The sequence below is a fragment of the Episyrphus balteatus genome, chromosome 2 (assembly GCF_945859705.1).
Source record: "Episyrphus balteatus chromosome 2, idEpiBalt1.1, whole genome shotgun sequence".
Lineage (NCBI taxonomy): Eukaryota > Metazoa > Arthropoda > Insecta > Diptera > Syrphidae > Episyrphus > Episyrphus balteatus.
This window is the reverse complement of record NC_079135.1, coordinates 56,865,234-57,009,412: the sequence shown is the minus strand read 5'-3', so window position 1 is coordinate 57,009,412 and position 144,179 is coordinate 56,865,234. Positions and strand designations below refer to the sequence as shown.

Genomic DNA, 144,179 nt, shown 5'->3' with positions numbered 1-144,179 from the left:
TAATTTTTGTATGTGTGTATTGCGTTTCCTGCCTACATTTACTTTTTGAAATTGAAAAGACGTTTTAATTAAACCGCATATCCTTGCGTATTGTCAATGTGTATGCTTGTGAATGAGAGTTTGAAGTGGACGTTTATAATTGGATAATATATTAAAATGGAAGAAGCGAAGTGCACTTTATCTTGGCGAACGAAAATCTATTCAAGGGAAGTTGATGGATGATGTTAAAAAAAAAACAGCAAAAACCATGGCAAATAAAATTTAATAAGGTGGTGGTCTGAATTTAAGCGTTTATTTTAATTACGTTTCAAAACTCGATCCTGCCGCAAATTCTTAATTTTTAAGTCTAAAAAGTCTTAGGGCCATTTGCTGAATCGAAACTCAAGCTTTTAAGTTTAACATAAATCTTATGTGACAGTTAACGCAAAGGAAAAAGTAGTAAGAGTTTATGTTCAAAATAAATGATTAAAGTTTCGATTCAGCAAATGACCCTTAATTGTTATTCCTCAAAATTCTTAATTTTTATTTCTAAAAAGTACCTACTCTCCCAAAATCTTGACGCTTTCAAACCATTTGAAGTTTTAATCAAGTTTTCCAATTATTTTAACCAGCTGATTTAGTAGTTGAAACCTACTTTATTGAATAACACTGTGCAAGTTTTTTGAAAAAAATTTTTGAGACAGGTGCGCGATTAACTGTTTCGCCCTATTTCGGACCCGAGAAATCGATTGGCGTCATTAGTTTTTCGATTTATCGGTACGACTTCGAACAAATTTTTTTTTGAAAGATTTTCAATTATTTTGAGAATATTCCACTTTTTTAGTTATTTTTCAACCAAAAACAATATTTATATTGTTAATAATTCTGGTCAAACGTTATTTGCTACCAGTAGAAAGACATTATAAACAATTTATTTGAAAATTAAGTTTTTTTTTTTTTAAATTAAAAAAATCGAAATTTTTTACATTGTTTATCGTTTTTTCGCTGTTTTGATTAAGTGTTGGTTAAACTTCGACAGTCTATCGATAGCATCGATAACAAAAAAATAGCGAGTATATCGATACTTCACAAAACTATCGATAGTTTCAATACTTCCAAATTATTTTACCACAAGGCTACCGATATTATCGATAGCTTTGAAATTAATTAAACACAATTAAAACTACAAGTTAAGTTTTCGTTTGACATTGGATATAAACAACGAATTAACATAGTGTTTGGTAGATATCGATAGTTTCCATTATCGATTGTATCGATAGTTTTGAGAAAAAAAGTATCGAGTACTAAATCAACAGTTAAATTAATTTTTAATGGAAAACATGCAATGCATTTGTGCAAAAGAGAACAAAAACAGTGAAAAAACGATAGACAATGTAAAAAATTTCGATTTTTTTTAATTAAAAAAAAAAATCACTAAATTTTCAAATAAATTGTTCAAAATTGTTTATAATGTCTTTCTACTGGTTGCAAATAACGTTTGACCAGAATTATTAGCAATTAATATTGTTTTTGGTTGAAAAATGACTAAAAACAGTGGGAAACTCTCAAAATATTTGAAAAAACTTTCAAAAAAAATTTTGTTCGAAGTCGTACCGATAAATCGAAAAACTAATGATGCCAATGGATTTCTCGGGTCCGAAATAGGGCGAAACAGTTATTCGCGCGCCTGTCAAGAATTTCGACTTGCACAGTGTAATGAATTAGCTAAATCGTTTAATTTAACAGCGTCATCGTTTTAGTAAACTTGCGAGGGAAGCGAAATACCAGTGGTAACCAAACACTGAAGGAGTAGACGGTCTAGGTTCTAGTATATAATTATAACTTGGAATATTATGTGCCATCTCAACCCTGATTAGTATTGCTAGTCGTGTTTCTTTTGAAGTTGAGAAGATAATCTAGTAGATAGTACATGCGCTCTTCTTCGCTCTGCGAAGTAAATGGGAAATGCATTCATTTCTTTGAATTGTGTGTCCATTAAAATTCTTAAATGAATCGTTGTCTATTTAACTCTCATATCCATAGATAACAATTTCTGGCGAGCCGCAGTCATTTTAAATATAACTTAATTATGGACTAAAAAACATACATACATACATATCGCACCCTCAGTGCAAAAGAGCGAGAACTCAAAAAAGTTCATTTCGAGAAAACGCTTCTGCAAAATACATACTGACTTTAAACTTTCCCCTATAACTTTCCATGGGACAGCAATTTCCATAGTGTCAAAGCTCTATTACAAGAACCATTATGTTTATTTTGTAGTTTTAATAAATTTATTTTTTAAAATTGTTTAAATTAGGAAAGAGTTTGACTTTTAATATAGTAGGAATTGGATGAAAACAGTCATAATCTTTCGAATTTTTCGTTTACGTTAACAACAAGCCCTTCAAAAGAAAGATAATTTAAAAGCAACATTTCCTCATCATTATCTCAAAAATGTCATTTTTTGACTTATCGCTCTTTTGCACTGAGGGTGCGATATGAATATGTTCTTACAAAAATACTCTATACTCTGTCTGATGAAAGTTGTCATTACAGGCCTTATGGGAGAGCTTTTTTAAAATCAGTGGGACTTAAGGATTGCCCAAAAGCAATTCACGAAAAATATGCCCCTGAAACACACAAGAAAACCACAGACTCAATCAACAAAATTGTTCACTAAAAGTATTCACAAATCACAATATATGTAAGAGTTACCATTGGTAAACTTCCTTCATAAACTACTAATTTTCTATTATATTATTTCAGGATTAATGCTTTTTTCAAGCTTTTAGAACGAAAAAAAGGCATAATGTGTTGTCGTGGTGTTGGTGGCTGTTTGTTTTTTTTTTTATTTTGTGTATGTACGAAAACAAATAATGTCAACATTTTCACATTTTAACAAGAAAAATTTGTTACGCATGCGTGGGGTTTGTTTTATTATTTTGGTGGAAAAAGAAGAATTTGTTATTTTTTTTTTCGTTTGGGAAACGGACACAATCCCGAAATTTTGAATACAGAAAACCCAGAATTACGAAAATCCGGAATCCCGGATCTCCACAATCCCGAAAACCTAGAATCACGAAAACTCAAAATCCCGAAACACACAAAATCCCGAAAATAAAACAGAACAAGTAAAAAACTCTTCAAAATTGTCTGTTCACTGAAACTTTAATTGAACCCTAAAACAAAACCCAAATAACATAACAATTTCAACATTTGACGCTAACGGACAGTTTAAAACCTCCATTTACTCTAAAAAATCCTCTGAAAAAGTCAAATTTGTCGTTTTATCTTAAAGGACTTTTAAATTTAATGGTTAATCAGTAAATGATGTCAAAAGAAATTATTTGGCCAAACATCGAAAACTGGATTTGGATATTAATTTTACGCTCTCGTCTCGTCACGAGTTTAAACAAAAGAACGCCTTTTTTATAACTTATTAAAAACTGAAATTTTGCTCTTAAGCTCTCAACTTCAACCGCATGACTAAACATAAATCAAAGACTTTGAACAAAACAAATATGCTCATCTTATCAATTTAACTGTTACGTTTAGAACACGTGATCTTTTTTTGCCTATAACTTTAGTTTAAAAAATAACCTTTATATCACAACACTATATGGGGCTGCCCGACTGTGCGTCGCGTCGTCTCGCAATATTGTGATCAGGCGTAACGCGTAGGGCCCATTGAATCTCCATTAAATTTAAAAACAAAATTCATTTATTCAGGCTGACTGATTGAGCATTAAATTTAGAAGTCCTTTTAGATAAAACGACACATTTATGCTAGTTAACTTGTAGATTTTAAGAGCCGACATTTAGGTCAAAATTTTGTTAAATACAAATGTTTTTTTGTCAATTTACGTTTCTGAGAAAAACTAAAAATTCAGTTTTATTGCAATTGCTCTGAGAATTACGTCTGCAAGGCTTCATCAAAATCGTTAAAGTCGTTTTCGAGAAATTAGCTATAATTTGAAAAATTTCTATGTGAGGTAGATACCTACATTTTCTAAGCGAGATAAAAAAAAAAAACAAAAACCAACTTTCCGAATTCTATAAAAATCATCTGTACCAAATTTGCAGACAACTCGTCCACCCGTTTAGGGTGTGGAAATGTGTTCAAATGGACGCATAGACGGAGGAAATTGCGAGACCCACTTTTTCGGAGTTCTCCATCATTGTATTTGATTAAAACCTCAAATTTTTTTCCTCGACACGAAACCAATAGTTGCCCAATAGAACAAGTAAAAACAACATCTGAAATCAAATTGAGCTCAAAAACAAGTATGCAATTTCATTTCTTTTATCAAGAAGCATTTTTAGACAAAAATTGAAATTTCTGTCTCGAGTAAAAAAATCATAACTTCCACAATTTCTAACTGATTTTGATGAATATTAACTAATTTGATTCAACAAAAATAGAAAAATAAAACTGTTTATAAAAAATCACAAAATGTAGCTTAAAATGGTCTCCGAATTTCTAAAAAACGGGGAAAAATGTTGTTTAAAAAACCGTTGAAACGTGAAAACATTGAAAAATAGTTTTTTGACGATAACTTGAAATTTTGAGGGTCTATGAAAAATTTCAAGTATCGAAATATCATGTACTCAATAATACCTACCTGAATGTTTTTTTAGCTTTGGAGTGTAAATTTGTATTTTATTGTTTTATTTTATTTTATTTATTATTTGAAATTTTTCTGTGCACCACATAAACATTAAAAACAAATTAATAACATATTTCTTTTTGAAAAAAACTCGAATGAAATTAAATAAAACAAATAGAAACGCATTTATTTCAACAGAAACGAACTTAAATCAAACAGTAATGCGTTCAAATTATTTATATACTTTGAACTTAACTTAATAGAATTCTATTTAAAATAAACTCGAATCGATGCCATGCCAAATCGCAGTCGCATGCGAGGTTTGCCCAAGGTTAGCTCAGGATAACTCACGATAGCCCAACTTTTATTTTCGCTATCCTACGCTTAGTTTAAAAATTATGGAAGAATTAGTTTTTATTCAATACACAAAAAAGTACGCATACACCACAGTGACCCTTTTTTAAATTTATAATTAAGAACAATTAAATCAACTGGTGCTTGCATTGCGCATCAAATGTTATTTATTTGACTTAGAATTTTTACTTGATTGAATGTAGTCCATAAAACATTCCTGTTAAGAAGCTTAAGTTGACATGAATCGAATCATTCTATAATTAAAATTAGTTAAGTTCAACTCACTTAACTACGCAGCTGATTTGACTAGAGCTGTAGCAAATCGTATATATTCGTTACTAAAATGCGGGTATTTCCTTCCGTAACAAGTAACGAAACGTTACTTTCTAAACAGTATCGTTACTCGTATGTTTCGTTACTGGGTACTGAAGTAACGAAACATACAAGATACGAAACATACAAGATACGAAACATACGAGTAACGACCCCATTCCAATTTCAATACTAAATCATCCGATATATGAGATACGAAACAAAGTGATACACTCAATTTGTCGCATTTAGCATCTCGTATCGATATCGTTAACGTAGTCGGAATGCTAACTCCAGATAATTATCTGGAGTTTACAGTAGTGCCAAGGTATCTTTGTGTTATAGATAATAATTTATACAGAAATATCAAAAGAGACGTTTTAGTATTTTCTCTATGTGGCCGAAATATACCCATGCCGCAACCAATGTGCTTATGACCTTTTTGTTAATGGTCTTGAAATATAGCTTAAGAATGTACAAAAGTTTTTTTGTTTAAAAAAAATTGTTTATTTTCAGTGCAAAATTTTCAACTAAAAAAAAAAGCTGAGAAAACGAGGTTTGAAAATCACTCTCAATAGAAAAAAAATGAAAAATTGTTCGACATGGTTGTATTGAAGTGTTAATATTCCGAGATCTGTACTAGTATTGCGATGTACTTTTAAAATATAGGTCTCTAAAGAATTGTGATAAGATTACTGAACGAATATAAACAAAAAAAAATTACCAAAGTTTTGTCGAAAAATTAGGAAAAAAATAAAATAGAATAAAAAAAATTATTATAGCTACCTTCAAACTCTTATAACAAGAGAACGCCGCAACTTAAATTAAGGGGTAATAACACCTTGTAAACCACGAAATCGAGCGTCATTTTCATCACCGTATAAAACAAAGAAGAAATATTATTTTCTTTTTGTGTTTGTTTAGTTTAATTAAGTATATTAATAGGTAACAGAATAGGCTAATGTTAAATTTTTTAATGATGTGAAATTTTTTAAATGGCGGTGTAGCTCAGGATGATAGTAAAATCCTGTGCTCCCACCGGGCGACCAACTAACTCCTACAGTTTTTAACCGATTGGGCTGAAATTTTGTGTGGAGCTTAAAAATACTATTCTCTAGTGAAGTACGTAGGATTTTTTTGAAATAAATAAATTTTTATTTATTACATATTATTTTTATTTTTCTCACTTGCATCTCTGGTTCGGAAGATACGATGGTATTTAATTTGAAAAAAGGTTTTCGCGCAAGGTTTTGACATAATATTGTTGGGCAATAATTATTTTTAAAAATTAATCATATTTGTGTGTCTTTTTTACTAATTATTTTTTAAATCAATTTAACGGATACCTTTCGATGCCAGATAAAGAACGTAGGTATTATTAGTTCAGTCAATGGGGAAAAATCGGAAAAAGGTTTTGACGTCAGCTAAGTTTGGATGCAGCATTAACAAGGGTTTTGTTGTGATTATAAATCTCAGTTTCCGTATTAATTGGTTTTGTGGGGCATCCGCCAATTTGGAAAACGTTAAACGTCTCAATATTTCGCGAACGACTTGTCGCACAGAAAATTTTCAAATACTTGGATGTAGCTATCATTATTTCCCCCTCATATAATTTTCCGTTTAAAGTTATTCTTCAGAGTTCCTTCCTGATTTGAAAATATTACTCTCATAAGAAAATGATGTATTAGAGAAAAAAAGATAATTACATTTTCAATCAGAAAAGTCCTTGAAAATTTTCTGTGCTACAAGTTCTCGAGATATTGAAACCTACGAGTTTTTTTCAAAATGGCAAATGAGATTTATACTCACAATAAGCCCCTTTTCAATACCGTATCCAAATTTTGCTGACTTCTCAACTTTTCTCATATTTCCTGCATTTGACTCCTCATTGACTGAATTACATGGCAAAACTAGTAATGAATTATTTCTAAAATTGACCTTATGACTTTCAAAATACTCCAAGATAAGCCAAACAAACTTTTAATATAACCTCTAATGCTATAATGTATAATATACATGCTGATATGGTAATCTATTTTAAAATTGTAGATTGCTCCGTAGTTGACTGCTTGTAATCGGTGTGCAATAGATTTAGCCTACAGTTGATTCGAAAACGTATCATCATGAAGTGTGTTATTTGGGTTGCTTTTCTTTTAACTGTATTTTCGGCTACATCTTTAGCTGCTGTTGCAAGCGGTCAATTTAAAGATCCGAGTAAATTACTTCTTTCGATATTATAACTAAATTTTTCAAGAGTGTTTTATTTTTTTTTTTTCACCTTTCTAAAGAGCATCCAGGCAAATGCACAATTAAAGAGAATTTGATTCTCTCTCCTGGCGAGGAAATAAAGAATCCTGATGCAGATTGTGGCAGAATAATTTGCGGAGGTGATGGCTATGCTGAATTTCAAACGTGAGCATTTAATTTCTTTAAAAAAAACAACAACACACAATTACTGTCTAGTAAAAAAGAAACTATTTAATGAAAATATTCTAACAATATGTTGCATTTTTCCTGGCAGGTGTGGTGTGGTAAGCATTGTTGGCTGTAAGTTAGGGGATTATATTGATAAAAGCCTTCCATACCCGGATTGTTGTAAACGCAAGACAATTTGTTAATAAAATCATTGTGCTGTAACTTACTTCTATTGTAAAAATGTGTTTTGAAATATACATACATAAGGTATTATATAACATAATGCCTTGACATTTTTAAAAATTTGCAGCCCTACGAGTATTTGACATTACGGTTTTAGGGGTTGAATTTTGTTTCTTGTGTTTTCGGAAGACACAATTTTCTTTATATCTAGGTGTTTTAATTATTTATTTATTTGTTTGTTTAATTATTTTTTTTTTATTGAAAAAAAATTACATATAAGTAAAGTGAACAACGTGGTGCACCTCAGGAAACATTACATAAAAGAATGATTTTTATTTATACCACAACACCAACCAACTCAACAATACTAGGATGTTTGTACAAATGATCATCTCTTTAAAAGCCAGAAGCTTATTCCTATTTTTTAAAATAGAAATCAAGCACATTTTTTTGAAAAACTGGTCATTAAACTTAGAAAAAAATATCTACTGTTTATACAAAATTAAAAAAAAAACTATTTATTTATAGAATATTTGATATAGAAATGTTTGAAAAAAAATTAAAACTTATTTTGTTGAAACGGAATTTTTGATATAGAAATGTTTGAAAAAAAATTAAAACTTATTTTGTTGAAACGAAATTTCTGTTTATGCCTAACAAGAGAATTCAATAAAAATGAAGTAATCTTTTTTATCCACTGTTTTGTTTTCCTTCCAAGTAAACGCAACAAGTTGAGATATTTTCTTTGAATATTTTTCGACTAGGTATTTGAGATTTCTAGAGTTAAATATTTTAGTCACATAATGTGAGGCGGCATTTTAGAAAGGTTCTGGTGGGACATATCCACAGGAAAGGTTGGGAAACACTGCTCTAAGCCGACGAAATGAAACCCTTGCAAAATTCTGTGAAAGCATTACATTTGGTATGAAAACCATTAACCAAAACGCTTTATTCGAATATCCAAGGTGAAAAATGTTTTTTGTTTGTTTTTTTTTTTTTGAAAAATATGCGTTTAAAATAATGACATTAAAGCCTTAAAAACAGTTTTAAGTCCTTTGAATATGAGAGCAAGTACATGCGACCCAGTGGTAGATTTAATTTCATAAATCATGCAAGGAAGCTATAATCATCTACTCAAAGCCTGGAAACAATTTTATAAAAATTACCACAAAAGCCGACCCATTTTATCCTTGATGCAAGGTCTGGTTCTTTGACGTTCTCCCCTTTTAATTTTTAATTATAATTTGTTGCAGCAATTATACGCTATGTTGCTCACAAATAGCATTCAAAATTTTATATACATTTTTTTTTGTATTCATTCTTAAGCGAACAAAAAATCCTTATACACTATCACTGCTTGACAGAGTATTAAAATTAAGTTATTTCCTCATTTCTTCCTCGACATTTCCTCCAGCAGAAACCAGCAAGAAGCCAAGCTGGCAAAATTATCCTGCAATTCAATCTCTAAAAGAAAAGGACGCTCGCTCGCGCGAAGCGTTTTGCATTTTCTTTGCCAAATTGGAAAAATATTCAACAGAAAAATTAAGTTGTTTATTCAATGATGATGATCATGATGATGAGTTCTTATCCAACTTTGTGGCAACTGTCTAAAATTGAATGTTTTAATTGTATGTTGAAAAAAGGGTGAAGCAAGGACAAACGACGACGAATGAATGAATACAAAAAAGTCACACCACATACCAATTCTGAACAGCAAATGGATGAATACATATTTTTTTAATTAAAATTAAATCTCACACATGAGCTCACCAAACCACCATCAGAAGCGCAACAAACCCGTGAAAGGGCCAACAGAAAAAAATCATGTTTCCTGAATCGCCTTTCACGATGTTTTCATTTTTTTTTTGCTTTTGTCCGAAAAAAAATTTGCTTGCGACTGTAAGTCTTTGAAGGGATTTTTTGGTGGGCTTTAGCTCGCTAAGAGGAAACTTGTTTATTTTGTACTTTTTTTGTTGTTAAAAGCTTTACTTTTATTAAAAAAAAAAAAAATAAGTGGGAACACATTTAGATTTTTTTTTATGTTTACAAAATGTTTTTCAAATGTATTTTGCGTTTAGGCATTACTTTTCAAGTATTTCGCGGTCAAATTGATGTCGCAGTTATGTTCAAGTCTTGCGTTTTTTTAATTGACAGAGAATCATTAAAAACTTCTAAAGGCTATATAAAATAACAGATATTTTTAAACATGTTGCATTTGATATAATGCTTTTTGCATTTGCTTCACTCGATGCATTGATGTTCTCGTATGTTGTGACCTAAATATACATATTATGTTATCATTATTAGGGTTTAGTTTTAATTTGCGAAATTAGAGTTAACTCTCAACAGTTGGAAAATGTAATTGAAAATCAAATATCTTCAAGCTTTAAAATAACAATATATTTGAATCAAAGTTTTAGATAGAATAACAAATTTTCATTGAAACATTAAATATAAACATACTACAAACAATATTGATGCTAGATATATAAAACAAGTAATGTACAGTAGATTCTTAATAATCATATAGAACTCCAACATCAACTGAATGGATTTATTTTATTTCACTTAAAACTTCGTACAAAAAATATAAGTCTGTTTTGCATAACCTTAGATAAGCACTAAATTAAGAACTGTGGTTTATAAGAAAAGCACACAATAAAAGAATACGTTATATATCGTCCCGTTTCTGCTTGAACCTACATTTTTTTAAAGATTTGTTTTTTCTCTTAAACATTGCTCTCAAACTCACAGAAAGAATAGATACACGGGCAGGGGCGTACACACCATATTGGGGCAAGCGGGCGATGCCCCAGGGCCCCCGATACGCCATCATCAGGGCCCTGTCTAGAGACAATGCAACTTATCATAAAAGTAACGAAGCAAAAAGATAAGATATTTGTCATGAATCAGTTTGGACACAAGAGAGACAATTTATATTCTTCAGTGTAATTCTTCTGAAATATATAAAAAGCACGCGGAATCGATTTCACATGCTATCAAACAATCTTCCGACGCGGTATTGTTCATTTTAGGTGATTTTAATATGCCAAAAGTAAACTGGATTCCTGACCCCGAAGCCGGCTCTTTTCTTATTCCTGTTTTACCTGAAACTCTGAATGGAGATTGTTATTCCTTTGTCGATGAATGTTGTGTTAACGGTATTGTTCAAATTAATTATGTTACAAATAATAATGAGAGATCTTTGGATCTAGTGTTAACTGATTCACCTGAAATAACTTCTTTGGAAAAATCTGATAACTTCCTGTTTGCTGAATCGGAACATCACTCTCCAATTAATATTAAATATTTTGTTAACCTCAAAAAACTGCAAGATCCTATAAACTTGACTTCAACAAAGTAAACGAGCCTCTGTTTTTAAATCTTTTTCAATCATATGATAGGGAAAATATGTTTGTGAACCCTGATGTAAATGCTTGTTGTGCTGCCTTTTATGTACACTTAAAAAAAAAGTTTGTCTGCCTGTACTCCGTTGATGAAAGTGTCGGTGGACTTTTAAAGATCACCTTGGCTATCCAAGGATGTTCGTACTCTCCGAAATAAAAAAACTAAACTTTTTAGAAAATATCAATTATCCTCATCTGTCACCGATTATGTTAAATATAGTGCTGCCCGCAGGGATCTCCAATTTAAAATAAAATCTGCATACATGAATTATATGAGGAGAATTCAACATCAGATTTCGGAAAATCCCAAGTCATTTTGGAATTTTGTAAAAACTAAGAGGAACGAATCCAAATTTCCAGCTACAATGAACTTCTGTGATAATACTTCTAGTGAGACTGATACAATCTGTGATATGTTTGCTGACTTCTTTCAACACGTTTACAGATTACCTGATTCCTGTGATAATAAGAACTGTGATACCTCAAATAACAATGTGCAATATTACCCTCAACTAAATTTTTCCGTCCCTATAATAAGTGAAACTCTGATAAAAGATTATATTTTAAAAATGAAAAACTCAATGTTCTACGGTCCTGACGAAATTCCTTCCTGTATAGTGAAAAAATTTATGTCTGTTCTTGTACGCCCATTGTGTTATTTATTTAATTTATCTATAAAAAAATCAGTTTTTCCGGAAATGTGGAAATCTTCAATAAATCCAATATTGAAAATTACGGAGGTATTGCTTAACTGTCTTGTATCCCAAAAATGTTTGAAAACATCATGTGTGACCTCTTAAAAAGTAACTGGAATCAATTAATTTCTCCTTATCAGCATGGCTTCACAGAAGGAAAATCTATAACCACAAACTTAATGTATTTCTGCTCGGAAACTGTGATAAAAAAATCAGGATGGTTTTCAAACTGATGTTATATACTTAGATTTCTCCAAAGCGTTTGATCGTGTTAACCATTTGATATTACTGAAGAAATTAGCCCGTATAGGCTTTCCCAACTGGTTCCTCGTGTGGCTGAAATCCTATCTTTTAGAAAGAACTCAATATGTACTGTTTAAGAATAAAATGTCTAAAATTATAAATGTCTATTCTGGTGTCCCTCAAGGAAGTCACATTGGTCCTCCATTATTTGTGTTATTTATAAACGACATGTGTAATGTAATAACTCATTCACAGATTCTTATGTTTGCCTATGATACAAAATTATTCCATTCTTTCAGGAACCATGAAGATGCACATTTTCTCCAAAGTGACAAATAAACTTTTTAATTGGTGCAATATAAATGATAAGTCTTTAAATTTATCAAAATGTAAAGTTATGACCTTTACTCGTAAGCTTTCTCCTTTGATAATGAATTATACCATTGCTGATAAATCATTGGAACGTGTCAGTTATTTTTGTGATCTTGGCGTTATTTTGGATGCTAAATTAACTTTCAAAAACCATTGTGACTATTTAATAAACAGTACAAATCGTAAACTTGGTTGCATACGACGGTGGGCAAAAGATTTTAACGACCCATAAATACTTAAAACTTTATATTGTGCTCTTGTCAGATCTGGGCTTGAATATTGCAGCAGTGTATGGTGTCCACGTTACACTTCAAATATAAATCGGATCGAATCTATTCAGAAAAAGTTTTTACTGTTTGCGCTTCGAAATCTACCTTGGAACTTTAAGTAAAAGAAGAACCATTATAAATGTCGTTTTTGTGTTTAATTTATTGACAAATAAAGTTAACTCAAGTGAATTATTGTGTAAAATCAACATAAATGTCCCAAGCAGATCTTTTCGAAATTATGAGCTTTTAAATTTAAGATTTAACAGAACTGTATATGGTCAGCATGAACCCCTCTTTGCAGCATGTGTCGATTTTAATAATTATAGCGATTATATAAATTTTAATAATAATTCAAACAATCTAAAAATATTGTTAAAAAATGTAATTGAATGAAAGATTGTAAATAGGCTAAGAATATATTTTGTAGCTAAATAAATAAATAATGAATTGGTAGCTAGCCACATACTATTTCATCTAAAAAATAATAGTAGGTACCTACCTCAAACAAAATAAATCGAAAAATTATAGGTATATTATTTTAGGGCCCCAAAATATGTTACGTGGAAAATCTTAGCAACCAATGTACCAAAATGGTACATCAGGGGCCCCAAAAACGAAGTAGGGCATATACGTTCTTTTTTATTTGTTCTTATTTTTTATATTAAAGAGGCCCCAAGTATCAAATAATCCCCAAAATTTAGTCTTGCCCCGGGGCCCCGGCAACTCAACGTACGCCTCTGTACACGGGTTTTAGTTTAAAAACAACTCAATCAATATGTCAAGTAACTTGATTTCCTTTTGTTCAATTCATATTTTTAATTTCAAGAAAAATGGGCACGTTCAAACACCTATCGGATAGGCTATTTGGGATACCCGTATCGGGAATATCTTTTTGGACGAAAAGCTATCCAGATAGCTTGCAAAAGCAGCAACAAAAATATATGAAAAAAGAAAATTGATTCTTTTCAGCAAATTCCTTTTTTTTATTGTTACATAGTACTTGCACAATCTATTTAACTATATTTCTTGCAAATTTATTTTATTTTCAAGCTGAATAGTCGCGCAAAAAGTAATCAAAATAAAAAAAGGCCAAGTGTTTACCAGCTGATCAATCGGATACGTGAGGTATGTATACCAGAAATTCTCGGATACCTTCAGATTATTTTTTGACAGAAAATGGTTCGTTTCTTTGCTAATTTTTAACATTGTTTACAACAACAAAAAGCTATCCGATAGCTTTATGTTAACTGTTTGAACGTGCCCAATGTATATTTCTTTTAAGAACTGAACAAAATTTTCTGTGTAGATACGTGGTTCGCGCAGAAACGGGACGACATACACGGAGAAAACACACCACAAAAAATTAAGCAGATTCCTCTTTAAATTAAGCGGATTTCTGCATGGTTTTTTTGCGAAGATGACTTCCACCATAAATTAAGGTGGCAAATCATATTAGTTTCTTGAATGCGCAAATTAAAAAAAAAACTGCCCCAGTCGCTGCCGAACCTACAACTGTCACTAGGCGAGTGCCTTACCACCGTGCTATCTTACTGTTGGAAATAAGCATGCACTTAGTTCTTATTTTCATAAGTGGAAAATAAAAATAAATGAAACCAAAACTCAAACCATGTTCTTTACCCGCAGAAGGCATCCTAGATTTTTACCTAATAGCCCACTTAATTTAAATGGTTGCAATATAGCTTGGGCCGACAATGTTAAATATCTTGGCATCACCTTAGATCAGGCTTGTCAAACTCAATGGCATTCACGGGCCAAAATAGCAGGATCTAAATTTCTATGGGCCGCAAAAAAAAAGATATTAGAATTTTTACGAAACAGATTTATTTTTATAAAAGAACAAGAACAATATGTAGTAATATTAATGTTTTCTGCCTGACACTTGGCATTTCTTTTCTGTACCATCTTCTCTACTTGTGATGAAAATTTTTTAGAAGTTATTACTTTTAAAACAGACCCAAGGCGTAGATCTGTTATTCTGGATTTAACAGGTGACTCATTTCGATTCATAAGTGAAAACTGCTGCTCGCATCGATGAAGTGCTTCCAAACATACAAATGATTTCATATGCCAATTTTCGAGTGTTCTCAAATCTGCTTGTTAGATACTTGTAAAATTCAGGTATCCCAGCTTCATCGAATTTATATCTTTAAACGGAGCCACACTGGATTTCGATTAGCTCCATTTGCAAATGATTACGTACTGATTCTATATTTATAAACCCGTCTCAAAAAGAGATTAAAAAAGGATGGATTTTTCGGGACAAAGTAGCGAAAATATTTGCATTGATGTTCATTTAAGAAAAAAGTAGCGACTGCAAGTCGACTGGAAATCTAATTTTCGGTTGCTTGGAAGTCGACTTAAATATTTTGTACAAATAAACAAATTCAGAGCTTATTCCCGAAAATTCACTAAGGATGAAACAAATCGTATGGAACTTTTTCACTGCTTTCCCATTGGTCAAACTGCACTCCAATACTAAATACAGCAAAAAAAAAGCTTGTTTTCAATACAAAAAATGTTTGTTTACCTTTTCACCCATCAAGAACTCATATAAGCTGGAAATTCTCCATTGCGACATAAATAGCAAAAAGTTAAAATCTCTGCAGTGAACATCGTGTTGAAATGGAGAAATTCAAAACAATTTTATTGGATTCCCCGGTTTGTTCGTGTTCATTAGAGACATTTAAATTTTATTTTATAACTAAAATTAAATGTAAAAATTGAAAATGCAAGTTGTACCTAAATTAAGCTTGGGCCGCACAAATATACGATGTGGGCCACATGCGGCCCGCGGGCCGCAAGTTTGACATGCCTGCCTTAGATAAAACTCTTACATTTGGTATTCATATAAATAACGTAACTAACAAACTAGGTATTTTGATTAAAATTTTATACCCGTTTATTAACCGAAGATCCACGCTTAGTTTGGAAAATAAGCTCATACTATTTAAAGTAATATTCCAGGCTATTATTGTCTACGGTGCTCCTGTTTGGTATAAATGCGCGCAAACGCATATCAAAAAACTACAAGTCGTACAAAATAAAATTCTTAAAATGATTCTTGACTTACCATGGCATTTCTCCACCTCCGATCTACATAATATGTCGAACGTTTAATTTGTTTTAGATAAATTAAATACCCTAGCAAACAAGTTTTTTGATAAATGCACTTTTTCAGAAAATCCACTTATAGGTGAACTTTTGCCTACTTAGTTTATAAGTATTTTTATTTAGTTTTAAGTTACAAAAAAAAAAAAAAAAATAAAAAAAAAAATAAAAAAAAAAAAAATGTATAAAAATTGTCAATGGGTTTTCATATGAACTAAAGCTTTCCCAAAATTGAATGTTAAAAATTAAGATTATTCTGTTACACTATAAAATAATATTAAAGTTGAATAAGCATTGTCTTCAGCACTTATTTTAAGAATATCATATTGTATATATTATTCACTTTCTACTATACCTAAATAAATGAAATGAAATGAAAAATAAGCATGCAACTTAAGCAAAAGTGTGCCTATAATTTTTTTAAGATGAACATTCACATTAAAATAAGATGAAGTTCACATTAAATTTACCGGAGTGGAAACTAAGTGGAAACACCTTATTTTAATCGCATATCACCTTATTTGAAGGTGGTGAAATTTAATGAGCGCATCTTATTTTAAGGTGTCCTTTTTTTCTCCGTGTAGCATTTCATTTCTGCTTAAGCGAAAAACAAAAGAGCGATATGTAAAAAAAAACTATATTGAAATTTTTGAATCGTTCGAAGAATTTTGTCGGATACTGTTTGTATTCAATATTTAATTTTATTGATTTTCTAGACTTTTATATTTTGATTCTATACACACAAACTGCTTCTTAAGATAGCTGGGGAAATTCATTAACTAACTATGAGTTAACTGAGCACTGAAAAACTAGTACTTACTTTATTAACTGATCCACTACTAACAAATAATTATTAAAACCATTAGATTTAGATTGGGGTGAGAGGTGGGAAAAATTCGCCTTATCACTGCGGCCTCTGATTTCCTCTTTTTTAAAGTTCACATAGAAATCCTGAGTTAAGAAAACTTAGTATGTTATTGGGTGAACTAGAGTCTATCTTTTCCGCTTCGAGATAATACCCTCCGAGGTGACGTGGACGTGTTTTGGTTAAGCAATTACAGTGACGAAGGATGTGTTCTGCTGTTTTTTCGTCTTCGTTACACTTTCTGCAGGTATATCGTCTTGTGTAATGCCCATGGTCTTGAGGTGTTTTTTTTTTTACTGAGCAGTAAGGATCCCTTGGGTTATGCGAATCTGACTCCTGGTGAGTGTGATGAGTTGTTTCGTTCTGGAGTGGGAGATGCTTGGTATACATTTTTTGGCTTGTCTTTTACCTTCCGTGTCCGTCCTGTAATGATTAGCTATATCTCTTATTAAAACCATGTTCGCACACCACACTGTACGTAAAACGTGACACCAAGGGCGTCGCGCGAGATAATTAACTATGTAGGTGTACATTTTTTTATAATTACCTACTTTTTTTTTTTAAATATCAATTACCTACATAATTTATAAAATAATCACTTCCCATTTATTGTTTCCTTGATACAAATGAAAAAAAAATATAGCAACAAATGTCCTTAGTTTCGTGCATTGCATTTTTTCGCACGAGCTATATGTAATGTATTATATAGGTCTACAAGGTTTTTGGTGGCGAGACTAAGATAGGTTCTATAGGTTTTCGGTGTGCTGGATTCGAATCTGAAGTCAGAAATATCCTATCAGCTCCCGTTTTTTAAATAATACCGTTAGAAGATGTAAAAATACTACTTTTGAGGTTATGCTTTTATGTGAAGACATTTTTTTTAGTAGGTATAAATTATAACGATTTATATAAGAACAATTTTTTCCTTCTTTCAAGATCTGTTTAAATCTTTTCGATATCTTTTTCATTGTTCGAGATATCGTCAGTTTTTTGGCCTATTGTAATATATCAAACAGATATTACGTTTTCATCTCCTTTTTTGTAAAAACACACTTATTTCATCCTAAGATATCTCGGGCAGTATAAAAGATATTGCAAATATTTAAATACGTCAGATACGTGTAATAATTTTACACGTTTCTGACAAATTTTCGATTTAACTAATTTTTTTTAAATACTTTTATTTCATTTTTAGAAAACACACATGTTTTGATATGTCAATTACTGCGTTTAAGAAAAATCAAAACTTTAAGATTCTTTTCCCGGGATCAAGTGCATTTTGTTAGGCTAGTTTACAAAACTAGAATTTTTGCAAAGAATGAAGGTATTAAAACCGTTTTTGTGCCATAATCCACATATTTTTTAATAAAAAGTATGTTTTTTGGCATAGCTATCAGTATTCCCAGTAGGTAGAAGCTAAATTGAACTTCGGATAAAATTTGAAAAAGTGTACTAGTTTCTTTTCTTCTTTATCTTGGTGCGTGGACATACAAATTTGTTCAATGTTTATTTTTGGAAATTCTACTGCGAATAGGGTTCTAAAAACCAGAAGTCTTCCCTGTTCTGAGAAGATTGAGCACTGTGCGGTGTGCACCTCATCCATTTAAATGCTGATATTTGTGTCAAATTAAAGAAAATAACATCCTCTTTAAAAGTTCAGAGATCTTCCAGGGTAAATTTGGCAACTTTGCTTTGCATCTCGTTTAAAGGTTAGAAGCGATACACGTGATTATTTTTCATAGAAGATATGAATGCTCACAATCTCTAAACAAGCTGCATGAAAAAACTTTCAAATTTTTAGTTGGAGGACTAATGATTTTCAAAAGTAGCCTTTAATACTTTTATTTGATACTTAATTTGCTGTTATTGTATTGCATTAAGGATTAATCGCAGTTTCAAATATTCTTTGGGTAGTTCTTCAGGAACTATATCAAGCTATTCCTGAGTCTTACCCCTGTTTTCATAACTGTTGTCGTACCTAGTCGGTCGCTACCGCATGGGAATCTAATCAATTTATTTAATTATTTTTGATATTTACATGCTTCTCATAACTTAAACATAGAAATTATAATGTTTTAATGACAACTAGCCGACCCCGCCGTCGAAATTCGAGTGCCAATTTCTTTACTGGTTGAACAGAATGGAAATTCGCTTGTGCCAAGGAAAAACGCCGTGGTATAAGATGCCAAATAAAATCGCTCAAAACGTAGAAAAGATGAACAGAATATGTGGCGCACTAAAATGTCAAGTGCGTTGAAAAAAAATAATTGTAACCGAGCAACCACATTAGAAACGTCAAGTCATTGCGCTTGTAGCTTGAAGTAAAAGTCGACTCGACTTGTACCACAGCGAATTTCCTTGCCACAGCCACAGCTACGTATTCTGGCACCCATATACTAATTTCATACTTTTTAACTTTGACAGCGCCACAAGACACAGCCACAGCTACATCATTCTGGTCCACCAGTTATTTTTTTTTTTATTTGCAACAATTTTAAACACAATTATGACAAAATTGTATAGTATTTGTTGTTATTTTCTTGACGATTAACTACACTTTTTGAACACAAAATACACAGGTATATATAATATACCTACTTTTTGATATTTTTTAAACCTGATTTAGATATTGTTGAACTACGTTTTAACTGCGCTCAACTACGAAAAAAAGTATCGAAAAAGAAAATGCAAAGTGTAATCGCCTTAATGCATTGTGTTTGCACCTTGCATTTTGCGATTCAACTCAACCTGTTTCATGTTCCATTCGTTCAAATTCCATCATTCAATCATTCAACCTCCACCAACTTCACTCAAATTTGTCATTCACACTATTGTATCACTTTGTAGGTTCTCGTCTTTGCTTAGTTTGTAGAAGTTTAAATTCCGGAAGGGAGCGGGCGATATTTATCGCACTTCAAGTTGGAATGATATTTATGAAAATTAATGAATGCGTTCAGATATTAATAAGAGATTAAAGATAGGTTCACATTTATTAAAGGTGCGTTCAGGTGTTGATCTTCACAGTATACAGTAGTAAAAAGGTAATCCGTGGTACTGTGTGGCAGTGAAATTTTAAGCAAAACATCCCTTTGAAAGTGAGAATCGACATTTTTTAATCAAACAAATCAATTCTTAAGGCCTTACCACACCAACTGCGTCGCACGATAACGTTTTTTTTTATGTTAAAGCCATACCTACAATGACCTAAAAAGTAAAAAGTGGGAAATTTACAAAATTAAATTTTTTTTATTTCTTTCTAGCGCTGTTTGTTTTTGGAAAAAACTACAAAAATTGTTTTTGAAACCAAAAACTAAGCTTTCTGCATCATTATTTTTAATTTTGTTGTCGGAAAAACTGTCACAAAAGGAGTTTGAAAATTATCACATTTTGACTTTTTGCAAAAAGTTGTTGTTGTAGTTATACCTTTAAAGCCTTAACTACTACAAAAGTAAAAAGGTGGGGAATTTACATAAGTACAAATTTTTTATTTCTTTCTAGCAATATTTGTTTTTGGAAAAAACTACAAAAATTTTGTTTGACACCAAAAAATAAGCTTTTTGCATCATTATTTTTTATTTTGTGGTCGTAAAACTGTCACAAAATGAGTTTGAAATCTATCACTTTTTGACTTTTTGCAAAAAATGGCCGTTCCCGACAAACAATTTTGGTTCTATAAAGCTTTACAGATGCAATTGTTGCTTCTGTAAAGCATTATAGAAGTAAAATTGTTAGTAGGGTTGTAGTTATATCTTTAAAGTCTTATACTATGTTTCCACCTACGCTTAATCTGAGATTTAGCTAATACTATGTTTCCACGATTCTCGAGATTTATTTTAAATCAACTTCGCTAAATCTCAGATTTGGGTTCAGCTACCCTAAATCGAAGATTTTCACCTACTTTCAATCCCAGATTTAGAGTTAAACTCGAGATTTATGCTAAATCTTATTAGCTAAATCTCGGATTTATGGTAAGTGGAAACGTAGCATAAATGGCCTACTACATTGGCTAAAAAAGTGAAAAAGTACAAAAGTGAAAATTTCAAACGCATTTTTGTATGGTTTTTCGGGCTAGAAAATTAAGGCAAAAAATGCGGAAACCCTTTTTTTTTGTATAAAAACAATTTGTTAAAGGTATAACCACAATGGCCTAAAAAGTGAAAAAGTGGGAAATTTTACAAAAGTAAAAAATTATTATTTCTTCTAGCGCTATTTTTTTTTTTTGGAAAAAACTACAAAAATTGTTGTTTAAACCAAAAAATAAGCTTTCTGCATCAATATTTTCAATTATGTGATGGGAAAAACTGTCACAAATATGAGTTTGAAAATGTTCACTATTTGAATTTTTGCAAAAAGTGGCCGTTGTTAACTCTTTTTTACAAAATTTTCAAACTCATTTTTTGACAGTTTGCTTATTTTTGCTTTAATAAACAAAACAAATAGCGCTAGAAAGAAATAAAAAAAATTTAATTTTGTAAATTTCCCTTTTTTTCACTTTTTAGGTTATTGTAGATAAGGAACAAAAAAGACGTTTTTGTTATGTCGTTTTCTATTGACTTTTGAGATTTTTGTGTAAAATTCTCAGATTTTCCACTGCAAATAGAATATGAAATCTAGTTTTGTAATTGTGTGCGAAATCTGTGCGTATAAAAAAAATAAAACAACAACAAATGTTCAGACAAATGTCAAACAGAGGAGTGTGTGTGAAAGTGCGTGTGTTTGTATGCGTGAATCTTGATAAAAATCCAGAATCAGATTCTTGAATCTCAGATTCATTTTTTTGTCATTTTTTTGAATCTCAGGACGCAAATAGATCATGAAATCTGAGATTTGTCCACTATTTCTCCTCTTCACCCCCCCTTTCAGCTGTCAAATTCACAAATCTCATTCTGAGATTCGTCAATAGAAAACGACATTAGTTTTCCCTGAACCTCATAAGAAAAACGCTTTGCCATGCGGCGATAAAATATTAGTGCCTTTTATGCAAAAATGTAAACGTCTAAAAGTGAAAACTTGGTAAAATGGTAAAGGAACTGTCAAAGTCACATGAAGCCTCAAGAGGCTTGACTCTTTTTTCGAATTCTCTTTTGATAAATAATCATTCTGTGAGGCGCGTACTATTACACGATGCCTCTTGAGTCAAGGACTCAAATTTGACATTTATCTTTTGAATTAAAATTTGTTGTTGTTGTATTGCACCAAGAAGCAAAAAGAAATGTGAGGGAATGTTGAAAAAACAAAAAGTGGAAAAAGAAACGTCAAAAAGAGCCTCGGTCGGATAATTTTTTCTTTCATCTTTTTTCTCTTTTGCACACAGAGAAAAAATAAGGCAGGGATGACTATGCTTCTGGTATATTTAACTTTATTTCTGGTATATTCAACTTTATTCTGATTAAGTATACTAGAAGTAAAGTTATCCCTGGCGTTATGTTTTCTCCGTGCACTCATTATGTTTAAAAAGAGTCGCGCCTATTGACGCTTCATGTAATAACTGACAAATTCTTATGTTATTTCTAGAGAGAAAAGGACGAAAATAGATTTCATTGGTATCAAAAGTGTTTACAAAAGATTGGACCTCAGTAATAGACTCGATTTTAATAGAATTCTATTTTAACAAAAAAAATCATGGTAATAAAACAAACATCTTACTTCTAAACCTAGATAACTAAAACAATGAAAGTTAACCATAGTTAACATGCGATCTTAAAACAACGCACCAATGTGAACCCACCTTAATGTTTTTTGATTTTCGCTGAATGCTTTCATTCATTCATTCATTCATTCAGTCATGAGTGACATTTCATTCCAGTCGATTGGAAATTTTCTAACAGATATTTCCAGTTGTTTTTGTTTTGTTTTTTTTTTTTATATCGAATTTTTAATTAAACAAATTTCGGTATTTCGGGAGAAAAAAAGTAAAAAAAAATTTTATTGTGCACGTCTAGAAGTCCTTCGCTTTAGTTCGGTGTATAATTTACGCCCCATCGGTTTTCGTGGGCCCGGTATTTTGTACCACAAAAACCACGTTCGCCGTTTTATTATATTATTATTATTATGATGATGATAGGGGTGAATATTGTAAAGAATTTATCAGATTGTACTTATTAATGACTTGAAAGCATTTTTACTAAACAGTCTAGCCAGCTTTATTTTCACCAAAACCAAAAAATACCAAGCCCATCGGTTTTCGTGGGCCCGGTATTTTGTACCACAAAAACCACGTTCGCCGTTTTATTATATTATTACACTGGTTTACAAAATTAAACTTTTTTTTTGTTGGCGGAACAAAAATATACTTTTCTGAAGGTTTTCGGTGTGCTGAACTTGAATCCGAAGTCAAAAAAATTCTAGCAGCTCCCGTTTTTGAGATATTACCGTTAGAAAGTGCAGCACTTCGGACCTTATTCTTTTATATAAGGAAAATTGTTTGAGCATATTTAGTAACGGTTTTTATAAGAACTATTTACCACCTTTTTAAATCTGTTTAAATCTCTCCGATATCTTTTTTACTTCCCGAGATATCCTCAGTTGTTTGATATTTTTAAAAATTTTATAATGTCATTATCTTCTTTATGATATATGAAGCCAAACCCACTGATTTCAGTTTAAGATATCTCGGGCAATACATAAGATATTGAAAAGATTTAAACAGGTATCGAAAGATGGGAAATAGTTCTTAAAGAAACCGTTACTAAATATGCTCAAACAATTTTCCTTATACAATAGAATAAGGTCCGAAAAACTCAAAAAAACGTTTTTTTGCATTTTCTAACGGTAATATCTCAAAAACGGGAGCTGCTAGAATTTTTTTGACTTCGGATTCGAGTTCAGCACACCAAAAACCTTCAGAAAAGTATATTTTTGTTCCGGCAACAGAACCCTTGTTAACCAGTGTTATTATTATGATGATGATAGGGGTGAATATTGTAAAGAATTTATCAGATTGTACTTATTAATGACTTGAAAGCATTTTTACTAAACAGTCTAGCCAGCTTTATTTTCACCAAAACCAACTAATTACAAAATGATCAATCCCATATGTCATGCCAAAACATTTCTATAGCTCATAATGATATCCTTGTTTAAATGCAACGGTGAAGAAAACATCAAGCATTGTGTATTGTGGCTTCGTTAATGTGAGCTTTTCAATTTTTACATATGGTTACGTAAACAATAGAAAATTAGAAAAAAGAACAAAAAAATGCATTAAAAGTCCTTGAACAGTGAAGTATTTTAATTTGCTCTTATACGTGCGAAAATAACCTTTTCACACGCCCGCCGCTACTTATCATACACATTATATTTTCACATAGGTATAATACAAGAATAGGTATGTGTACAATTTTCTTGCAACAATAATTTGTATTCGTACTTTTTTTCATTTCTTACAATGTTTGAAAAAAAAAAATGCATTGAATTGAAAGCCACATATTAGCCTATGCATAATAAGTCCTTAGGGAATTTATATTTATGCATTTCTAAGTGAGGTTTCATTTTAATAAGTGCTTTCGATGTTGAATAGATGAGTAATCTTGAAATCACAACATGAATATTTTTGTATTGCAGTTTCAAAATGTGTTTTAATTATTGCTAATATTTTGAAGAAAGGAGTGTAGGACATGCATGAATAGAAATAATCGAATTCCTATTGGGATTTCACGCTGAAAGTAGCATTAAGGAACATAGAATGGAAACAAAGGTCAAAGCCTATATGCACGGTGGGCAGGAAGCATCGATAGGTTGCACAAAAATGTCGACAAAAACTGCAAGTTGGGTTGTATTTGTTGATGATTATACGTGCAAAATCCGTTGGAATTGAAATCCTAGCTGCTCCTTTTCAAAAGTTATTCATATTTTTGTATTTCTAATCCGGGCAATTTGGAATAAAAATCAAAAGTTCTTGGGCGACAAGAATTGATAACATTATTTTGTAGAGAAGTTTAATACAATAATTTTTTACTATAGGAGGGGGGGTCCATCTCCCTCCGTTTAGTAGGGGGGGGGGGGGGAATTTTCTAAAATATCACGTTACATACAAAAAAAATTATTAAAAAACAACGGCAACACTTATAGTTATGACTGATACCTTTTAAAAAGCCAGAATTGTACACTTGATTCTAATTTTTAGCATGGATTTTTGTGATGATCTATCCTAGTTAACATTTTATTTTCAATTTAATGGTTTTTCTCTCTTATTTAACGATTTTTTTTATCGCACAAAACCCAAAAAGTTTCCACTTGGCTAAACTTTGATTTAAATGATAAACAGAGCTTCCAATATAGATCGACAATAAAGGAATTTCACTTAAAAATACATTTCCTAAGTCATATAATGTATAATTTGCTATTAAATAATAATGTTTTCAGTTTGTAATCTTTAAAAAAATTGTTTTCATAAGATGTACGATACGAATATGTTGAATAGAGTGAGCAAAAACCATAGCAAAAACTTTTTCGCAATATCAGAGATTTTATAACCCGACATCCAGGATATACTTGTTCTTACTTTGTACAGCGTTATTATGATTTTGATGTTTAGGGTATTATTACTATTCCACGTATCTGCTTTACACTAGTGGTGCACCGCAGAAAGCGGAAGCAAGCTTTGTGGTTTTCAATTGTTCCATTTCTGACGCCAACAGGTGTTTTTGAATTTGCTTTTACCAAGAATTTTAAGGCTTACCTTGTAGTATTGGAACATTGTATGATATTGCCTTTTTTGAACGGGTTCTGATGGCCTCTCCAGTGAACAGCTGAGTGCTCGTGTTCTATTTTTTGAGAAATAGTATTTTTAACAAGTAAGCTTCCCCGCATCTTCGCACTTCTTATTCGATCAAACTCCTGCGGTCATACCAATCATCTTTAGCTCAGCTACCATTAACCTGCACTCATACTTTTTGTACATTGTGCAACATTGTGAACCGTATGTGAGTATTAAACGCATAACTGCGATGTAGAACCTTCCTTTTGTTTGGAAAATTAATTTTTATAAAAAAGAAAGATCTACTTTTTCTGAGATAACCGTATTTTATAGAAATTAATCGTTTATTTCAGAAACAACATAATTCCATGAGCACTAACTTTTCAGGAGCAACAAAAAACTGTCTTTCATGTTAAAATTCCACGACACTTCATATTTACAGTATGCCAAGTTATAATCTAGCTAAAGACGCATTTGAAAACCTTTAAAATATAAACATTTTTTCAAGTAAAAAATGGTGCCATAGCGTGAAATCTTTCTATATATTTTGAACCCTTTACTTTCAGTTTTCATATTATGGGGGATCTGGCATACTTAATTTTTTTTCCAGAAGATGAATAACTATACATAAATGAGAAATTTCCAAAAAAATAAATTTTGGGAAAAATGGACTTATGCTGTTTCTGACATAAACGATTCAAAAATGTTGTAGTTACCTTTAATTCTTTAAGTCTTATGAAAAACATGTGCGGTTAGTTTGATTTAGCCCTCTGTCGGCACACGGGTGCGAATTTGGCAGGACAAAAATGAAAAGTGTTCACAGAAAAGTGTCTTTATAAGGGTGAAATATATTTTTTTGGAATTGTGAATCCAATATTCGAATTCCTCGGAAAATTCTCCATAAAATAGTGAGACCGAAAAAAGTTCTAGCGCCATGAAAAAGTATAAACCAAATTTGCAAAAAAGAGGTGTGCCTACAGAGGGTTAATTTATAATCTTAACAAAATAAAGTAGATAGGTATGGTAGATAGAATGGCTTATTCTGTACCAGATTTTGTGAAAATCTCAATTTCTGTGTTACTTAATGGTATTCATGATTTTACGATATTTTGTGTGTTTTAAGAGAAAATTGACATGCGCCCTTTTTGCTTAGTAACACATAGCTAAGAAATGCAAATGTGCCCTTTTCGCTTAGTGAAAACATTCGTAAAAAGTTCTTGAATTTTTTATTTAACTGAAAACAACTACGAAAACAAATTTTAAATGGTTATTTTTTTTTTTTTATTGTTAGAGCGGTTTTTTTTAATAAAATTTTGTTTGTACAAATTAAAAAAAAAAATCAAAAACAAATACGCCGTTCTCAAAAAAAAAAATAATTCTTGACATTGGAAATGCGAATTTTATTTTCACCCAAAAATAAAGTTCTTCAAACTAATTTCTTTATTTTTGACTCATACGCCCTTTTTGCTTACCACCGCATGCAGTATAACCAAATTTAGGTTTTTATATCCATTATCATTTAAAATCAAAACAATGCACAGGCGGTACACTCCCATACAAACTGTGGTCAAAATAAAATTATTTTAAATAAAATAAATACATTTTTGAAAATGAGGTTTTTTAAGAAAATAATTTTCTCAAAGTAACGAGCAACAATGAAAAACATTGTATATTGAGCATAATTGTGCATAAAATCGGGTAAAGTAAATTTTTGTTTTACTAAATTTCATTTATTTTATATTTTCATACATAGGTATAAATTTTTCTTGAAAACATATTTCAGTTTTTTCTTTTCTAATAAAATGTTAGTCAATCGAATAAGTACAGTATTTTTGCACCACCTTGTATAATTCGAAAAAAATAACGAACAAAAAAAAACGGGAAAAAACTATGTTATTTCAAAAAGCAGGACATTATTCTTCATTTCAATAATATATCATTTTTGGGAACTCATGGGAATACCAACTCACTCTCTAATTTACTGCTAAGTTAGGTAAAACAAAAAGTAACACTAATTGCTTTGCTTAATAAATGTAGTACAATAACTAATAATAATTATTTAATAATAAAATTAATGTTTTTATATACAGGGTGTCCCACAGTCACCGCCCCAAATGAAAACCATGGATTCCTGAGGTCATATTAAGTCGAAAAACTTAAGAGGTAATTTTCTCGTTTTCGTCCCGTTTTCGAGTTACCACGGTTTTTATGATTTTTGCTCTCTTGTCCTTTAACTGGCCTTATTTTGCCAAACTACGTTTGATTTTAAAGATTTTTTTTACAACCAATCAAGAATTTATTACAGTTTTAGTTTGTCTCAAAACTTTTTTTTCTGCGGACAACCGTTTCTCCACAATTTTGCATCAAACACAATTTTCTTCGTTTTTTTAAGTTGTTTTTTACACTTTAATATCATTTAAGTCAAAAAAACGCGTTAATGACCATTAATTTTTTGTGCTTTTTATTAAAGCCCAGTTTATTTCCATAAAAAAAATAAGTTTTATTTCATAAAAAAGGCTACTGAAAGTAATTTAAAAAAAAATAAACAAACTGAGTAAATTAAAAAAAAATTATTTTTAAATAAAAAATTAATTTAAATGAATTATAAACTTTTTCTGAGCTATTGTGGTTAAGAAAAGAACAAATAGATAAAGCTCAGAAAAAGTTTTAATTCATTTAAATTTCCCCCTTCGGGTAGGGGAAAAGAAAGAATATACCCGAGGTAGGCATGCCTGTCGTAAGAGGCGACTAAAATCCACCCTCCGTATACTGAGAATGACGTATACAAAAATATGGAATGAATAAAACAGAAAGATATAGTACCCCAGGTGGCAATTCAGATTTTCTGGAAAATCCACCCTCTTCGGAGGTCGGCTCTAAGGATTCTGGGGAGAGCCAATTATTCCAATTCGAGCACTTGATAAATCCGTTTTCAAGAAAAAACATGATAACGCGATCACCACCACCAACATCGAGTGCAACCGGGCAAAAGAGTCTGCCTAAACTGCCAGAGCGTGCAAAAGAAGACTCAGAGAAAAAAGATAATCTTGAAAAAGACAATAACGATCTTCGTCAAAGACTCGACGAAACATTGAAACTCTATCAAGAGTTGAAAGAAGAAATCAATTTTCTAAGAATTGAAAATGAGGCCTTAAAGAAAGCCCATCAAGAAATCGATCTTCTCCGCAAGGAAAATGATATGTTAAAAATAGCTCAAACACTTAAAGAAACAAAAACAACTCCACAGCAAGTGGTAATTCACGAATATAAAACAGACGAAGAAGAGCTAGAACGTGAAACGGAAAGATCCTCCAAAAATTCAAAAAGACGTACCAAAAAACGTAAAGTTTTCTCCTCACCAGAGGGTGCTTCTTCTTCCGAGACAGAAGAAATAAAAGAAGTAAATGCACCAAAAGATACAAATATCAAAGAAAAACCGGTTAAAATAAGGCCACCGCCACCGATTAATGTTGTCGGAGTTGCGGAGTTCAATAAATTACAAACCATTTTAAAGGCGTTACCGCCAACGAATTTGAAAGTTATCTCGCTTAATAACAACAAGTGGAAAGTTTGTGTAAAAGACTCCGATAACTATCGTCTCCTTTCGCGAAGACTGAATGAAGAAAAAGTAGAGTGGTACACATATGAAAACAAGTCGGAAAGACCCCTACGCGTCGTGGTGAGGGGCTTACACTCTTCATGTCAAAAAACCGACATCATTAATGATCTTAAAGAAAAGAATTACAAGATCTTAGATGCGGAAAATATAGTAAAGAAAGAAAGACAACAAAAAGATAAAGAAACAGTCGTGGTACAACGTGGTCTTCCACTATTTATACTCACGTTCGATAAAACAGAAAAACTAGAGGAAATTTACAAAATCAAAAGAATACTTAGCCTCGTAGTTAAGATCGAACCTCTAAAAAAACATACAAAACAAGTTCCTCAGTGTAGACGCTGTCAAGGGTTCAACCACACACAAACTTATTGTAAAAAAGAACCAAGGTGTGTGAAATGCGCGGGAAAACACTTAACCGCAGATTGCACCGGAAATAGCAAGAGTCCAGCGAAGTGCATAAATTGCAACGGAAGTCACCCGGCAAGTTATAGAGGCTGTGAAGTAGCTAAAGAGCTACAAAAACGCCGAGAAAAAATTCATGCCCAAAGAAAACCCACAAAGAACGAAACTTCTAAGACCCCTAAAAGGGTAAATACAACAAAACCCGCCACTGGTAAAGAAAATCAAACGCCAACAACATCAAACACGTCTCCAAAGAAACGTAATGGAAACTCATACGCTGAAATGGCGGCTTCACCCGTAATCAAAAATAATTCCGAACCTGTCGCATTCTCTCAATGCTTGGCTATAATTTTGTCAAAATTTGAGGATCAGTTAAAACTTAACAAATTTATGTCTGAAAGGCTTTCTAAACTCGAAGATTTTATTTTATCCAACACTATTCAAAATATAAATGATGGAAAAGCTTAAAATTATAACATGGAACGCCAACGGATTATGGCAAAGACTTGGAGAATTAGAAATGGTTATGCGGGAAAAAGATATTGACATTTGTCTGATATCAGAAACCCATGTTAAAAAAGAATCAAATTTCAATATAAATGGTTTTCTAGATTACCACGCAATTCATCCGTCGAACAAAGCAAGAGGCGGAGCATCATTATACATAAAAGATTGTGTTAAACACTCGACAGGCCTTAAGCTTGAGCTTGAATCGATGCAACTTATAAGTGTGCAAGTTGAAACTAAGCATGATGTACTTAATATCTCATCTATATACTGCCCTCCGCGGTACAAAATTGATAAAAATGAATTTTCAAACTTGCTAAAATTACTTAGACCAACTTTAATTATCGGCGGCGACTTTAATGCAAAGCACACGTTTTGGGGTTCTAGATGTATATCTCAAAAAGGCCGAGCGTTATACGAAGCCGGTATGGAGAACAATTGTGACTTTCATTCTACTGGGAAACCAACTTATTGGCCGGCAGATACCTCCAAAATACCTGACCTGATTGATTACTTTATAGTCAGGGGAATACCGTCAAATCGAATTAAAATAACGGAATGCTTTGATCTTTTTTCAGACCACTCTCCCGTTATACTCACAATCAGCGAAAGTCTTGTTAAAGTTGAAATGCCACCTAGACTAACAAACGGTAAAACTAACTGGGAAGGCTTTAAGAAAGATATTGAGGATAATGTTGAATTAAGGGTATCACTACAGACACCTCTTGAGCTTGAGAAAGCGGTAGATAATTTTGTGCATGTTGTTCAAAAAGCCGCATGGAACAATACCCCTTGCCAAAGAGAAATTTCAGGGTACAAAGATTCTAAATATCCCCAAGAGATAAAAGACGTACTTAAAGAAAAGCGAAAAGCGCGTAAAAAATGGCAACAAACTCGTGCTCCTCAACACAAATCTAATTCAAATCGCTTAAGTAATTTGCTTAAAAAAATGATATCAGATTTCAAGAACCGCGAAGCTAAAAATTACCTTGAAAATTTGACGGCAGGTAAAGAATCTAACTACTCTCTATGGAAAGCTATAAAAGCCACGAAAAAACCTAAGCTTCCAGCACCTCCGATTATGAAAGACCAAAATGCATGGGCAAGAAGCGACAAAGAGAAAGCAAACGTTTTCGCTGATTACCTAGAGGACACATTCAAACCATTCAATGGGCAAGCATTGAATGATAGTATAAATATGAATTTAACGTCAAGTGAAAGCTTTATCACAAGAAATGTTACACTCGCCGAATTAAAAAAAGAAATTAAGAAGCTAAAGCCAAAAAAAGCACCCGGATACGACTTAATTACAGCGGAAATTCTTAAAATGCTCCCACGGAAAGGTTTAATAAATCTCCTCTATATAATGAATGCCACTTTAAGGTTAGAATACATTCCAAATCAATGGAAAGTCGCAGAAGTAATAATGGTCTTGAAACCTGGCAAACCATCACACGAAAAGAAATCATACAGACCCATTTCACTGCTTCCTGTAGTATCGAAGGTTTTCGAGAGAATATTTTTGCAGCGACTTCAGCCAATAATAGAAGAAAAAGGTCTTATACCTGAACACCAGTTCGGTTTTAGAAACAAGCACTCAACGATAGATCAAGTGCATAGAATCACCGATGTCATTGAGAGAGCTCTCGAAGAAAAGAAAATTTGTTCAGCGGTCTTTTTAGATGTATCTCAAGCTTTTGACAAAGTATGGCACGAGGGCCTCAAATTCAAGTTAAGACAAGTCCTACCTGAAGGACTCTTTACCATTCTTAGAGAATATCTAGAGAACAGAATTTTCCGCGTCAGACACGGAAATGATTACTCAGACTTTAGGGAAATAGTGGCTGGGGTACCACAAGGTAGTGTTTTAGGTCCTATTTTGTACCTTCTATTCACACGCGATATACCTCAAACAGAAAACACAATTGTAGCTACTTTTGCTGATGATACCGCAATACTTGCAGTAGGCAAAACAATCAACGAGTCGACAAGTAAATTGCAAAATGCCCTTAACAATGTCAATGAATGGACAAAAACGTGGCGAATAGCGCTTAACGAATTTAAGTCAGTCCACGTGGACTTTACATATAAGAAAATAAATAGACTACCTGTTTTTATTAATACTACTCAAGTCCCATTTGCAAATGAGGCAAAATATCTCGGGATGACTCTCGACGCGAAATTAAAATGGAAAGCGCATGTTAAAAATAAATGTGATCAATTAAATATGAAATTGAGAGAAATGTACTGGTTGCTAGGACAACATTCTAGACTAAGTATCGAAAACAAATTATTAGTTTACAAGCAGGTACTAAAGCCTGTCTGGACATACGGTATTCAACTCTGGGGTTGTACACGCGATACAAATTTAAATAGATTACAAACTTTTGAAAATAAATTATTAAGATCATTTGTAAATGCGCCGTGGTATATAAGAAACGAAGATCTTCACAGGGATCTTGGAATCCCCACGGTTCGCGAAGAAATAAAAACGTTTGCCCAAAAACATCGAAAACGGTTAGTCGAACATACTAATAGAACAATACTAGAAATTCTCGACGAGACAAACTTAGTACGACGTTTGCGAAGGACTAAACCTTCCGATTTGGTACAGTGAAATTTTTCAATTTAATTCCTTTATTTCGAAATATCGGCATTGATTAATATAAATTTAAATGTTTTAGAGATTTTATTTATTTAACTTCCTTTAAAATATTTTTTTGATAACAAAAATTTAAACCATTACTTAATGATTTAATTTAAAACAAAAGTTATTTATTTATTTTTAAATATCATCAGTAGGAACTTTCATCGGAAAGTTACCTACAACACGTAACTTAACTTCGAGAAAGATAAATTGCTAGATAAGTTCCATCTGAACTTAGTTGCAATCGGGAGGAGGAGGTGGTTTTAGTGGTTAAGAGTCCCACATATCTATGAGCACGCGTTTTCCGGTCCTCATAGAATCTTTTGAAGATTTCAACACCTACCCACGGACAAAAAAAAAAAAAAAAAAAAAAAAAAAAAATTCATTTAAATTAATTTCGTATTTAAAAATTATTTTTTTTTTTTAATTCACTCAGTTTGTTTATTTTTGTTAATTACTTTCAGTAGCCTTTTTTATGAAATAAAACTTATTTTTTTATGGAAATAAACTGGGCTTTAATAAAAAGCACAAAAAATTAATAGTCATTAACGCGTTTTTTTGACTTAAATGATATTAAAGTGTAAAAAACAACTTAAAAAACGAAGAAAATTGTGTTTGATGCAAAACTGTGGAGAAACGGTTGTCCGCAGAAAAAAAAGTTTTGAGACAAACTTAAACTGTAATAAATTTTTGATTGGTTGTAAAAAAGTTCTTTAAAATCAAACGTAGTTTGGCAAAGATAAGGCCAGTTAAAGGACAAGAGAGCAAAAATCATAAAAACCGTGGTAACTCGAAAACGGGACGAAAACGAGAAAATTACCTCTTAAGTTTTTCGACTTAAAATGACCTCAGGAATCCATGGTTTTCATTTGGGGCGGTGACTGTGGGACACCCTGTATACAGAGAAAAAAAAATGCAAGGAATCAAAACGAAAAAGTTGATGCTTTTTAAAATAAAGATTTTCAACATTTTATATTCAGAGAAAAGAGAGAGAGAGAGAGAGAGACGGAATTGCACAAAGAAGATAGAAAAAAAACAAATGTGGTGTAGTTTTTTTTAGGTATACCTAGTTATTTAAATAAAACTTTTGTTTTTTTAAAAGGAATGAAATGCTTTCAAAATAATCCCAAACACATATGGAGCAAAATCATTGGTCAAATTATAATGAATCATGTTTATTTTTATTTATACCCTTGTTTTTCTTCTGGGTAGCATTCACCTTTTTGTTTAATATCCAAAATAATTTACTGCTGTTAACAATTTTTTAAAACAAGTTACCTGTGTCACAAGATTGCAAGTAAAAAACTGCAGCCATATGCAAGATAATGATTTTTATATCTTAACTTTGAATGGCTATAAAACAGTGAAAAAAAAAGTCTACGCTCTTACGTTATTCGATCAATGGTTTATAGATTATTGACACTTCCGATTTTTAATCGTGATCTATGGCGGTACCCACTGTGCAATGCAAAAAAAAAACATACATAAGCATATATATCGCACCCTCAGTGCAAAAGAGCGAGAACTCAAAAAAGTTCATTTCGAGAAAACGCTTCTGCAAAATACTGACTCTAAACTTTCTCCTATAACTTTCCATGCGGCAGCAATTTCCATAATGTCAACGCTCTATTACAAGAACCATTATATTTATTTTGGATTTTTAATAAATTTATTTTTTAAAGAAGACTGGGCACTTTTGTATGGGACGTGGCCCATCGGTGTAACACATTGTGACATACATCAAATACATCAAAGGTCTCGATGAGTGTATTATTTTTCTATATGGGCAAAAGTCTGTGTCTCGTGCAGGGAAAGTGCAGTGATGCATTTTATGTTCAAAAGTGTATGTCATAAAATTCAGAAAAGTATACATTTTGACTAGATGCTCGATTAAATTGATTCAAAAACATTATAATAACTGTGTTGGAAGTTCAATATGGGCTATTCCATCACCAGTTTTCACCCATGACGCAATGCATTTTTCGGTTTTTAGAACACTTTGGTATGGGCCGTGGCTCATTGGTGTAACAACATTGAGACATACATCAGATGAAAGATCTCAATGAGCGTATTATTTCTTTGTATGGACAAAAGACTCTATCTCGTGCAGGGGAAGTGCAGTGGTGCATTTTATGCTCAAAAATAAATGTAACACGTTGAGACTTACATCAATCGAAAGGTACTAATGAGCGTATTATTTCTTTGAATGGTCACAAAACTCTATCTCGTGGAAGTGGTGCATTTTATGTTCAAAAATATATTCAACGTTTTTTTACATGTTTGTGTTTTTAGAACAAAAAAAGGTGGAGAAAAGACTAAATCCATTCCGTATGGTTTGTAGTTTAAATTCATAATACCTATCAACATTTTTTTAGTAATATAACTTATAGTTTGAGTTGCATTCTTGAAAAATAAGTCGCAACCTTCGTGCATTTCATAAATCCATAAAAACCGATGAATGCATTTTTTTGAAAATGAAAGCAGTTTATGGATAAGTTCAATAGAACACCGTTATAATAAAGTTTTTGAATCAAGTCAATCGACCATCTTTTCATTTGAAGTATGTCTCAATGTGATACACAAATGCGCCATGTCCCATACAAAAGTGTTTTGAAAACCTAAAAATGCATTGCGTCATGGGTGAAAACTGGTGCTGAAATTGCCCAATTGAACTTCCAGCACAGTTATGTAATGTTTTTGAAACAATTTTATCGAGCGCCTTGTCAAAACGTATACATTTCTGAATTTTATCACATATATTTTTGAACATAAAATGTATCACTGCACTTTCCCTGCACGAGATAAAGACTTGTGCTCATACAAAAAAATAATACAATCATCGAGACCTTTCATTTGATGTATGTCTCAATATGTTACAATAATGGGCCAAAATGCCCAGTCTCCTTTGTTTAAATAATATAAATAATTAGAAAGGAAAAATCTTTTTTTTATTGTCGCTCTTTTGCATGGAAACATTCAGATAGAATAGGAGAACTATTTTGGTGTATCGCTCTTAAGCACTTAGAAAAATTAAATATTTTAAATTTGTTTTGTATTTGTTTTGCATTGGAACCAAGAATTGTTTGAAGTGGATTATTTTGGAATGTCTCTGTTTTGCATAGATTTTTTTTTTTCAAAATGAGAAAATCAGTGTGATTTATGGGACTATTTTGGATTATCTCTTTCTTTCATTGAAATTACTGAAGAAAAAAGGTGAGCATTTTGTGTTAGCTCTGTTTTGCACTGGAAATTAGGAAAGAGTAACTTTTAATATAGTAGGAATTGGATAAAAACAGTCATAATCTTTCGAATTTTTTGTTCATGTTAACAACAAGCCCTTCAAAAGAAAGATAATTTAAAAAGCAACATTTCCTCATCATTATCTCAAAAATGTCATTTTTTGACTTATCGCTCTTTTGAGGGTGCGATATATCTATTAAAAAATGGTATTTTGTGAGAAAGGGGAACATTTTTAGAATTTTTTTTTGACCAAGTACAAAATAAACGAGCTGACCGAAAAGAATATTGAAATATAGTAGTAAAATAAATACATATTTCATAATTTTGTTTTATTGTAAGAAATATTTTGTTGTATTTCTATTCAAACCGTAAACGTCTGTCATTTAGGAAACTTTAACTCTAATTGTAAAATGAAGGTTTACGCCAGCAAAATGAGATAAAGACTTGTGCTCATACAAAAAAATAATACAATCATCGAGACCTTTCATTTGATGTATGTCTCAATATGTTACAATAATGGGCCAAAATGCCCAGTCTCCTTTGTTTAAATAATATAAATAATTAGAAAAGAAAAATCTTTTTTTTATTGTCGCTCTTTTGCATGGAAACATTCAGATAGAATAGGAGAACTATTTTGGTGTATCGCTCTTAAGCACTTAGAAAAATTAAATATTTTAAATTTGTTTTGTATTTGTTTTGCATTGGAACCAAGAATTGTTTGAAGTGGATTATTTTGGAATGTCTCTGTTTTGCATAGATTTTTTTTTTCAAAATGAGAAAATCAGTGTGATTTATGGGACTATTTTGGATTATCTCTTTCTTTCATTGAAATTACTGAAGAAAAAAGGTGAGCATTTTGTGTTAGCTCTGTTTTGCACTGGAAATTAGGAAAGAGTAACTTTTAATATAGTAGGAATTGGATAAAAACAGTCATAATCTTTCGAATTTTTTGTTCATGTTAACAACAAGCCCTTCAAAAGAAAGATAATTTAAAAAGCAACATTTCCTCATCATTATCTCAAAAATGTCATTTTTTGACTTATCGCTCTTTTGAGGGTGCGATATATCTATTAAAAAATGATATTTTGTGAGAAAGGGGAACATTTTTAGAATTTTTTTTTGACCAAGTACAAAATAAACGAGCTGACCGAAAAGAATATTGAAATATAGTAGTAAAATAAATACATATTTCATAATTTTGTTTTATTGTAAGAAATATTTTGTTGTATTTCTATTCAAACCGTAAACGTCTGTCATTTAGGAAACTTTAACTCTAATTGTAAAATGAAGGTTTACGCCAGCAAAATGAACTTGTCTGATTAATTTTTTACGAATAGAACAATTTCCATCAAGATTTGTTTATACAAAAAGTTACACATACACCCGAGTGACCATTTTAGTTCTCCGTGATTTAATCACAGACTGAATAATGAAAGAAGTGTACTTTCGCTGATCATTCAGTGACTTTCTAAATTGTATAGTTCTAGATAGCCTTAGCTACACCCATTGACTCTGGTCAATGTACATTGTACATGTACAATAATAGATTAAGGTTTCGTAGAAATTTTACTATCGGCTGAGATGTGATTTTTAAAGTACATTCAGGTAATGAGAGAGTAAAAAGTGTAATATAGGTATGTAAGTGATACATTTGCATCTTATCTGAAGATAAATCTTAGAAACTAGAAGCACTGCAGCGCTGGAAACTAAGTCCATTGACTGATACAATACGAGACCTTAATACAATACAGAAACACAAAGAAGATGAAGAATCACTCATTATAATATTATAACACTCGTGTTTCTTAACTATTATAGACCATAGAGGACAATGATTTAATTTTAAACATAAATAACACTGCACAACAAGGTTTTGGATGAATAAACTATACAATACTTTTCCAAGGGTTTTTGGTGTGCTGAACTCGAATCCGGTTTCAGAAATGTTCTATCAGCTCTAGTTTTTGAAATATTGCCATTAAAAATCCAAAAACACGTTTTTTGGCTGAAAGCTCTGGTCAACGAAATTTGACTATTTTTATTATGAATAAACCAAAGAATACTTTTCCAATAGTTTTTGGTATGCTTAACTCGAATATGAAGTCAGAAATATTCTATCAATCTTAGTTCTTGAAATATTGCTGTAAGAATTTGCGAAAAAAGCGTGTTTTGGCTGTTTTTGAGGTTATGCTATAATGTGAGGTACCTTATTTCAAAACAATTTTTAACGGTTTCTATAACTGTTTTTCTTCTTTGAAAATCTGTTTAAATCTTTCCGATATCTGTTTTATTATCCGAGATATCTTAAGTTTAAGTACGTGTGTTTTGGCTTATTTTATCAATAACGTTATTTCAAACTGCAGTAACTTCAAATTAAAATATCTCGGATTATAAAAAAGATATCGCAAAGATTTAAACAGATTTTTAAAGAAGAAAAGCAATTCTTTATACAAACCTTCAAAAAGAGTGTTGAACAAAATTCCCTCACAACTTCAGAATCAGGTGTTTTTGCATTTTCTAACGGTAATATTTTAAAAACGGGAGCTGATAGAATATTTCTGAATTCGGATTCGAGCTCAGCACATCAAAAACCTTTGGAAAAGTATTGTTTGGTTTATTCATCATACAAAAACTTTAATTTTGTTGTGCAGTGTAATTACTCGCCTGGTTTTTGTTGTAATTTGTAAAAAAGTCGATTGATAAAAAATAAAATGCACAACCGGGTCGCACGTACTTGCCCTTTGAAATTAAAAAGGCTAATCAAGCTCCAAAAAAAGTATGCAGTTTGATTTGTATAATAAAATGCATTTTTAGAAAAATAAATTTTCAAAATCGTTAGAGGAGTTTAAAAAAAAATAATTTTGTATAATTAATTTTTTGAAAAAAATGTTTTAAAACAAAGTTGGTATGCCATTTAGTAAAAACTATTAATCAACACCTAAAACCAAAATTTCAAAAAAATTCAATGTCTCGTTTTCGAAAATTCGAAAATTATTTTAATTTTTTAAATTTAATTTTTGATTTATATAAAAATTATAAAAGTACCAACTACCAGACAGTGTGGAGTGAACTACATTCCACTAACATCATGCTCCGTAACTCCATTCAACATTTTAACAACACACAGTTCCAGAAGAGACTGTAGTCAGTAAATTCCGGACCTGATGCCTTCAAGAATATCAACCGAATTGTTGCACAGCAATCAGCAATGCTGGAAGTCATTAACACCAACAATGGAGAAGCAACAACATCTCAGGAAAAAGCAGAAGCATTTGAAGTCCATTTTGAAGTTAACTTCACACCAAACCCTTCCGCAGATCCAGTCTTCATACAGAACATGGAAGCATCCATCCAAAGGACCTTACTACCTAACATCGATGCAGCAACATTCAGCGACACCCATCCTGCAAGTGATCCAGTTGACAGCCCAAACCTGAGTACCCCAGAAAAGATTGCCGAAATAATTAGCCTATCCAAACTGAAGAAATCAGCCGGACCAAATGGCATTTCCAACTTCGTCATTAAGAACAACTGCATCAACAACAGCTAATTCCCGCAGAAATGGAAAGCTGGAAGAATTGTGGCAATTCCTAAGAAAGGTGCTAGGAACATTATATCTAATTACAGGCCAATTTCACCTCTCAACAACCTAAGTAAGCTCTTGGAAGAGCTGACACTGAGGAAGCTCAAGAAGTTTTGCAGCGATTTCATCATTATCCCAGACATGCAGTTCGGCTTTCGGGAAAAGCACTTCACACTGCATCCGCTCATGAAGTTCCACCAAGACCTCAGCTTTAAACAAGAATCAAGTCACCGTCACATGCTTTCTGGATGTCGCATGCTTTCCTGAAGCACTAATAAAAATCATTTTTTTTTTTCTTTCTTCTAGGAACTTCTTCGTACAAGTCAAAACTAAGCCCGTTCCTCTATAGTATCCTGACGTCAGACCAGCCGCCTGCAAGTGAGTGCGAGAACGATTCGCTCACATTCTAAAAGTCCATCTCGCCAACGATAGCTGCCAGGAAAGTTGAAAACTGTATGAGTTCTACAGTAAATGGGGTATCCGGATCAACTCATCAAAATCGGAATTACTGTGCTTTAGACGAACAGGAGGACCAATCATTCGGTTAGCTGCAAACTGTAGGAGCATCACACTAACACTACCTGATGGTACTAAATTGACAGCCAAACGCAACGCGAAGTATTTAGGAATCAACTTTAACGAGTTCCTGAGGTTCAACCTACACTCAAGGTCTGTCTTGAAAAAATCCAACCACGCCTTTCATCGCATGAAGAGAAGAAACGGATTAAGCCAGCCAACGAAGCTACTGATCATGGCCTATAGCTTTCGACCTGTCATGGCCTATAGCTTTCCGGTATGGTATACCATCTCCAAAACAGCAATAAAGAAACTTCAAATTTTTGAGAGAAAAATCCTGAGGATCTGCAACGGGCTTTACTTCGATCGACAACGACAAAAATACTACAGCAACGAGCGGCTCTTCGAGGAAGCAAACATCATGACGTTCGACAAGTATCTGATGCAATCTGCAAAGAAACTTGTCGGAAGCATCGCCAACCACCCCAGTCAGCTGATGAGAAGCATCAACAACGACATCCTCAACAACCTAGATAACTTTGTACCTTGGATATTCTGGATAATCCCAAACGCCGACGAGAAAGTAGTTTACTTTTACGCCGATACGCAGTCGGCCTACTACTGCGCCTAAATGCCATACCACCCAACCCACTATAATCAATACCACGCACAGTGTGCAATTTTACATATCTAGTGGAACTTTACTAAAATTCGAAGTTTTCCGAATATAAATATTTTGATGTATAATGAAAGGTTAAATTCCATTCAATGAAATGTTAACAAAGAAACAAAAATTAAAACTGAATGTTGTTGCGGAGATATGGACTGGACCATGTTTATGATATACAGAATGGATATGTAAATAAGAATAGTTGTTCCAAAGTACTGTGCTTAAAAAATATGTTTTGTATAATTTCAACTGTCGAATATTATTGTCGTTTTCGATTGGTTTCACTCAAGGATTCACTCATTCTGAAATCCAATAAAACAGTTTGAATCGTTTCCACTCAATTCTGAAAGTTTGTATCGGTGTTAGTGAATAATCAAATAAAAAAAATTAATTTTGTACGAGAAAATTTTGTTTGACATTTATTTTCTATGTATAAGTAATTTTGAGTCGATTCTGATTTAAAATCGAGAAGAGAATTTTACTTCTGAGAAACGTTTAAGCTGTCATGTTTTTGTGAATAAAATGCTTTCAGAAGGCTTCTGAATGCTTCCGGACGCTTCCGGACGGCCAATCGAAAACGACATATAAATATTCTCGTTTTCTATTTTTTGTATCTGAATTATTAATATTAAGAATTTTGAGGAATAAACATTTAAATAGTCTAAGAGCCCAGAGCAGATTTTGGGAGTTTTTGGATAACCGAAAATGGGTCAAATGCATGTGTAGGAAATAGCGTCCTGATGAAGAATTCGAAAGTCTGGCAGGTTTATTTCACGGCATTCTATGGTTTATGGGGAGTTGAAAAATGCATTTTTTCCGATTTTTGTGTCGAGTATATAACCACTTTAATTCATATAGAGTCGATAGAGGGCGATACCTTGATTGCAAAAAGTTCGGTCCCAGACGTTTTATTCGCGGCATTACCCTTGCCAGACGTCCTTGAAGATTCGCGAAATAGCGATTTTCATACAAAAGTCAGAAAATTATTTTTTGCAAGATATATAACCGTCTGGTGGTACCTATTAAAAAATCACCACTACCCCTTGATAGAAAATAAATTAGTGCCAGACGCTTTAACCACGGCATTACCCCCGCCAGACGTCTTTGAATAGTCGCGAAATGGCGATTTTCATACAAAAGTCAGAATATTATTTTTTGCAAGATATATAACCGTCTGGTGGTACCTATTAAAAAATCACCACTACCAATTGATAGAAAATAAATTAGTGCCAGACGCTTTAACCACGGCATTACCCCCGCCAGACGTCTTTGAAGAGTCGCGAAATGGCGATTTTCATACAAAAGTCAGAAAATTATTTTTTGCAAGATATATAACCGTCTGGTGGTACCTATTAAAAAATCACCACTACCCCTTGATAGAAAATAAATTAGTGCCAGACGCTTTAACCACGGCATTACCCCCGCCAGACGTCTTTGAATAGTCGCGAAATGGCGATTTTCATACAAAAGTCAGAATATTATTTTTTGCAAGATATATAACCGTCTGGTGGTACCTATTAAAAAATCACCACTACCAATTGATAGAAAATAAATTAGTGCCAGACGCTTTAACCACGGCATTACCCCCGCCAGACGTCTTTAAAGAGTCGCCAAATGGCGATTTTCATACAAAAGTCAGAATATTATTTTTTGCAAGATATATAACCGTCTGGTGGAGGTGGTACCTATTAAAAAATCACCACTACCCCTTGATAGAAAATAAATTAGTGCCAGACGCTTTAACCACGGCATTACCCCCGCCAGACGTCTTTGAAGAGTCGCGAAATGGCGATTTTCATACAAAAGTCAGAATATTATTTTTTGCAAGATATATAACCGTCTGGTGGTACCTATTAAAAAATCACCGCTTCCCCCTGATAGGAAATAAATTAGTGCCAGACGCTTTAACCACGGCATTACCCCCGCCAGACGTCTTTGAAGAGTCGCGAAATGGCGATTTTCATACAAAAGTCAGAATATTATTTTTTGCAAGATATATAACCGTCTGGTGGTACCTATTAAAAAATCACCGCTTCCCCCTGATAGGAAATAAATTAGTGCCAGACGTTTTAACCACGGCATTACCCCCACCAGACGTCTTTGAAGAGTCGCGAAATGGCGATTTTCATACAAAAGTCAGAAAATTATTTTTTGCAAGATATATAACCTACTGGTGGTACCTATTAAAAAATCACCACTACCCCTTGATAGAAAATAAATTAGTGCCAGACGTTTTAACCACGGCACTACCCCCGCCAGACGTCTTTGAAGAGTCGCGAAATGGCGATTTTCATACAAAAGTCAGAATATTATTTTTTGCAAGATATATAACCGTCTGGTGGTACCTATTAAAAAATCACCACTACCCCTTGATAGAAAATAAATTAGTGCCAGACGTTTTAACCACGGCATTACCCCCACCAGACGTCCTTGAAAAGTCCCGAAATAACGACTTTTGCATGAAAATCGTTATTTCGCGACTCTTCAAGGTCGTCTGGCGGGGGTAATGCCGTGGTTAAAACGTCTGGCACTAATTAATTTTCTATCAGGGGGTAGTGGTGATTTTTTATTAGGTACCACCAGACGGTTATATATCTTGCAAAAAATAATATTCTGACTTTTGTATGAAAATCGCCATTTCGCGACTCTTCAAGGACGTCTGGCGGGGGTAATGCCGTGGTTAAAACGTCTGGCTTTAATTTATTTTCTATCAGGGGGTAGTGGTGATTTTTTAATAGGTACCACCAGACGGTTATATATCTTGCAAAAAATAATATTCTGACTTTTGTACGAAAATCGCCATTTCGCGACTCTTCAAGAACGTCTGGCGGGGGTAATGCCGTGGTTAAAACGTCTGGCACTAATTTATTTTCTATCAAGGGGTAGTGGTGATTTTTTAATAGGTACCACCAGACGGTTATATATCTTGCAAAAAATAATATTCTGACTTTTGTACGAAAATCGCCATTTCGCGACTCTTCAAGAACGTCTGGCGGGGGTAATGCCGTGGTTAAAACGTCTGGCACTAATTTATTTTCTATCAGGGGGTAGTGGTGATTTTTTAATAGGTACCACCAGACGGTTATATATCTTGCAAAAAATAATATTCTGACTTTTGTACGAAAATCGCCATTTCGCGACTCTTCAAGGACGTCTGGCGGGGGTAATGCCGTGGTTAAAACGTCTGGCACTAATTTATTTTCTATCAAGGGGTAGTGGTGATTTTTTAATAGGTACCACCAGACGGTTATATATCTTGCAAAAAATAATATTCTGACTTTTGTACGAAAATCGCCATTTCGCGACTCTTCAAGAACGTCTGGCGGGGGTAATGCCGTGGTTAAAACGTCTGGCACTAATTTATTTTCTATCAAGGGGTAGTGGTGATTTTTTAATAGGTACCACCAGACGGTTATATATCTTGCAAAAAATAATATTCTGACTTTTGTACGAAAATCGCCATTTCGCGACTCTTCAAGAACGTCTGGCGGGGGTAATGCCGTGGTTAAAACGTCTGGCACTAATTTATTTTCTATCAGGGGGTAGTGGTGATTTTTTAATAGGTACCACCAGACGGTTATATATCTTGCAAAAAATAATATTCTGACTTTTGTACGAAAATCGCCATTTCGCGACTCTTCAAGGACGTCTGGCGGGGGTAATGCCGTGGTTAAAACGTCTGGCACTAATTTATTTTCTATCAAGGGGTAGTGGTAATTTCTTAAAAGGTACAACCAGACGGTTATACATCTTGCAAAAAATAATATTTTGACTTTTGTATGAAAATCGCCATTTCGCGAATCTTCAAGGACGTCTGGCGGGGGTAATGCCGTGGTTAAAACGTCTGGCACTAATTTATTTCCTATCAGGGGGTAGTGGTGATTTTTTAATAGGTACCACCAGACGGTTATATATCTTGCAAAAAATAATATTCTGACTTTTGTATGAAAATCGCTATTTCGCGAATCTTCAAGGACGTCTGGCAAGGGTAATGCCGCGAATACAACGTCTGGGACCGAACTTTTTGCAATCAAGGTATCGCCCTCTATCGGCTCTATATGAATTAAAGTGGTTATATACTCGACACAAAAATCGGAAAAAATGCATTTTTCAACTCCCCATAAACCATAGAATGCCGTGAAATAAACCTGCCAGACTTTCGAATTCTTCATCAGGACGCTATTACCTACACATTAGGGTGGGTCAAAAAAATCGAAATTCTTTTTTTTTTGAATTGATACTCCAAAAAATCGATTGCTAGACCCCTCTAGAATATGCACACCAAATATGAGCTCTTTATATTAATGGAAAGGTCCTCCGCTTTGCAATTTTCCATTTTTACATCAAGCTTCTACTAAAAAAAAATAATTTTTTTATTAATCGACTTTTTAGCAAATTTCTTTTCATATTCTTGTAGGAAATTGAACGCTCTACAAAAAAGGCCTTGTACACTTTTTTCGTTTATCTAACCGTTGAATAGATATTTGAGGTCCAAAAATCGAAAAAATCTTTAAAAATTCGTTTTTTGTTCTTAATTTTGTAACAAATTGAAAAATTATAATGATCAAACGCGCAAGACATATTTTTGTTGAAAATTGATTGCTCCACAAAAAAGGTCTTGTTAACTTTTTTCATTAATCTAACCATTCTAAAGATATTCCAGGTCAAAGTTAAAAAAAAATATAAAAACATTTTATATTTTAAAAAAATTTCTAATTCACTGAAACTTCATTATTTTCAAATTAGCAAGATATATTCTTGTAGGGGCTTAAACGTTCTACAAAAAATTCTTTGGAATGAAATTGATTGCTTTAACCGTTTAGAAGATATTCGTATCCAAACCAATGCTCACTGATTTCAATAGTTTTCTTATGACCCGTATGCATTGCGACGTTTCGGTGAGGCATGGCATTCAGCTTGATCAGCTCGCTTCTGATTTTGAAAATCGTCCCAGTGACAAAACAGGAATAACGACTGTTGAAATAGTTGCGCTCATTTAGATTAAGGTTAGCCTTTGAGTAATACACTCTTTCTGTCGACGAACGAGCTTTTGCCATAAAAGCATTCCTTTCATTTTCGTCAGTGAGCATGATGACTTCGTATAAATCCTTTTTCCAGTTAACTATGTTACTCTCCTCCCAGTTCATCGTAACACCACAATCGGCCGCTATTTTTGTCCATTCCTTGACAAAAAGAGTTTTATTTTGTATTGCATGGCGCATTATCAGCTTTGGCTGCCTGGAATCACTCATTTTTACCACCCTTAATAGATAGTCAGCATTCAATTTTAGAGTTGATATGAACATTGTTGGCAGACCAGATTCTAGATTAGGTATACATATACTTTGGTGTATTAATTGGTAAGTAAAAAACTTTTCTTAGAAAAAAACGTAACAGATATTCAACGATTTTGAATTTCTGTGCACCCCACACCAGCTCTCCATAAAAGAGAATGGCCTGTGCCGCAGCATTAAAGACATTATACTTTGTACTAAAAGTTATCAGTTTGTTGCAAAAGATCCTTTTCCAATTGGAGCAGATTGCTATCTTAGCCTTTTCCAATTTAGTTTTAAGGTGTTTTTCCATTTTCAAATTAAATGTCAGGTCCATACCAAGATATGAATATTTTTTAACAACTTCCAGTGTTTGTTCTCCAAATTTCCATTTTGCACCTCTTGCTAACCTGACAGCTCCTTTTTGAAATATCATCACTTTCGACTTTGCGACACTAACTTCCAAGCCCCATAGTTTGCAATACTCAAATAGTTTGTTGATCATTAGTTGAAGCGCGCATGGAGTCTCTGCGAGTATAACTATATCGTCTGCGTACATTATTGCTTTTATTTTTGAACTTCCAATTTCAACTCCACACGTTAACCAATCTACTATATCATCTAAAAATAGTGCAAATAAAAGTGGGCTCAGATTACAACCTTGTTTAACTCCGCTGTTTATTTCAAAGCTTTCTGATTGCTCTCGACCATTGAATATTTTTGCTGTTGTTTGCTGGTATATCTTTTCCAACGCTCGCACGAATCTAGACATATTTAAAGTTAGTTGATTTTTGAGTGAAAATAATAGTTGTGTATTTTATTATTTATCAAAGCTAGCTGGACAAACATTTTTTTTTATTATTTTTTGGTATTCTATTATGATGTTACCACAAAAAAAATGTGTTGTTAAGTTACCAACGTGCTTTTTTGCGAATTTCATAGTTTTCAACATGCTTTCAAGAGGTTAACTAGTGCTTTTCCTGCTGAATAAGTCCCAAAATTGTGTTTCCTAAGTCTCCTGGGAATCTTTGCTTTCTGAAGAGGAATTCTTCTCTAGGGATTTCATTTCCAGCTCCATGATATAAGGGTTCAATCTGGGATTCAAAGTGAACTACGCAAAAAAAAAAATGTCTTTTTTTTGTGTAATTTTTTGTTTTGTACAGATTCATGGCTGATTCTACTCAGTACTCGTACTCTTGTGTTTCTTTATTAGCTAAGACATAATTTGATGCAAACAAATCAGATCTCCATTGATTTGTTTAACAGGTAACGGGAATTTTAACTTGTAACAATAAATGCCCAAATTTCAATATTTATTTGCGAAATGTTTCCAATTTTTTTTTATGAATCTGAGCCTTTACATGTTCAAAAGTTTGATACATGCCTAAAATAAGCAAAAGGTATTACTTTACATTACCAAAATTGAAAAAGAATGCTGGTCCAAATACTTATGCCGCTCAAAAACCAATGAAGCATTTTATTAGAAATAAGTAGAGATGCCGCGAACATTGATTTGGCCGAATACCGAATACCGAATACCGAATATTCGGCCACGCTCCTCGACCGAATACCGAATATTCGGCCAAGGACACTCAGAAAAAAACGTTGGTAATTTCAAAAATTTTATACTTTGTCTTAAGAATAGATGTGGCTTAAAAACTTCCCAACAACATCGTATTGTAACGATGAATAACTGAACTACTTTTAAGATATGTAAATGTCTGAACACACTACCTACTACTGCAAATGTAGACATCCAAAATCGAATTATATATGAGGACTGTTCGGTGTTCGCCCAGATCGAATGGCGGCGGACCCATACAAGTGGTGGTCAACACATACTACAAAATTTCATATTTTGACAACATTTGCTAAAGTCAACCTTTCTTCTCCTGGGACAAGTGCTTACAGCAAAAGACTATTTTCGAAGCAGCAATAGTCTACGAAGATATACGTAATCGTTTACTACCAACAAATGCGGAACAAATAGTTTTCATTCACCACAACTTGCCTTTAGTAGATTATGAGTACTAAAATTGCAATTTTTTAATAAAACACACCAGAAAAATAGGCCGAATAGGCCGAATACCGAATAGTGGCCGAATGTTCGCGGCATCTCTAGAAATAAGTTAAGCTTAAGTCAATTCTAATAAAAGTCAATTCAATAAAAAAAAATTGAAATTGAATTGCTTTTGTTTAAAAAATTTCGTTGAAACTAAGCAAGTACCTATGTAGTTTGGGAGAAAATCAGATAAAAAAAAACGCTTCTATGTACGGAGGTACCGTTAATAACGATTTTTGAAAAAATAACCTTTTGATGAAATATCAATATCACTGTGAGCCGTTTTTGAGAAGATTAAACTTAAAATTGGTATATGACAGGCACCGTTATTTTTGGTCCAAAAATTTAACTGCCATATACCAAGTTTGAAGTAAATCGGCACATCCGTTTAGGCTGTAGCTCCTTTCGAGACCCACTTTTTTTAAACTGCGAAGCGGAGGATCTTCCCATTTTTATTAAGAGCTCATATTTGGTGTAGCAATCCATTTTTCGGAGTACAAAATCCAAAAAAAGGTATTCGATTTTTTTAACCCACACTAGTTTTATAATACTATGGCATGAATCAGAGATTTGCATTCCGATTGCGTTTATATAATATCGATTATATACCTTATATCAAAACGTCTTCATAGACATCGAATTTATTTAGAAACGTATTAAAAAAATCAAATTTTTGCTCTTAAATAGTCGATATATTTAGAGCAAAAATATGGATATTTAAGGCTTTTTTCATCACCCTCTTAGTTTTTATTTGGTCTGATACAAACGTTTATTTCATAAAAGAAATTTTAAATCTATCTTCCATCAAATTGTTGTATTTTTGGCGTTATTTATATCACAAGAAAATGATGTGATTTATGACTTTAAAAGAAAATGTATACCCAGCCAATTGCCAATTTATGGCACCGATAAAATTCAATGGAGTGGCAAGTTATACGAATAACAAATCGATTTATCTGCCTTTCCATCATTTTGTCACATTGTATTCTTCTCCCCTTGTTGAAAAAGAAGACATGTCTTTGGCTCAGATATGATGGTAAGTTTAAAATTTTCTATAAAATGTAAGATGTAAGAAACTGAGATGTAGTATACTTTTTCATCTTGAATCAATGTGTCCAAACGCGAAACAACACTATTGTCTTTAACATTGTTTTAACGTCTTATTCTTCTACTTATAACACCGTGGCCTTCACATTTTTATCCAGTATTAGAGCTATAGGTTAAAATAATGGAGGAATTCATCAATTGCTCCATTGAGCAATCATCCAATGGTAATGAATATGTAGTTAATTTTGAAATTAATATTTTTGTTTGACATTATTCTAAAAATGTGTAATATGTGTCTACTACAGTAGCACAGTAGGTGGCCACACACCCAAAAAAATTTGGTTGTAGAAATTGACCCGACAACCAAATGTTGTCAATTTGATCACCAAATTGTAAAAACTACAATTTTGCGATCGAATTCACAACCATGTAGTAATTTTAACGATTTGGTAATCAAATTGACAACATTTGGTTGTCAGATTGACAACAACATTGGGCTGTCGGGTCAACAAATTTTTTTGGGTGCATGATTATGACCGATGAAAATTTTCACAAATATGTAACTAATTACACTAGGGTTGCCAGGCGTCCGGGTTTTCCCGGACATGTACTCTTTTTTGGCTGTGTGGGCGACGTCCGGGATAGTTTCTATCAATTGTCCGGGATTGTACTCTTTTCTAGCCTTTAATTATCTCAATACTTGTATGCTACTCTTAATTCATTTAGGCCCAATTGCTCCAACGAAACTTAAATATTTATGTGAAACATAAACCCTTAAGTTCTTCATATTGGTTTGCACGAACTTCAAATTGTGTCATAAATTCGTCTAAGTTTAACATAACTTAGGGGGAAGAAATAGTAGAACTTAAGTAGTTTATGTTTTACTTAAGCACATTTATTTGATAAAAAAGGGAGAATTCAGCTCAAAAACTGACGCCATGTTACCAAAATTAACAAAAACTTTTATAAATTGTAACCCTCTGCAAAATGCAAATGCAAAAATTCTCTGCACAAAATTTTAAGGAAATGTTCACCCTTTTGTTGTTTTTTTTTTTCCAATATTAATTTTGACACACACATACGTTCACAAAACACATACACCCCTACTAACAATTTTGCTTCTATAATGCTTTACAGAAGCAACAATTGCATCTGTAAAGCTTTATAGAACCAAAATTGTCTGTCGGATTCGCTAAAATTACTTCATTTATTAAATTTAACACCAATTCTGCTAGAATTTCACTATTTTCACCTTTTTCAATTAATTCACAGGCATTTTTCACAATATTTTTGCTAAATTTTCTCAAAAAACAAATAAAACAAACTGACGTTTTTATTGATTTGACAAATTAATTTGAAGTTCTCAGCGATTTCTCGCATGAAAGTAAATCATTGCTAGGTTGAGCATAAATATTTTTTAGCAACTTAGAATAAACTAAGTAAAACATAAGAGTTATGTTCGACCTAGCTAAGATTAGAATTTATGACTAGTATGAGCAAATGGGCCTTAGCCCTAATTTTTCAATCGTCAGTTAGACTATCATAAGAATAAATGTCAATATAAAAAAAAACTTTTATTCCTAGGAATAAGCTCTGAGGTTTATCTGACTATTGAAAAATTGGCCCTTATTATTCAAAAAACGAATCGAGTTCATTAAAAGCGAGGCGTTTTTATTTTGGTTTATTATCTGCTCAATTCTGTTTTGTATTCTGTTCCAATATAATCAAAACTCAAAAATATAGAATATGGCAAAATTTTAAACGATTAAGGAAAATCTAAAGCCACTTAAGTAAGTTGCTAAGTCAAAAAGACCATTTCTTTACTAAGTAACTTACTAAAAATTTTATTTGCATTTAACTTATTCGTTTAAAATTTTGCGCAATTGGTTGTCAATGGAATTTTAAAATTTTTTTAACTGGAATTGCATTACAACTTTTGTAGTATTATAGCTCAAATGTTTATTATAATACTATACCGAGAGGCCAAACTTTGTCTCAGAGTTTTTTATTTATTTTTTTTTTTTGTGAAAAAATAAGAAAAAATGCTATTGGAACAAGGGTTAAAAATGTGATTTTTAGTTAAATTTTAATAGGATTGTTCGGTTATTTTTTTGATAAAATTATGCATTTTTTTTTGTCCTAGTTTTGTACTCTTTTTTTTGTCCTTATTTGTCCGGGAAAGTCCGGGTTTTTGCATCTCGATTACTAATTTCGTCAAAATATATCTGGCAACCCTAAATTACACTGGTCTGCAAGGAAATCCTCCTTTAAATAAAACTATACTTTTCTAAAGGATTTTTGTATGCTGATTCCGAATCCGAAGTCAGAATTGATCTAGCACGTCACGTTTTTTAGATATTCCCGTTAGAAAATCTCAAAACCCATTTTTTTGCTGTTTTCGAAGAAATATTTTGGCATAATGTAATATTTTTCAATTAAAATTGTTACGGTTTATAAAAGAACTTATTTTTTTCTTTCAAATTCAGTTGATATTTTACATTTTCCTTTATTAAGGTGTTTTTGTTTCTGTAGGATTTACTAAAAAGTAAAGGAGATATTTCTGCTAATTTTAATAAATCAGTATTTTAAAATATGAGAAAACAATAATGTAAAAGGACATATTTGGTGTCAATCGATAGGCCATATTACGAGGAATAAGTCCTTAAAATTTGAGCTCAATGCTACAAATAGTTTTAATTTTGCACGAGTTCAAATAAATCTAAAAGGTTGATTTTTTAGAAACTACCCACATTTTTCAAAAATCATTTTTACAAAAATGGTACCTGATAGAATTTTTCTGAAACCAGATTTAGATTCAGGAAAGTCTAATCTTTCATAATATCAAAAAAATGTTTGAAGGAGAAAAAAAAGTTAAATTTTGCAAACCAGTGTTATTTAACTAGATGTCTAAAAAATAATTTATTTTTATTACTTGCTCTATAGGGCAAGTATTGGTTTCGTGTCGAAAAAAAAAATTGAGGTTTTAATCAAAACCAACATTACGATGATGGAGAATTCCGAAAAAGTGGGTCTCGCAATTCCGTCCGTGCGTCTGTGCGTCTGTGCGGTTGTGCGGTTGTGCGTCCATCTGTACACATTTCCAAAGCCTAAACGGGTGGACGGATTTTCTTCAAATTTGGTACAGATGATTTTTATTGAATTCTGAAAGTTGGTTTTTTTTTGTTTTTTTATATCTCGTTTAGAACGTATACCACCCATACAAAAAAATACGATATTGCGAATTTCTCGAAAACGGCTCTAACGATTTTGATTAAACTTTGTATACGTAATATTTAAAGCAGTGGCAATAAAACTGCATTTTTATTTTTTCTCAAAAAAGTCAAATAACAAAAAAAAAATTTTTCATTTAACAAAATTTTGCCCTAAATGTCAGCTCTTCCCCAAATATCAATTTTGTTTTATTTTAGTGCCAGCTTTTAAAATCTACAAGTAGACTAACATAAAATTGCTTTGAACTGCAAGAGCAAGTACGTGCGACCCCAGTCGTGCATTTTATTTTTTCTGTACAGAAATTATTATTACAGGTGTGTAAAACATTATGTTATTTTTAAAAGAGGTAAAATCAAAATAAATTGATGACAGAAGAGACAATATTTCGTGTCTTTTCCTCCTGTTGCAAAAATGCCTATATTCTTTCGGGAACTCTCTTTTTACATGAAAGAGTTGTTGCTGCGTGCTTGCCACCCAGGACTAAGCTTTTCCAGGTTTTCTGCAGCTATTAGCCTAAGAATCCCCCAAGTGGTTGTTCTGTGATCCCAGGGCAAGAATAAGGCCTTCTTTAAGCTCAGAAAAATACCAAAGGCAGGACCAAAACAAAAAATGGCTTGAGAAATTATTGATTTCATGAGTTCAAAATCGGGTTTTGTAGGGCTGTAAAAGTAACGACAAAATGAGTACCCGCATGTATACGTTACTTTTGATACTAGTACCCGCATCAATAATATCGTTACTCGTTATTTTCGTATGCTTCGTATTTTTCGTATATTTCGTATGTTGCGTGTGTTTCGTATGTTTCGCATGTTTCGTATGTTTCGTTACTTTCGCATGCTTCGTACGTTTCGTACTTTTCGTATATTTCATGTATTTGATACGTTTCGTATGTTTGGTATTTTAAGTATGTTTCGTACGTTGGTATAAGGGTGTACAAATTTTTTTTTTTTTGAAAAAAACTTAAAAAAATTGGTATAATCTAAGCTACATTTTAAAGCCATAAACATTAATTTAAGTTGCGGCGTTCTCATGTTATAAGAGTTTGAAGGTAGCTATACTGATTTTTTTTTTCGATTTATTTTTAATCAAACGTGGAAACTTTTTTTATTTTTTTCTATTTTTTCGACAAAACTTTGGTAATTTTTTGTTTATTACCGTTCAGTAATCTTATCACAATTCTTTAGAGACCTTTATTTCAAAAGTACCTACATCGCGCAGATCTCAGAATATTAACACTTTAATACAACCATGTCGAACAATTTTTATTTTTTTTTCTATTGACAGTGATTTTCAAACCTCGTTTTCTCGGTTTTTTTTTTAGTTGAAAATTTTGCACAGAAAATTAACAAACTTTTTCAAAAACCAAAACACTTTTGTACATTCTTAAGCTACATTTCAAGACCATTAACAAAAAGGTCATGAACACATTGGTTGCGGCATGGGTATATTTCGGCCACATAGAGAAAATACTAAAACATCTCTTTTGATATTTCTGTATTATTATCGATAACTCAACTATACCTTGGCACTACTGTTTTTATCGAGACAAAAGTAAAATCCAGATAATTATCTGGAGTATACGAGATGCTAAATGCGACAAATTGAGTGTATCACTTCGTTTCGTATCTCATATATCGGATGATTTAGTATTGAAATTGGAATGGGGTCGTTACTCATATGTTTCGTATCTCGTATGTTTCGTTACTTCAGTACCCAGTAACGAAACATACGAGTAACGATACTGTTTAGAAAGTAACGTTTCGTTACTCGTTACTGAAGCAAATACCCGCATTTTAGTAACGAATACATACGATTTGCTACAGCTCTAGTTTTGAAGCAAGAAGCTCCTGCACACAGAGAAAAAAATAGTCATTTTCAACTATTTGTTAACTATTTTCATAAAAATCGGGATAACTTTTTTAAATAGTTAAAATAGTTATTTATGACTATATTAATTTTCAATCGAAGTATTTTCCAAATTAACTACTAAATAGTCAACTTTTACTAGGTATTATTAGATATATCCATTAAAAAGAAGAGGATCAATTGGAATAGAGCCACAAGCGTTTTACTTAAAGAATAAGAACGATTTACTCAAAACTTTACAAAACAAATAGTAGCTGATTATCAAACTGTTTAAAAAATATAAAATCAGTAATCGTTATCAAATTGGAAACGAAGAAGCCCAGATCGATTTGTTTGCTTGAAACATTAAAATATAAATATTTTGAAACGGACTTTTAAGATTTTTAATTTTCCACACCGTTTCTAACAGTATTAAAATAGTTATTTGTGACTAGGTATTGAAATAGTCAGATGGAGGAAGGGACTACTCAAGTAGCACAAAAGTCTGAAATACACCAAAATATTTGGTGTATTTTTTGCACTTTCTTGATATAAATTTTGGTATATAAATAGCGCTAGTGGTATAAAAAATGATCTGGTTTTTGGTGATAATTATTCTTTTGAAATTGAAAAAATACACAATAAATCTATGAATAAAATACACCATTTAAATTATTCTGATTTATAATTTGAACCAAAGTTTATTTTTTTACCTCAAACAGTTTGAAATGAAAATGAATTTTTATTCACCATCACAATAATAAGAAACTAATGATTAAATATGAATTTGAGTGCCTAATTTAAGAACGAAACACATTTTGTCTACTGATTTTAGAAACTACCCCGTCTAAAAATCGAGCGCCTCAAAAATTTCAATGAATTCATGATTTTTTTCGATTTTAAAAATCAGTTTTTCAAAAATTATAATTTTTTTGTCGGTTTTACATTTTTTTGAAGAGTTCTTTTATAATAGAATATAAACGAATCGAAAAAAATAAGAATGCGGGGTTATAAGGTCGATATTATATACTATTATAGTAAAATAATTAATCGCTGTCTTCAATTTTTAAATGGCGGCCATTGAAAAATATCGCGTCTCCCACTTATGCAGTCTGGTGAATTTTATGTCCACAGAGTGTACTTCCTACACCAAAGAGAGTGTACAAAATATACCGTTTTGGTTGATTTCAGAATCGATTAATTTTATGCACCATTAATGGTATATTATAAAAACAACCGAGTATAGGTGTATTTTTTGCTCGGAATCTTAAAAAAATGTTGAAATTTTGTACAAAAACCCACAGTGGTATAATTTTTATACCACTTAATTTGACAAATACACCATATTTTTTCAATTTTCTCAATTTACACCAAAATTAATGAATTAACACCAATTTATACACCAGTGTGCTACTGGAGTATGGGACTATATACTAATTATGATATGATAATATGAAATAATTTTTTTTATTTAGAAACGTTTTTTTTTTATACGAAATTAATGATGCAAACGAATATGCTGTGCAAATAGTTACAAAATAACTATTTTTTTCCCGGAGTGTATATTCTGCCATAACGCTAATAGTTTCACGTTCTTCCTTAGTAAGTAAAATTAAAGAATAAACAGGCTTGGTAATTTTCCGGAGCTGGATTCCGCAAATAACGCATTCTTAGGCGATTCTTAGGCGAAAAGATGCAGAAAACCTTAAACCAACTGGTGAAAAAGCTTAGTGCTGAGCGGCTGGATCAGCACAGCAGCAACAACTCACTCATGTAAAAAAAAGCATTTTTGCAACATATCGTCATCAATTGTTTTGACTTTACCTCTTTAAAAAAAAATAGTAATGATAATGTTTTACACACCTGTAATAATAATAATTTATGTACAGAAAAAATAAAAATTAATTTTTTGTTAGCCATCGAGTTAAAGAATTAGTTACAAATTTGTGAACATTTTCATCAGTCATAATCATGTGGACACCTACTGTACTACAGAAGAGCGTTGATTGGTTGGTTGAAAAGCCATGATACCTTATATCACTTTACTGCAGATGCATTTGCCTATTGCTTACATTTGGACAATTCGTTTGTCCGGTCTTATTGTTTAATGTTAGTTTACTGACTCTAGAAATCTTATAGGACTAACTGCTTATGAACCATCAACAAACATTCCACATAAATTTTTTTCGTTGCAAAAAAAATAATAACTCTTTAACAAGATATCGCAACGATATCTTAGAAGGAATTTCCCAAAATATTTGTTTAATAATATTCTTGTGATTCTCTTACTGAAAAGTGGAATATATTTGATTTTTTCTAGGGTGACAATCTAATTATCATGATCCTTATTTCAGGCCGTTTTAAATCAAAAGTCCCATGGAAAATTGAGCGAAAATAAAATAAAACTCATTCGCTTAAAAAACAATAAAGAACAGTCCTTGATATCACTTTATTAATGAATTGATCCGTCTGTGAGATTCGCTGGTTTATCCCGACTTTTCACGAGTCGATTTAACTGCACGATATGTCGCACGGCTTAAGTCGGCTAGGATTTTTCTATGGGGGTTGTGACTTTAGTCAGCTGCGACTTACGTTCACACGAGTCGAAAAGCTTAGCCGCGCGGCAAAAATAGACTCGTGAAAAGTCGGCATTAGCTTCAGAAAGCGGAGGCAAGTCTCCTGGGCTTTCATCCATTCATATCCGCGGGAAAAAAGCATATAATTACTTGATTATTTCTATTTCATATTAGAATTCACTCAAGAAGTACTAATATATATGTACATAAATATTCAAATGCAAAAAAAACTCAATCAGTGTGTTTTTTGTTTCATTCAAAAATTAATTGTTTTCTGAATTTGAAATTCATTACAAAATAGAAACGGATGCATTAAAGCGATCATAATTATAATTTTTCAACTTTATAATTCCATGTCATTAGTTTGCCAGAAAAAAAAATTTATTCAAATTTTTGACTTTTAAAATTTTACACAAACGAAAAAAAAAACAGAACTGAACGAGTGAATCCTCGAGTGAAACCAATCGAAAATGACATCAGAGTCAGGACTTTTGATTTGAAACGAGCTGTATATCTTATCCGTTTTAATTTAGATCCGAAATTGCTATGGCTTTTGACTTTCGATTCGTTTTGTAGTTTGTACTCTATCTTGCAATAATTAACATACCATATTATTTTATCATAATGACTTACTGTAAAATGTATTAAAAGTTATTGGCAAACTTAAATTTCAATTTAAACAACAATCTTATTTTAAAATCCTTAAAAAATGTTGCATTAAATCTACTCGCATTTGATTCATAGTAAAATATATGTATTGTGTGTAGGTAAGCGAAACTTTAATAAAATATCACTCTTGAAATTCAATATTGTTTTCAGCACTTGAATTTAATTAAAACCTGAAATAAAAAAATCTAAAAAAAAAACAACAGCAGCAGCTAACTGCCTCTATCCCTTACTGAAATGAAGCACCCACGCGTTAATAAATGTTTGTAGGTAGGTATAGTTCCGCATACATAATGATTTCTACACGTAACTGGGCAAAAAGCAGTTAACAAATTTTAAAATACAATAGTTGCCTGTATCTATTTTATTAAAGCAATTAACATAAAAAGTGGCATCCTAAATTTTATTGGCACCAAATCATTGATTTAATTATTATGCATTTTTAATTGGTGCTATTTTAGTGCAAACACCTAACTAATATGTATATACTTATTATGTATTAATGTGGTTTATCCTACACGCCCTCTAGCACTGATGCTATTTGTATTCGACTCTTTATTATTTGAGAATTTTTATTTAAAGTCTAAATCTATTTCAAAGCACTACAAAAATAAAATTTTTTTGGTTTTATTAGATTTTATGTTTTTTACATCAGCAACAATCTGGAGGAAATCTCACTTGGGGGTTTGGCCAGCATCGTCAAAAAACGGCATCAGTAATGTAGTTTATGGTTGAGCTATATCTTTTAATCTAATAATGTTCTTGAGAGGTCAAAAGCCAAAAAAAGCTGAATCTAACAAAATTAAAACCATATTTATGTATGTAGTTACTATTTTCAGTGCAACTACATATTTTCACAAAACCCATTTAACTTGAACGTTTCATTTGCAATGAGAAGCAAGAACCACAAGAGTACATCGAAATATTTTGGGTAAGTTTTTTTTTTTTTTTTTCTTTAAGGAAGAAAGCAAGTGCAGCAAGTAGAACATCGGACGATGGATTGCATAAAAATGGTCCTTAAACGATAGTACAACAAATATAAATGTGATACGTAATTTTTGAGCTATATCTTAAGTTTTAGATTTTAGACTTGGTGGCGTAATTAACTCTTTTGGATCCCAATTGTTAAACTTCTGAGTAGTTGCGTTCTTTGAACGGTATTATGTGGAACCGCCTTTGGTTGGTGGTGTAAGGGGGCCACACCATTATGACACTAATTTATCAGTAATTCCTTATCTTCAATGCTCACAAATAATTAAACTTTATTTTTTATGGATGCTTTATTATTATTAAGTCTGTTCAGCGAGGATTTTTCTAGATCAGAACAGGACAGGACAGCACAGTTTCGTGAGAAACGTCAGATCAAGTTAGAACAGTCACTTAAACGTCAGTTGTCAAAATAAAAAAAAAAAAAAAAATTGGAAATTATATGAATTTTTTGCTTATCGGTTCTCGTTATAGTTTTGTCTATTTTTTGAGTTTTTACTGCGGAAAATATAATTAAAAATTGTTTTTAGTTAGAAAAACCACGAGCACCCGAGAAATATTCGCACAATTAAATCAAAACAAAAACAAAAAATGACAGCTTTACTTTTGACACTTCTCACGCATCTGTTCTAACCTGATCTGACTCAAAAGCAAGAACAGAAAATCCTGTTCTAAACTGTTCTAGTTTTGTCAATGAACAGGAAACTAGAACAGTTCAGCACAGAAAAAATCTCAATGAACAGCAAAAAGCTGTACTTTTCTGCCTAGAACAGTCCAGCACAGCGTCAGTGAACAGACTTATTATTAACTGTTAGACAGTGCGGTATTTTGGCCTTAAACTTGGCCAAAAATATTTGGGCACATTTTTTACACCAAATAGGTAAAAATTATTTGGAAGGAAAAAAGTTCATTTTCTTCGTACAGTAAAACCCACTTACCTCCTGTTGTGCTCACTGTTGAAAATTATTATTTTATAGGTATCAGATTTGCCAACACAAAACTGTGTTATACGGCTCATCACTTAGTGCAGTGTTAGTAGTTATACTCTGTCCGATAAAAATTGGCAGTACAGGCTACAGGCCTTATCGGAGAGCTTTTTTAAAATCAATGGGACCTAACGATTGCTAAAAAGCAATTCACGAAAAATATGCCCCAGAAACACACAAGAACACCACAGACGCGCCATGGCATTGTTGTTGTTATTTCTTTATTAAGCGAAGTACATCCTCCTATGAACGATCTGCCACACGATCTGTGGCAGAATGAAACTCAGTCATAAAAGCTATTTATTAAAAGTATTCACAATACATAAGAGTTACCATTGCTAAATTTCCTTCATAAAATACTCCCTTTTCTATTATTTTTCTGAAAGAGCTTTCAGGATTAATGCCTTTTTCAAGCTTTTAAAACGAAAAAAAGCATATGTGTTGCCGTGGCGTTGGTGGCTGTTTGATTTTTATTTTGTATATGTAGGAAACAGTTAACATTTTAACATGCATTTTAACATTTCAACAGGGCTGCGTCTTAAATTAGTGAATTTTTTGATTTACTATTTTGGTTTTAAACGAAAAATTAATTTTTTTTTTCGTTTTTGTGAATTTTTACTGACAAAATGGTAACGCTGGTTCCTTTTCGAAACATTTTTTTTTCGGATAATAAGGCTTCGCTGTGTGAGCTTTTTTATGTGATAGACATATCCAGAAGGCGTGAAGCAGAGTGAGATGCAAATGCCCTATCTTCCCTGTAATGCCAATTTTTATCGGACAGAGTAAAGTAAGCAAATAAAAACTACAAAAACGTACTAAGAACGTAGGTACTAAGAAAACAACATTAAAAATTAAAAATAAAATGAAACATAGATACATTAAACAAAATATTTAGTTTTAAGTAACACAAAAAAAAAAATAAGCACAGAAATATATGAGCGTGATATACTCATAAATTTAAGACAGTTTTTAATGTATTTTTATTTAAGCTTAAATCAAAAAGTTTTGAATTTAGATCTAAAATTTTGCACTTTGGGTCGTATGCAATAAAAATGAGCTTTAGCTCTTATCTCACTTTTCAGTACATTTTCCTGAGATCTATCTCATTTTCTCTAAAAAATGTACTGAAAAGTTAGATTGAGCAAAAGCTCATTCTTTTTGCATAAGAGCCTTTGTTACGCGTGTTAACGGTTCACGCAAGCAATATTGTTCGGTGTTCTGGAATATTTATTAAATTCATGCATGGGAGGCTATAAGCAATCCCTCGATAGTTAAAACCAACCGAATTGAATAAATTTAAATTTAAATATATAAAAACGATAAAACATTAAAGAAAATGTATGTAACTGTTTTTCATCATTGATTCAATGGAGAACGCACTTAATTTTACAATGCAGTCTTTTCCGTCACTGTGTGTATATGTATTTATACTTCAAAGTACTCTAATAAACTCGTTTGGTTCCAATTTCTTCCGTTTCAATAAATCTCCAAAATATTAAACTAACTAATGAGCCACCAGTTTGCTATTCTTTTGGTTCTTTACTTAAAAAACCTAGTAAACGGAATTTTTCAGCGAGAAAAACAAACTTCAAAGCAGTGGTAACGATCCAACGAAGTGGAATAAATATGTTGCACACTTTTTTTCTCGTTCGTCTACGAATATCTTTCATCTTTTTATCGATGCAATTGCATATTGCAAGCACACAGAAGTCGCCCAAGAATCAGAATTTAACCATTTCTTTAAACAAAAAAATCAAATGAATCTTTCTGGCAATGAATAAATCGAAATAACAGTTTATCGAAGTTGGCATTCGTTAAAAAACCAAAAATGCTTTTATCGCCAACAATCAATTAAAGAAACCTTTGTCGGAAATACCTTCACGAATACATCTCACCACCATCCTTAAGTGTAGAAAACTCAAACCGCCATTCAACCCTTTCAGAACATGCAAATGCATTTAGATGCAGAAAGTAAATGTCCTTTTTCGTAGCCCTTTGTTTTTGTTTGTATTTCTTTTTTATTTGTTTCTGGATAGGTGTATAAGGCATTACCTGCAATGTTGATGATGGCTGCAACTTATTGACGGCAAGAGAAACGGGCGGTTTCATCAAGGTGGGAGAAGCAGGCGGTGGTTAGTAATTGCGGTTCATAGTGGTTGCAATGGTATGCAAATATGTTTGCGATTTTATAACATTAAAAGAAAAAAATTCTTTTGAAATGTGCCGATAGAGGCTTTTTCATAATCTTATAAAGTAGGTACCTACATACAAATATGCTTGGCATGCATTACATTTTGATTTACGGGTACAGCGGATACTTTGGTGAACACACGATACAATTCTCGAATGCGATTCAAATTGTGTACGATAAATCGGTACGATAATTTTACCGTGTATTCCATGCTTAAGTTAAGACCTAAGGGACAAAGGTGTGCATTAAAAGATAATCTTGAAATTTAATATATAAATATGAAATTTCTGCAAAAAAATGTAAGATGTAAATTGAGCTTAAAGTCTAATAAATACTACACTCAGTATCTTTTTTAACTGTATTTCTGATAATTCGGTGTTAGATTAAATATACATACATAAATGTCTGTATGACAGTTTCGTTAAAATTTGGATTTGATTCCTCCACCCCAAGTTCTACCCAACATGGTTTGAAATCCGGCCTAACGCCTAGCAATGGATTAAAAGTAGATGGACGTTGTCAACTAAATTTTTAAGACTAGTAGGTACTTGTATGAGTACATTCTCACTTTAGCGAATTTTAACTTTGAAAAATAAATGAGATAAAATCCTTTCGTTCGTTTGTAGATTCCAATTGAAAAATTAAAAACAATAATATAAAACAAAATCAAAAGCTCAAAGGAAATGAAGTGATTATAAAGAATTAACAAGTGTAATGGCCGTAATGGATTTTGGTCCTTGTATTCTATGAGTTTGTTGTCACTGAAAGAAAAAAGATAAACACAGAAACAGAATAAGAGGATATAGGTAAATGATGGTTTGTATAAGATGGGACAAAATTTTAAAACTGCTTTAATACAATTAATTTTCAAAATAAAAAAATTAAAAAAAAAATCGGTAAAATATTATTTTTTTTTATAATTTTCGAAAATGCTATGTTTGAACAGGTGTAAATTCTGCAGTTATCAATATAATTAACCGAAATAAAAAGAAATAAGAAGCTCTAACATTAATACCTTGAAGTTTTTGAGAACTTTAGGGGAAAAAGGGTAAAATGAAGAATAACATTTAACTTTGGAAAAATAAAAAAAACCCAAATTGATTATCCGGTTTGATATTATTGTCTTCAGCCCACTGAGACAGAGCCCTGTTCATAGGAGGCAACTACTAAGTCACCTTCTAACACGACTTCTCAGGACATGAAAACTTTTATTTATATAAAACCATATAAAAGTTGGAGCGCGTAGGTTGGGTCGAGACAAGAAAAAAATCGTATGGGAAGGGGGGGGGGGGGGGTTATTCCCCTATTTAATTAAAAAAAAATAATAAATCCTTCAATTTTTTAACTTTTTTTTCATTGATTTTAGGTTAGAATTTTATTCAAAACTAATTTTCAAAATTTTGTAACCACCTTAACTTGATAGAAAATTTAATTTGCTATGAAAATTGTCCTTAAACTATTTGAAAGTAATAGTCTAAGAGCCAGCGACCTAAAGTTTGCAGGTAATTGCTTAGTATTCAGAGTCAAACCAATTTAGAGTCTTCACCGAGTTATATAAGAAACCGCTGGTCTGCCTGGCCGTATATGTGGCGAACATGTGTAAAATTTGTCATGAAGGTGAAAAAAAATTTAAAATTAAGAAATCGACCTTAAATCAAAAAAATTATTTTAAGACAACGGCAAATCCTACGAAAATAAACGATAGCTTTTTTCAAAGATAAAAACTCAAACTAATTGCTGATTTTTAAATAAATGTTTTTTGATCAATAGTTTTTGAAAAAAAAATTTTTTGAACACAAAATTTTGAAAAAAAAATTCAAAAAAAAGTTCAAACAGTTTTTTTTTTTTTCAAAAAATAAAGTATTATTTTTTTTAAATTTTAATCTCTCTTATATATTTTGAATCAAACACCGAAAACTAAAAGTCAAAATTTTTTTTATTTTTTGAGAAAACTGAAAATTACCAAACCTTCTATTTTTTCACCAACGCCAAAATTACGGCTTTTAATTATGTCTTTCAGAAAGGAAGTACGATGTTCACGGGTTTTATTGCAGGAATCGTTCAATGGGTTATAAAAAAGATAAAACCGCGGAGTGCTATTAAATAAGAGGGTGGGAACTGGAGATATGGGTGCAAAAGCCTCCTTTTTGGTTTTTTCAATATATAATTTTGGGATATTGTTCTTTACAAATTTTGTAGAGAATTAAATTTCCTATAATAATAATGTTTTTTTTTAAAATTGATAAAAAATTTTCCTTACCAAAACAGTCAAAACAAACAAAAAAAAAATCAAAAAAAAATCAATTTTTTTTTAGTTTTTTTACATTTTTGGTTGTGTCCAGCGACCTAAAGTTTGCAGGTAATTGCTTAGTATTCAGAGTCATACCAATTTATAGTCTTCACCGAGTTATATAAGAAACCGCGGCCGTATATGTGGCGAACATGTAAAAAATTTGTCATGAAGGTGTACAAAATTACAAACTATTGCAGGTCATTGCTTAGTATTCAGTCATATGAAATATGTTTAAGGACATCCCCAGGCATGTTACTGCAAAAAAAAAGTCTAGTCTAGTCTAGTTTTTTGATTTAAGGTCGAGTTCTTAATTTAAAATTTTTTTCACATTCAAGTGCTTGGCAGACCGTTTTTGCCACGGCTGACTAGACTTTTTTTTGCAGTAACATGCCTGGGGATGTCCTTAAACATATTTCATATGACTGAATATGTACTAAGCAATGACCTGCAATAGTTTGTAATTTTTTACACTTTCATGACAAATTTTTTACATGTTCGCCACATATACGGCCGCGGTTTCTTATAAAACTCGGTGAAGACTATAAATTGGTATGACTCTGAATACTAAGCAATTACCTGCAAACTTTAGGTCGCTGGACACAACCAAAAAAGTAAAAAACTAAAAAAGTTGATTTTTTTTTATTTTGTTTGTTTGTTTTGACTGTTTTGGTAAGGAAATTTTTTTTATCAATTTTTAAAAAACATTATTATTATAGGAAATTTATCTCATTTAATAGCACTTCGCGGTTTTATCTTTTTTATAATCCATTGAACGATTCCTGCAATAAAACCCGTGAACATCTTACTTCCTTTCTGAAAGATATAATTAAAAGCCGTAATTTTGGCGTTGGTGAAAAAAAAAAGGTTTGGTAATATTCAGTTTTCTCAAAAAATAAAAAAAAAATTTGACTTTTAGTTTTCGGTGTTTGATTCAAAATATATAAGAGAAATTAAAATTAAAAAAAAATAATACTTTATTGGGTAGATTTTTTGAAAAAAAAACTGTTTGAACTTTTTTTGAATTTTTTTTTCAAAATTTTGTGTTCGAAAATTTTTTTTTCAAAAACTATTGATCAAAAAACATTTATTTAAAAATCAGCAAGTAGTTTGAGTTTTTATCTTTGAAAAAAGCTATCGTTTATTTTCGTAGGATTTGCCGTTGTCTTAAAATAATTTTTTTTTGATTTAAGGTCGATTTCTTAATTTTAATTTTTTTTTCACCTTCATGACAAATTTTACACATGTTCGCCACATATACGGCCAGGCAGACCAGCGGTTTCTTATATAACTCGGTGAAGACTATAAATTGGTATGTCTCTGAATACTAAGCAATTACCTGCAAACTTTAGGTCGCTGGCTCTCGGTCTATAAGGCTCATTTCACACATAGACGGCGACCGGCCCGAGTAGCCGGTTTTACTTCATACGTTTGCAATTTATTCGTGTTAAGGCGCCCATAAGAACGTGTACCTAGCAACCAGCTATCCGGGCCGTTTACCCGGTTTCCGGCTATGTGTGGGGCCTAAGGTTTGGTTTTCGAGTTAAGTCCAAGAAACTGAAAACCGACCAGTGTTACCGTTTTCTCAGAAATGCACCAATGGATTTAGTAGCATTCTTGTCTGGAATATACTTTTATGTCAAGGAATTATATTCAGCAATAAAAACTCTTAAACGAATTTGTTCCATTCAAAAGGGTCTATTCGATAGACTAAAAACTGTTAAGGAAATATTGAATCATGCATGATTTTATAACTTTAAAGATTCTTAAACTGTACAATTATAGTCTTTTTGATTATCATTTTAAAAATTACGGAATGACCCCCCAGTTCAAGTTTGTCGCGAGTCAACCACATATAGGTACAATACAAATTCAAAGTATGAGAATTTGGAAAAACATCGGGATTCCTGGCGGGTACTGCATAAGTGCGAAAAAAATAGAATACCTATGCTGCCTGTTTTCTAATTTTTGTATTTATAGTATAATAATGACAGCCGTACATTAAGATTTACTTATAATTTGTACAGACCATAAAAACTAACATTGATGTCGGCTGGGCGTTTGATATTTCTGTATGAATTATCAATTACACCACTGTTAGACATCGGCTAAAAAGTTAGGCCATAAAAGGTTCTTAAGAAACATTTGAACTGGAGTAAAAATGGAAATCCATCGAAGTACCGCTGCGCCGCGTCGCACCCCACTTTTTTTCAGAGCTGGAGCACAGCTTAACCACAGTCGCGCCACGCTCGAAAATTACTTTTCAGCTCAACCATAGCTGAACCACAGCCGCACTATGCCAAACGGCTGCACTGGAGTTGAGCGCTCAAAAAATAATATTTTCTAAAAATTCAATTTCCATTTTTACACTGCAAAAAACTAATGCAAGCAATCCCCAACATCAAAATGGAAAACACTTTTTTTTTTTTGAAGGGATTAAATCTTTAAAAGACACTTGGCAGTATTCGACACCAAGTAGTGTGGTACTCTTAACCACTAAAACCACCTCTTTATCAGGACCAATCTTGAGAGATCGACATCAGATTTTTCTTTCTTAACTTTGTAAAATCACTTTGGGGGAAGTTTAAACTTTTAATACTTTCCCTTTTTTTTTAGACCATAAGCTCATGAGGCTTGGTTCTTCTTAATCTTCGAACATGGTTTCTTGTATTCAAGACGGACACCATTTAAGAATTGGTATGACTTTGCAGTCTCTGATTATGGGATACAGCGTATTTTTTAACAACTTCTGTAACCGTTTCTATTTGTAAGTCACGATGTAGATCGCTGTTTCTTATGTACCAAGGTGCATTAACTATTCCACGAAGGACTTTGTTTTGGAATTTTTGGATGATTTCGGTATCTATTTGTTTTCTTTGTACAGCCCCATAATTGGATACCATAGGTCCAAACAGGCTTTAGTACTTGATTATTCAGCATTATTTTGTTTTGGGTTGATAAATCAGAGTTGTTACCAAGTAACCAGTACATTTTTCTATATTTCAAGTTTAGTTCTTCTCTTTTTCTTTTTGATGTGCTCTTTCCACTTTAGCTTTGCATCCAAAGTCATTCCAAGGTATTTGGCCGTATTGGCGTAAGGTACAGCTTGATTATTAATGAATATTGGAATATTGTTTTTAAATTTTTATTTGTAAAGTTTATATGTGAAGATTTTGTTTCATTGAGTTTGATACGCCATTTTTCGGTCCAATCTCTGACTGTGTCGACGGCATTTTGCAGTTTTACTGCTGCCTTAGAGACACATTTGTCGGGTACCAAAATTGCGGTATCATCTGTAAAAGTAGCCATTATGGTGTGATTCCCAACTGGGATATCCCTTGTGTATAGTAAATACAGGGTAGGACCTAGGACACTTCCTTGTGGTACACCGGCTTCTATTTTCTTCAATTCCGAATATTCTTGATCGTACCTTACTCTAAACAATCGGTCTGAGATGTACGATTTTAATATTTCATAGTACTGTCTGGGAAGATCCCTTTGCAGTTTGTACTCAAGTCCCTCATGCCAAACCTTGTCAAAGGCTTGAGCAACATCTAAGAAAATAGCTGAACATACTTGTTTTTCTTCTAATGCTTTTTCTATTACATCCGTTATTCTATGAACTTGGTCTATCGTGGAATGTTTATTTCTAAAGACAAACTGATGATTTGGGATTAACCTTCTTTCTTCTATAATTTTGCTAAGTCTCTTCAGAAGCAGTTTTTCAAAAACTTTTGCCATAATTGGTATAAGCGATATTGGTCTGTAAGACGTCACTTCTGTAGGTGGCTTACCTTGCTTGGGTATGACAATTACTTCAGCAATTTTCCAATGGTGTGGGACATACAGTTGCTTAAGGCATGCATTTATTATATATTGGAGTTTTATGAAGGCTTTTCTTTCATAACCTGGGCAGTAATTAGATCGTAACCTGGTGATTTTTTATTTGATAGTTGATGTAAACACATACTTTTTATTTCTTTTAATCTTACAATTGGTATTTCACTTTCATCTATCTTATCAACAAACTGTAAGCTATTTTCAGCCGCGTTTGTTGGGTATGGCTTAAAAACATTCGCAAGATGCTCCGCGAAAAGGTTAGCTTTTTCTTTTGGGTTACCGATCCATTTCCCATCTTGAGATTTCAAGGGAGAGTTTACTAACTGCGGTCTTTTCAGGCGCTTGGCTGCTTTCCATAGCGAAGAATCGGTTGAAGCATCAGTCGTTAAATTCTTTAGGAATGTACTGAGTGAATCATTTTTGAATTTATAAATTGTTTTTTAATATTGTTGCTTATACGGTTAAACGTTGTTTTATCATCTAGAAATCTAGTATTTTGCCATTTTCTTCGAGCTCTTCTTTTCTCTATTATCAACTCTCTTATCTCTAAAGGATATTTTATTTCATTTTGTCTTCTATTAGAAAATGTTGGAGTACTTTCTTCAGCGGCCTGTTGCACATCAGCAATAAATTGTTCCACTTCATGGTCAATTTGCTCGATTGTATCCATGGGAGATCTTAAATTTATAAAACTTAAAAGCCTTTCTCTAAAATCACTCCAGTTTGTTTTCTTATTTACAAGCTTTGGATTACTTTTTTCTATTACTTCCGATTCACTTAGTGTTAGAATCACTGGAGTATGATCTGATGACAAGTCATAATTACCTTTGACACTAATGTGATTTCGTTTGATTCCTTTAGCTACGAAAATGTCAATATGAAATGGAAAAGACTGATTTTAAAAAAGCTCATTTAATTTGTATTATTCCCACTGTCGACCGAACGGTGGCCCTCAAGAGACACGCTTGAAACCTACAAATGTGGTCCCTACAGTAAAGCAAAACGGTTGATCATTACACCAAAACAGCGCAATTAGATAAAAATCATTTGCAGTATAGACTATACATTTTGGAGTCGATAATGCCTCCATATGGAGAAAGCTTTTGGTATTCCAGCAAGTTATAATTCCAAAACTACGAAGTTGAATAAATATTAAAACAATTTTAATTGATGAAAATGGTAAAAAAAAAAAATCCAGAATGTTTTTAGGACTGTGTAAGTACACTAAGTTTTAATTCAATTGCAATAGCTAGCTCGAATCTACTTTTACTAACCTTGGGTAAGTAGTTACCTACTTCATCTCCAAACCGGAGAGACAGACCGTGCAGTTAGGGTTGCCCACCGTACTCTAAGAAGAGTATTGTACTCTATTTCATGTATTTGTACTCTATAGTCTATAACTCTGATAGAGTACGCCAAAATACTCTTTTTTTTACTTAAGGCTAAGTGTACCGCCACATAAACATCTTAACATTTACAAATTGGTGGATAATTTTTATATTTCTAAAGATAATTGAATGAAAAGGAAAACGATAAAGGAAAAGAATATTTTAAATATTCGACCTTATAATTTCTAAATTTGAACAATTGTAAGTTAGAGATTACAAAACACTAAAATTTTGGTCGTTGTTTTAGTATGACCCACTTGTTTTGTTTGTTTCTTAGTCGGACGTAAAATTTAATTTTGTTTTTAATTCTATTTTGTAATGAAATTGAATCAAAGGATTTTTCAAAAACTTAAACTTTGTTTTTTTTTTAATAGAAAAAAATTAATCGCAACTGATGCTATTTTTCTTGATTTTGCAATGTTTGAACTGGTGTAACTTTTGCTGTTATCAATATAATTCATCGAAATAAAAAAATGTATAGAATATTAATACCTTGATTTTTTACAAAAAAAGATTTTAAATATTAATCAAAGAAAAAATTTTAAAAAGGATTTTTTTACTTTTTCAGAAATATTAGCTTAATTTTTTTTAAATTCTAATTTTGTTCTCTATTTTACTTTGTTTTGTTTAAGACCCCAAAACATTAGATTATTTCTTGTAAAAAATCAAGGTATTTATGTTTGAGTTAAGCTTCTTATTTCTTTTTATTTCGATGAATTATATTGTTAACTATAAAAATTGTGAGCTATAAAATATCTGTTCTTGCAACTTTAGCATTCACTGAGAGAGTATTTTGGGTCATGAATATGAAGTGATGAGATAAGAGGAATAGAGCTTCATTGAAATTGATCAAAAATGAGCTCTTAATTTATATGAATTTTGAATTTGAACGGTTAGAGCTATACACATATTTAAAAAATAACAAAAATACTGTTATATACTGCAAGAAGCACCAAAAAATACATTTTGAAGACTTTAAATAAATGGTACTCTTCTTTTTTCAAATGAACTCTTTTTTTTCATCTCTGAAATCAAATATACTCTATTCCTTCTTAAAAAAGTTGGCAACCCTACGTGCAGTATAGGAAGACCTCGTCTAAGGTGGCGCACGCAAGTGGAAGCGGCCTCAATAAACTTGGCGTGCGAAAATGGTCACAGCGAGCTAAGGATACACTTGACTGGAGAAGCTTGTTGATTGAGGCCCAAGTTTTTGTAGCCGCCTTATGGCGCTGGCCACTCTATGTAAGGAAGAAAGTAAATACCAATAGTTGTCACAGAAGTATCTACTACATGGTATCTAGTTAGATATGCATTTGCAATTAGTTAAGATAGGCACCTCTCTACTCTACCCTACCTACCTACATGCATTCGGTTTACTTCAAAATATTTATTTCACATAAATACATAGGTAACTATAGGTAGAATTGTACTTTAATATCTAGGTAGGTATCTACCTATAAGTTGAGTGCTTCCCTACCTATAGAAATAAGTTTATAGGTACATAGTTTTATTATTTTATTTAAGACAATGCCTATGGCATCATCAAATAATACAAAATGTAGGTAAGTTTATTATTTTTTCATTCCATTACTACATATCTATATATAACATTTCTCTGTTAAATAAATCCAAATAAACATGAATTAACAAAGTGAAACCAAAAACACAAAGTAACAATATGAAGGAAAGGGAAGCAACGAAGGCAACCCACATTCAGTTTCAAAAGTTAAAGTGATAGAATGAGAAAAAAGAAACATCCTCCAGCTAATCGATAAAACTGACTAATTATTGGCATTGCTAGGTAAAATTCTTAATTAACATGTTCTCTCCACTCAAGCTAGCTAGGGCGGCAAAATCTCACAAAAAAGACATGAAAAAGATAAAATTCAAACCACCCACCCATCCAACAGATCAGATCAACCAGAGAAACAAAACGATGAACAATCGAAATGAAACCAAGCTATCTAATATCAACCAGCCAAAATGAGATGCCAATAGGTTTGTACAAAAAAAAAAAAACTAATTTCACAATCCCATCCTACGCCTAACAAGTATTCCTCCACCAGCAACCCTACTCAGTTTTATTATTCAAAACTCAACCTCTCTTTCTTTCTACATCCGAAGATACACACTAAACCAACACTCTCTCAAGGTATCTCACGGATACGTAGCGTGTTTACACACATAGTGTCGGTGTAACTGGCAACTGGAAGTCTCCGAAGAGCTATGAGTGAATTTCCAATGGAAAATGGATAAGTGGAATGCTTGTTTTAGCTCCACCCGTGCAAAAGATACATTCAAAAAGAGCAGAGGTTGAAAAGAGTTCGAGATACTTTCCAATTCGTTTTACAGCTAGAGCATCCCTTCAGTATAGAGCACATCGCGGACGGTACCAAGTTCAGCTCAGCTTCAAGGGTGGGTTGTGGCATTTGTGTCCGTCTCGGGGAAAATCGGTCTGTGGAGCGTGGATTAACCGGAATGGCAATTGGAATTCCTACTCGGATGCGTAGCGATATCTCGAATCAGTTGTTCTTAGTACAGCATATCGTGTACACGGTGTGAAAATTTCTATTTTTTGTACGAGCACCTTTATCAAGGAACGTTCAACGAACTCATTTCGTCGTCGTCGCCTTGTTTTGTTTTTTTGTTTTTGGCCTGTGTCTTTTCTGTGGTGGATGATTTAGGATTTTTTTTTTACCTCATTGAAACTTAATCCTGGTAGAGCAGTTGTTTCTTCGCTAAGATTTTTTTCCACCCTTCGTTATTTTGTACCTTGAATATCTTTTGTCTTTGGGCTGGAATTTAATTGAGTGAACGGATGTTTTAATACTAACATATTAGCAGTGAACTAAAAAGTGCAATATCTTTGCTATTCAAAACAAAAATATATCATTGCAAATTGCAAAATGCAAATAAAAAAGAAAAACGCGTAAAAGTGCAGAATTTTCTTTCAATTATTTTATAGAGTGAATATACCGTCGGCAAAGCTTTAGTTGATAAAATGCAGGCCACAAAAATGCGAACCCCATTTGCCATTCAAGAAATTCTTGGACTTGGTGTAGGAAGGCAATCAAATAATGTATCACCGCCGATAAATGTGACATCATCAGGACTTTCACCAGCGGGATCAGGCAGAGATACAGGCTCTATGTCTCCGGATGCTGTTAAAATGGCAAGTGTGTCCGCATCAGCCGTCAATCACTGCCAATTACCCGTTTTTAATCCGGCGAATTTTTATGCTGCGGCTGGTTACGACCATAGCACGTTAAATGCGGCACATCACCACCATATGACAACCTTAGCAGCAGCGGCTTATTTGCGTGGATTTTTACCGCCGGGTTTTAGCACGCCTCATGAATTTAGGGGACATTTTCAACAGCATTTTGGCAGTCAATTTGGTAAGTGATCTTTTTTAAGTTTCTTTAGTTTTTTTACTAGAAACAAATTTCATATACCTATAGGAGGAAATGCTATTTAGTTTAAAATAAGAAGCTCTGTAAAATAAAGTGAAAATGTTAAGTTACTCTAGGTCGATTTGATTAGATATACTTGTGGCCTAATAGAACACAAATGACAGCACCAATAATGTTTGGATGTGTTGATTTTAATTACAACTAAGATGGAGACAAAGAAAAGAAAGGTACATAACTAACTATCTCCAGATAAAAAAAAAACCTACGACAAAAAGCATACTATGTAAAACGTAAAAAAAATGAAAATTTTTAAACTCATTGTTAATAGTTTTTCCGACTGGAAAACTTGCAAAAATGATACAGAAAGCTTATAATTTTATTATTTTTGTTTAAACTCTTTTGTTAAATAAAATGCACTAGTCAAAAAAAAAAATTATTTAAACTTTTGCAACCTTTTTAAAAAAAAAACTTCCGAAAAAAAAATATTTGCAAAAACCACCCATTGTAGTACCTGGGCGAAACGCTTTATAAATTTGGATTTGAGGTCACTTGAACCTTAAAATTGAGTTAAGGCTTATACATCGTTCCGTTTTTTAATTTAAAGAATTGATTTTTTCTTGTCTTAGAAAATTGGTGTTTATTTCCAACAAATCTCAAATTACATACATTTTCGGTTTTTCAGGTTAATATTTTTCATTCGTCTAATGACAAAATAAACTGTGTAGTTTGTACATATAAGTAGCTATCTGATTCGCAAAATACAGAAAATCATAAACCACCAGTGTGAATAATTTTTTTAAAAACAGAATACTGTTGTTGTTTTGCCATTGTCATTAAAGTAATGAATGAAAATAATTTAAAAAATATAACTACGCTGTGTGAAATTGTGTTATAAAACTGTGGTGGAAAAAATAAAATTAGACAAAAGTGTTTTAATGGGAGCAATAGCAAAGCAATTTAAAGTGTCCATCAAAAGTATTCTAGTTTTAGGGTTAATCTCGCAAAACTCCCACCAATTCCAAACAACAGTTTTGTGTTTGTTACAAATAATGTGTTATTGTAATTGTACTGTCTAAATTATGTAAAACTCTTGTCTATGGGAATTTTAGAAAAATGTCGAGCAAAGTAGGTATCTGTTTTCTTTTCCCAATTGATAAAAACGTACAAATTAGCGTAGTATGCATTGGTCGATAAATAGCAAAATCTGAGAAATGTCTCAAGTTTTTAAAGAGCTTAAAGCTAAAAAATTAATTAACGTTAGCACGGAAATGAATTGACTGTAAAAGTTTTGCAATCTATGGAATATGGAAAAATAATTTTATTGAGAAAAAAAGATTTGCATTTCCTAGCTTAACGCTAATTTAAATAACATTTTTCAAAACACACTCTTTTTTCATCGCATTTTTGATATATTTTTTACTTTTTTAGCCAGTTTGAACAGAATTCGTCTTATCAAACCAGTTTAATATCAATACGTATAGGTAGAAGCTCTATTTTTTGAAATATTTCCGTTTTACAAATTTTGGGAGTTATTTCTTACGAATTTTAAAGTGATCCTTATTTCAACTGTTTGTTAACATTTTTTAGAAAAATGTAGGTATATCAATTCTTAAATGTTTGGGTTCAGCCAAAAAATCACACTTCTAGGAGATCAAACTTTTGAAAATAACAAATAACACTGAGTTACAAAATAAAAATCATGTCAATCACTTTGGAAATGACCTAGCAGAAATTGTAGGTATTACTGAGTATTTCAAGTTGTATTCAAAAAACAAAAATTTTGATACAATTTCAAAAAATCATGAAAATTGGGTTTTTTTTGCAATAAATTGGAATTTCTTTCTCGAGTAAAAAAACCATAACTTCCACAATTTCTAACTGTTTTTAATAAGTAAAAGCTTTCTTAATTCAGCATAAATAGAACAATAAAACTGTTTATAAAAAAAATGTTGGTGAAAAAATGTTGATTCAGCCCATAAAATCTATTCTCAATTTGGTGCTTGAGCATAATAAAAAAATATTTTCGAAAAGAACAAGTACTCCTTTGTTTAATAATATAAAAGTTTAAGGTTCTGTGTATCACAATATAATGAAAAAAGTGTTAAAATTTAGGTTTCTTTTTAAAAATCTTTTGCGACTTTTTTTAATATTGTTTCTCAAAGATGATAAGGAAGTTGGTTTAGTTTTGTTTTTATTTGAGCTTTTTAAACAGAAACGCACTTAAGTTTTATTTGACTTTCATGAAATCAGTTGTCTGAATATTAAAGAAGTTGCAAATCTCGTAACATGACAGAAAAATTCCATTTTTTGAAAAAAAGGTGAAAAATTAAACCAATATTGAGATTTCAGCGCAAACAACTAAAATTACACTCACTGGTCAACAAAATTTATTTTTTTTTTTGCAGTTACCAAATTAAATTTTCAATAGGATTTTGATCTCCTGAGGTTGAATCCGAAACTAAAAAAAAAATTCTATCAAATCAGGCATTTGAGATATTTCCGTTGGAAAATCGAAAATGCCGCTTTTTAACAGTTTTTGAGGTTATTTTCTAGCACGTGATTATTTATTTTAGTTAATTATATAACTAAAAATGTTTTCTCTATTAATCCGTTTGAATATTTGTTACACATACTATGTGTATATCTCAAGCTCATCTCGAAAAGTTCTTCACCGATCATTTTCATATTTTGGAATAACGTTCCATTTACAATGTTTATTTATTTATTAGATACTACATATTTATTTTATACATATTTCCTTACTTTTTTTTGACAGATTTTGTGCATACAAATTGCATTAAAAAATATACAATGCAGGAAAGCACCGTATTTCAAAACTATCATTTTTATAATTTTTGTAAGTTGTAGTGAAACTAACTGTTTTTAATGTTTTAATTAATACAAAAGTACTAAAATAATTTGTTATTTGTTAAGCCTAGTATCTAAGCTGCTGATGCGAAACCAAAAATACCCTAAAAAAAAATGCCACAACGAAATCGTAAACGAAAAATTTGTTCTTCGGTACCTACGTTTCGGCTTCGCTACCAGCGAAATTGAAAATTATACTTATTTGAAGAAGAAAAATTGACATTTGAGTTTTTGTGCGGGTTTTTGTTGTTGATTTTGTCATTGCATGCCTTTCTGAAATATGTGTTTGATTTTATTTTATTATCTTTGTCTAGCTATATGTGATACCCCACATGAATATTTTACCGTTAAGATTTCACAAGCATTTCATTGTCCTGGTGGAGACGGACGTATAGTAAGCGATCTAGACTTTATTCTGCATTTATTTTTTTATTAACGGTGTCATGGTTTAAAGATGATTTATTGACCAATTTTTAATTCAAATAAATGGCTTATATCAAAATCTTGTTGGTTTTTGACTTTTTTGTTTTAAGTTCAAATTGCCTGAATTCACGCACCTACACACCCACATCTAAAATTATTACAAAAACAATTTTTCAAATTATTGCCACGCAAAATATCTTTTCAAATGTAATGAATAAATGTAAAATATAATATATATAATTCAGAAGTAAAATTTACTACTTTGTTTTTTTTTGCACGTTTCACGTTAACATTTAATGCCCAACAAATAACCGTGCTGTTCAGAGCGTACGGTATGCTATACGGTGCCCATCCGTCCCGGTTTACCCGGGACTGTCCCGTATCTCTACAGCTTGTCCCGGGTTTTTATTTAAGAAACCCGGGAGGGACGTATTAATACTTTGTACGGAAAACAAGAAAACAGTGGTTGGAAATTAAAATTTTTCAATTTTTCGGATAAAGCATTAAGCATTGAGTCTCCAAAGTCAAAAATCTGTTGCTGCAAGAAAAATTGCCTGGATAAATAAATGGGAGTGAAAAACGATTGAAAGCTCTCCATTTATTCTAGCACAAGTAAGAAATTCGTTACCTTAGCTGCGCATTGTGCAGCTAGTGCTGTGCTAGTTCCCATACTAGCACATGCCATTTTGACATTAGGCCATGCGAGCTCATGTCTATTATAGTTGGGCCTTAACTACGTTGAGTAAAAAACTTAATTAAATACGAAGAAAGTAATTGTGTACCTGGTTGTTCTTCTTACCCAAATAAATCATTCAGCAAGCACGTGGAGCAAAAAATAGCATAGACGCCATTTGGGGGTTTGTTATATTCGAAGAAGTAGATAAGCTGCAACGCTACTTTATAAACTGATACTAGAACTACCAGCTATCGTAAAACTTTGCGTTTTCACTTGAAACTGGTGTCGAAGGACATTTTTTAAGCTAAGGATCTTCACCCTGTTCGATTTCAATGAAAGGCTACCACATTGACTCTCGAATATAAATCAAATCAAAAATCAAAATCGAAATTCTTTTACGGAAAATTCTATTTTGGGTAAAAGAGTAAAATGAATTTGGATCTGAATTCATACATTGTACACATGTACATTGGGATGAACTTTTGGGGTCAGAGCAAGAATGGATCAGCAAAAGTATCGTACTTTGAAATTGTATAAGGTATAAACCACTTCAAAATAAAAGAAAATCATTGACAAGCAGCTCAAGCATCTACAAGCTCTTACATCATTCAAGGATCTCTTAAACAAAAGAATTTGATGTTTTTAAAATAAGCTAGATCTTGAAAGTTAGATGTGATCTAATCTTTTCTGATTGGAAGAAAATATAGCGGCAATGAATCATCCTTATGTAACCTTTGGAACATGATAAAGGAAGAAAATAATCAACACTTTTGGGCCGATGCCCTGCACTGCGTGAATTCAAAGTAAGATAAGTACTTCGGAAAACCTAACGCATGAAGGAAAATGGGATCATACGTTTTTTATTTAATTAGCTTGGAACAAACTCGTCAAGTATTTAACTATGGACAATATAGAAAATTTCAGCTGAAAAAATAAATAAATTGTCTGTTTTTTGTACTAAGTTTTATGGATGACAAATTTTTTTCATTTTTCTTGAAATGAGTTGGAATAGACTTGTGCTGTTTTTCCCCTGGAGTCTTCAAATGCTTCTATATATTTAGGATTTTACTTTAAACAAAATCTATTTACCGGGAAGTTATAAGGTAAAAAAATTTTAATTGCTATTTTACAAGTAAGTATTGTAATCGTATTTTATTTCTATATTTAATAGTTGAAATAAACTTCAACTTGGAGTTGATACTTGAAGATATAAAAATGGTGTAGGAACCTACTGCTACAGTAAAACCATGAAAATAAGAACCACCAAAATGCATAATTTTAACGGATTAATTATATCTTATATTTCAGATTAGAACAGAAGTAGTCAAATGTACCTACTCTATTTTTGGATGGGCAGTAAACGACTACACCGATTAGAAAAAACAAAATTCTAAGAAACGTTTAAGTAATCGTGATATTTAAATTTTTGGATTTTAAAAATTAAAATTATGTTTTTTGGAAAAAAAAAAAACAAATTAGCAAACTTTAAAGACAAATATTTATTTTTTCAAATTCGATTTTGGGTCATTCACTAAAAAATTTTGGTCTTCTCAAATACTCCTCTTGGGATCCAAGGGTCGTCGGGAGTATGTGAGAAGACCAAAAAATGCATCAAACGATTCACGATACACCGTGAAAACGGTGAAGCATGGCGGTGCGAAACTGATGCTTTTCATACAACGGGGTTGGGCCTATTTATCCCATCAAGCCCCATCAGGGGTATAATGGAGTTCGTAAAAATTCTCGAGGAGGTTATGTTACCCTATGATACAGAGGAAATGTCTTTGGTTTGGGTATACCGACAAGATTATGGCCCAAAGAATACTTCGAAAGGGGAAAAATAATGGTTTCAAGAGTAAAAGGTATGCGCTATGGAGTTACCCGCAAAATCCCTCGACCCTAACCCCTTTCAAAACTTGTGGGGGAATGTAGGTAAAGAATGAGGTCCATGAGGTGAATCCCAAGAATTCGAAAGAATTGTGGGAGGTAGTGCGAGATTCGTGGATTTCAATACCAGTCGAGAGGTGACAAAATTAAACGAACTCTATGCAACGAAAATGCATTCTAGTCATTAAAATAACGGTTATTCCACAATGTATTAATGGTAATCTTAAATAATTAATACACTTTCATACAATTTTCAATAGTTTTTCTTACTTTTTGCCTTGTAGATGCAGTACAATGCATTTTGTGAACAACCACAATTTTTTAAAATTGATGTATCTGTGACAAAAGCAAGGTTAAAAAATCAATCTTAATTTTTTCTGGTAATATTTCTAAAATACTTTAATTTGTTGTTTGAAGTTTTTTGAAATATACTACAACGTTGATAATATTAGCCTTTTTGTTTTATTTGGGGAGCATTGCTATTTTTATGAACACAACTGTAGGTTGCGAATATTCGCATCCGCATCCGCAAATGCGGAACATCCGCATGAAATTGGGCATCCGCATCCGCGGATTTTCATGCCGATGCGGATGCAAAGAAGTTGCGACATGAAAGAAGTTGGACGGAGCCGGCGAATGGCGCGCACCAATGGGATTCACATCGAGTAATGGTCTGTGACTGATTTTTTTAGGCAAAACACAGAAAAAGTGCAAAAGTGTTAGTTTTCACTAAAACCCAAATTAGATAATTTCGCAAATTATCTCATTTCGAATTTCAAATTGCATAGGAAATTCTTAGAATTCGGAATTCGAACTGACTAATTGGCGAAATTATCAAATTTGGGGTTAAAACAGGCTATTAATAGAGATCTATTTTTCCGGGCAAAAAAAGGGCCAGTGCCATTGAAGTCTTAACGATATTTTTTACCCACTCCACAAGGTTGTTTTCCTAGGGAAAATTAATAAGTAGAGCGGGGTTTAACTAACCAACCTCTGTGTAACCGAGTCTAATGCACCTCTTTTTGATTTCTCTCACTAAACACAAATAATAAAAAGGTTATTTATAACTGTATTATTGTTTTAATGCATTTATATTAATTTTTTATATAAGATCTTAAACATCCGCGTCCGCATCTGCAGATGTTAACTTTCAAAAATCCGCATCTGCAACATCCCTAGTAGGTACATGCGCTATCTACCTATGTACATACCTAGAGGTTTTAACCTGGAATGTTTATATTTAAATTCTTTTTTGTAGTAGAACATTTCTAAAAATAAATAAATAAATTGGAGAAACCACATGCTCTTGAAAAACGATTAAAGATTTGATTGTTAACTTGAGCTATACGCCTTTGTTTCTTTAAATAGTCATCCTTCCCACTATTCATGCAACACAACTAAACGCTAATTTACAAACTTTGTTGTATGAAGGATTTCAATTTTTTCATCCTTAGTCAACCTAATACAAAAATGTCAAAATGTTCATCGCTTAAAACAATCCTTTCGAATTACAAGAATGCACCAAGGAGCAATAAGCAAGTACAATATTTCGTACACGCGATTGTCCCTGAAGCATTGCACTCTTTTTCATCCACTATTTCGCCACCTCTCATTCATCATCACATATCCAAACACATATTCTGATGCAAAGTCAAGATGGAAAACAATATACAAGCAAAACAGAATTCGTACATAAACAAACCTACAAACAACAAAACATTAGCTTGAGAATGAAATAATTGGCTCACGGAGTAAAATCTCCTACATGCCCTAACGAGCATTTTTAATTTATAGTTTACTTTATTCATGATAGCAGAATGCAAGGCCCTGTATAATTTTTCAGACGTTTTAAGAAAAGAATTCTACGTGGAAAGAAAAAAAAACATTCCAACACCTTGACAATAAATCTTTTGAGAGGTTATACTGGCTCTCGCAGAGAGCTTTTAATCTTGGAGCCCTCCTGTATCTATGAAAGTCTACTTCAGAATTTTCATTAGTCATTTTCTTCAATAACATAGGTACATACTCCTTTCATTATTTATACCATGTAAGATGCAAATAAAATGTATGTGTATGGCTCATCCTGATTTCTAAAACTTTTCTTACATAACCGCATGAGCTGATTTGCTTTATAACCTCAGAAGGCCCGTTGTCAATAATCTATAAGTTTAGTCAAACAAAAATTATCCTTAGAAATTGTTTTTTGTTGTTATGTTTAGCAAATTTGACTGAGCTACGTACACAACACGGCTTTTACATATATTCTATGGGTTAGTTCTCAAACTAATAAAAAATAAACTGTGCTAAATAAACACTAATTAAAAAAAATCAAAATATATTGAAAATATTATTGGAAAAGATGATATCCCGACGCGTTTCGAAGCTATTTCACTTATCAATCAATATCAAATAGGTATTTTTTTTTTTCTACGATTTTTTTTACAAAATTATCAGAAATTGTAAAATTGTGTCTTTTTTTTAACTTCCAAATTCCTGAGATGTTTCGCTGTTGTCCCTTTCTCACATAAGAACTAAAGCGCTACAGTTGCGATAGCAATTTGTTTCTATTTATTGTAAGGTCATAGCCGTATTTAGGGGGGGGGGGTATTGGGAAATTGGCAAGTTTTTCGCTTCGACACAGTTTTAATGACCATTTGCTTTAGCGGAATTAAGAATCGACTGCAGTAACATATAGTTGATAAAAAAGTTCTGTGATTCCTGAAAAAATTTCACTGATGTATATTATTTAAAAATTTATTTAAAAATTGTGTAATAATTTTTATGTCTAGGGTGCAGTTCTTTTGGCTGCAAGTGTACCTACCTATTTTTTTTTTTATTTTATCTTTACGCGCCCGTCTTCAAAATTATTTGCAGTTTGAAACTACAAAAACGCACGAGGTGTGAAAGATAAGATTTTTAAGTTGTTTCTTACACGTGGTAAATCAGTGCATGCCCTCAAGTGGAAATTAAGAGAAAAAAAGCTTCAGAATAAATGTGCAATGATAAAAAGCGGATGGATTCACCTTGTCTCATAATCATCCAACAAAATTTCATCGCATCATCCTTCTTCATCCCTCATCTCCATTATATGAAAATCTTCTTAGTGTCACATTGCAATATTCCATAGTTAGGTGCATAAAATAATAGACACCTCAGCGAGTCCTTGAGAATACAAAACAAGTGCCAGGGCATAAAAGCATCTAATTAGCTATGCGAGTGAAATGACGTTTAACACGAAACGTCAAAGAAAAAATACTAAAGAAGTATGTGGCAATTGTGCTATGAATGGGAAGAGTAAGGTTGCAATTTCTAGCTTTCTTCTTAATTTTTTGCACACAAATAATAAAGAATACCTACTGAAGATGCTTAGCATCGCATGTCCTCTTATTTATGTATATGGATACTTATTTATATGTATGCATGTCCTGTTGAGCCACTCAGTAGCATAGAAAAATTGCAAATCTACAGTGAGTGCTGGTGTGAGAAGTATCCCTTCAGGACTGAATTGTCACTTCTTTAAAGAAGCTTTCCTTAGGTTGAATCGGCAAAGGTAAAGAGGGGTGCAGGAATAATAAAGAGTGGCTTGAAAAAAAAAATTAAAAACAATGTTATACATATATATATGTATGCAAAGAATATGTATTCAAAGCATGCACTGTATTTGTATTTGTTGTCTTTTGTTGAGCCTTGCCCTTCATTCGAGAGTAAAAGTAACTTTCTTACATTCAATGTGACATAAATAGCGAAACATAAACACATTTGGTCCGTGCAACACGAAACATAAGGTTTCAGACTTGGTCGCAAATTCTGGTTCTTATATGGCTCTTTTAAATATTCAAAATCTGTAAATTAAGGGTTTGTTTCAGAATATCTGAATTTCTTTCAAGTAAGTTTTTAAGAACTTTAGTTCCTTATTTGTATAATGTTAAATAAAAATAAATTTTCTACAGCCCATGTTGTCAAATTATATATTTTACTAAATACCTTACAGGACATTAGGTAGGCGATGACTTCATAATGTATGGGTAAAAAAGAATGTGCATGTACGAAAAGAATTAATTAATTTTAATAAATTCTTAGCTGTTGAAACATTGTTGTTTTTTTGTGCAAATTAGCTCTTTCAGAATGAAGAATGAGGTGGCAGGACCTTTTGTATGGTTGAGACTTAGGAGATGAAGATAATACAAAAATTTATCTGAAAGTTGGTGTCGATAGTGTATATGGTATAGGTAAACCTATGTAAATACTTCTTTTCTAAGCCTATTCTGATGCCGCAAATGGTGTCACAAAAATGTTATTCCTTGATCCCATTTTATTCAGCTTTATAAACAAAATTGACCAAACTTATCGATCACGTGAAAAACTTTTCCACAACGCTTTAGAAATAAAATTGATAGCGACACTAAGGGTACGGCCACGTCCTGAGCAGCTGAGCGGCAATCCTGAGCGACGAGGTGGATAAGTCCTGAGCGGCGATCCTGATTCCTGAGCGGCAATTTCAAAACCCTACAAGTGCAAAAATATCGATGAGTATTCGGCTTACACGCGGGCGTTCCAGGTTCGATTCCTAGAAGTGCCTATTTTTTTTTATTTTATAATTCTAAGTAAAATGAAGTTGGTATGCCGTATTGTAGTTAATATAGATCTATAACTAAAACCAAAATTTCAAAAGAATCTAATGACCTGTTTTGGAAAATTTGATTAAAAAAAAAAATTCAACATTTTTTCAAAATTCCAAAAATGCATTTCTTCAAAATCTTATTTTTGATTTATACTAAGACTATATAAATGCTTTTGTATAAAATTTTTTTATAGAATTAAATTAGTCGTTTGAGAGAAATTAAAAGCTTAAAAAAACGGTTCTATGACAGGTGACAGGTACCGTTAATAAAGAAATATTTTTTTGTTAAAAGATAGGACTTGTCCAAAAACCCACACTTAATTTTTTTTATTTTAATCGTTAAAAGAGTTTTTCAGAAAATCATACTTTTCTAAGATTGGTGCATCACAGGTGTCGTTAGATAAGGTTCTAAAAAAATGAATTCTATAGAATCATCTGCACAATCTCCAAAAACTGCTACATACCAAGTTTGAAGAGAATTGATCCATCCGTTTAGGCTTTAGCTTCTTAAACAGACAAAGATTCGAGTCCCAGGTTCGATTCCTGTAGGGGCCCATTTATTTTTTTTTTTTTAATTTTAACGAAAAAAATTAATATTTTTCTTCAGAAGAAACCATAATTTTCAATCTTTACTAAAATGTTCGTGTTAATTAAGAATATAATGTAATTCGCCGCTCAAGATTTCAAAAAAATAGAACAGAGCTGAGTGGCTGAGCGACGTCGCTCAGCCGCTCAGGATTGACGCTCAGCCGCTCAGGGTGTATGTGGCCACCCCCATACATTTCCATACGTTCTAATTTAGTTTTGCCGCTCAGGATTGACGCTCAGACGCTCAGGATGTGGCCGTACCCTAAAAGGGATTTCAGTGAGTTCCTGTTTATCTTTCTGAGTTTCCAAAAAATAAAGAAAAAGAAGTAGGTACATTGGCAATATTCGTAAGATTGTCAAAAAAATTATCGAACTCCTTGATTGCTCTAGACTTCAGAGCTTCCCAAACGGCTTTGTTATAAGTTAGTTTGAAACTAGCAACATATTGATTAACATGGCACCATAGTCGGGAGAATGTGCAGGCCACTCAATCATCAACTCGTTGTACTATTAACTCACAGGGCTTAGTTGGTATCCTTAGGATCGTTATCTTCCTGATAGATCAGTGGCGTAGGTAGCATTATCCTAACACAGAGATGCTATAATTCGGTGTATGTGGGCCAACACCATAGATAGAAAAACTTGCACACCACTAAGCTGGATCCTCTGTTTTTAATTTTGTTTTGCTGTGGAAGGTGGAGTATATTTGGTGTTTGAAGGTCTTCTTCCAAATTGACAAAATCATTTTCTACCATATAAAGTAATCTTAGACTCGCAGAATATTTCTCCACTTTGATGCAGGCCAGTCCAAGTATTTCTTTGTGAATTTTACATTTTTGTTGTCAGCAATGCCAATGGTACTTTTCGTGGAATGTATACCTACTGTTTGAGCATATTCTGTAAACGTCTATAAACCGTTTCAGCGCTGGCATAAACACAAAATATGTCTATTAAACGCAGATTTTTTAATACCTGACAGCTCATTTTATCAATTTAAGTGACATTAACGACTTCCGCCCTCAAATTTCTGAAATTTCTGACTTTGGGAAGTAAATACATAACTGCATTTCTTACCATTGTTAATGAGCATTCAACTAGACTTTGAACCTGTGCATAAATTTTGCTCTCCGAATTCAAAATGCTTATTTAATGTATAGGGTTTCCTAACTGCCTGCAAAAAATATGATGAATTTTTAAATAAAAGCTATAGACTGCTATAGAATATTACTGTCATCAACAAGTGCATCTCAACATTCTCGCTAACTGCATATTTGCACGCACTGAGGGAAAAGCCACCATAAAACAACGTAAAATCAATGAAAACCACATAGATTTTCGTATCTTAAAGCAATATAAATTTAAAGATCATCTTTGAAACAAAGACGTTTCAACTTCCAATTTATTTTTCCCCACAGTGTACATACCTATGAATGGTTGATGCTTTGATATTGAAGGCCTTTCATCTTCAAGACTTTTTGTGTGACCGATAAAAATCTATAAATGAGTTTTCTGGTCTTTTGTCCATTAAATTTTCAAACGTTCAAAAAGTTTTCAAGGCTTTTTGTGTGAACGATAAGAATGCATAAATGAGTTTTCTGATCTTATGTCCATTAAATTTACAAAGGTTCTAGGACCAATTGTGGGACAAAGTCTAAGTCAAATTGTTTTGAAAGCAGCTCTGGTTACAAAGTTTATTTCTTTGTTATAAAAATATAGCCAAGATCATTTACGCTCCTCTAGTAACTTATAAAATAATTTGTTTACTCTTCTTAGACCTAAATATTAGTTTTCCCAATTATTGTGACATCAATAATTAGTAATGAAAGATGTAGTTTAAAACACATTGAAAAGGGCCTGTCGAAAATTTCCAGCAAACAGGATATAGATATCCCTATTATCTCGAGAGTGTTTCTTTGTTGAAATTCGCTATTTTGCGAGCATATACAAGACTCTCATCCCGTCAGTAACTTGATACTTTCTCCCAATTATCATTTCATCATCATCGTCATGGTCGTCATCTCGACAATTCATATTCAATTGAAAACGATATTTAATTGATGACCACATACATATACCAAACAAATGAATCGAAATTAAATCAGTGGAATTGCTGTATACAAAAGCAAACGGTGCTTGTGTTCGAACGCCTAATTGTTCAATTAACTAATTTCCCTCGCAGTACATCTGATATTTTGTTGTCGTCTCTTCCTTTCATTCTTCTTCGCTTCTTTTTCTTTTCATACGGATACAAAAATAATTTTATTTCTCAGTAAAACGTGCTGCATTATGCTCAAGTAGTTAAATACCAATGAAAACACTTGACGTGAAAATTATGAAAGATAATGATTCCTGGAAATCTGACTCGCATCTCTATGTAGTGTTTGGCTCCTTCTCGGGATCAGATGCTTTAGCACTGTTTGCATTGTACTCTGTAGTCTAGAGTTGCTGCTTTTTTCACGGAAAGCGAGTTGGGACACACGCCTCACCTGATGTATGCATAGTTGTAGATTTGCTTCTACACTCTGCACACTAGATCCATCATGCCTCAACTATCCGCCCTTACCAGCTACAACGACATTCATAAGTACGAACGACCGACATCAAGTGGAAACATTCACTCATCATGATATTCACTTCTGGGGCTGTCGTCACTTAGGCCAGTGGATGCAACCACGTCATAAGGGATCAGAAGTCATCAATGTTATTACTATGTGTTCACTTTTAATACCATATGCTTTTCCAATGGACGACAACAACAAATAATAGGGAACCACCACAACTGAGTGTGATATCGAGGAAGTGCTTCTTTTTGGGTTGGGTTTCACTGTGTCGTAAGTCTTATTCAAAAAACGATTGACGCAAGTGGGTACATATTATGCATGTGAAAAATAAGAAGAAGCAACTGATACAATGCTTTTGGAGAAACACACTGTTATTACACGCAGTTTTAAACAAACCTCCACATATTTGAGTGTCGTTTTATTAAACAATTTGATGTGATTAATATACAAAATGTTTTTGGTTTCATGGTTCATAAAGTTTTCGATCATCTCTAAGTTCCTAAGATATTATTGCGAGCAATAAATAATAATAAATAAATTCATAAAGTTACGCAAGAAGGGATATTTGTTCCTTAGTAGATATATTAGTCTGTACCTGAAAATTAAGTTGGAGGAAGTAATGTTTGTTGATCAATTGTTCATAATGATTGTAGGAAATAGTAACACCGTCTTTCTAGTATGAAGTTGGAGACTCCATTTGGTCCAACTAATTTTTTTGGCTTGAATTTAGCGAAAATTTACTTGATATTTTGGTATCTGGAATTCTTTACCATTTATTTATTATCTTGACAAACATTTTTGAATTGTTATAAAATCCTGTTCATTTGATATTACAGTGTTACCCAAATTGGAGCAGTGTTCAAAGTTTCAAAAGAAGGTTAGATTTAAACAGCAAGAACAAAAACATTTTTCTAACATTGATGACCTCGCAATATTGGTATGGAATGGATAAATATAAAAACGGAAGAAATAATTGAACTCGCTAAATACGTACATACTCCAATTTAAATTAAAGTTTTCCAAAATGGAAATTATATATCTTGAAATAAAAAATAACACAAAATCATTTACATCAAAATTTACAGCATCAACAAAATAACGCAAAGCCATTTGCTTCTTCAAGCCTTGTTCACATTTTTAAAAAAGTAAAGACTATAGATATTTCAATGGAAATCTATCAGCACTTGTCCTCTCGATTCTTCGACCATTTGGTGTACAAAATTGCTAGTCCCAACTATTATTTTCATACAAAATGTACAACACAAAGTGTCCTGTAAAAACATCCTTGAGTCATTCGTGATGGTGTATTCTTTTCGCACCTACTACTCAATAGCCACTTCAATAAAACGGTTGAAAAACCAAAAGAAAATTGTTTGCCAAGAAAAAGAAACACTCCACAATATATAAAAACTATACACAAAAAACTCTGTAGTGTCCTTAGGAAAAACTTTAGACCATAATCTCTATTTTTACCAGAAGGTATACATACTACTGGAATTATCCTTGTTTGTTTGCACTGCAACAACATAAATGGAGTAGTAGAGGCAACAGGAGCATGAAATTAAGGAAGCTACACCACCACACACAGAAGAAGGATAATATGTCATCATTAAATTATTTACACAAAACGCCTACTTTCTTCAAGTACTTAAGGCAAAAGGACCAAAAAGGTGCACTTGGTTGAGTTAAAGGTAAGAAAGGACGACATTATCATGGTGTTGGTCTCATGTGTCCGGACATCCTACTTGGCTTTGTTAAAAAGATTTTTTTTCTCTCTTTTTGTGGAAGGCTGTTGATGTGAATTGTAAAATGCGGTTGCGCCTTTATTTTATTTTGTCGGTCAGGAGTGCAGTAAAACTCATCTACCTAAATAATCAGGATAAGTGCGCGGTGCTCTCGTGTAGTTGTGGTATTTGTAATTGTAATCCACTTAACAATTTAAAGGTATTTAAGAAGTATTTAATGTTCTCAGTTTTTCTTTATTACAGGGTCCTTTTTGGTGCAATTTTCAGTAGAATTTGATACTTATTTTGAAGAAATTAAATACACGATCAATTTTACGCTGCCTATGGATCAATGAATTTCAATCAACAATATCTGATTGCTTTTTTTGATGCCGGGTGCGGCTTGGTAATGCATAAATAAAAAAAGACCCATATTTTTCGGAAATCTCATTTATTTAAGGAAAAATAATCAAGGTATGAAATGTCGAAGATAGGAAGGCTTTGAATAACAAGTACAGGAACGGTACTATTCTCACCAGTTTAGCCGAGAGGGGCAAATTTCTAAAACATTGACTCAATTTGGAAAAAATATTTAACATGAACGGTTACACCTACATTTGCAACTAGTATTAGATGAATATGCACGAGTTTTTTTGCGAGTTTTTTTTATCTTAAAAGTGATTTTGGTGAAAAAAAGTAATATGGATATCGACTGCCAAGATATGTATAGTATTTTATGCGAAAATGTATGTGTATATTTAAAACACATTTTTTATAAATTATGTACACAAATTATGTCCAAAATTTCAAAAGAATCGGTGCAGTAGTTTTGAAGTTATGAGGGGCACCGACTTTGGGGGGAGAACAATTTAAAGTTTTGAACATTGGTATAAAACGTTCATAAGTGAAGTATTAAATTAATTACTTGGTCATTCAATATTCTTGAGATATTATGCATTCAGTTAAAAAAATTAAAAGAAATGCAAATTAAAATATTTAAATGCAAATAAAAAAAGGGGGGTTTTCGGGAAAAAGTATCTTTAATTTTTTTTAATTTTTTATAAACTATGATATTTTTTATAAGAACCACGTTTTCAGTATTTGGCATTAAATTTTTTTAATTAGTATTTAAAAATAAATGTGACTTAATCACCTCAATTGAGTATAACACATTATCGCAAAAAGAGATTGACATGATCAAACTTTAATTTTACAAAGAATTCCAAATATAAAAAATCCCTTAAATATTTCATCGTCTCTTGTCAAATTACCCAATTATTTCGAAAATAGCTTTTTCTTCACGTCGTCGTTGTCGTCGTCTTCAACTGAAATCCAATAGTATTCATCAAGTACCCATCTTCATTATTTCTCTCATCCTTTGCCCCGTATATCCTCATATTCTATATTTCCATACACAGGGAAATCCAAGAAACCAGCAAGCATACGTATCTACGTATTTCTGTCTGAGTGGTTTGTTAGCAGCCATCATTATTTCCGAGTACCTTCCTGGGTATACTCTCTGCGTGCTCTTCTCCCCTGTTCCAAAATAATGTTTGTAACACTACCATGCCATAGTTACGAAGATTGGGTATCACATCAACTACATCCACCGCACCACCCTACAAAAGAAAAAAAGCTATAACTTCTACAAGGATAAGAATACTAACAAAAGTGCGCAGCGCAAAATCATAGTCAATAAGGACCCACCATCATCACATCATTTCCGAACTCTCGTAGATGTAAGCATCCCCAATATGCCCCCATTTGGAATAAATACGTATATCACCATTTTTGTTTTTTTTTTTTCTTCAAACGTTTAAGAGATCTTTTTTTCAACCCTACTCAGTTTCCAAGGTATCTAAATGTACATAGACTAGAGCCAAGGCAAGAATAAAATTTGAATTTAGAACTCTCGCGACGGTTTTCAGCAGCCATCATGCAATGAGTTTGAAGTCGCGTAACTAATAAACATATCGAGTTTTAAATCGCAAATTGGCAATTTTGTGTATATCCTGTCAACACCGGGAATTTCCTTGAGATAAGTATTTTACGTGTTACCGATATATTTGTATGTGTTTATTAAGGTCTCTTCTTGGAATCAGATATTGGTTACCATCGATGTCATAAGATAAGATTGACAAGCATGTTTACGAGTAAATTTGGACTTTTGTACTAAGTGAAGAAAAAATTCAAAACAGATTTTAATTTCCTTTTTGGAAAATTACGAAAGGAAACAAATTTCTTAACAGTCGAACCGATTTTTGTATACCTACTTTCAGTCAAAAATCTAGAAATGAAAAATCTAGAAAATGTTTTGACGTCAGATAAGTATATTTTGAGTACAATTAGCGAAATTAATTTTGATTTAGGTAATGTTTGGAATTGTGGGACATCTGTCATTTTGCCACATTACTTTCAATCGGCCCTAGCGAGGTATCTGTCGCAACGGACATTTCTCCGATTTCAAACGAATTTTGATTCGAGGTGTACTACCGACAGGTAAAAACTCTCCGATTCGTATGAAAACGGACAAATATCTGGGGAAGGAAGTGTCGCACAGAAAATTTGCAGACGTTTCTGATCGGAAATATAGATAATAACACTGTGTGACAAAAACAAGGTTTAAAAATATACGCGACCGGAGACTTACCACGTTTTGTAGAGCTAGTTGCACTGATTACGAAACGTTTTTTAAAAGCAAACGAAACGAGGAGCCGTAGTCATGACTATCGTCGATAATGGAGAAGAAGAAGATGGGAGGGGGTCCTGCTCCCCTCTTTAGGAGGGAGGGGCAATTTTATAAAAAAAAAATTAAAATACAAAAAAATTATTCAAAATCAACGGCAACACTTACAGTTATAAGTGATATTATTTCTGAAAGGCAGAATTGTAGGTACATTTAATTCTAATTTTTAAATCAATACATACATTTCAACCAATTGTTTTTGAAATAATCGATTTCAAAGTTAAAAATAGGCAAATATTTTTTTTAAACTCATTGTAATCAATGGACGAAACTGTCCAGACTGTGAATTTAAATAAAAATTTGACTCATACGGAAAACTGCCTCAATTGATTCCTTATTGATCAATGTTAACTACATATTATGTTTCTATGCCTTCTAGGTTTTCAGAAAATTGAAAAATAAAAAAATAATAAAAAAAATTTTAAGAAAAGTATCTGTTTTCAAAACAACGTGGTGTTTTAAAATTATATTCTTAAATAATATTTATTTCCAAATGAAACGAGGTATTTTTTTATGGAAATCAGTTCAAAATTGGCTCAGAAAAAAAATTTACGATTTCAACCAAGATACAGAAATTCGAGCGCGTAGTACGATAACTTGGGCGCCAGGATTTGACAACGGATTTTTGTAGAGGAGTTCAATACAATCATTTTTTTACTATAGGAGGGGGTCTATCTGCCCCCCTTTAGGCGGGAGGGGCAATTTTCTAAAAAAAAAAATCCGATTGTACTTGTTTTTGTTCCAAAATCATTGTTTACATTTACGACTATGCATACAGCCTTGGCCAAAAGTATTAGGCCAAGGAGGAAAAATTAAGACTTGTCGACATTATTAAAAAATTAATGATCAAAAGTAGTGACATCGGCCCAAAACCGCATACAAACAATATGAGAACCAATGGATAAATTGTTAAAGTTGTATATATTTAAGACACTTACATGCATTACGACTAATTTCAGCCAAAAAAAAAAGGAACCTGAAACAAATCCGGGCAGATTTATCCAAAAGGGCTTTTTTTAGGGTGCCTAATACTTTTGGTCAAGGCTGTACATAGGTACCTAAATATGTATGTATCTTTTTTGCCGTTTGGGTAAGACTGTACAATTAAATGGCACAAAATTCAAATTTTGCGTTAATTCTGGGTCACCCCTTTACATATCCTATTATATAATACACCAACTTGTTTTTGTTTATTTTTCTTAATTTACAAACAGAAAAAAACACATTTTTTATACTTAGGTACTAGTCGAGTTCTTTTTTTTACGAAACCAAAACTTGTCATATTGTATTTTCATACAAAAGGTAAAAAATAGAAAAAAATGTAACGTAAAGGATGAAATTGCTTTCAATTAAACTGGGTAATAATGTTATTTCTCATTCCAATTTAACATTTATTACCCTGTCCAAACGCCTATGGCATATACGAAAATAAAGTAAAACCCATCCTAAGCATGAGGATTATCACCCTTTTTTAAAACCTTTCTAGGTATTACTTACTGTTCTGAGGCATGTTCATACATGGATATACATAGGTATATAAGCGTAGGAACACGTAAAATGTAGTTTCACCAACACCATGTATTTATGTACTTTTTACACAAAAAAACATCAAAATTAGAAACATACCAGGGTTCTCAAAAAGTAAAATAATACAAGCCGAACACACATTTTGACACCCTTTGCCTTAACTATATAGTAACAAGTCGAAGAAAAATGTAAAAGTTTACACCCTTTTTCTCTTAATAATAAAGGGGATAAAGCAAAGGTTTTCATGTTGTACCTACTTAAACTCTGAAAAAAATTGAGTGTTCTGGTGGTAGGCCGTTTTCAAATATTTATCAACCCATCAGAACGTGCAAATTGCGTTCTGGGTGTGATGGCAACGATGATGGTGACATTTCCACCAGTGGGGCTAGCAAAAAAAAAAAAAAACAACAAACAGCTCATGACCAACCCTCTAAAAGACATTAAGTGTGAGTTAACAAATTGTACACGGGTAATATTCAATTTAAGCGTAATGTTTCTTATGGCAAAGATATACATTTTCAGTGCCAGAGACGTTTACGAAATTGAATAACCGAAACAGTGGAACGAATTGTTGTCGTGTCAGCCTTAAGTACGTACGTCGTTGCTCAATATGACATCTTATTTTTAAAAGAGCACTTGAGATGAATAATTTATTTATCGAATCAGTGGGCGGCATTGGTGAAATTCTTTGTGAGTCAAAATTAGAATGTTATCTATGTAGATATGCATTGGATTTTTGCTGTATTTTTACACGAATGTTGCTACTAGATGTATATTTTTTCCCATTTTTCACAAAACGCACTGTTTTTTACATTTTTCTTCTTTTTTTTATTAAATAAAGACTTTATTATGTTTGTATATTCAATTAATTTTACGAAAACCCACCACGATTTTATGAGAAAAATATTATTTATTTCTTCATCCCGACGCACAGTGGTGCCTTTGGTGCTTTTTGGCGTCAAAATTCATCTGCACGCTCGTTTCTTGACGAAATGTCATGGTACACTGAAGGATTTTAGTACCTATGGAAAATACAAAAAAGCTACTAACTTTTTTTGTATTCAAAATGTCAGCTCCAAAATGGCAATCGATTCAGTTTGCTTCGGTGACTTTAAGAAGCCATATTGTAGATTTAATTCCATCATTAAATTTCTCACATTTTCACTTTCATTTTTTGCCCACTGGTGGTCAACTTCCCTTCAAAATAAAAATTTTAAAACTGTCCTTGGTTTTGCAAATTTTGTTAAAAACAAAAACCATGATCGTCTAAGTATTCATAGGGTCTTCTTAAATAAAAGTGTCACAACAGTGGATGCTTAAAATTAACAAACCTATTTCTTTTTTTTTTGAACGCACACTAAGCCCTTTTTTGCATTCAATAAGAATATTACTGGTGCTTCTTTTTAGATTATTGTTATAGAATACGCTCTTATTGGTCTACAAAAATTGTTATTTTAGTGAAACAAACAATGGGCGCATTCACAAATGTAGTGACTACGTAGTAATCTCGTTCTAATTGGCTGAAAACAAGTACAAAATTAGTTAAAATTTCCCCTCCGACCGACGTACAGTGTGTCGTCCCCTTATGATAAATCACTTTTTTTTTTGTTAAAAATTAATATTTTTGCTATTAAAATATAATTTAGAAGTGTCAACTCATATGAAAACATATTTATCTTACAAAATAACCCAGGTTATGTATTCAAAATAAGCTCCGAAACATGAGTACCTCGGAAATAGAAAATATTTTGAGGAATTTATGGGAATCTTTGAGAGTATATATTTCACGTTTGGTAATTGTTTGAAAAATTTTGTTAATGTTATTTTGTTTATTTGAGTGTTGTTGTAAAACGTATAACAAAAAAAAATTAAATTTATAAAATTATATATGAGTTATTAAAATTTCTTTGATAAATGGCCAAAAAAAAAAAAATTTAATTTTTAAACTTAATTTAAAAAAATACTTATTAAATCATATCGATAATTTTTTTATATTATTTTGCCATAGGCCTATACTTAATATTGGCAAAGTTTGGTCTGCTTCTGTTTGCGATTACCAGAGATATTCACATTTATGTGCTACGAGTCAAGTACTCAAAATAATTCATTTTTTGAGAAACATCTTCAAGGGGATCACAAAAATGAAAAAATCGATGTTTTTAATAGTTTTTAGCCATACACAAGTAACAAAAAGCTGTTTATGTTATTAAAAATATTTTAAATATTGTTTTCAACAAGAAAAAAATTATATTTTTCTGTATACTAGATTTTTAATATAATTACTTGACCCGGCCAGGCTCTACTGTGTATTATAGCGTATTTACCAACCTCGCCGATATAAGAATTTACGAAAATGCAAATAAAACGTTATTTCAAAATTTGAAAGCGATTGACAAAAAACTATTCGAGATTTGCTATGAAACGCAAATAAACATACGATTTTTTTGTATAGAGAAGATAAACAAAACAAGTTGACTTCAACTTAAGATTTCTCAAGGTAGAAAAAAGATATTGAAAAGATTTAAACGGGCTTTAAAAGAAAACATTTAGTTCTTTTAGAAACTGTCACAAATTTATTTAAAATAAATCACCACGTTCAAGAACATAACCTCAAAAACTGTTAAAAAACGACATTTCAGATTTTCTAACGGGAATATTTCAAAAACGTGATATGATAGAATTTTTCTGAGTTCGGATTCGATTTCAGCACACCAAAAACCTTACGAAAAGTATATTTTTGTTTATATATAAAAAAAAATTAATTTTGCTCACAAGTGGCTTCTTCAATAAATGTTAATTTCATAAATTATACTAAAAAAAAAAGTAATAGGTTGTTTAATTTGTTAATTTGTAATTCTTTTTTCTATTCCTGCCATAAAAACACAAAAAAGATATTAAAACTCCAAAAACTTAGCTGCAAGTATTTATGATAAACTTTTGTATGGGCTCGACACACTGTGCGACGTAGTGTAAAAATTTCAGCTTCAAAGTTAGTTGACAATTCTCAGTCAGCTGTTTGATGGAAACAATTGTATTTTTATTATAATTTTTTTGGTGGAATTGATGAAAAAAGCATTCAAAATGAAATTAAATGTGCAGTATTTTAATATAAATAATTGTGGAATTAAAAAATTATGAAAGCAAAAGCTATTAAAACCACTAAAAAACACAATTTTTTGTTTATTTTATATGTTTTTATTTGTCAAATACGACAGTTTTCGTTTGACTATAATAGCTTTGTAGTGCAAATTCGCATTCCAAAAGTTAGTTGAAATTCGACTACGTAGTAACTTCATTCGTGAATGCGCCTAATGTCTTTTATTTCTCCATTGAAAAAAAGGATATACGATAAAGGTTGGGAGATCTTGAAGACCAATGTACCTACTGGTCCATTTCTTCCTACTCAAAGATAACCGTACTCTTCATCAGCCAATTCCTCAATTTATGTCCGTACATGGTAGGAGCTTTATCTTGATGATAATATGGTATATCTAGTTTAATCAGTGGAATATCCAAAGGATCTGATAGATGAAACGTACCTTAGAAATAAGTTAATTTTAAGTCAATTGTAAATAACAAGTTCAATAAACTAAATTGAATTGATAGATTCATTTTGCAAAACCTCCATCCTTCTTTGAATACAAAATATTTTAAAGAACAAAAATAGTTTTCGCATTTTTAGCTTTTAAAGTCTAAAGCACAAAAACACATTCTTTTAAGATTTTACCTCTTGAAGGTTTTTCCAAGTAGGTATCATAAAATAGGTGGGTTTTTCGGCAACCTTATGGATCACTTTTTTATTCATTATTACTATCTGCATAAGAATAAAGTAAGAAAACTCTATATTTTAGACGACGCATTTTTCGAAGAAAACTGACCTCAAAGTCAAAAATCATCACGGGCGAAAAAAATGAAAATGCCTTGAAAAAATAATATCTGACCCATAATTTCAATTCTATTAGAAATAAAAAACAAAACAATAAAAATAAAAATAAAAAATCAGATTTTGTATTATTGCCACGACTTTTCCCTTTTTGGACAACCGTGCGACGGACGTTTCGAAGAAGTTTCAATCTTCGTACTTCGTGCTCACGGGATTACACTGGTTTGCTAGAAGTAATTAGACGTTGTTGATGTTTGATCTCGTTCGAGCTCGTAAGTTGTACCTGTGCGTAGTTGTTAATGCACTTCCAATTGCAGTGAGTTATGAAGGTTTTGGTTTTTCTTGGTTTGAGCTTGCATTATCTTGTGTTCGCACAAACATCAGATGCTTGTATTTTTGTTTTTGTTGTTTTTAGTTTACTTATTGTCGTAAGCGGGTCCCATGTTGTGGAAAGTTTGAAGCTAGAATCTCTGTTGAAGTTTTTGTGTATTTTGAATTGATTTCTATTGCTTCTCTTATTATATGTATTTGTTACTATAATATAATAAAACTGAAACTGAGAATATTCCGCTTGGAATCTAAGTAAATTAAACAAATTACTTAATCGAAGTCAATTACCTACTTTTGGCTTTTAACTAATGCAACTGAAATAAGATACACTCTTCTGTTGTTCTCTTTCAAGGATAGTCAAATATAAATTTATTTATATAGGGACATAGAATGCCACTTCAACAAAAAAAAAAAAAAAACATACAATGTAAGCAATAAAACACCTACTGATGCATGATTTTGTCCTTCTTTAAATTCATATTGTGCCCACAAATTTCTCGAAAATCAATTTACCATAAACGAATTTGCTTAAATTATAAGGTTTACCTATTGTGAATTCGTTTTGTTGTCACAATATACCAAACCCACTTTTTTATTTGATCCTATTTTCCATTCACTAAATTAGGGTTAAATACACTTTCAATAAAAAATGTTCATACATTATGTATGTATATGTACTTGTATGTTAAATGCAGCACATGTCCTTTCTTTTGGTAAAAGGATAAAGATTTAGCACAGATTACAAGGAAAGGATTCTTCCTTCTTTAAATGGGATTTATAAAGAAATGCTTCCCTAACATTCTTAAGGCACTCAAATCGAAAGGTGTTAGGGATAGAATTGATATTTGATATGATGAGCATAAAGGATTATAAAATGTTCTTTGATAACTTTTTTTGTTTCTTTTATCACCAAGTACTCATTCTTCAACTTGTGTTTTTTTATTTACAGACCAATCCCGCAACGAATATCACAATAGTTTAAATGTGAACGACGAACACTGTAGTAGTGGCACTGGCTCTAACACAACGAATACTACTTTGAGACTTCACACTGGTGGAGGCATCTCACCAGTGGAACATTCCCCGGCAGCCGCAGCAGCTGCCCTAGTTGGAGCACATCATGCTGCCGCTGTGGCAGCGGCTGGACATCACCACCATCACCATCTTCACCACCCGCATCATCATCATGACAGTGGTTATGTCAATGGCAGTAGTAATGGAGTCTCTGGAACTGGAGGCCTGCTTGGTAGCAGTAACAGTGGCAAGAAAAAGAATAAAAGGCGACATGGAAGAACAATTTTTACCAGCAATCAATTAGAAGAATTGGAAAAAGCATTTAAGGAAGCACACTATCCAGATGTTAGCGCTAGAGAGTTACTGTCGATGAAAACCGGCCTGGCTGAAGATAGAATTCAGGTATTTACTTGTACATTATTGTTACCGAATGAAGTTAAACTTTTCACGAGTTTTTGCATGTTTGTGAGGTCTTTTAAACTAAATTATCTACTCCTTAACCTCAAGCAGAAAAAATCGGGTTCGTTTTCTTAAAGCCTACTGCGTGGTGTTTAAAGCATCAAAGCTTCAAGAATTATTGGAGTGTTTCACTTCTTTTTTGTTCTGATTTATAACTTTTATATGTCAGAATTGCGAGCAGTCAGAATTCAATTTAAAATTTATGTCTTTTCTATGTTGAAAACTGTTTTGAATTAATGATATTGCCAGAAGTCTCACCTTTTGAATTTTTGGAAATCGACACTAGTGTGAGATTTTATTTTTTTTTTTTTTTTGTTTTTAACGATTTTCTTACCTACATTCTACTACCACTATATTATGTAGTTAACCTCTCTAAACTACATATGTAGATTTTTTGTTTAGAAGAGGTTTGTGTATACTTGCAGGGAAGTTACCTGTGTAATCAGTTTATACTGATTTTTTTTTTAGTTTCTTTACCTAATTTTTACTATAATATGGAGAGACGAAGGCCAACAAATATTTGAAATACAAACAAGTACTTGGGCAAGGCAAGGATATCTGTCTTCATTCCTCTTTTCAATGCATATCCCGCATAAGTTGTGATGGCTGGCTTATTACGCACACGATTGACTTGAAAACCACCATACCAGCCATATTGCATCACATTCTAGGATGAATGGTTGCACGAGTATGCTATAGCATATACCTTTACTCATGCATAATAAACATATTATGTACATGGGGATCTGGTTTAATGGAAAAGTTACCTTGTGCCTCACAATACTTGTCGTCCCACTTAAAAAAGGAATGGAAGCCAACCAATTCGCAATTAAAAAAAAAAAAAAAACATACATGGCTTCTTTTGGTCCCTTTATGTCTACGTCTGCATACGTGCGTGAGTACACTACAACGAATGGCAATAAGTGAAGAGGTCCTTTTATTAATACAGAAGGAAAGAACACGCTTACATTCGGGTTACACAGAGCTGGTTGCAAAACTTTTATGTCCGCTCTCTTTTTTACTGAACTTTTTGCATTTGTTTGATGTCTTCTTATTTGAGCCGCCATTGTCAGGTGTAAAACAGAAATGGCTGCCACAATTTTTAGCAAAGCAAAAACTGCAGAACTTGTTTTAATGTCTTTAACTATTGCGCAATGCTCAGTACCGTAAAAAGACTAAATTATTCGCACGCACTTTTCCAATAATAACTTTATAATTATTTGAACAATAATTTATCGTTTTCTATTTAATTTGTGTTAAAATTAATTACAAAGTGTAGGTGCTCCGAAATTAATAACCAATTAATGATAATGAAAGAGTTTCTTTATAATATTAGATACTTCAAACATGAAAAAATCTTAAAACTCTCCGTTGGATAATTCAGATAACTTATAGTACAATACCTATGTACATTAATCGAAATAAACTGCTCCAAACTATCCCGAAGATCTGAAGTATTGGGATTGTCAGCAAACACTGTTTGTCACTTGAATAGCACTTTTCAATTACAGTTGTGTTCAAAATAATAGTAGTGCCTACAACAAAATAATATTTTTTATATTAACAGTGCTTGTACGGTTAAAAATTTAAATTCTTTGATGTCAAAGTTTGTAACGGTCAATAACTAATAAATGTATCGTAGTTTTAAAATGAAAAAGAAGGTGCCAAATAATTTGTCATTGACCTTTGGTTTTTCTTTCTAATTTGACCTGTTCAAAATAATAGTAGTTAAAGTTATTTTTGAAGAATTTAAAAGCGGTTTATAACTTAGAATATTTATTTTTGGTTTAAAAGTAAGTACTCATATAATTTGAACAATTAATTTTAAAAATTCGAAAAAAATATTTCATTAAATATTTGTTTAAGGTTTCGATGGCTTAATTGAAAGATAGTGACGCCTAGTTACTGGATTTGTTTTTGATACGATAATACTGAAAAAACATTTTTTAATATTGATTTAATATTGAGCTTGGGTTCGAAAGGGTTAACAATTGTTCGATCATAATTTTAACTTATTTATTTATTCAATATTTTTAATTAATTTCATTGTCAATTCACATAAACCATGTTGACCTTCAAGTGTGCAATGTTTTTGTCTAATTTTTACTAATTTAATTTAATTATAATTCATTGTGCGTATCTTGTTCTTCATTGTTCGTTTATTAAAATTTTTTGTTCGTTACTTGTTACTTGTATACTGAAGTTAGCCCCTTAAATAGAAACTTGTACTTTTTATTATAAAGCCTAGTACTTAGTACAAGCGATGCGAAACTTTCCATACAAAAATAGCACAACGAAATCTTGAACGAAATTTATTTTTTTTTGTTTGTTTTAGATTTAAAAGTTGTTTTCTTTGTCGAGATTTCGCTATTTTGGCGAGTGAAGTTAGTCGACTCGCCACCTCGCCCTACTCATCTCACTTCGATTGCAAAATAGATTTAGCTATTTAGCGAAATGAGTAAGTTCGAATTTAGTTTCGAACTCATCATAAACTCATCATATTGTCATTTTAAACGTCATTCGGCTTGTAAAATATGGAAAATAATTTATACAGAAATATCGGACGAGTAATCTGACAATTCATTCCGTCGTCGAATCGCTCACCCACTTCTACTAGCTAAATCGAAAATCGTCGAAAAGTGACTCATTGCACTTAATTCAACAATATTTTAGATTTTATCTAGAAAACAGTTGCAGGTAGAAGGTATAAATACAGTCTGCAAAGTCCTCTTCCTCAGAATTATCACTTTTTTAAGCTACCAAAGCATCCAATTTCGAACATTGGCGGTCTTGCCCCAGTCATATCATATATGATGTTCTGGATTTTTTTTTTTTTATTTATCTTTATGACTCCTTCTTTCAAAGAAAATACTTTTGAATATTCACTTTCTATTATAAAAAAAGAAAAAGTTAAAAATTTTTATTTTTTCAATGTTAAAAATATAACTGAGTTTTTACATGAACGATAACAAATTGATGAAAAATCACAAAAATTAACCGTAACTCGTCCGTGTCTAGACTGAACTTGCTTAAACTTGCAGACGTGATCGATCATACTATAGGGCACCTATTTTATATTAAAAGTGTTGCCAATTTTTTTTCATACAACATAGCACAAAAACGGTCTCATAGGCGGTCTTGTCCCCACCTCCCCTACTCCATTTATATTTCACTTACTTCTAATTTATTACTATGATACGCTTTCATCCCACACACAAAATAGATATTTTAATTTATTTTTCTTTTATTTGGTTGATTTTACAGAAAAATGCTTAAGGCAATATTTATAGATAATTTTATGACGAACAATTTCTATAGACCCTTACTGACCTCCGAGCAACTGGTCGCGAGATATATGCGAAAAACCTTTTGGTGACCTTTTGATCTCTATAACTTCTAACACCGGCACGATATTAGTGTCGATTTTACACATTTTCATTACAACGCCGTAACAAAGGTGTATACCAAAATTCAGCCCAATGGGAATTTTTCCGCAGATTGGGGGTTGTTCATGATTATTCACTGATGTTAATAATTATTTTATATAATGTTATATAATTGAATGGGAAATTTGTTATACAATACCAAATAGTAGTTGTGTGCTGTTCTGAGGTTGGAATCCAAGTGACAGAGGAAAAACAAATTTAAAATACAAAAAAAATGAGCTTCAAAAATGTATTCCATACAAAAATAATTACAATGATATATGAAATTTGCCTACTTATGAAAGTAAGGTTGTTAAGTGAGCCCAACCGGGGGGGGGGGGGGGGGGTAGCGAGCGTGGTCTTATATAATGCAATTGAAATCATACCCGTCGGCATCGCGCAAGCTAAGAAGAAGTCTTCTTTTGGTTTTGGTTTAATTCTTTTTGATACCTAACTATGCTTTTTGCGATGCTCTGTACACGAAGCTGAAGTTGCGCAGTAAAATTTCTGAGAGCAAATATGAGAAATTCTTGATTCAACCGCAAAATGATCTTTTCTTCCAAAAGCTTTGGATTATTATAAAGGAAGACAAAACTACCAACAGTATAAAATATTTATGTCTTACCATTTTCTTGAACGACTTATGGTCCTCTTGAACTTAGGTCACTTTAGTGCAATCCATAGTATATTATTTTATATTCTTTTATACCTTTAATTCCTTTATCACCTTCAAATTAGTATGGTAATAACAAGAAAAGGACATATTTTTTCCGACTTTTTCTTACTCGACTACTTCTGATACGTGCTTAGCACCCTAGAAAGACATAGAAGGTAATCACCAAAAACAATGACATCAGAACTTTCTATTTTAAATACAATTTGACTAAGGGCCAATTTTTCAATAGTCAGTTAAACAGTCAGTTAGTACTTGTTCCTAAGGATAGAGAAAAAATCAATTTTTCAACAGGCAGTTATAGCTTATTCCTAAGAATAAAACTATCTTCTTCTTTCAGAGACGAATAAAAATTATTCTGAGGAATAATTTCAACAAAAATATTGTGTCAATTGTCAAAGCTGTTTTGAAAGAATTTTGAAAAAAATACAGTGGAATACAAAAAAACAAAAACAATCATGAATAAAAATGACGTTTAATTTTAAATATTTTTGAATTTGACAATTTTTTTTGTTATTCTGTAGAATAAATTATTCATGATTGAAAAATTCAATGTTTTTATCTGATTGTTTATGAGCCTAATAAGTTTATTCGTTGAACAGTTAACTGACTGTTTATTAGAGGATTGAAAAATTGGCTCTAAATCAGGACAGATATCGGGAGGTTTTTCACAAAAATCGGAACGTCTGGTAGGATTTGTGTATTGGTAGACCTCAGCTTGCTGAGGCAATTCAATTCAGATAATTTTTTCTGTCCTGCCTCTTAAAAAATATCATAACACATAATGAAATTGTATTAAAATAAATCATTATACTTTGTTCTCTTAACTGGAGTAACCATATTCCCTTTTTACCTGCGATATTTGGGATCAATTGTATACAAAAAAATGTGTACTTTTGTAAATATTGTCTATTGTTTTATTGTTCGCGGTATCTTTTGCAGGACTGACACGTATCACAAAAACCGTACAAACTAAATTTTTTTAAGGCTTATTAGGTACATTATTTCTTAACCGCATTTTAATGAAATAGTATAGAATAGGTTATAAAGTTATACAAAATTCAGAAAAAAAATAGTTTTTTTTCCCTTTGTATTTTATCTTTTTGAATTTTCATTTGAATTTGTGCATTTATGTGTTGTATACCAATTTAATTTATTCCATAAATAATAAAAAATGAAAAAATAACAAAAATTTATGTATTCAATTTAAAAAAAAAAAAATGTTTTATTATAAGGCGAGTCCAGAGGAGTTATTAATTTTAAAATCTACGATCTTGGGTTACTTAAAAAACCCAACCCATTTAAGTAAATTTGTTAACTCAAGTGATTCTTAAAATGTGTTTTTCAGTTTTTCATTCATAACTCGTATATACCTATCATCAATATTACAATTCTGTTGCAACTCTAATTTTTTTTAAAGCTTGAGGTAACATCATATTCTACACAATCATAATGACATCATAAATACATTAAATATTTGAAATAATTGCTAGCCACCTAATTGCAATCTACACCGACTTTAGCAAAGCTTTCGACAGAGTGGACCATTGCTTACTTCTTCTAAAGTTAAAAAAACATGGTATTCATTCAACTTTGTTAAATTGGATTGCGTCCTATTTATCTAACAGAACACAGTGTGTTAGGTTTTGTGATGTTATATCTCGTGAAATATATGTAACCTCGGGAGTACCTCAGGGCAGCCATCTTGGACCTCTACTTTTTTTGGTTTTCATTAATGACTTGCCCTCATTGTTGAAAGGCTGTAGATACCTTTTATATGCCGACGATCTTAAGTTGTTTCAAAATGTTAATGCTGATGTTGATGGTTTTTTGTTACAGGAATGTCTAAACACACTTATAAGTTGGTGTAAAATGAATGGAATGTTGATAAGTGTAACGTTATTTCGTTCTTAAGGAAAAAGAATCCAATAATTTTCAACTACACCATTGTTGGACAGATATTGGTTCGAAAGGAAGAAATAAAAGACCTTGGCATTATTGTAGACAAAAAACTCACTTTTAAACAACAAATTAACAAAATACACTCTAAAAGTATGTGTATGCTAGCGTACTAAAGCAATTTACTGTTCTTTGGTCCGCCCTTTGTTAGAGTATTGTAGTGTTATTTGGTCTCCTTTTTATGATATCGATGTTAAAAAACTTGAATCTGTCCAAAAGCAATTTTTGCTGTTTGCATTAAGAGGTCTTGGATGGAGCACTGAGTCGTATGTGCTACCTCTATACTCTCATCGTCTAAGGCTCATTGATATGTGTAGTCTTGCTAATCGAAGGAAGTTATCAGAGGCTCTATTCGCGTTTGATCTTCTATAAGAAAATATTGAATCCTCGTACTTATGTTCTAAAATTACTATCAATTCTAATGTGCGCACTCTAAGACATACCAGGTTTTTAAAGGAAACATTTACAAAGACTAATTATGCCTCCCATGAATCATTTAATAGATGTTCAAAAACTTTTAATAAATACTCTGACCTGTTCTCATTTGACATAAGCAGAGAATGCTTTAAGAAAAAATCTTGCAAAAAATGATAGATGAAGAATCTTCGTGATACGTTGCCTATGTCGTTTTTCTATTTTCATTGTTTAAAGTTAATAATTTCATATACCTATTTATTCGTTTTCGTAGTAATTTAAAAATGTATAAACAATTTATTTCATCTCATTTATATTTTAATTTATTTTCAAATCTTGTTATTTATATTCTTGTAATCTATATACATAATGTATGTTGTTATTTATCTTTTTTAATTTTGTAATTCAAAGAAAAATTTTTTTACCTTTTGTTGTCTCATTTTGACAAAATATATATAAACTAAACTAAATCTTATATATAAAAAAGAGTTCGTTAACTGTGTGTGGCCGATAAACTCGCGTTTGGCTGGTCCGATTTTGGTAATTTTTTTTTTGTTTGAAAGGTATTAATGTGTAGATGGTTTGTATAAAAAAAAATTAATACCTTTTCTCCCATCTTTACATAGCTGTCAATTTGTACGAGTGATGAAACACTCTCGCTTTTTAAAAAATTTAACTTAGCTTAATTTGTAAACAAATTAATTCAGACAGGATTTCAAAATTATTATAATTATTATCGTTTAAAGCTAGCCCCACCCGCTTCGCTAAGTGCATTTATAATAAAAATTTAACCTGTGTGAAAATATTTTAAAACCGAAAAGTGAATTTATATTTAATGCAGTGAACATTTCTCAATTTATTCTAATGTTTTTTGGTTAGATCAATACCTCATATTTTCAACAATGGGCTTTGCGCTTTATTTATGGTTAAAGCGAACGTAAGATGAACACAAAATCAAAAAAGCAAGTCTGACGGAATCATTTAAATTCGATGAAGCAAAACATCTTTGTCTTTGAATTTTCCACAAAAAATGGTAGCTTAAATCAGAGCTGCCATTAAATTCCTTACGGGAAAACTGGTATTATTACAAAGTTTTAGGTAGGTTGATATTTCGGAGCAATATAATTGGTGCTCCTATTGCGGAGTTCCTGGTTAATCGAAGGAATTCAATAACTCCGTCGGGTAATTAACTACATCGTTTTCACTTCTAATTGTGTCAACTGATTTGTGAAGGCTGATATATAGGTAGATACATTATACCAGAAGAAGCACGATCCAGTGCTTTTTATTTTTAAGATGTTTTCCCAGTACCAAAAGTTAAGAATTTAAGGAGGTATGGTCATTCAGTGTTTAGGTTTGTGTTTTTCATATGCACCTGGTTTCTGATGGTACGGGGAAAACATCTTAAAAATAAAAAGCACTGGATCTGGCTTCTTCTGGTATAAAGTATCTATATGTATATCAGCGGCAGAATTTTCTAAGTAGGGTTATTGGATAACACAATAATGCCACTTGATTCTGAAGGCCAAACTACAATACGAACGAATTTTTTTTTTTTTGAAATGCAAGTTCGAGGAATGATTTGATTCAAACTGAGTGTCCAAACATAAAAATTACAAAAATCACGGTTCGTTAAATGAATAAACAATAAAAGCAAAAAGTTTCTAAAAATCATAGTAAACTTTAGCACGATGCGATAGCCCAGTAATTTTAGGCATTTTTAACCCCAATCTGCGGAAAAATTCCTACTGGGCTGAATTTGGGTATACACCTTCGTTACGACGTTGTAATGAAGATGTGAAAAATCGACATTGATATCGTGCCGGCGTTAGAAGTTATAGAGGTCAAAAGGTCACGAAAATCAGTTTTTCGCATATATCTCGCGACGTGTTGCTCAAAGGTCAATAGGGGTCTGTAGTAAAATTATCTACAAATATTGCCTTATGCATTTTTCTGTAAAATCAACCGTTTTCGAAATAGACGCTACCATATTTTGTGGAAAATTTAAAGACAAAGATGTTAAATGATTCCGTCAGACTTGCTTTTTTGATTTTGTGTTCATCTTACGTTCGATTAAACCATAAATAAAGCGCAAAGTCCATTGTTGAAAATATGAGGTATTGATCTAACCAAAAAACATTAGAATAAATGTAGAAATGTTCACTGCAATGAATATAAATTCACTTTTCGGTTTGAATATATTTTCACACAGGTTAAATTTTTTTTATAAATGAATCATTATTTTCAAAACATGATAAGTCCATGATTTTAAATTTTGCAGGAGAAGAAAAAAACGTTCCAGTAGCTTGATATAGCATTTACACATAAAAAAGCTGTTGTTTATTTTCAAAAGATGATAAGTCCGGGACTTATCCTGTTTTTTGATACTAAAAAAATATTTCGCTTAGCTGTAAAATCGGATATAGATGGAGTAGATACTACATTATTTTGAAGATAGACGTGGTTATCCTTAGAGTAACAATTTAGCCAAAAAAACGAATTTTGAAAAAAAGTGGACTTATCATGTTTTGAAAATAAATGATTCAAATGCACTCAGCGAAGCGGGTGGGGTTAGCTAGTTCTTTATATAAACCCAAATAAAAAATATTTTTCCTATGCCCTACAGTTTTTCACTGATTCAGACAGTTATTATCTTTGGAGTTGCAAGAGTATTGTAATGTATTGTATTGTAAAGTACCCGCATATTAACATTGTGACGCTGTAAACCAGATCAGGTTTGTATATAAAATAATGAAGTTGATTTACACTTCTTCATGACAAGGATACTAACGAGAATTTGCTCATCAATCCTAGAGAATAATGTCGTTCTCTATTGACTTTTGAGATTTTTGTGTAAAAATTTCAGATTTTCCACTGCAAATAGAATATGAAATCTAGTTTTGTAATTTTGTACGAAATCTGTGCGTACAAAAAAAATAAAACAACAACAAATGTTCAGATAAATGTCAAACAGAGGAGTGTGTGTGAAAGTGCGTGTGTTTGTATGCGTGAATCTTGCTAAAAATCCCGATTCAGATTCTTGAATCTCAGATTCATTTTTTTGAATCTCAAGACGCAAATAGATCATGAAATCTGAGAGTTTTCCACTATTTCCCCTCTTCACCCCCCCCCCCCCCCTTTCAGCTGTCAGATTCACAAATCTCATTCTGAGATTCGTCAATAGAAAACGACATAAGACTATTTCTGTTCTTCAAAACAACCTATTGACCCTCCATATACATTGCATCCATCTTTTTAACTCAACACTAGGCATATTGCAATCCACTTGAAACAAAACACATAAATAAGAGAGATGAAAAAGAATTAAACGATTATCCTATTTCATGTATAATGAGCACGAAAATTATATTCCCCCATCTCTTTCTCTCCCTCTTGAAGAAGCAACATTTGCCCGGCATCAGCCAAAAAAAGTCAAAGTGTCAGTCATAAAATCCTGGTTTTGTTTCCTGTTCTCATTTAATGTGATTTTTCTCTTCTTTCCTTTTTCTTTTCATTCTTGATTTAATTAAATTTAATTTCACAAAAATAATCATATAATTATAATTCGTAAATGACTTCCCTTTGTTGTAGCTAAATAAAGCGCATTAAATAAAATAGTTAAGATATTAAAATTTACCACAAAAGAAAGCTAAAACTAAAATGAGAATACAATTGTCACTCTCGGAGGCCCTGCAGTGATTTATTTTTAAATTTTTAATCGTTACCTATACTTATGTTTTGCTTTTTGTGTGGAGTTTAAAGCGGTAGCGGTTTGGGGTAGGAGGTTTAATAACTGATTTTATGTTCATGGATTTAATCGTCTTGTATATAAGGATTTGTCTTCTAATATCTTAAAAAATTATAATGGATCCTCACCATGGTTTAGGACATGTCCTTCAAAATTACATTAATAAAAAAAAACGATACGTTCTATTATGTCAAATTTGCTGTGAGAAGCGTTGCTGAAGCAATATTTGAGGGTTATCTAAAGTAAGTTCTAAAGGAGCAAAAGTAATTTCGGAGTAACGTTTCGATCAATTTTTTATTTACAGCTCCATTATAAGTGCAATAAAAATACGAAAACCACTATGTATTATTACTTAAACCTGTACCGGTATCTTTCTTCATAAGTGGTGGGGCCAAGCCAGTTGATTACACTCAAAATATTCTACGTCGACATCAAACATAATGAGTGATGAATTAATTTCATATATATTTTTGTACTAATAAATCCGACAAATTATAATTTGATAAACTTTCTACACATGTTTTATTTTATTTTATTTTATTTTATTTTATATTATTTTATTTTATTTTATTTTATTTTATTTTATTTTATTTTATTTTATTTTATTTTATTTTATTTTATTTTAATTTATTTTATTTTATTTTATTTTATTTTATTTTATTTTATTTTATTTTATTTTATTTTATTATATTTTATTTTATTTTATTTTATTTTATTTTATTTTATTTTATTTTATTTTATTATATTTTATTATATTATATTATATTTTATTTTATTTTATTTTATTTTATTTTATTTTATTTTATTTTATTCTATTTTATTTTATTTTATTTTATTTTATTTTATTTTATTTTATTTTATTTTATTTTATTTTATTTTATTTTATTTTACTTTATTTTATTTTATTTTATTTTATTTTATTTTATATTATTTTATTTTATTTTATTTTATTTTATTTTATTTTATTTTATTTTATTTTATTTTATTTTATTTTATTTTATTTTATTTTATTTTATTTCATTTCATTTCATTTTATTTCATTTCATTTCATTTCAATTCATTTCATTTTATTTTATTTTATTTTATTTTATTTTATTTTATTTTATTTTATTTTATTCTGTTTTACTGTAGCAAGCAAATGGATACTCTACGTAAAATTATTTACAGTGAAAGTAACAATCTTAAATTTAAATTATGTGAGTGTTTGCGTACCTCTGTTATTCATTCTGTCTATAAATGCGCAGTTGATTTTCTCTTCTTTTCGAAATCAGAACTGTCATTTAGTGCAAAACGAACAATTTCAGAGTAACTCGAAAGTAACTACTCTTGACGGAGAAGTTTGCTGCCACGCTTTGAGCAAATTCCAACTCATTTCGAGAAAAAAGCATTTTAAAATTTTGTTCCCCATACAACTTAGTACTTAAAGCACACAATTTATTTATTTTTTAAGCAAGGCTTAAATTTGTTTTATAAAAGTAAAGATGCCATCAGATAGTGCTCAGTAAATACTACAAGACCTCAACATTAGTTTATTTTTGACAAAAAGTGGACATGTGCCGTTTTTCCCCTGGACCCTTTATTTATTATGTTTAGTTTATCCCACTAATATTATTGTAAAAGTTTTAAGCAGTTATCTTAATCGTGTTTATAACAATAAACAGCGGCGTGAGCTCCTTTTTTTGTATATCACCAAACAATTGTTTGGTGTCCGAAATTTGTAAGATGGTTATAATTTGCCAAATAAAAATTGTAAAATAAATCTAGCTATAAAGCCTTTAACTACTGGCATGTGAGAACCTATTTAGATTTCATATTTTTGTAGTGCGTTGACAAAAGTATCACTGTAGTCTACAGAACGCCTGAAATTAGGATCAAAAACAAGATAACCAAATAATAAAAAGAAATTATAATAAACTTTGTTGCAAAATACGGTGGCAAGACAACACATAAGATTTGGTTTGCTCTTATTCATTCATATATAAAAATAAATCATTAAAATCATCCTCATTCCTCATAAACAAAACGATTTATATTTCAAAAAAACTGCCTCCACTACTATCCAAAGAAATCAGTGATGTGTAAATTAATTATGATATTTCGCCGCAAAGGCATGAATAACAACAATTTAATGTACTTTTAGGGATTTGTTACAGCTAAAAACACCAACGATATCAACGACGAACGGCCGCGCCTCATGTCGGACACCCTGCGCTGTGCGCCGCCAGCCGTCCACAGAAAATTACAAATTTTTGTCCACAACTTAAACGCATATTTATAATATCGAGTTATGAGTGCTTAAAGTTTTTGGTCCCAATGGCACATCGCATAGCACTAAGAATTCTGTAAGAAGATGGGGGTGAAGTTTAACTAGGTGGAAGGATTAGTAAACATACATATTAATGTAGGTGATGGATCTGCTACAAAAGATACAAACACAAGGGTGCGGTTATTCTGAGTGAAAGAAACAAGGGGCGCAAATTTGTCTATCTATAAAAATCCCTTAAGAATAATACACTAGCACCAGCGCAATTGAAAGACTCATACTGTTTACTCATCCTGATTTAATTTGACATACGAACAAGTAGTTACAACAATTATTTTGGCAAACACTTATTTTATTCTATGTTTATGGTCCTCGGAGAATCCATGCACACGTCAGAGTCTCGTATTCGTGGTGGGAAAAATTGTTTTTTTGGGATTATATAAACTTTTTGTCAAGTGGTTGCGTTGTCCTTTGGGAAATTCTTGAAATTGACCGGTTAATGGTGCGCAAATTATGTGATGTGTTGGTCTGTTTGAGGCAATTATTGAACGTAAACTGAAAATTAAAATTTAAAACACATAACATGGGGGTAATTTTTAATGACTGTGAGACGATTTCTTTGTCAATGGCCACTGACATGGGTACAAAGCGTTTTTTTGTATAGAATTTACTTTTATTCATTTTAATCTACCTATATGCAAAGATGTTTTGTCTTCCTTATTTCTTATTTCAGTGTGCAAATATTTATATGCAAAAATGGACTTTTCACACCTCCAATGCTTAGTAAAGATTCAATCTTTTGTATGAATAACAAAATTGGTCATCCACATATTTGCATGGTATTTGGATCAAATTACACAGGAGTATGCGTTCATTACTCAGTGTTAAAACTAATTATACGTTCCAATAAAGAATTAAAAAAAAAAGGTAACTCGTTTTTGAATTACGAGAACATTTGTTTGTTTGTCCTTGCTCTAAGGTAAATGCTTCAAAATTTTGTCGCTATCCTTTGATAAAGAAAAAAAAAAACCAAGATCCCCCTTACTCAAAAGAATTTAAGAAGGACGCATTTTCATTTGAACCAATCATATTTCTCGCTCGGCAAACCACAAAAATATAATTAGACCTTAAGTATAAGGCCGTATATAAGTAACCAAGGTGTATTTCCACTATGCAATTTGTTTCTTACTCTAGAGGATAATGCTACCGCACGTCACGTGTGTGTTGTAACATAATGTATCATTTGAAGGTGCCGCATATCAGACTTGTTATTCAATTATGCTGCATTGCTCTTAAGCCTGATTTTTTTATTATTGAAATCTCATTAGGAATATTAGTGAAAAATAAAGGAGTAATGGCAAATAATGAAATAATTACATTGCAGAACTTGAGACTTTATATGAACCCTCGAAATATTATACAGAAAATGCATTAAAACCGCACACACTTAACAGTATGGCTTGATTTTTTATAATTAAAATCCACTTTGAAAGCAGTGCGGTATATTAGAGGACTTCGTGCAGTAACAAGTGCATAGCGCTATTGCGAATTGTCGATTTTTGAAAAGAGTTTTAAGCTACTAATGGGACATTTTTTGGTGAGTTTCCTGTAAAAAAAAAATACACAAAATGCGGTTTTGCAGATATATTTGATTGATGTTGTGAATAAAAGAGGGGTTTTCCATTACATAAAGTGCATTTTCTTGAGATTATAAAAGAACTGATCGCTCTATGGGTTTGATGCTTTGATCAGATTTTGACATTTTGTTTCAAGTGTGTACATGTACCTATGCGGCAAAGAGTATGTTGCATCTATTGTGAAAGCTTAAAATAAAAAAAGCGAAGAGTGAATAACTTGAATTATGAGTACCTACTTAGGAACATGAAAATATAATTTATATGTAGACATTTCATTCTCCAAATAAAGAATTATAATAATTGCAGGCGTTTTAACTGAGCAAATCTCTTAATTGAATTTTTTATACAATGTACAAATAGGTACTTATTTACATAAGATCCGTTCTTGTGTTTCGTTTTTATTTGCACGCATAACTACTGCCAACCCAATTTTCATGTAACAATATTTTACCCATTTATTATGTTATTAATTTTTTTTTATTTCAAGGATTTTTTAAATAAACATTTTTTGTTTTATTTTTGCAGGTTTGGTTCCAAAATCGACGTGCAAAGTGGCGAAAAACTGAGAAATGCTGGGGACATAGTACAAAAATGGCCGAATATGGTCTTTACGGTGCCATGGTCCGCCACTCTCTCCCATTACCTGACACAATTTTAAAATCGGCCAAAGACGATGAATCTGTAGCTCCATGGCTTTTAGGGATGCATAAAAAATCTCTTGAAGCTGCTGACATTCTTAAGAGTGATGAAAGCGATCGCGAAACACCTACTTCAGATGACACCAATACCTCATATTCGGCCGGAAGTACGCATAACTCGCCGATATCATCATTTTCAATATCACGATTACTATTCGATGGCCCCAGAAAACCTGCCGAACCACAGCAACTACATCATCAACAAATGCAGTTGCAATTACAACTGCAGCATCAACATCAACTTCAGCACCAACCACAAAGTGATGAACACCACCAAAACAACATACAGCGACATGAGTCTCAGTCGCATGAGGGACATTTGCATGAATCACAGCAACATGAATCCCAACAATCACATCAACAACAAGAACGTCAGTTATCTCATCAACAGCAGCAAATACTTGTTAAACAAGAGCATAATGTAACTATCAAGGAGCAGGACTCCAGATGAAGGCCGACTTATATGTAAAGAAACTTAAACGCCGGGTGTTGCATTGACCAGGATCAACGCAAATCAGATATTAGATCAACTTAGCATCAAGCTGTCTATAACAAAACATGTTTAATTGCTTTTGACAGCTGGTCAAACAAAAACCAAAACTTCAAGTTGAAGAGTTATCTTATTCGCGATAAGCCTGGTCACTTAAAAAAGTAATAAACTTATTTTAAGCAAATTTGTTAGGAAATACAGACTCGCATTACAAAAACAAAATTTAATAAATTATTTACTGTATAAAGATTTGTTTGATGTTCTTTTAAAATGAAAATAACACATCGAATACCATTGAAAAAGACTACTTAAAAGTCCGTGAAAATTGCAAGCATTTACAACCAGAAAAAGAGCAACGATTTTTGTCTAATTATTATTTAAAGGAAGAAAATTTGCACATATGTATGTAGGTTTAAAATAGTTCATATAGTTTTGTTTGAAGGACTTGAAAATATTTGTTCTACAATGCGAATCTTTTGTTTTAAAAATTAAAGTTATAACTGAAATAAAAAAAAACTCTGTTAAATCTACCATATTGATATTGTTTTCCCGTTAGCTGGTTCGAAAGAAATATTTAAAGTTGGACATGTTTTTACACATCATGACAAAGTGTGATGGCTTGAGTAAACCAATTCATCGCTAGCTCGATACGTTCCATTCCGTAAGATTTAAACTGAATTGAATATAAGAAGTTTGCACGCCGAGTTGAAGCGAGCTTGAACTGTTCTCGGAATACCTGTATTTTTATTATCCAATTGCCGATAAATATTTCTGAGCTGTCAAAAATTCATATTGATACCATAATACTCAACTAATTTCAAAATTCATAAATAAGCAATTTTTTTCGGTTTAGATATAATGGATTTTATTTTATAACAATTCAAAAATGTTTATCGACAATGCAACTGGAGTTTGAGCTACTTCAAATGAGCAGAGTTTCATCTATCTCTCTTATGATTCTGGAATGCATTATGTACACACAGAAAAAAAAATCAATGTAAAATCAATAAACATAAACAAACTCATCAAATTTTATCATTTATTTTGCTTCATTGGCGTTTGGGATATTTCATTCCTGTTAAAACAACTTTCTTTATCAAAAAAAATTACCCGCATTTACACAAATTCGGAACTTCAAAAAAATAACTAGAGTGAATTTTGCTTTCGGCAACTTTAACACATATTTCGATTCAACTAGAAAGGCTAATTTATTTTACAGAATTTTTTAACTGACATTATTTATGCTATTTATGCTTCGGAGTTTTCTTCAGCTTTAACTTTTGTTTAAATTCAAAAGGTTATCAATGTCTGCAGAATAAGTACCTACAACAAGAAGAGTGAAAAATTAAATTTATATTATATACAAAATAATAATTGCATAAACGTATTATTATGTCACACTTGTAAATAAATTAAAAACACATAAAATTACCTAGCAAGCATATTACAGTATTATAGAATCGAAGAAATTAAGCAACTGTAATTTTTTTCTTCTAAATGTTAATTAAATTGTTAACGCTGCGTTTTCTTAAAGCAAAATATTGATATTTTTTTTATATAAACTCAGCTCTTATTGTGATTTATTTTTATAGTTTCATTTTTTTATAAGTACATATTCATATATTTTTCTTTTACGAGTTTTATGCGAACAAATTTTAATATTGGTTTGTAAGATAATATGAAAACAATTATTTTAACTTGTATTCAAGATTTTTTTTAAATATGTAGTTAATATTAAATAAGTAAGAATGTATGTATATTTCACATTAGTTTGGCTAAAAATAAATAAAATATATATACACATACAGATTATTAAATAATTAACTTATAATAAAAATGGTAAAAAAGAAAATATAACACATTTAATGAAAAGAATAGCATTTTGTGTTGATCATTGACATAAATTAAACACGTACTTGTACATTATGCTATGCGACAGTGGCATTAGATAAGGAGGGGGATAAGTTTCGTGGGTAGATTGAAACATGGAAATTAAAATAAAATAAAACTGAAAAATGGTTATTATTAAATTTAATAATTTAATAATAATGACAAACCCTAGATATTAAATGCAAATATTAAAATTGAATACTTAAAGCTTATAGTTTTCGGCGAATGAAAGCCTTTTCATATGAACATTTCAATGCACATTTCGTCCCGTTTGTGCTTGAACCTCGTAAGTACATTTTTTTAAATATTTGTTTTTTCTCTTAAGGGGTTATATCTAGTTGTAAGTGCAAAAAAAACCTTCTTTTTTGTGGATTTTTTGTAAAGAGGCATTTAATTATATAAACCTAAAGAATACATACCCCTATAGCAAATTTACTGTATTAAAAGAATTCGCTGTGTATTTAAAAAAAAATTGGGTTCCGTTATTTTTGTAGTAGATCTCCTAGACGACCTCCAAAAAAAATGTGTCTGGCGGTGAGCACGATTACTCCGGAACGGCTGGACCGATCGGCTTGAAATTTTTACTGAATTTTTTTTGATACTTTTGTCAGGTAATGAACGAAGGAAAAAGGTTTTTGACAATAATTGGATTTTTTATGCCATTTTAAAGTGTAAATTTTCGTGAAAAAAACGATTTTTGTCTTTGAGAAGCCGCCATTTTGTCAAAAATCAAAATTTTGACTATTCCTTCGTTCATTACCTGCATTTGTCTATCCTGGAAATGAATATTTTGGATTTTTCAATTTTGGGTGACTTGTATCAGAGATATCTTGCTCACCGCCAGACAGCTTTTCTTGGAGGTCGTCTAGGAAATCTACTACAAAAATAACGGAACCCAATATTTTTCTAAATACACAGCGAATTATTTTTATACATTAAATTTGCTATATGTACATGTATTCTTTATGTTTGTATAATGAAATGCCTCTTCACAAAAAATCCGCAAAAAAGAACGTTTTTTCGCACTTACAACTAGATATAACCCCTTAAACATTGCTCTAAAACTAACAGCAAGAATAGATACAAGGGTTTTAGTTTAGAATTCACAAACGCATCAGCATCACTGCTTTTGCATCACAACTTTGTATGGAAAGAAAATACTACTTTACGTACAAAGCATCACGTTTACACCAGAAATATTTTTGATGCAAATTTTTGATGTGTTAATGAATTCAGCCACTTACACGAAAATTTTAAAAACAAAATATCTACAGCACAACACGCTTACTGTAAAGGACAATCGGTTGAAACTACATTGCATGTAGTACGGACTGTTAAATATTCCCTCCATCACAATGAGTTCACTTTAGTTGCATTCCTTGATATCGAAGGCGCCTTCAACAATGTCAGTATCATAGCAATCACAAATTCGCTGAAGAACCTTAAAGTAGATAGTTCACTGAGTGAGCTAATAGCAGAATGCTGAAAAGCAGAATCATAAACTCAACTTTAGGAGACTTCTCAGCAAGAAGATCTGTTAGAAGAGGTACACTACAACGAGAAGTTTCCCACTCCTGTGGAACTTGGTGGCTCTAGAAATAGACGATGCACAGTATGGTTTTTCATAACAAAAGGTGGTCATAACTCATAACTAATTTTCTTTTAAATGGCAATATCTTAATAAATGATGTTGCCACGTAGCTTATACACTTCGCGTCACTTGAATAGAAACAACATTTTTTCTTTAGAAAATAGCGATTGGCGCTTTGGTGAGGTAACTTAGTAGATTTTTGGTTTTGCATTTTCAAAGAGGAACTTTTAACAAACAATGTTGTAAAAACAAAAAACCCAAAACATAAAGCGTATGGCTTCTAGTTGCGTTTTTTCGCATTACCTCACAAAAAACAGTATTTTTTTTGCGTCACTTGAATAGAAACAAGCTCTTAAATTAGATAAAAATGATGAAAAATCATGGAAAACACTAATTATAGTAAAGCAATATTAAGCTTTGACATTATTTGCACATTATAACCAATTATGGGCTACGAGCTACCAATAGGCACCACAGAAAATGCATAAATAGAATTTAACATTGAAAATGCACTTCTACTGTACACAATCGTGGACCTAATTGGAGAAAGTGATAAAAGTGTTTGGTAACTTCTTACAAATTAAGAAAATGACATTGTCTATAATTTAAGGATTGAATAAGTAAAATAAACTTTCGTTTTTATCCGGAATGCATCTGTTTTGTTTTTATTGCGTTGTTTTATTTGAACTATCCTTGTGCAATCTCTAAGACGGTTGTTCTTCCACGTTCCTAAACTTGTCAAGAGCTTCTACCATTATTTCTTTGTAAAAGTTAGCATCTGTTTTTGAAGCGTGAAGCTTCAATTTTGCTATTGCACATCATAAAAACAAAGCGTATTACTATAACACATTTTTGTGCCCTTTATTGGCGATGCGATAAAGGTTATTCTTTTATAAACCAATGAAATAGGGCTAATATTAACGTGGTCCATCTGAGTTGGTATGTTTTCCTTTAAAAAACCACTCTTTACCTCACTACTTTTCAGTTCGAATGCAACTATAAAATAGTTAACTTTTTTGTAATCTTAGTAGAACTTAAAATGTTGTTATTTTGCATTTTGAGGCTTTTTTAATGTTGTGCACCTTTTATAACTTCCAGGATGGAACAAACCAACACGTTTCCATTGCACTAACACCACGTTTTTGACCGATTTTAGCGGCAAAGAGAAGAAAATTGCAGCTAGTTTTTTAGTTATTTGTTTCTCTGCTCGTGACTTGGGTCTCACCTGTCTTATTTTTTGATTTGATCACTAGTTTACGATATTTTAAAAATTATCTCATCCAAATTTGGCAAATTTTCCAATATCTTTCTCGATTTTGCATAGCGCAGGTGCATTTCCAATGTTAGCTGCTATTTATGCATTTTCTGTGGTGCCTATTGGTAGCTCGTAGCCCATAATTGGTTATAATGTACAAATAATGTCAAAGCTTAATATTGCTTTACTATAATTAGTGTTTTCCATGATTTTTCATCATTTTTATCTAATTTAAGAGCTTGTTTCTATTCAAGTGACGCAAAAAAAACACTGTTTTTTGTGAGGTAATGCGAAAAAACGCAACTAGAAGCCATACGGTTTATGTTTTGGGTTTTTTGTTTTTACAACATTGTTTGTTAAAAGTTCCTCTTTGAAAATGCAAAACCAAAAATCTACTAAGTTACCTCACCAAAGCGCCAATCGCTATTTTCTAAAGAAAAAATGTTGTTTCTATTCAAGTGACGCGAAGTGTACATCGAACTATTAACTTGCGGTCACATTTATTTCTTTTTTACATTTCCTATCGCCAATTGGCAGCTTCTCAATTGATAGCGTCCCGGAGACTTAAAAAGGGATGTCTTTTTTTCAGTGACTTTTAACCTTCATACTACTTAATTTAAATAAATTGAACATTTTTATATAATTTTTTTTTTTTTAATTTTTTCAACATGGAATCACAGGATTCAGGTATTTAGTGTACTTTGGCTTTAAATTTTTCAAGTTGCATATTATAATTGAAATTATGTACACAAATATGTAAAAGCACATTTATTTTGTATTATATGTAATTGTAAAGAAAAAGGTTTTTAATTAGTTACTAAGCATTATGAAGCTTTAGTTTTTTTTTCAACAAAGCTCTATAACTTAAGAAATAATTTCATTTCAAATTGACTGCCGAAAAGTGCAGATATGTTTTTGTTTTAAAGTTTTTTTTTTGAATCGTAGGTCTCAAAAAAAAAAGGTTTTTTTCCATTTTCTCCCGGTAATATTTACATTTACATTTATTGATTGAAAAATGATTTATTTTCGAAATATTTCGAAAACAAATTTCTGATTCTAAAACCTTGCTGTGCAGTTTTATAGAAGAATATTTTTTGTAATAATTTCTTAATTATGAATATATTAAAAACGTATTTTAAAAACATAACCTTATAGCTGTGTTTTTGATAAAAACAACAAAAATAAAGTCAGTCACAAAAAATCTTCGTCGTAGTCACAAAAACGCTTGGCCAAGTTTTAACATCAAAAACCACACTTTGCGATTACTGTATCAGGAAAATCTCTTTTTACTATAATAAAACTTATGAAAATTGCTCCCAACAAGCTACTAAAAGAGCAAAAAACTGTGGATTAGGCGTGAACCTACGAAAACTTGTTCTCTTTACAAATAAATTTAAAACTAAACCCTCTCTCTATTAATTGTGTTTCACTTACTTTCTCAAGCGAAGCCAAATACCTGCGTCTTAACTTGGATTCTAAATTAAACTGGAAAAACAACAAACAAGAAAGAATAAGAAAAGGCACAGTGGAACTCTTCTCTTTCTGAGAGATGAATCAATTGATTTCTACACAAATGGTTCTCAAACCAATTACAATGGCGGGGTTTACTCAGAAAGACTTAATCCTAGGCTCTCTTTTTATGTCCGTAATCACTGCAGCGTGTTCCAAGCGGAAATTATGGCGATAAAAGAGGTATTGACTTGGCTAAAAGAAAACTTGATAACTACGTCGGATATCCACATCTTCTCTGATAGCCAAGTTAGCATCTGTTTCCACAAACTCCGTATCAAACTTTCAATCATCTCATGGAGTTTAACATTCACCTCTTTTGGCTGCCGGACACAGTGATATTATCAGAATTCGGTTAAAAACCTTTAATATATGCGCACAACCCAACATGGTAATTTTTTATTGCGAATCCTAAATCCTAAAAGACACCGGCAATGATTTGTTTTTATATTTCCCTAAAGGTGGCGCTTTACATTCGTATGGGAAAATTCCCTACATGGGTTGATGTTTTTGGTATTGTATTGATTGAATTAAAGTATCTTGAAGACAGCAGCTACCGGTAATACAGTGTTATATACACATTTCTTTAAAGATGGCGCTGTTTAAAATACGTTTCATTTGAAAATTTCAAAATATTTTCCGGTCTTTTAACATATCGCTCATTTACTTCAACACTGTCATAACTCAAAAAAAAACTGTTTTTTTTTAGGAAACGAGTTATAAATTTAGTATCCATCTATTTTTATATTCTCAAAACTAGTTCCTAAAATAAAACTAGCGCTCCTTAAGACAAAATTCGTGATTTTTGAGTAATGACAGTATTCAAATAAATGAGCGATATATGTAGGTATGTTCATAACATATACATACATTATGTAGTTTGTAGTGTGAGACCAAAAACAACGGTTAAAGCACAGCGCTCAAAAAAATATGAGTTTTAGATAAATTACACGAATGGGTCACACCTCAAACCTTGAGTAAAATTTGTATGTGTAACTGACAAATTTCCAAAAGAAAAAAGTTTGAATTGCTTTTTTTTATAATTTTGTGTGTAATTTGTTGGCTTGAAGATTTTTAAACATTGGTGTAATGAGAAGCACATACTGCTATTGTCAAAGTTTGAACCGTCATTTTGAGCACTGAGTAGTGAGTTAATTAAGCCGAGGTCGAAAATAACCGTCGACTTTTATTTTCAATTGGTTCATCACTGAGAGAAACCACATTCACCACTTATACTTATGTATATTTAGGTTTAGGTCTGTGATTTACATATTTTTATAAAATTATTTTGTAAGTCTTTGGTTGACTTTTAATTTTTATTTTCAAAAATAATTTTCATCTGTTTTTATCATAACAAAACAAGAATTGGTTTACAGAACAGTTAAACATTCACCTCTTTGGGTGCCGGGCATAGAAATATTTTGAGAATTCGGCTGTAAACCTAAAATATATTTTCACAACCAAACATAGTAATTTTTATTTCGAATCCTAAACTTGCCCTTTAGCACACGTGTACTAGGGTGGTCCAAAAAATATTTTTTTTTTTGCCAGAAATTATTATTTCGTTGTTTTTTTTTTTAGAATAAGCAGGTACAACAGCGCCAACTTTCAAGCAATTTTTTATATCTAAGATAGAAGGCTGAAAAATCTATGTATGATAGTAATAAGATGTGGAACCAAACTACGGGGTGTCCGGACGACTATTATAAAATTGTATTTTTCCCATACAAGTGTGAACCATCTGATTCTGCAGCTTACAATATCGTTTTCAAAATTTAGAAAAAAATATAAATATGTATGTAGTTGTTCCACGCTGCAATTAAAAAAAGTTACTCACTACCAATAATAAAGTTGTTTCTTGGCCATAACTAACTATTTATTAAAATTTTTGTATTACATTAGTAGGTACCTTTACCTTACTATTACATTTTATATTTAGTATGTTGGCAGCCTTTGTCTTCAAAGTTGTTCGTCAGATTTTGAACCAATCAAAAAACAATAGGCGTTATAGATATGCATATGTGCAGTAGGACCTAAAGTGTATTACAAAACCAATATTTTTATCATTTGTATAATTAACAAATTCTTGTATAATCTATTTACTGAGAATAATGTAAGAAATATAATTGTTTCAGTTTTTGTTTTAAATGATCGTTCGTGCTCGATCGTTTTCTCTCTATACTCGTAAATCATCTTACTCGTAAACAAAAATACTCTCAATTCAAACCATACAAATTGTTTGAACTCATGAGTATACTCGATCCTTAATACCCACCAAAAAAATAACTCGTAAACAGATCGACTTTTCATAAACACTAGACTATACTTGAAATGATGGAAAGTGATAGAACGTGATCGAAAAATCATGAACAGTTTGAACAATGAAAACAACAACTTCCAAGTTTTACGACTTATACCTACCTGATGAATATTGTTTTTTTATTTAGGTTTTGAGGGTTGGCTGCTTGCGGTACAATTGCCGAAGTAAGGTATGGGGGAGTTTTTGCAGATCGTGCAAAAAAGTGATAAAAAATTTTAAAACAACAACGAACCTTTTATTTATTCCATTCTTTTTTTTCTAACATTAAGTTTTATTTGATTTTTCTGTTTTTTTTTTTACTGAATTTTATTTAATTTTATTTTTAGATATTATTTTTCTTCATTTCATTATCTTGTCAAATTAAATTTAAATAAAATAAATGTTTGTATACCAAACTGACTCTCTTTTTATTTAAGAAAAACCACCCTCGAACACTATGAACAGTTCCTTTCCAGTTCGAGTAAATTCGATCACATTGATCATGAACATTTTGTTCACGATGAAAAATGATCGTTTGAACTCGTTTGAAATGTAGGATTACTTACGAGTCATCGTACTCGTAAACAGTAAAGCTCGAACATAATATTTGAGTTGTGTTGATTCTGTTTGTTCGAGATCGTTTTTTTTTTTCGAGTAAGTACTCGATGTTCGTAAACAATACTCGACTCGTTTGGTTCACTGGTAGGTACCTAGGTACGCACTTACCGAAAAGATTTCATGTTTCATCCAACTAGAATTTATACCTACAATAAGTATGTTCGTTTCGTTAGAAACGTCAGAACAAGTTAGAACAGTCATTTAAACGACAGTTGTCAAAATTTAAAAAAAAAAAACATAAATTGTAAACTATACGAATTTTTTGTTTTTCGTTTATTTTTTCTATTTTTTTTGTGTTTTTACTTCGAAAAATATAATTAAAAATTGTTTTTTGTTATAAAAACCACGAGCACTCGAGAAATATTCGCATAATTAAATAAAAAAAAAAAAATGACAGCTTTGATTTTGACACTTCTCACGAATCTGTTCTAACCTGATCTGACTCAAAAGCAAGAACAGAAAATCCTGTTCTTAACTGTTCTAGATTTGTCAATGAACAGCAAACTAGAACAGTTCAGCACAGAAAAAACCTCAATGAACAGCAAAAAGCTGTACTTTTCTGCCTAGAACAGTCCAGCACAGCGTCAGTGAACAGACTTAATGTATGTATACTAGTTTCTTGTGTAATTAGTCTTGATGCGTGTATTTTCGAGTACATATTTGTTGAATTTTAATAACTGGAAAATTATACAGGGACTAACTTTACCAAAACTTTCAATTCAAATTGAACATAATAACGGTTAACTGGTTGAACAGAATGAAAATTCGCTTGTAGCAAAGAAAAACGTCGTGGTACAAGATGTCAAATAAATTCGCTCAAAATGTAGAAAAGATGAACAGGGGTCGAATTACAGCATACGATTACGATTATTCGTTAACGTTTTTACTATTTGTGTCTCTATTTATTTAGTAGAAAAAGATAGCGACACATAGCAACCATACGTTGACGAACGTATGCCGTAATTATGTGGCGTACAAAAATGTCAATTGCCTTGAAAAAAAAATAATTTTAACTGAGTAACCACATTAGAAACGTCAAAAGTCATTCCGCTTATAGCTTGAAGTAAAAGTCGACTCGACTTGTACCACAGCGAATTTCCTTGCCACAGCCACAACTACGTATTCGGGCACCAATATACTAATTTCATACTTTTTAACTTTGACAGCGACACAAGACACAAGCCACAGCTACATCATTCTGGTCTACCAGTTAATGAAACTCTGAATGAACAACTCAGGATTCTGAATGATTCGACATTGTTGTGGATGGTAGGTACCAGGGTTCGGACTTTACTTCGATCGAAGTAGATTTACTTCGATTTTGGGAAAAAAATAAAATCTACTTCCCTACTTCTCTTTTTCAGGATCTACTTCTATTTCTTGATTGAAAAATATTTTTCAAATAATAAATTTAGAAAAAGGGATTTAACTTCAATTTTAAATCTGGTCGAGGCATTGAGAAATAAAGCTCAACTTAAATCTCAAATGATGAATGGAGGTCAATTATTCTTCGAATTCAAGATATAAATAAAGTTTATCAAAGTAATTTTGACTGATTTTGGAGAATTCCTGATCAAAAATTTGTTAGATTATGCTGAATTAACCGTTTTACCCCGAAGCACCGTTACAACCACTAGATGAGAAAGGTTTTTTGGAAAAGATTATAATAAAAAAAGTAAAGAAAAATAATTTTTTTAGAATAAATTTTTGTAAATAAATGTTCTGAAAGTTTAATTTTGAAACCTACTTCCGAAATTTGGGATCTACTTCACTTTTTTTTCAAACTTGCTTCGAAATTTTGAAACTGAAGTCCGAACCCTGGTAGGTACATGTCTCCTTATACCATGGTATAGGTACATCATGTTATATAAAAACGAATAGTTTGATTAAGAAATAATAACCCATTACTTACTTTAAGCAACCATAGCAAAAGACATTAAAAAAGTATCCCGATTCGAAAACTAGGAAGAATATATCGTCGTACTATATATTATATACAAAAAACTCACCTTTACAAAATAGATCCGTGGTTAACGTAGTACACTGAAGTTAATTTAGCAAAAATAAATTTAAAAAAGAGCTTAGATTTAAATATCATATCAACCACTCACATTTAAATAAATTGTTTGTCCAACAATTTGATTTTTGAATTTTTTATTCATACCGGCCATTGATGTACCTGAACTACACCCACGGGGGTATTCTTAACATTTCACCAAGATCAATGTTTTTTAAGCAAATTTATTGATTAGATCCCAAATGAGATAATTTTCCAAATTATCTCTCAAGACTTTCTTTTAGTTTAGTCCTTGTACATATATAGTTTTTATATACAAGGGTTTAGTTTAAACCTTTAAACCACCATTTTAGAAGCCTCCTTTTTGATTTTTAAGTGAATAGAAAAGCAGAATAGAGCTGTAAGTAAATCATTTTTGTTTATGTACATTTAAGTTAAACGTTTTGCCGAAACGATAAGCAATATTAATTAGTTTACAAGTTTTTACAACTGGACACACAGACGAAGGACAAAATCACAGTTTAAATAATTAAAAACATAAAACAAAACAGTAACTATGAAAGAAAGAGACAAACATTTTCCTTTTTTTTATCCCGTTGCCCGTTTGTATGACCGATTTGAGGATCGAATTGATATAAGATATACCCCGTTTATAAGGCGATTTGAATCCGAATTGAATCAGGATTTAGGTTTATATATACCTGGATCGAATTGAATCCGGATTTGTCGATCCGATCCGATAATTGGCGGATGGAGTCGGAAGCTATACTAGGTGTGTTTTTTATTACCACCGGTCTTAACTGGACAAAAAAAACGCCTCGGGGCTTAACCTGAAATCTTGGCAGCACTGTATATTGAATGTTCCGAAAACAGCAGACACAACAAAAATTTAGAGTTGTCATATTTTTCGCTTTCGTCATTTTCTTGTATTTTTCATGTATGTTTTACAAAGAGATACAAAAATGTCTTCTTCTTCTTCCTTTTTTCTCGGCGCTGTTATGATCTCGATGTCGAGGGGATCATAACCTTCCCACGTTACTGCTTCACACTAGTGATCCGCCTGTGGGGTTCGCCGGGTTGACCTCAGAAATCGGCGGCAAGCCTCCCGGTTTTGTATTGTTCCGTTTCTGAGGCCAACTGAATGCTGGTGTTTTTGCATTTGCTTGTACCAGGAGTTTTTAGGCCTACCTTTCTTTTTATTTCGTGTTGGAACGTTATATGATATTGCTTTTTTGACGGGGTTCTCAGGATCTCTCCTTTGAACATGGCAATACCAACTGAGTCGGTCGTGTTCAATTTTTTGGGAGATGGTATTTTTAACATGAAGGCTTCCTCGGATCTTCGTACTTCTAATTCTATCAAGCTTTGTTACTCCTGCTGTCATGCGAAGCATCTTCATCTCAGCTGCCGTTAACTTACTCTCATACTTTTTGTACATTGTCCAACATTGTGAACCGTATGTGAGTGCTGGACGCACAACTGCGGTGTAGAGCCTTCCTTTCAGCTTAGGGGGCATTTTTCGATCACAGAAGATAGCAGAATTTTCCCGCCACTTCATCCACCCTACGCTTACGCGATGATTGATATCGTCATCACAAGTACCTTCGTTATTTATCATAGACCCCAGATATTTAAACTTTTCACACTTGGGAAGCACTACACCATTCAAATAAATGTCAGGAATAGGCCTGTGTGGATCACAAAATGGGCAGCATAGGTATTCTGTCTTTTTCGCGCTTATGCGGTACCCACTACCTTCTAGAACATCCACCCATACATCAAGTGCTCGTTGCAGGGATATCGGGTCTTCACATACAAAAATGTATGCTAGCAAAACTATTTTAATACATTTTGTCCTTCCAAACGTGAGTTTTCACGTTTTTAAACAAATTCTAAACAATTTATGAAAAAATTAGTTTGGTAGCACAGATTTAAAACTCTTCAAAAAGTTAAGCCCAGAGAAATCTCCGGGCTAAACAACTAAGCCCAAGGGGCTAAGGTGTTGTTGTATTTAACATGTAAATTGCTTAGCCCAGACTGCGTTTTTTTTGTCCAGTTAAGACCGGTTGTAATAAAAAACACACCTACTGTCAATTGTTGTTGCTTTCCATAAGTTTTCATCCGACGAGTGCGCTCGCTCAGAAATGAAGCCTCAAGAGGCGCGACTCTTTTTAAACATAATAGGTGTGTTTTTTATTACCACCGGTCTTAACTGGACAAAAAAAACGCAGTCGGGGCTAAGCAATTTACATGTTAAATGCAACAACACTTTAGCCCCTTGGGCTTAGTTGTTTAAGCCTGGTACGCTGCTCGCGCTAAATTTTAGCTGAGATAAAATTCCCATACAAGTTATCGATAACTTGTATGGGATCCATTTTATCTCGGCTAAAAATTTTCGATAATTTGTATGGAAGCTAAAATTTAGCGCGAGCAGCGTACCAGGCTTTAGCTCGGAGAATTCTCTAGGCCTAACTTTTTCAACAGATTTAAATCTGTGCTACCAAATTAACTTGTTCGTAAATTGTTTAGAATTTGTTTAAAAACATCAAAACTGATGTTTAGAATGACAATTATTTTTTTAAATATTTATTTAATAGTTAGTTAAACTTTTTTTTCTCAAAAACACACAAGAAAACACAAAAGCGAAATATATGACAACTCTATAGGGGTATTCACGATCCGATGCAAGTGGTCTAGTATCATTGCAAAAGTGCAAAAGTGTAAAATCTTACAACACTACAACAACAAAATATATGGATTGAAATTTTACAATGGTCTTGCACTTTTTCTATACCCTAACCCTATTGCAAAATAAAAATACAATGGTGTAAAATTTTTTTGATTAGATTAGATTAGATTAGATTCTTCCTTTATTCATTAGATAAATTACAATTTTTTTTTCTATTGGAAATACGGACATGACAATGCTGCCGTCTGCCGGAAATGACATTTCAGTATAATAAATAAAATTATATAAAGAGAAGATGTATCAAAAAGATTTACAATAAATTTGAAATAATAAATTACATAAATAACTGTTACACAAAATATTAGACAAAAGTTTATATTAACATAGATATGAGGAGTAAATTAGTATATAATTTTAAATTTTAAGTATTAAATATTAATTTTTTAATTTTAAAATTTTAAATTTTTTAAATTTTCAATTATTTTAAATTTTTAATATTTTTTAAAATTTTTTAAGTTTTTTTTTTTTTTTTTTTTTTAATTAAATTATATTATGGGAGAGCGAGAAACGTTTGAGCAATTTTAATGATTTGCAACATAAAAACTAGTAATTTTAATGATTTAAAACATAAAAAGAATATCAATTTTAATGATTTGAAACATAAAGATTTGATTAAAAGCAATAATTTGCAGCCCTTAAATTGAATAGAGACTTGTTGTGAGAACTAATTTAACAAAAAACTATTACGATAAGTCATAGCATGATTGCAATATTTGTACAAGGTGAGCCAACCACGGGCGCCATTTAATATTTCGTAAAGACTATTTACGGACAGAAAACTTTCTTGGAAATGTAATCTTCGGATTTCTTGTAGAATTGGGCATACAGCAATGAAGTGGTAAATATTTTCAGACTCTCTCCTGTTACATAGATCACAAGTTTGCTGAAGATCGACTCTATGTGGCATGAAATTCAAATTTAATAATTCAACTCTAGCTCTGAATATGGTGCTTATAACTTTTGACGAAAATTTTGTGTTGAAATAGCATTCAATGGTTAACATTTGGTGGTTAAGGTTGCGGTAAATAAATCTGGAAGGTGATGAGGACTCTCTTGTTAAAAACTGGTCGTATATTTTGTCATCTTCTTTAGCTATGACCCTTGCGAACATATTTTGCCAGTCGTTAACGTTATTTTCCGATAAAAATAAATCGATATCATGAGATAACGCCAGCTGTTGCCAATTTCTGAAAGGATAAGCATTTGTTTGCAATAGCCTAGTTAACACTGCCCTATGTAAACTATTTTCACTTCTCTTCATTACTTTTATCAAAAATACAGAATGAGCTTTCAGATTTTGCAAATAAATGGGTGGCAAACCTGATTCCACATGAATTGCGTAGGTAGGAGTAGCGTTTGGTAGACGGAATAAACGCTTGAAAAAGTACCTCTGTACAGTTTCGAAATCTTCAAAGGGGTCTACTCCAAATGCCTGCACCCCATAGCACATACAAGTGTTGACTGTGGCATTGAATACATTATACTTTGAGGACAGATCAATGTTTTGGTTTGCGAAGAATTTTGGCCACATTATGTTGAGTGCCAGCTTTGCTTCTCTACTTTTTTCTTTCACATGATTTCGAAAGTTTAAGTTGCTAGACAACAGTACGCCAAGGTACTTGAACTCAGGAACTACTTCTATCGACTGGTTATTGAGTCTCCAAGTCTCCACTCTTCTACTCCTTCGGTTCTCGAAAACCATAACTTTTGTTTTCAAGACGTTGATATGTAGATCCCATGTCTCACAGAAAGCCTGAAGTTTGTTTATTTGCAGTTGCAGAGTTGAAGGATTCTCAGCCAGCAACACCAAGTCATCAGTATAAAGGAGAACCTTTATTAGCTGGCCAGCGAAGCTAACGCCACGCGGAAGAATTTCAGAAATGGAGTCAATGTATAGTGCGAAGAGTATAGGGCTTAAAATGCAACCCTGAGGAACACCTGCAGAAGTTGGGAACCATTCAGACAGCTTGGATCCATCCCACACGGTTGCACTAGAGGAAGATAATAATTTCGCATATACTACCAAGAACTTTCTGGATATTCCAAGCGACGCCAGTTTGTAGATCAAAGCTTGCCTGTTGACTGTGTCAAAGGCTGCTTTGAAGTCTACAAAACAAACATATAACTTTTTATTAATTTCAATATATTTTCTGGCTATGCTAGTTAGTGCGAAAATGTGGTCAATTGTTGAAAACCCGGAACGAAACCCTGCTTGAAAAATGCTGAGACGATTAAAATTTTCTATCCACGTAGAAAGCCTAACATAAAGAGTTGTGGCAAAGATCTTTCTGAGAGAATTTAGAATGGAGATTCCCCTATAATTGTCTGCTTGGGAAGCATCGCCTTTTTTAAATATTGCAAAAATAAGCGATTTGTTAAAACCAGAAGGAACGCAAGCATTATTATATATCTTGTTGAAATAATCCACAATATAATTTTTCAGTTGTACTGTTCCGTTTTTAAAGAATTCGACTGGAATGCCATCACAACCCGGGGCCTTATTGTTTTTCATAACCAGCAGAACTGAATCAAGCTCTTCACAAGAAATCGGACAGTCTAGTTCAGATACAACTTCATTTTGTAGCGCGAGTCTCAGCTTCGAGAGAAATCTTCATACTTCTACTTTGCCCACCTAACTCTCTTACATTATTCCAAAATTCCTTGGAATTTTTGGAGTGCTGCAAGTTCATTGCAAGATTTTTTAGATAAAGCCTTTTTTTCTCGTGACATAATTGTTTGAATTCTTTGTTTGAGTGTAAGTACATATTTTTAAACGCAACCGAGTTAGTTCTTCTAAAAAGTTTCAAGCTCTTGAATGAGAGCTTACGAAGTTTAACACAGTCTTTATCAAACCATTTATTTTTAAAATTGAGCGTAGAGCTAGTGCTTGTAGATACAGCTGAAGCGTAAATTACTCTAGTAATGCTTTCCTCAATTTGTTCAACATTGCTCTCATCTTGAAGAGGGAGAAGATTGCAATGCTGATTCAAAAGAGATTTGTACCGAGAAGCTTTATTTTCAAACCATCTGAGTTTACGAGGGATATCTACGTTCGTCTGCTGTATGTTCTCGTGGAAGCGTATTTTGACAAATAGTGGCAAGTGAGCTGAAAAACTAGACAAGTGCACCTGGAAGTCTTCAACTGAGTTACACCACTCTCCAGATATTGCACAATAGTCGATTACTGATTGCCCTTGACCGCTGATAAAAGTAAGTTCGCCATATTTGTCACCGCTTGTTACCCCATTTAATACAAACAACCCAAAATCTTCTAGCAATTCCGTTAAAAGTCTACCATTTCTGTTAAGGGTTTCATCCTTTGAATTTCTCACCTCATCAAAAATCATCAAATCATGTAATATATGAGCAGGAGAGTTCTGAAATTCACCAATTCGCGCGTTAAGATCACCGACAATCATTACATTTTCCAACGAAGAATTGTTTAAGAAATTGCGTAAATTTTCAAAATCATTCAACCAGCTATTGCAATTAAGGTACACCGGCAAAATATTGAATTGACGTTGGTTGGTAGAAATTTTAACAACAAGCCTATTTTCAACAAGTTTACAATGAACGAAATGATTAATTTTAGTTTTGATGCCACATAACATGCCTCCGCTAGCTCTCCCATGCACATTGGATCTAACTGCTGGAATAAAAGTTAATTTATAATCTTTAAAATATTTATAAAATTCATTTTCATTTTTTTCCTCTAAAAAGGTTTCAATAAGAAAGATAATATCAAATTCTAAAATGTAATTAAAAAAATCTGGTTGCAAAAGTTTGCTTTTGAGACCTGTTATATTATATGAGAGAATTTTTAAATAAGTAAAATTAATTATATTTTGGCAGACGGCATTGATTTCCTATTGTTTTCTATTATTATTAGGGTTCGTTAATTCACGCCTTGGTGGCGCTGTCATCGGTTGAGAGATAAGTGGTGTTTGTCGATCATCAACCGGGTCTATCTTCACTCCATCGCTGCAGTCAAAATATTCTTGTGAACTGTCACCAAACATGTTGTTCATATATGTCATCTCAGCTGCAGTTTTGACAATAAGGCCACGCGCAAATTTGTAAATAAAAGTGTGGTTGTTGATTTGCATTTTGTCACCTTTGATAATAATTTTTGCCTGAGCGTTTAATTGTGATAATTTGTTTTTAATTTCAAATAGAGCTCGTCTTTTTTGTCGATACATTTGAGTTTGTTCGCGAAATATACTTATGCCAGTTCCTTTTAGTTGGCTATTTACTGACATTATTTCGTCTACGATATCCGACGATTCTAGCTCTAAGAAAACAGTTCCCCTTTGAGTGTGTGTGTTTTGGATTACCCGTGATTTCTTTAAGTGAATATTTTCACCTTCTTTTAACTTGAGAAGCCCCCTCCAAGTTTGTGTTGCTAACTGAACTGCGTCGGTTTCTCTGTCTAGAGGAAGGTGTACCACCATACAGTTTTCGTGAGCCTTACGTGAAATTATTTCGATTTGAGACTCCAAAAGATCACAACGTTCCGTCATAACAGATAGTTTTTTATTCAGATGTGAGTTTTCCGTTCTTAGTGCATCCATCTCCAAGGATAAGGATGCAACATCAAGTTTAGTGGCTAAATCTTTAATTTGTTCGTAGATTGATTCGTTGAGAAGTTTGTTGAAATCATCAATTGACATGTTTCCGATTTCCATTTTGTTCGCAAAAAAATTTGAGTTGTGTTTCTTAGTGGTGTTATTTAGTTCCGGTGAAGTTTCTGTTATATTTCTTTTATTGCCGTTCATAGAGGATTCCCGCAATGCAAAAATTTTATTTTGCATCGATTTAAAACTTAAAATACTTTTTTACCTTGTTTAATTAGATGAATTTTTTTGACAGATGGCAGCTCGCGCGTCGCTTGTCGCCCATGATGAACAGTTTATCTTTTTTATTCTTATTCTTTTTTATTTTGTTTCTTTTGATGCAATTTGTGAAAATAAATTAACCCGAACACAACAAAGAATGAAATTATAAAAAAAGAAGAAGCATCGGTGGAAAGACAACTCCGTAAAAAAAAGAGTGAAGCTGATATAAATCATATCATGGATTCCATTCAATATTTACTATAGATAAGAAGAGGTGCGTTCACGATCTATTGTAAAAAAATAAAATTTTACACTTTTACTACGCCTGTTGCACCAGATCGTGAATACCCCTTATATTTTTTTGTGTCAGCTGATTTCGGAACATTTAATATGCAGTGCTGCCAATTTTTCTCGGTAAGCCCCGAGGCGTTTTTTTTATCCAGTTAAGACCGGTGGTAATAAAAAACACACCTAATGAGTGCAAAAGAGAAAAAAGATGAAAGAAAAAATTATCCGACCGTTGAGTCATGGGCTTTGTATATAAAATCTATAGTACTATCATGAAAAAAAAAACAGCGCCACCAAAATAGTAATCGAGCGAACGAACTAAAAAATATGTCAAATTTCAAACAGAAATGTATATCTCATCTCCTTACTCCCATTATTAATTCGATCTTAGCGCCCTCGTGACCACTCAGGTAGCGAACAAACTAAAAAATTTCACTTCATGATAGTACTATAAATTTTATATACAAAGGTCGTAGGTCGTGAGTCCGAAATTCTTTTTTGACGTTTCTTTTTCCACTTTTTCTTTTTTCAACATTGCCTTTCATTTCTTTTTGCTTCTTGGTGCAATACAACAACAACAAATTAGGGGTATTCACGATCCGATGCAACTGGTCTTGTATCATTGCAAAAGTGCAAAAGTGTAAAATCTTGCAACACTACAACAACAAAATATACGGATTAAAATTTTACAACAGTCTTGCACTTTTGCTATTCCCTAACCCTATTGCAAAATAAAAATACAATAGAGTAAAATTATTTTTGACAGATGGCAGCTCACCGTCGCGTCGCCCATGATAAACAGTTTGTCTTTTTTATTCTGTTTATTATGGTTGTCGGCTTGTCGGTGCTCACATGTCCCGTAGTTTAGTTTCTTTTGATGTAAAATAATTTGTGAAAATTAATTAGGTAACCCGAAAAAAACAAAGAATTAAATTATAAAAAATAAAAAAAAGAAGAAGCAACGGTGGAGGAACAACCCTGTTTAAAAAAACATGAGGGGTATTCACGATCTGGTGCAACAGGTCTAGTAAAAGTGTAAAATTTTATTTTTTTTACAATAGATCGTGAACACACCTCTTCTTATCTATAGTAAATATTGAATGGAATCCATGATATGAATTATATCAGCTTCATTCTTTTTTTTACGGAGTTGTCTTTCTACGATGCTTCTTCTTTTTTTTCAATTTTTTATAATTTCATTCTTTGTTGTGTTCGGGTTAATTTATTTTCACAAATTACATCAAAAGAAACAAAATAAAAAAGAATAAGAATAAAAAAGATAAACTGTTCATCATGGGCGACACGCGACGGCGAGCTGCCATCTGTCAAAAAAATTTTACACCATTGTATTTTTATTTTGCAATAGGATTAGGGTATAGCAAAAGTGCAAGACCATTGTAAAATTTCAATCCATATATTTTGTTGTTGTAGTGTTGCAAGATTTTACACTTTTGCACTTTTGCAGTGATACAAGACCAGTTGCATCGGATCGTGAATACCCCTATGGATTTCATTCATGCTTCAATAGCTGCGTTCCTTTGGAAATATTTATCTACTTTTTAGTACTTAAAACTACTTTGATCTACTTTGCTATACTGAAAAAGTAGTTCAAAGCAGCTATAAGTACTAAAAAGTAGATAAATATTTCCAAAGGAACGCAGCTAATATTTACTATAGATAAGAAAAGGGGATGAGTATCAACTTAGCGAAACAACATTCACCGATCCAAACGGGACTAGGTGCATAATTTGCCGTTATTGAGTCGTTAATTAGTTGTGGTAATTTTGATTTTGTCGCTCATTGTTTTCATATATATTTTTGATGTTTCGCTAACTTGATATCAACTTAGCGAAACAACAACTCTTAATAAAGGTCTTTTTGAACATTTGAGTATGTCATAATTTGCGATTAATTAGTCGTTAATTAGTTGTGATAATTTCGATTTTGCAGCTCCAAAATTTCATAAGGAAATGTGTTGTTTCGCTAACTTGATATCAACTTAGCGAAACACCATCTCTAAAAAAGGTTTTCTTGAAAAACTGAGTATGAGGGAATTTGCCGATAATTTGTCGTTCTGAGACTCTTTTTTGACGTTTCTTTTTCCACTCTTTCGTTTTTCAACATTCCCTTTCATTTCTTTTTGCTTCTTGTGGAATACAACAACAACAATACTTAAATCAAAAGAGAAATGTCAAATTTGAGTCTTTGACTCAAGAGGCATCGTGTAATAGTACGCGCCTCACAGAATGATTATCAAAAGAAAATTCGAAAAAAGAGTCAAGACTCTTGAGGCTTCATGTAATAGTGTATGTCAGCTATGTTGTTTCTTCTTGTGTTGTAGATGTAATCTCTAATGATGAAGAAAAATCTAGAAGGTGAAACATGCGATTGGGTATCTAAAAAAACACCAACAACAGCAGCAGCATCAAATGAAATAAAATGAAAAAAAATGTATTGTATTTTATATTGTATTTATTGTGAAAATTTCGTTTGCCAAAATAAAATAAAAAATAAAACAGTTTCAGTGAAAAAAAAAATAAATCTTGTTCTTTTTTTGGTCGCAAATGCGAAATGTCATCCCTTTCTTATTCCTCTTTCTGGTAGGTTTTCGCTGCTCCGGCTCAGGTCCGCCTTCGGCTCCGTTTTCTCGGAATGGAGAATTCGGAATGATTATAATTTCCATACTAATTTGAGCCGCCTTCGGACCAGTTTCTGATCCGAAGTCGGACTCAGCTCCGCCTCAGGCGGAGCGGATTTGGACCGAGGTCGGACCTGTTTGCTTGAAGGGTTTCCTTTTCTCATTTTTCACCAAGATTCTCGTTCGACTTTGTGTTCATACACAAAAAGTTGCAACCCTTCAAGCAAACAGGTCCGACCTCGGTCTGAATCCGCTCCACCTGAGGCGGAGCTGAGTCCGACTTCGGATCAGAAACTAGTCCGAAGGCGGCTCAAATTAGTATGGAAATTATAATCACCGCGAAGTAGATTTCATATGTATTGGTGTGGTGAAAATCTCCATTCCGAGAAAACGGAGCCGAAGGCGGACCTGAGCCGGAGCAGCGAAAACCTACCAGAAAGAGGAATAAGAAAGGGATGACATTTCGCATTTGCGACCAAAAAAAGAACAAGATTTATTTTTTTTTCACTGAAACTGTTTTATTTTTTATTTTATTTTGGCAAACGAAATTTTCACAATAGATAAAGATAGATAAAAATTTTATTTCCAAGAATATATACATAGTTAATTTAGTTTTCTTAACTTTAAAATTTAAATTTAATGACAATAACTTATAAAGTTGCCTGTCAGGTAAAGAGTTTTAATAAATTTGTATAATTAGTTTTAGCTTAGCGATTTTTTATGAATACTCATTTATAATTAAACTTCGATAACGTAGTGCATTTCTAAGAAAGTTGTAGAGATTGGCATAATTTTGTCCATTGAGGATATTAAGAAAATGATCACGATTAAGATGCTCACTGCCTAGAAACTTCTTTCTCTACATCTTGAATATGGGACAGACTCCTACAAAATGGTATGTATTTTCGGCTGCATCGAGATTACAGATTGTACAAATGCCTACAGATTCTCTGTTGAATGCTCGTGCATTAAGATTGAGCAGTCCACATCGAGACCTGAAAACCAAACTAATCATCTCCCGTGAGTTCTGATCATTGAAATAATTTGGAACTTCCATGTATTTAAGGTTGCAGTACTCGTCGTGAAATTGTGATTGTGTAGCTCGTTGTGTGTGTTCTATCCAGTGTTTTTCTCTAAGTTTAGAGCAAACTTCTATGTGCATTTTACTCCACTCAGACTTTGCGGACCAATTGAAAACAATTCCAACTTGATTGAAGATTGTGGACCATTCACTTGCCCAAAATATTTGTTTCCTGATGATAATATTTGACAGTTTACGTGTTAATCTGTTCTCAGGAAGAGTGTATATTTTTTGGATGTATCGGAAGTGCAATTCTAGTGTAGTAAGAAAGGCCTTGGGAAGTCCGGTTTCTATATTGATTGCATAGTTGGGTGTGTTATTTGGCAGAAAGAAACATCTTTTTACAAAAAACCGTTGTAGTTTTTCTATTTCAGTATGCTCAGTATAGCCCCAGATTTGTGCACAGTAGTTCATAACTGATCTTGAAACAGCTTCGTATATTTTGTATTTTGAAGATTGCATTATGTTTTTGTTTTTGATGAAATTAGACCAGGTTGCGTTAATTGAATTTTTGGAGATCGTGAGCCTTTCCGATAAATGTTCTGACCAAGACATGTTGTACGTAAGTATAGCACCGAGGTATTTGAATTTATTGGTGATTTTGATTTCCTCATTGTTAAAAAACCATTTTTCTCCAACTGCACGACGGCCACCATTTCTAAAAATCACTATTTCCGACTTATCTTGATTGACAAGTAGATTCCATTCATTACAGTAGTTTGTAAAGCTGTTGATCATTGCTTGTAAGGCGGCGGGGGTATCAGAGAGTAGAACAATATCATCTGCATACATTAACACTTTGATTGATACATCTTCAATTGTTATTCCCCCTGGAAGTACGGAGTCTAGGTCATTTAAAAAAAGGATAAACAATAGAGCACTAAGAACGCATCCTTGTTTAACTCCTTGATTGATAGGGAAAAAACTACTGGCTCCAGTTCCATTCCAAACAGTTGCGCTATTGTTGTTATAGAGAGCTTTAATAATAGAGACCATCTTTAAAGACATTCCAAGAAGTGTTAATTTATAAAACAATGCATCTCTATTAATGTTATCAAATGCGGCTTTTAGGTCTATAAAATATGCATAAAGTTTTTTCTTCTGGTTTAATTGCAGCTTTATGAGGCAAGTTAAATTATAAATTTGGTCTACAGTTGAGTAATTCGGTCTGTATGCTGCTTGGAACTCGTTTAAAATTTGGTTTTCTTCGATCCAGGTATTTATGCGTTTTAAAAGGATTGTTGTAAACAATTTATAGATAGTATCCATAAATGATAGACCACGATAATTGTTTGCTTCATTTCGATCACCTTTCTTATAGAGAGGAAATATAATAGATTTTTTGAATGACTCTGGAATATTTCCGGTTCTGAAGATATCGTAAAAAAGGTGATAAATTTCATTGATAAGGGCTGGAGTTGCATATTTATAAAACTCTGATGGAATCCCATCGATGCCAGGAGCTTTATTGTCCTTAGCTGAACATATAACAGATTCTACTTCATCTCTTTCAATGTCTTTATCTAACAAAGGTATGTATCTATCAAGGGTTGACAGCTCGTATGACGTTTGTAGTTGTAATCTTGGAGTAAAGAGGTTTTGGAAATGAGCTTTGAACTCAATTGCCGTTATATCCGTTTTCGTACAGTTATTACTACCGCGCATTATTTTAGCCAGCTTCCACCAGTCACTCGATGCTGTAACTAATGAAAGTTGCTTCGCAATGTTTTCATAATATTCGCGTTGCTTCGATAGACATAGTTGCTTGTATTTTTTGTTTGATGCTTGATAATTTTTTTTAAACAAATCTATGTTATGTTTCCTATACATTTTCAAATGTTTGAATACTTCTTTTCTCGCGTAATAACAAGCAGTATCAAACCATGGATTCTTTGGCTCAAAATTTGAAAGTCGTTTATTATTTGCACTGCTTGCACTGTATATGCATTTTTTGATTGCGTGACATCTTGAATCTACTGAGGAATTTGCTATAACTATATTTTGTATTGTTGAATCTAGATTGCAAGTATACGTTGCTTTCTGACTATCGCGCCATTTAAGTCTAGGCAAAAGTTCTTTTCTATGATAGTTAGTTATCACTTCTGATGAATTTAATTTAATTATAAGGGGCATATGATCGGAGAAATTCTCACATCCTACAGAAAAGTTATTTATTACGCCAACAGCACCATATGATGGACAACAGTAGTCAATGACTGAGGAGCCTCTATTACTCACAAATGTATATTCACCAGTATTATCTCCATATCCTCTTCCATTCAAGATGAATCCACCTATTTCTTCTACAAATTCGATAAACGAATTACAATTTCGATCATGGATATTGTCTTTGGAAATTCTGGCTAGTGTGACTTGTGATCCATTTCCAAATTGAATATCAATACTTCCTTTGTTCCCAGTTCTTACGTTTATATCTCCCACCAAAATAAAATTATCCAATTGGGTTTCGTAGAAAAAATTTGTTAATTTATCGAAGTCGTTTCTCCAGTGGTTGCAGTTAACGTAAGCTGGTACAATGTTAACCCAAGATCCTCCAAAGTATCCTCTGACGAAAATGGTATCAAGGTGTTTGATGAAACTGAGTTTGTAAGTTGTTTCTAAGCTTTTTTTGTATCCATATAAACAACCACCACTTGCTCTTCCTCTTATTTGCTGTTGTGATCTTGTGGCAGGGATCCATTCAAGTTTGAACCCCATGAAAAATTTTTCGTATTTTTTAAAGTTTTCGACTGTTACAAAGGTTTCAAATAAAAAGAAAATTTCGAAATTACACACAAATTTAAAAAAGTTACATAAAAAAGTTTTATTTCCGAGGCCAGCAATATTATATGATAAAACCTGACAGGCACCTAATTGTTAAGCACTATTTACAAGATTATTTGATCTTAAATTATTTTTATTTAGCTCTTTCTCAATAACTACATAGTTGCATTCTACTTTACTTAATAAATTTTCGATAAATTCTTTGCTTTTATGACTAAAGGCTGTGATTGTTCCATCAGGGCTGCATTTATATCTTTGACCATTTATTTCAATTGCCCAACGCTTTATCTCAATTTTTAGGTTGGAATTTGTTTGGGCTAAACATTTTTTGAGTTGTCGAAGGTGTTTCACAATAAATACAATATAAAATACAATACATTTTTTTTCATTTTATTTCATTTGATGCTGTTGCTGTTGTTGGTGTTTTTTTAGATACCCAATCGCATGTTTCACCTTCTAGATTTTTCTTCATCATTAGAGATTACATCTACAACACAAGAAGAAACAACATTTTAACCCAAACACTTTGAGCGATATATAAAACATACCTTTTTTGTTTTCCATATTGTTTATAATTTAATAAAATTGTTTATAATTAATAAACTAACATTATACAAACAACGACACGAGACACGACGCGACCAAACACTTCAACAAAAAATAACAAAATGACGCTTTGGCTCTTGTTGACCTTGTCTTTCTTTTCCTTTTCTCATTTTTCACCACGATTTTCGTTCGACTTTGTGTTCATACACAAAAAGTTGCAAGTGTGTGAGTGCAAGCCCGATTTTCGCGGTCTGAGGTCGGAGTTTCTTTGTTGAACTCAGTTTTCTTGCTTGAAGGGAAAGAAAGACAAGGCCAACAAGAGCCAAATAAAATGAAAAAAAAATGTATTGTATTTTATATTGTATTTATTGTGAAAATTTCGTTTGCCAAAATAAAATAAAAAATAAAACAGTTTCAGTGAAAAAAAAAATAAATCTTGTTCTTTTTTTGGTCGCAAATGCGAAATGTCATCCCTTTCTTATTCCTCTTTCTGGTAGGTTTTCGCTGCTCCGGCTCAGGTCCGCCTTCGCCTCCGTTTTCTCGGAATGGAGATTTTCACCACACCAATACATATGCAATCGACTTCGCGGTGATTATAATTTCCATACTAATTTGAGCCGCCTTCGGACCAGTTTCTGATCCGAAGTCGGACTCAGCTCCGCCTCAGGCGGAGCGGATTCGGACCGAGGTCGGACCTGTTTGCTTGAAGGGTTTCCTTTTCTCATTTTTCACCAAGATTCTCGTTCGACTTTGTGTTCATACACAAAAAGTTGCAACCCTTCAAGCAAACAGGTCCGACCTCGGTCCGAATCCGCTCCACCTGAGGCGGAGCTGAGTCCGACTTCGGATCAGAAACTGGTCCGAAGGCGGCTCAAATTAGTATGGAAATTATAATCACCGCGAAGTCGATTGCATATGTATTGGTGTGGTGAAAATCTCCATTCCGAGAAAACGGAGCCGAAGGCGGACCTGAGTTCTGATCATTGAAATAATTTGGAACTTCCATGTATTTAAGGTTGCAGTACTCGTCGTGAAATTGTGATTGTGTAGCTCGTTGTGTGTGTTCTATCCAGTGTTTTTCTCTAAGTTTAGAGCAAACTTCTATGTGCATTTTACTCCACTCAGACTTTGCGGACCAATTGAAAACAATTCCAACTTGATTGAAGATTGTGGACCATTCACTTGCCCAAAATATTTGTTTCCTGATGATAATATTTGACAGTTTACGTGTTAATCTGTTCTCAGGAAGAGTGTATATTTTTTGGATGTATCGGAAGTGCAATTCTAGTGTAGTAAGAAAGGCCTTGGGAAGTCCGGTTTCTATATTGATTGCATAGTTGGGTGTGTTATTTGGCAGAAAGAAACATCTTTTTACAAAAAACCGTTGTAGTTTTTCTATTTCAGTATGCTCAGTTTAGCCCCAGATTTGTGCACAGTAGTTCATAACTGATCTTGAAACAGCTTCGTATATTTTGTATTTTGAAGATTGCATTATGTTTTTGTTTTTGATGAAATTAGACCAGGTTGCGTTAATTGAATTTTTGGAGATCGTGAGCCTTTCCGATAAATGTTCTGACCAAGACATGTTGTACGTAAGTATAGCACCGAGGTATTTGAATTTATTGGTGATTTTGATTTCCTCATTGTTAAAAAACCATTTTTCTCCAACTGCACGACGGCCACCATTTCTAAAAATCACTATTTCCGACTTATCTTGATTGACAAGTAGATTCCATTCATTACAGTAGTTTGTAAAGCTGTTGATCATTGCTTGTAAGGCGGCGGGGGTATCAGAGAGTAGAACAATATCATCTGCATACATTAACACTTTGATTGATACATCTTCAATTGTTATTCCCCCTGGAAGTACGGAGTCTAGGTCATTTAAAAAAAGGATAAACAATAGAGCACTAAGAACGCATCCTTGTTTAACTCCTTGATTGATAGGGAAAAAACTACTGGCTCCAGTTCCATTCCAAACAGTTGCGCTATTGTTGTTATAGAGAGCTTTAATAATAGAGACCATCTTTAAAGACATTCCAAGAAGTGTTAATTTATAAAACAATGCATCTCTATTAATGTTATCAAATGCGGCTTTTAGGTCTATAAAATATGCATAAAGTTTTTTCTTCTGGTTTAATTGCAGCTTTATGAGGCAAGTTAAATTATAAATTTGGTCTACAGTTGAGTAATTCGGTCTGTATGCTGCTTGGAACTCGTTTAAAATTTGGTTTTCTTCGATCCAGGTATTTATGCGTTTTAAAAGGATTGTTGTAAACAATTTATAGATAGTATCCATAAATGATAGACCACGATAATTGTTTGCTTCATTTCGATCACCTTTCTTATAGAGAGGGAATATAATAGATTTTTTGAATGACTCTGGAATATTTCCGGTTCTGAAGATATCGTAAAAAAGGTGATAAATTTCATTGATAAGGGCTGGAGTTGCATATTTATAAAACTCTGATGGAATCCCATCGATGCCAGGAGCTTTATTGTCCTTAGCTGAACATATAACAGATTCTACTTCATCTCTTTCAATGTCTTTATCTAACAAAGGTATGTATCTATCAAGGGTTGACAGCTCGTATGACGTTTGTAGTTGTAATCTTGGAGTAAAGAGGTTTTGGAAATGAGCTTTGAACTCAATTGCCGTTATATCCGTTTTCGTACAGTTATTACTACCGCGCATTATTTTAGCCAGCTTCCACCAGTCACTCGATGCTGTAACTAATGAAAGTTGCCTCGCAATGTTTTCATAATATTCGCGTTGCTTCGATAGACATAGTTGCTTGTATTTTTTGTTTGATGCTTGATAATTTTTTTTAAACAAATCTATGTTATGTTTCCTATACATTTTCAAATGTTTGAATACTTCTTTTCTCGCGTAATAACAAGCAGTATCAAACCATGGATTCTTTGGCTCAAAATTTGAAAGTCGTTTATTATTTGCACTGCTTGCACTGTATATGCATTTTTTGATTGCGTGACATCTTGAATCTACTGAGGAATTTGCTATAACTATATTTTGTATTGTTGAATCTAGATTGCAAGTATACGTTGCTTTCTGACTATCGCGCCATTTAAGTCTAGGCAAAAGTTCTTTTCTATGATAGTTAGTTATCACTTCTGATGAATTTAATTTAATTATAAGGGGCATATGATCGGAGAAATTCTCACATCCTACAGAAAAGTTATTTATTACGCCAACAGCACCATATGATGGACAACAGTAGTCAATGACTGAGGAGCCTCTATTACTCACAAATGTATATTCACCAGTATTATCTCCATATCCTCTTCCATTCAAGATGAATCCACCTATTTCTTCTACAAATTCGATAAACGAATTACAATTTCGATCATGGATATTGTCTTTGGAAATTCTGGCTAGTGTGACTTGTGATCCATTTCCAAATTGAATATCAATACTTCCTTTGTTCCCAGTTCTTACGTTTATATCTCCCACCAAAATAAAATTATCCAATTGGGTTTCGTAGAAAAAATTTGTTAATTTATCGAAGTCGTTTCTCCAGTGGTTGCAGTTAACGTAAGCTGGTACAATGTTAACCCAAGATCCTCCAAAGTATCCTCTGACGAAAATGGTATCAAGGTGTTTAATGAAACTGAGTTTGTAAGTTGTTTCTAAGCTTTTTTTGTATCCATATAAACAACCACCACTTGCTCTTCCTCTTATTTGCTGTTGTGATCTTGTGGCAGGGATCCATTCAAGTTTGAACCCCATGAAAAATTTTTCGTATTTTTTAAAGTTTTCGACTGTTACAAAGGTTTCAAATAAAAAGAAAATTTCGAAATTACACACAAATTTAAAAAAGTTACATAAAAAAGTTTTATTTCCGAGGCCAGCAATATTATATGATAAAACCTGACAGGCACCTAATTGTTAAGCACTATTTACAAGATTATTTGATCTTAAATTATTTTTATTTAGCTCTTTCTCAATAACTACATAGTTGCATTCTACTTTACTTAATAAATTTTCGATAAATTCTTTGCTTTTATGACTAAAGGCTGTGATTGTTCCATCAGGGCTGCATTTATATCTTTGACCATTTATTTCAATTGCCCAACGCTTTATCTCAATTTTTAGGTTGGAATTTGTTTGGGCTAAACATTTTTTGAGTTGTCGAAGGTGTTTCACAATAAATACAATATAAAATACAATACATTTTTTTTCATTTTATTTCATTTGATGCTGTTGCTGTTGTTGGTGTTTTTTTAGATACCCAATCGCATGTTTCACCTTCTAGATTTTTCTTCATCATTAGAGATTACATCTACAACACAAGAAGAAACAACATTTTAACCCAAACACTTTGAGCGATATATAAAACATACCTTTTTTGTTTTCCATATTGTTTATAATTTAATAAAATTGTTTATAATTAATAAACTAACATTATACAAACAACGACACGAGACACGACGCGACCAAACACTTCAACAAAAAATAACAAAATGACGCTTTGGCTCTTGTTGACCTTGTCTTTCTTTTCCTTTTCTCATTTTTCACCACGATTTTCGTTCGACTTTGTGTTCATACACAAAAAGTTGCAAGTGTGTGAGTGCAAGCCCGATTTTCGCGGTCTGAGGTCGGAGTTTCTTTGTTGAACTCAGTTTTCTTGCTTGAAGGGAAAGAAAGACAAGGCCAACAAGAGCCAAATAAAATGAAAAAAAATGTATTGTATTTTATATTGTATTTATTGTGAAAATTTCGTTTGCCAAAATAAAATAAAAAATAAAACAGTTTCAGTGAAAAAAAAAATAAATCTTGTTCTTTTTTTGGTCGCAAATGCGAAATGTCATCCCTTTCTTATTCCTCTTTCTGGTAGGTTTTCGCTGCTCCGGCTCAGGTCCGCCTTCGCCTCCGTTTTCTCGGAATGGAGATTTTCACCACACCAATACATATGCAATCGACTTCGCGGTGATTA

General features: G+C 32.2%; 2 protein-coding genes across 2 annotated transcripts; both read left to right on the top strand.

Moving 5' to 3' along the window:
* The first annotated feature begins 7,321 nt into the window (after positions 1-7,321).
* LOC129908830 (uncharacterized) lies at positions 7,322-7,973 on the top strand. Its single transcript, XM_055985640.1, has 3 exons — positions 7,322-7,469; positions 7,544-7,667; positions 7,777-7,973. Exons 1-3 carry the CDS (start codon positions 7,379-7,381, stop codon positions 7,871-7,873), a joined length of 312 nt encoding a protein of 103 aa, XP_055841615.1. The 5' UTR covers positions 7,322-7,378; the 3' UTR covers positions 7,874-7,973.
* A 63,486-nt stretch (positions 7,974-71,459) lies between these two features.
* On the top strand, positions 71,460-113,840 carry LOC129908818 (motor neuron and pancreas homeobox protein 1). The gene is made up of 3 exons (XM_055985622.1): positions 71,460-72,495; positions 97,294-97,760; positions 112,462-113,840. Exons 1-3 carry the CDS (start codon positions 72,099-72,101, stop codon positions 113,083-113,085), a joined length of 1,488 nt encoding a protein of 495 aa, XP_055841597.1. The 5' UTR covers positions 71,460-72,098; the 3' UTR covers positions 113,086-113,840.
* Positions 113,841-144,179: the final 30,339 nt, after the last annotated feature.

Coding starts and splice junctions, on each gene's coding strand:
- LOC129908830 (XM_055985640.1), top strand. CDS start 7,379: ATGAAGTGTGTTATTTGGGTTGCTTTTCTTTTAACTGTATTTTCGGCT. Junction 7,470..7,543: donor CGGTCAATTTAAAGATCCGA/GTAAATTACTTC, acceptor ACCTTTCTAAAG/AGCATCCAGGCAAATGCACA. Junction 7,668..7,776: donor GGCTATGCTGAATTTCAAAC/GTGAGCATTTAA, acceptor TTTTCCTGGCAG/GTGTGGTGTGGTAAGCATTG.
- LOC129908818 (XM_055985622.1), top strand. CDS start 72,099: ATGCAGGCCACAAAAATGCGAACCCCATTTGCCATTCAAGAAATTCTT. Junction 72,496..97,293: donor GCATTTTGGCAGTCAATTTG/GTAAGTGATCTT, acceptor TTTTATTTACAG/ACCAATCCCGCAACGAATAT. Junction 97,761..112,461: donor TGGCTGAAGATAGAATTCAG/GTATTTACTTGT, acceptor TTATTTTTGCAG/GTTTGGTTCCAAAATCGACG.